At 42.5% G+C, this 143,870-nt stretch overlaps 5 protein-coding genes across 8 annotated transcripts; 2 read left to right on the top strand and 3 right to left on the bottom strand.

Moving 5' to 3' along the window:
- Positions 1 to 34,496: 34,496 nt before the first annotated feature.
- Positions 34,497 to 68,985, top strand: dnah9l (dynein, axonemal, heavy polypeptide 9 like). Its single transcript, XM_062404506.1, has 88 exons — positions 34,497 to 34,601; positions 34,813 to 34,912; positions 35,255 to 35,466; positions 35,567 to 35,800; positions 36,106 to 36,273; positions 36,756 to 36,872; positions 37,124 to 37,261; positions 37,401 to 37,525; positions 37,906 to 38,101; positions 38,820 to 38,924; positions 39,006 to 39,197; positions 39,416 to 39,616; positions 39,718 to 40,053; positions 40,158 to 40,235; positions 40,314 to 40,369; positions 40,475 to 40,595; positions 40,684 to 40,853; positions 41,042 to 41,264; positions 41,366 to 41,482; positions 41,677 to 41,763; positions 41,858 to 42,016; positions 42,243 to 42,326; positions 42,434 to 42,592; positions 42,841 to 42,963; positions 43,670 to 43,792; positions 43,954 to 44,178; positions 44,275 to 44,493; positions 44,771 to 44,938; positions 45,168 to 45,293; positions 45,378 to 45,485; positions 45,579 to 45,710; positions 45,794 to 45,954; positions 46,570 to 46,726; positions 46,823 to 46,968; positions 47,095 to 47,211; positions 47,294 to 47,432; positions 47,757 to 47,849; positions 48,146 to 48,340; positions 48,743 to 48,820; positions 49,128 to 49,260; positions 49,547 to 49,674; positions 49,794 to 49,942; positions 50,072 to 50,222; positions 50,373 to 50,504; positions 50,589 to 50,762; positions 50,848 to 51,052; positions 51,655 to 51,820; positions 51,955 to 52,057; positions 52,185 to 52,322; positions 52,957 to 53,058; positions 53,145 to 53,306; positions 53,513 to 53,596; positions 54,017 to 54,126; positions 54,262 to 54,424; positions 54,586 to 54,709; positions 55,207 to 55,349; positions 55,499 to 55,660; positions 55,895 to 55,954; positions 56,044 to 56,217; positions 56,309 to 56,455; positions 57,440 to 57,553; positions 57,752 to 57,895; positions 58,462 to 58,644; positions 59,277 to 59,378; positions 59,975 to 60,109; positions 60,271 to 60,444; positions 60,874 to 61,006; positions 61,176 to 61,278; positions 61,438 to 61,560; positions 61,681 to 61,885; positions 62,301 to 62,465; positions 62,564 to 62,704; positions 63,325 to 63,495; positions 63,583 to 63,705; positions 63,792 to 63,985; positions 64,126 to 64,274; positions 64,581 to 64,708; positions 64,945 to 65,082; positions 65,232 to 65,321; positions 65,410 to 65,601; positions 65,746 to 65,865; positions 66,406 to 66,465; positions 66,908 to 67,090; positions 67,237 to 67,419; positions 67,833 to 67,948; positions 68,119 to 68,231; positions 68,506 to 68,646; positions 68,718 to 68,985. The coding sequence occupies exons 1-88, from the start codon at positions 34,509 to 34,511 to the stop codon at positions 68,963 to 68,965; spliced, it is 12,762 nt and encodes a 4,253-aa protein (XP_062260490.1). The 5' UTR covers positions 34,497 to 34,508; the 3' UTR covers positions 68,966 to 68,985.
- A 101-nt stretch (positions 68,986 to 69,086) lies between these two features.
- LOC133968456 (mitogen-activated protein kinase kinase kinase 13-A-like) lies at positions 69,087 to 80,608 on the bottom strand. The gene is made up of 11 exons (XM_062404509.1): positions 80,165 to 80,608; positions 78,158 to 78,245; positions 76,875 to 76,976; positions 76,275 to 76,340; positions 76,132 to 76,160; positions 74,984 to 75,121; positions 74,733 to 74,819; positions 72,825 to 72,899; positions 72,593 to 72,699; positions 70,731 to 70,911; positions 69,087 to 70,637 (listed from the first exon to the last, which is right to left on the bottom strand). Exons 1-11 carry the CDS (start codon positions 80,321 to 80,323, stop codon positions 69,612 to 69,614), a joined length of 2,058 nt encoding a protein of 685 aa, XP_062260493.1. The 5' UTR covers positions 80,324 to 80,608; the 3' UTR covers positions 69,087 to 69,611.
- Positions 80,609 to 82,199: 1,591 nt separating this feature from the next.
- Positions 82,200 to 106,663, bottom strand: LOC133968455 (rap guanine nucleotide exchange factor 4-like). 2 transcript variants are annotated; one of them, XM_062404508.1, is made up of 30 exons: positions 104,633 to 106,652; positions 100,631 to 100,773; positions 99,933 to 100,021; positions 98,853 to 98,999; positions 94,061 to 94,133; positions 93,627 to 93,682; positions 92,106 to 92,212; positions 91,854 to 91,975; positions 91,331 to 91,514; positions 90,760 to 90,844; positions 90,584 to 90,644; positions 90,012 to 90,088; positions 89,313 to 89,459; positions 88,546 to 88,640; positions 88,308 to 88,393; positions 87,774 to 87,852; positions 86,897 to 87,047; positions 86,720 to 86,808; positions 86,570 to 86,597; positions 86,412 to 86,487; positions 86,060 to 86,206; positions 85,826 to 85,923; positions 85,466 to 85,591; positions 85,041 to 85,219; positions 84,850 to 84,940; positions 84,712 to 84,762; positions 83,830 to 83,917; positions 83,654 to 83,718; positions 83,502 to 83,556; positions 82,200 to 83,397 (listed from the first exon to the last, which is right to left on the bottom strand). In XM_062404508.1, exons 1-30 carry the CDS (start codon positions 104,698 to 104,700, stop codon positions 83,270 to 83,272), a joined length of 2,991 nt encoding a protein of 996 aa, XP_062260492.1. In that variant the 5' UTR covers positions 104,701 to 106,652; the 3' UTR covers positions 82,200 to 83,269. The 2 variants fall into 2 exon arrangements, 1 of the variants encoding a protein (XP_062260492.1); XR_009924107.1 differs by lacking the exons at positions 82,200 to 83,397; positions 83,502 to 83,556; positions 83,654 to 83,718; ... (8 more) ...; positions 86,570 to 86,597; positions 87,774 to 87,852 and having other exon boundaries at positions 86,897 to 87,013; positions 104,633 to 106,663.
- A 3,777-nt stretch (positions 106,664 to 110,440) lies between these two features.
- On the top strand, positions 110,441 to 120,176 carry LOC133968974 (neurabin-1-like). 3 transcript variants are annotated; one of them, XM_062405249.1, is made up of 19 exons: positions 110,441 to 110,561; positions 111,243 to 113,235; positions 113,844 to 113,976; positions 114,357 to 114,477; positions 114,581 to 114,685; positions 115,240 to 115,330; positions 115,417 to 115,590; positions 115,739 to 115,792; positions 116,223 to 116,323; positions 116,524 to 116,652; positions 116,804 to 116,891; positions 116,982 to 117,051; positions 117,233 to 117,336; positions 117,434 to 117,663; positions 117,774 to 117,839; positions 118,177 to 118,387; positions 118,596 to 118,694; positions 118,844 to 119,032; positions 119,619 to 120,176. In XM_062405249.1, exons 2-19 carry the CDS (start codon positions 111,502 to 111,504, stop codon positions 119,850 to 119,852), a joined length of 3,933 nt encoding a protein of 1,310 aa, XP_062261233.1. In that variant the 5' UTR covers positions 110,441 to 110,561; positions 111,243 to 111,501; the 3' UTR covers positions 119,853 to 120,176. The 3 variants fall into 3 exon arrangements, with proteins under 3 accessions (XP_062261233.1, XP_062261232.1, XP_062261234.1); XM_062405248.1 differs by having other exon boundaries at positions 117,200 to 117,336; XM_062405250.1 differs by lacking the exon at positions 118,596 to 118,694 and having other exon boundaries at positions 117,200 to 117,336.
- Positions 120,177 to 120,513: 337 nt separating this feature from the next.
- Positions 120,514 to 136,562, bottom strand: LOC133968783 (integrin alpha-6-like). The gene is made up of 26 exons (XM_062404983.1): positions 136,321 to 136,562; positions 130,536 to 130,663; positions 130,363 to 130,442; positions 129,461 to 129,722; positions 129,137 to 129,268; positions 128,816 to 129,029; positions 128,533 to 128,726; positions 128,307 to 128,404; positions 127,879 to 128,006; positions 127,708 to 127,797; positions 127,111 to 127,172; positions 126,829 to 126,980; positions 126,599 to 126,739; positions 126,385 to 126,503; positions 125,735 to 125,888; positions 125,504 to 125,587; positions 125,327 to 125,406; positions 125,073 to 125,147; positions 124,884 to 124,986; positions 124,623 to 124,793; positions 124,222 to 124,320; positions 123,994 to 124,104; positions 122,717 to 122,815; positions 121,950 to 122,075; positions 121,706 to 121,789; positions 120,514 to 121,258 (listed from the first exon to the last, which is right to left on the bottom strand). Exons 1-25 carry the CDS (start codon positions 136,494 to 136,496, stop codon positions 121,721 to 121,723), a joined length of 3,147 nt encoding a protein of 1,048 aa, XP_062260967.1. The 5' UTR covers positions 136,497 to 136,562; the 3' UTR covers positions 120,514 to 121,258; positions 121,706 to 121,720.
- Positions 136,563 to 143,870: the final 7,308 nt, after the last annotated feature.

Raw genomic sequence — 143,870 nt, 5'->3', positions numbered from 1 at the left:
TTAATATAACAATATAGAGAGTTGCTCCAGGCTGCTCCTTTTCCTCCTTCCCTACTTTCCTTTCCTCATATTCCTTCCTATCTGATGCCATCCCTCTCTGAGTCAGGTCCTGTTTAACGTTTGTTCCTTACAGTTGGGTTTCTCTCTATTATATTGTAAGATTACCTTAATCTGTAAAGTGCCCTGCGATAATACGTTATGGATTGGTTCTATATGGATGAAAGTTAATTTAAATATAATAAAATATATGTCACAGGGGCCACTTTTCTGTAGAACAACTAGCAGCACCTGGCAGTAGTCATCCTCAGCAAGTGAACTATAATAACTTATCAGGGTCCATGTAATGGGCTCCTACTAGAAAAAAGAAGTTAAAATTCAGAGCACATCTCCGAGGTGTAAGTATGAGCCTGTGATCAAGCCAGGTGACTGCAGGGGAGGCCATTCATATTCAAGACTAACACGGCCTCTCTGTTCTTATCCATTATGCATGAGAGTCTTCCCCTGGCCTGCCTCATAGCCTGGCCTCCTGGTCTAGCTTTCTCCACCTCCTTTCACTGTTTCACACCTGAGCTTCCCGTTGAAGCTGTTATTCACTGAACATTAGAGGGATTGGATGTGGGCTAATGCAGTAGTCGAAGGAGAAAAGGAGAGTTGTTCAAGGTTATTAAATGTGGAACCCCCGATTTGAGGTGTTTGACTCATGAATCACCCTGAGCAAATGGAGTAAATGAGGGATGACCCTGATTCGTTTGTATATTTTCTACAATGCCTCCTACTGTTACCCTTTTTTGAAAAACAGCAGCAATTCTTACACACTAGCTTTTTTCACACAGCCATACATCAACTTGTAAACGCCCTTCTGCATTAAAAATAAACATTTGTGATTACAAACATAGAGCACTACTGGCATCCCATTACATTTAGGTACATAACAACGGGGTTATTGTGCTAAACAACAATAAGACTTTGCCTCAAATTCTCCATCATCTACTCCACTACGAAGGCATAAGAGAAGTAATAATGAATAGCTAAGTATATATCACATTAGGCATAATATCAAGGAAAATTTTTCTTTAAAATGTACAGTATGTAGAATCGTTCATGATCTATTACCTGAAATGTAATATGGTCTCCATAATATTGTTTTCATTAATGAATAATCACCTGTTACTATGGACCACTGTGTTTGTATGTAAGAATCAGCCAATAAGAGCCAGAAAGAGTACTGTTTGATTACCCTAATGATCAGCATTGATAATCAGCTTGAGTTCAATTGGAGATCGAACATCTCATATTGAGCCTACAGTATTTCCAAAGGTCACTGGAGAACTCTCGAGAGGTATGGACGACAGGCGCATACGTAGCAAAAGCGGTGCAGTTTAGAACTAAATTGCATTAGTGTGGATGTAACCTCTGAATAAGGCATCAGAGATTACTCTTATCAGCATTTAAGCATTAACAACAAAACCACAGACACTTGATCAAGCAGGCAGAAACATAGTAAAGCTCCTTCATCATGTCCCAGAGGAACATGAGAAATACTGATGATCCTTTTTTGCCAACAGAGTTCAGTATAAACAGAAAAGAACATTGCCTAAAGAAACACAGAGGAGGCATGCAGATGCACAACGATTCACTTAGAGCAGCAACAATAATTGGTCGACATTGATTGTGCTTATCTGGCCCTCCATAAACCCAGCTACAAAGTGTATTGTGTATGTGTTTTGGTGTACATGTGTGTGTATGTGTTATGAGTTTCAGTCTGTTTGTAGGATTAATCTGTTCCATGGTAAGGCAAAAGGTCAGAACAATAGGGTGGCATTTTCAATGTAATTCTCAATTTGCTTCTCTAAATCCCATACTTAATATAGAACAAAATTAAACTTTAAGGAAAATTCCAAATCAAGTCATTCTTTCAGAGTTTAGACCATCATTTTTATCAGTAATAATAACCCCCTACTCACCAAATGAACTGCTGAGAACTGGAAAAATCTGAATACAGCATCCATACATGAGCAGTCAGATGATCGTAGCAATGTAATAAATATTATAAGTATTTAATCAATGAGATATTATTTAAATCAATTAAGTTTGGGAGGAATTTTGGTTGGAATATTCCAGAATTGTGTATTTACATTCACTGAAAAGATTGGCCCTCAGCAGAGCACATCAATTTGTCAAGGCACAACAGTTCACTTATTTTCACTCCAGCTGCACCACATTACACACACTAGATATCAGTCCCCTTAATAAGCCTGATTTCTTTCATCAAGATTGTTTCTAGGGAAACTGGTGAAAATGTCGTAACAGAAATCAGACGTTTAAAGGAGCAAGTGCACAAAGGTTATTGGATGAGTGCTGTAATTATTATAATTGAATAGGCACCTCCCTGATACATACCACATTCTTGTGTTTTGTGGAAATGATTCTAGTAGTTTTCGTGTATTACTGCAAACCAATAGATAAACAAACAAAACAAACACAGATGAAAAATTAGCCTCCTTTGCAAAGGTTATTATTTTACTTTATAGTTATAATATGTGTTAGGGCAGGTTCTGTCATTCCTGTACTGGTTTCAATTTGCCTTCACATGCATCAATGGTTTTTAGTAAACCATCTATTCATGTAATCCAGCTTTAGTGATCAATCTGTTTAATGTTGTATCAGTGCTGCAGTGTGACTCATCAAAACACATGGTTTTAATCCTATAGGTCTACCCAACATGTCAAATGCATTTTCTTTTCTTGAAAAACATTTGTAAAGCTAAATTACTAAAAAGTATTCATATCCACATTTACTAGCTTGCACTCTTCTTCTCCCCTGCCATCGCAGGATTATATGCAGCAAGTCTTTGTGTTATGTTACGTGTTTTTTCTCTCTCTCTCTCTCTCTCTCTCTCGCTCTCTCTCTCTCGCTCTCACAGTTGCTCTATCTCGCTCTCGCTCTCCTCCAGGTGGGTGCTCTGGAAGCACAGCTGAGGCCACTCTGGCATCAGGGCGTGGCCAATATAACCCTGAGCAGAGCGTCAGCAGTCGCCAGTTGGCCAAACAGCAGTTGGGAGAAGTCGCGTGTTGACGTGGTGTGCGGACCTAGTGTTAGTGTTCCGGTGCGGAGTTGTGTGCAGTGTTGATGTTCTGGTGTGGAGCTGTTGATGAAGTTCCCTCTGAAGTCAGGGACCTTGTTTCTTGTTAGGTGTTCCTCTGTGTTTCTTTTTCCACTTCCGTTTAGGGAAGGGCATTTTGTGTTAATATGAATATATGGTTAATAACTTGTTTCATTTAAAATGCATTCTATGGTTTTCTTATTTTTTGCCTGGTTTATTTTCTAATTGTTTGTCCCTCATACCCTAGACATCTTAGGGACGTAACACTTTGCATAAAATGACCACCTTGATCAGTGGAATAGTGTAACACAGTGTGATTGTCTATTGTTTACTTTTTTGTTTAAACAGCTCCATAGCACTACCAGAGATCTTAAATTAACCTTTGAGTTAATGTTAATACAAACTGAACATGTTCTATTCGTGTTAATTCAGATTAGAAGAATTAAACAAACAAAAAACAAGGCGACTTGTGCAGTAATAGACGTAAGCGATTTTGTATTCAAGTTAGTGAGAAAAGCAGTCATCAAATTTGCTACTAAAAGTGAAAACTTATCTTTAACCTGCCTATTGTAGGTCTTTAATACAAGCAGGTAAACTTTGGAGAATGAATAATGGCCGTAGACTGTCTACAGGCATGCGTACACACCGTACAGTTTGATATTATCTGACAGTCAACTGAAAACACAAAACAACAAAATGCAAATCTCGAAGAGTTTGTGGCTTGTGTTTACTTCCAAAAAATGACATGGTACATTTTAAGAAGCAGTGTAATGGGTTGTGGGGGTGAAGTTGGTTTTGGCAGAAGTGGGTTTGCCTCATGACTTAAACATGAAGTAAGTGTGTGTGCATTTCGGTGTGCATGTGTGTGAGTCTATTGCGGCACTTGTCATTATGAGCTGAGAAAGGAACCATGTTAAACCCATAACAACAAACAACTCTCTCTCTCTCTCTCTCTCTAACTGGGTCAGTAGTAGACAAAACTTTTCTTAATTTCCGGGTCCCAGTGTAAACACAGAGACAAAAACAGACAGACCTCCCTGCAAGTTCTGTTCACAAGCTAACAGCCACCTCAGTGGCTACAGAGGGGGGGTGCTCCAGGGCTGCCCCTATCGCTGGCTCAACTCTGTGCCAGTCCGACAGAGCCCCTGCTGAGGCTGAGGCCGACTAAAATACCACTGACTTACAAAACAAATCAAAAGGCTGTGTTGGCGGGCACAGGTGGCCACTGATCCAGGAGTTCCTGTTTGAGTAAATGTTAATAATACATTGAAGCAGCATTTGAAGAAACAAGCAGGAGGTCCAATACTATCTACAATAAATCTTTTCCAGAAAAACTATTGCAGTCCCAAATCAAAATGTGTTTGTCAGTAGGGGCTGATTGCTTTGCCTGTGTTGTGCCAGCATACAAAAATATCCCTTATAGAAATATACAAAATGTACATAAGTAAAGGGCTCTGCTGGGTATGTCTGGGTTCTAAGATCTGTGCGCACAGTTTATAAACCATGCTCTCAGATTCATAGACAGTGCACAAGATTGCAGCGCACTTTGGATGTGTGCACTTGAAGGACATGGGGATGCAAGTGAAGCACAGTGAAGACGATGTTATCAAGTTAAACGATTGAAACATCTGAGACCCAATCAAAAGCACAGTGGCGTTGTAGCTTTTCTAATTTCCTGGCTTGTGCTCGCTGTAAATTGTCAGGGGCTCCACTTATCGACCATTTAGCGAGTCAATTGGATGAGCAGTTGTTGATTAACTTGAATTACAGATTGGTTCATTTACAGTTAAATGTACGATAACAGATCTCTGGTGGTGCTACTTCTTGTGTAGTTCCAGGAGAATATGAGAGCAAGAATATTATTTTAAGATTTATAATTACGATATTACTATCTCGATAAATCACCCTTAAAAAAATCACCTTTCCTATAAGATAAGGCAACATTTCATCAATTACCAGGTAAACCTCCAATCGAAGGAAAAGCTTTCGACAAAGAGGGTCGAAAAAGCTCGAGCAGCAGCTCACAATCTATCGGCCACGCCGTGCAGCGCTATTCTCAAGCGCGCTCCCGCGGGTCCGGTCAGACTGGTCAGACCGGTCAGACCGGACCCGCATTTCTCCGAGCTGGTCAGTCGGTCATATAGTGTTAAGGTTACCACCATTAAGGGTTGGAATAACCGATATACTAGTTTCACAGAGGAATAAGACACGCAGCCGTCATCGGTGTTTACCTGAACTGGAAGTGATTCACTTTATTGCGCATGCTCCAGTCATTTAACCAATAAAACAGTCTTCAGAATAAGGGCACATAACCATTTCGATATTGTCCAAAATAATCGTGATTAGGATTTTTTCCAAAATCGAGCAGCCCTAATTCAAGTCCTGTCGAAATTTATAAAGTCAACTCTTCAGTCTTATAGTTATGGATCAGCACCATCCTTTTAGCTTATCTTGCAATCCTAAACTGGAAAAGGCTACAGAGTTTGAACTAAGAAAAACATAGAACCCTGATTCAATTCAAATCTAGACAGGAAACAAACCATGTGCTATGCAAGACAGCATCATGAATCATAAGCACCTGCTCTAACCTCTGCTGCTCTCCTGTGCCCTCGGCATGTAGAAGCTTGACAACAACAAGGTGAGGGTTATAATTACACCAGCATGTCCTGTCCAAGATATTTAATGAAACATACAGTAAGTGCCTAGAGACAGCAGGTCAAGAGCCCTCAGTGGGAACACTTAATGCAGATGAGGTTATATGGGTTAGTTGCTGCACGCAATCCACATGCATTTGGATATGTGGATATGTGTGATAATGTACATGTGCAGACACCCAAACTCAGCATTCCCAGTAGACATGTGCACACACACTAACCCCGAGGTAATTAGCCAGAGGTTAGCATGTGGATTCAGCTGTAACCAGCTATAAATAAATAACAGCTGCAAGCCCAGTCTTGAACCGCTGATCTAAACTTTGCACGTGTCTTGATTGTATAACAGGAAGGTCTCAGAGCAAGGACATACACTCACACACTCAGACATGCATGCATATCTAACAAGACATATTTCGCAATATGTGTTGCAACAGCTAGAATTAACCACAAATATGCATGAGTACTGTAGACACGCTTCAGATTTATTCGGCATCGGAAGTCAGTGACCGTACGTTGACCCTGAGCACCATGGGAATCTTTGGATCCATGCAGAAAGGGCAACATGGATCTGTTTGTTAAACACACAGACAGACACAAATGCTATGTGCACATTGCCAACTTTGTCTCCGCTCTCTATCACGCGCCTCCCAACCGAGAGCACAAATTGCAAAGTCCTTCATCCTACATGTGCATTTCTATTACCGCCTCATTGAAGATAAGAGCAGAATAGCTTAATAGGGCCTCTGCCTCCACTCCCTTCATCTTGGTACAATTATCATCTAATGTGACAGGTGACATTTTCTACCACGCTGGGCCAGCCTCTTGTTGAGAACTCAAAAGCATGATAATGGAGTGTAACTGAAAAAGACCACTTCTCTGCTGCTGTACACAAAGACACTCAAAAATGTGGGCATCATTTCAGAGCCTTGGAGAATGTCATGTCGTGTTTGTGTGTTAACAAAAAGAAGGGATGATGGAGAGCAGGGTTATGAAGCTAAATGGTTTCACATGGGTTAGAATGAGGAAGTCGGCTAGGAGGAAAAAATATGTTGCTGTAATGGTCCTTCTGTTGGAAATGAGACCAGAGCCCTCACGGAGAACATCTTCTGCTACTTTTCTCTCGGTTTGAAGATTGGTTGTAACAAAGAAATTCTCTCTGTCACTCTCCTGTGTGTTTTTACATCACGTACAGCAACTTCACATCTCTAGAAGAATCAGTGCTATTGGCAAAAACAGCCCATCAAAATCTGGATTTATAAATGTATGGAAGTTCATGAGGGCAGACTTGTTTTCTTTCCAACTGTATTCCGCAAGGCTCCGTTGTCTGAACATCCATTCAATGTGAATTGGCATTTTCAAGTTGTAACTGGACCCTCTTCTGTTTGTCTGCATGTGTGTTATCAGAAATTGTATAATCATGTCGTCCTTCTGCACATTGAGTCATGTTAAATTGCTCAGTGGCTTGTAAAGACACCTGACAAATCCGGAGGAGACATCAAGTTGAAACACACAGGTGTCTTTATCCCACTGCTTACATGCGTCAAAGCTGACCCACACACACACACAAAACTGCATACACTCCTATTAATGAAACAGGAGGTATAAAGAGGGAGGGTACAGCATGAGAGAGTGACGATGTGTAAGAGCAAAGAAGAGAGAAAAGCAAATGCGAGAGCAAAAGAAAGCGAGGTTAAGAAGGTCCGCCTGTACAAGCAAGACACCCTCATTACCACATAATCCCTGAAAGCAGGTGAAAAGAGAAAGATGGGCAAGAAATGAGAGGGACAGGGAGTTTGAGGAGATTAAATTTGCATTGACGAGGTGACAGGCAGCGCTGGCGGCTAGATGTTTAACCCTGCATCGGGGAGCTGGGGGCGGGGGGGGGGTGGGGTAGGGGAAGGGGGGCGGGTAGGCTGAGGAGAAGATTAGAGGTGAGAGGGACAGAAAAGGGGAGAAACAAACAAGAGTGAAGAGAAAGAGGGCAAGAGGTCTCGAAAACAGTGGTCATTAGCAGGCAGAACACACAACCGGAGAAACACACACACACACACACACACAGAGCTTCTCAGTAAGCTAAGTACATACCCTTGATAGTGCATTGTAATTAATAATTCATAGGCTGTCTCTTGCAGGTAAAGGGAAATGAGGACGAGATGAAGAGACTCATAGAGAAAAAGATTGAAGTAGAGAAGAAGACATTTCTTAGAATGTGCTTATTTGTTTGAGCTCACTACGTGCAACTAGTATTAACATAAAGAATGTGCATCTCTATCTGCATGCAGGGCTGTATATGAAGGTATGAATAATCTGCAGGTGAAACTAGAAATCAATTTTAAAGCATCTTTTATATTCATTATAGAAAGGACTTCACTTGCCATGGTGAAGTCAAAATATTATAAGTTGTTATTTAGAGAGAAAAAAGTGTGTGGTTCTTTCTTCTTAATAGACAGTTCCTTGCACAATCAAAGTCCTGATACTTGTGAAATTGTGGTGCTGATGTGCCAAAATATTTAATATTTTGTGATATGTGAAACCTACACTGAAGTATAACTCAACAAGATGCTCCATTTTTTAATTTTAACACATGTTATTCTCTGATCTCCGCACTGTAACATGTAGACTACAATTATGTCTTTATTCTCTGAAATTCCCCATTTCAGTGGCCGTCATATTCTGACATACAAAACCATTAAGATAAATCAAATAAACAAATAAAACATTAATCTGTTTGTAGCTTGTTTCAAGCTTCTTCACAGTAACGATTGAAAATTGTCCAGAAATCAACTGATATTTGCAAATCATTTCATGATGAGGACAACAACAGAACCACAGCATTTTTTCCACCTATCATATTCAGCAACATGTTTAGCCGTGGGGTGTTTTGTGTCAATCAGCCATCCATGTGAGGAACAGGAGTATAAATAAACGTATAATGAGAAACAATTTGGCAATGCGGCCACATCAGGGCCTGGCCATGTTTCCAGCCCTTTGTTTTAAGCATATTGTCTGTAACAGTTCCCAAACGGCCACTTTCCTTCAGCAGCATTCATGAAAGATTGACACGGTAGAAACTGGCTGAGTGGCATGAGGTCTCTGGAGCCGCTTAGATCAATGGATGTCCTCTGAGCTTTCCCCCATTTCGAGAGGCACAGGGACCACAGAGGGAGGGGAAGCCATATTACCGTAGCATTAATAAAACAAAGTGTAATCTGAAACAAGAGCAAAAACAAAAGGCTGCATCCGTGTTTTCCCCCCATGCACAGTCTGTTCGACTGTGCCTGTGACATGCACACAACGGCAGAAAAACACACACGCACATGCATGGTGGGATGCATCCATGCTTGTAATGGCATTGTTCCTTAGAAAGGTTAATTCATCCCAGTTCAGCATGCTGTCATGGAGGAAGTGGGAGAGGAGGAGAAGAAAAATAAGAGATTTTCCGACATGACCTGCGGGTAAAAACCGGAGAATTGACTATGGAGTTTACCTGCAATCTGCCTTTCACATGCGCACAACACAGCGGGAGGTTCTCTGCACAGACCTTTCACAACAGTAACAAATCCTTTGCATTATTCAGGTGAGAGGTGGAGCAGCAGACAGAGGCAGGAAGTGACGTATTAACTTCGCTGCAGAGATCACACGATTTTCTTGACAACACACGAACAGTGGCGTCAGCTGTCTTGACATCTTCATTGGTACGTGTAGCAACGATTTTCACCAGGAGATGAAAGGAATACAGTTATACCCGAGGTGGGAAGGACGTGAAGGCAAGGAGAGATTGAGAAATAAGGGAGTTACAAAGTCAATGAGTCAATAGAGGCATGGCGATGAAATTGCCGAATGGATGGATGGATAAAACTTTATTGATCCCAAATTGGGAAATTATTGCAGAGGGAATACATTATCAGAGAGTGTATTGTCAGTTACAGGCAATCAAATCAGTGTTCAATCAATGATTCTCTAGATATAAAGCAATTGTATCTTGTGTTGCACAGATTCTAGAAACTGAAATATTGATAAGAGATACTTGACAAACCTCATAGAATCTCCAATATTTTTTTTCCTTTCTAAGATCTCAGCATTCCTCCATGCTATCCCGAAAACAGACTTAAAGAGTTTTGTTCCAATGCATCAGCCTTCATTATAATATATTTCTAACTGCTATTTGAGAGGGTGGTAGACATGTGATCGCGAAAAGATTTATTTCGCTTTTTGATCACATTTTCTTTCTTTCTTGTGTATATTTCCGTCTCTATAGTGTAGAAAATGTGCAATTTGAACAAGAGGAATAAAGTCTTGATAAAGTGTTAAGCTGTAATGTTCTGTTAAACACTGCAAGTATCCCCTTTGCCTTTCATTAAACCACATTATTTTCGTTACAAAGAATAGCTTACCTACCAGTTTTAAGAATAAAACTGTGATTTAGTTAGCAGCATTTACTATGGCATGTTTGCCTACACCCAAATTATCTATCTGCACATGCAGAACTCTCTCAGGGGATGGTAGGCAGGTTGTCAAGGGGAATGGAATTTGGGTTATTTTTAATTTCAAGGGGATGGCATATTCCTTCTCCAACCTACAAATGGTCACTGGTTGTAATTAATTTGGTTTTACAAAGATATTGTTCTCACAGTCCAAGATTCCACTCCATGACTGTAGCATAAGATTGCATTAATAAAACAAAGAATAATAGAAACAAATCTGGATCAACCATGAGGAAGAAATTGCAGTGAGTACACCTCTTAGTCTATTTTTCCTCTTCTTCTTCCAATTTGGAGACAACAGTCGAGTCACCAAAATTTGAAAATAACACAGAAAAAGAAAAGTATTGCTCCGCCTCATGAAAATGTTACTTTGTCAGCACAAAGCTGCGTCTTGCACGAGACACTGGAGGAAAAAAAGAGCCTGCAAGACAGAAAGAGAAAGAGACAGACCTCTTGTGTGGTCCAGTGGATCGTCTGAGCGCAGATAGCTAATTATTCTGAGAAGTTGTTTTTGGTGTTTTTTGGAGTCCTCTGCTGTGACTGGAGCATATGACATTCCTTAATCAAGCAAATGATTCCCTCCGCCCTTCTTGTTAAACCATAACTAATGGAGTCTTCCTTCACATAAACATACTAGCAAATACATGCATATTTATATTCAGCCAATCAATCCAAACACAAAACCAGTGGCTCGGTGCCATTTACTTAACTAACCTAGCTGGTATTTACACCCATCACACAGGGGACTGGTGGAAGATGAGGCAGATGGTGCATCTAATTGTCTGAGATGGATTCCTTTTCTAAGCCGTCTGTGATTTAATTCTTATTTAAGAACCACGTGTAACAGTTGGAGGTGAGACTTCTACGAGAATAAGCATATGACAGAGATGAAAAGCTACTCCATAGAAACTCTAAAAAACAAGCTTGAGTCACTGTGGTTATACTGGCTTTTACAGAAGTCCATTTACAGCTGATTCCCATTATAAAGAAGTAAACAAAGACATACTTGGTTGCTACATACTACCACTACCCCCCCCCTTCAACCTTTCTCTCCAATCTCTGCTTTTTTCTAACTCTGTTACTCTCTGAGGATGAGAAGAGTGTCTAGCTAATTCTACTAGACTCGGAATGAAAACCCATCTAAGTCAGGCATAGCTACCTAATAGGAGTTATAAACAAGGGGGGGGGGATTTGTATAGTATTGGCTTTTGCCTTACTAATGGGGAAAAGAAACATAAAAAGATGCGGACCTACGCCAGAGAAATGCTTTGGCCAGGGTGGTGAAGGCATCAGGCAGAGATCTGAAGGAGGGAGTGAGGTCGACCATTTGGAACGAGGGGAAAATTAATTTAGCCAGGAGTGGGTTGTCAAAGGTGGTGATAATAGCAGGAGGTGAGATGATGATAGCCTTGATGTGGGAATGCTTACTGTGGGCTGCTCTGGCATGCTCCTGTGCACACATTATACACACACACACGGGTGCACACACTCATGCAAACGGGTGCACAACTTATCTTTGGATTGGTGTACATGAATATGATAGAGTACTTTCGAAGTCACTCACACAAGCACATGAACATGCACACTTGAATGTCTTTGCTGTATCAGTTCTCACAGATAAGTGAGCCCTTGCTGGGATGTCTTTTTGAAAATGGGATTTTTCACAATTTCACCAATTTCACAGATGTTGCATCTACTGGCAGGGAAGAGCAACTTTAAGGACAGGCCTAACAGATAGCAAGCTAACTCTTCCTACTCCGTTGTAGCTCTTAAAGCCTTTCTGGGAGACACCTGTGTGAGACATATTGCATCTATCTACCAATTCTAGAGATCTCTGTCTGTTGCTTGCATGTCTCAAGAACTTTTCATTTATCGGGTTCACACTTATTGTATTGTTAAGGGCCCAAAGAAGTGCAGTGTTGAATTTGGTGCAATTTGGCAAGTGTGATATGTTCAATATTAATACAGGTGAGCAGCGCTTGGTTAAGGCCGGAGGCTGGGACTCATCACAGTGGGTGCATTATCGATCAGTCAGTGACGTTCAGCGTGCGGAGTCAAGCTTCACCAAACCTTGAATTAACAGGTGAACGGCTCTTTGTGCATGAGCCAGGACGCAGCTTCAGGGTTCTGAGCAGCTGGTCTTTACTTGGCATGGCTCAAACACTGTGTGTCCCTTTCAAAAGACCATTACAAACAGCCGGGTTTAGAACACAGCATGAACTCTGCCCTTCAGAAAACATATGGCAAGAGGAAATCATTTAAGACTGAATGCATGGATCACTTATATCCTAAAATATTAGTTAGTTTTCTGCCTTTCATTCTCTTCTTGTGTGTGTTCCAAGCACTCACACACACCTAAAAACAAACACCCCAGAACATCTAAACAAAACATGTCTCGCTTCTTCCGTCTTATTTCCTGCCAGGATTCGGTCAGTGAAAGATGGCAAGTGAAGAGATGGTATCTAGTTTTCCAGGTCATTAGTACCCGGCATGGTGTGGTGTAATGTTGCGTCTCTAATGCCCACAGCCAGTCATGTTCACTAATGATGTTGAATCACCACCACGGGGTGCCTGCTCCTCATTCTGATGATGGTGGTGTCAGTGGTGATGATGTTTGTCATGGGCACATTTAAGGAGCAACACTAAGTTGATAATTATTGCACTGGAACACCAACGCCATAGAGGAGCTACAGCGGCTCTGGAGACCGCACTGTGAACCAGCACTCTGGAACCACCAAATTTCTCTCACATTCTACCGTCTATCATCTTCATGAGTGTCCCTCTCTCAGTTATTCAACCTCTCGGTTATTTTTTGTTCTCCAATCTCCTATTGCTTATTGAGGATTAACAAGTCAACTACCCTGTCTCCTCTCCATGAATTATCTTGCCACATCTTCTCTGTCTGTATCTTCAAAGCTCTTTTTTTACAGTTTGTCCACTCTCCACAGGACTAAGGTCTTATACAGTTCAGGTGCCCTTGAGTCCTTGAATCCTATCATTCATTTCTCTCTGTATCTTTTACCCCCCAATCCATCCGGAGTTTTTTTCTGCTTGTCTCCTGGTTTCAGGGCCTTTATGGTCCCAGGTTCCAATCTCGTATCATTCCATATTTATTCCTCTCTTACAAGGAACCACTTCTAAGGCTGGATAGACAAAAGGGGGTCTCGGATGGCTTTGAAGTGACAATGTTCCAGATGGTGAAAGCGCTATTCTTTAAGAATATTCCAAAATACAGCTGTTCAAAGTGGGACTTTCATTCTAGCTGAGTAGAGGGCACCTTTTAACTTAGAGCCAGTGAAGCTCTCATCATTTTTTGTGTCTCAAATCCCCCATTTCCACTTTTAGCAGAAAAGTTGGAAATGATGCTTTGAAGGATTCTATAACAGTGACAGTGGAGAGCATTTCAAGGGTTAACTTTTACAAAATGCATCAGCTTCCGCTCTTAATAGGAACAGTGCACATTACAGCATACAGGAGATTGACTATATGTGATTGAAATATTTAAGAGCTAAAAGTAAATGGACACAGAGAGGGATACAAAACCTGCAGTTTACACTTTGAATCCTTTTAAAAGCCATTTCCCCATAACCTGCTCTGTGTTTTTGATGGGGAAACATACTTTATTGTTTGGGGTTATTGTTTTCAATAAAAGGGGTCCTGCTTACTTTCAGAATCTCTGAGTCTTTATTAGTTTTTAAAAGTGGCTATTACCCTTTAAAGGTCAAACAGCCAATCAGGCCACTTCCCTCGACTGGCAGATGTTAATTACCTTACTGTGGCATGCATTAATGACCTGGGTATGTAAGATGTTTAATGCTGCATTTACATTCAACCTTTGTTTCTACAATGGCTGTACGCCTTATACATTTCTATGGTATAAGTCATGTCTGCACAGGTTCAGGTATTTACCTATAGGTATTACATGAGGTTATTTCCCTAAGCCCATGTTGTATATTTCTGCTATGCATTTCTGCAATACAAGTGACAAATAAAACCATTTTGGCAATCACTTGGTAATATGTCAAAATGAGTATGTTCATGCTGCATGAGCAACACGTACAGTCATTAAACAGCTAAGAAATCCATTTATAATTCATGGCGTAATACTGGTGTGAAAGACTTGTTTACACAGAAAACCAGACATAACAGTGCAATTGTTGTCGACCTGCTATTCCCGGGATTGCTTTCATGAGATCCAAAGCTTTACTCCACTCCTCTTTCCTCTCGTCTTGCAGAGCGCCAGCATTCATTCACGCTGCAATCAGAGTAGGGGATGGGTGCACCGATACCGAAGTGCCCAGATGGCTAAACACACAAGCATTAGACCCAAGGGAAGCATCCACGCAAGGAAGGGCATCACATCAGGGCGCACACCCACCTACATTCATGGCAAGACGCAAGCTTGTCGGATGCAAGGAACGACAGCTCTCTAATCAGCAGGTACTGATCGGACCCCCATAGAGAGAAGAGGAGAGAGGGAGAAGAAGAGGAGAGAGACAGGGAGAGGGAGAAGGAGAAGGAGAAGAAGGAGAAGTGAGGAGAGGGAGAGGAGGACAAGAAAAGAGAAGGACAAGAGTAGAGGAGAGGAAATGAGCTGTCACAAGGCCCTTCAAAGAAGCATAGGGGGTCTGAATCGGAATTGGATCGCAGTTTTAATGAGAGCCTGTCAGCACCAGGTGCCTGCTGAATGCTGCCCCATCCCCACCTCAAGAGTGTGCACACACACACCCCCAACCATACACACATCCTCACTTTGCACTCACTCACACAACCTGGCCCGTGCCATCCACGCACAGTGGGGTCTCTCCCTCTCCATTTCCCTCCTCATGAGGAAGAGGCAGATTTACAGCTGTTTTTCACTCACATGTGATGAAGATCCGTCTACGCTGAAATCACCCAGTGATTGGAGCGAGGGCCCACGCTGAGTGCACTCACAGACCAATATAGATATGCATAGGCATCATCCACAATTATCTACAATTGACTACAGGAAACATGAAATGTGGTAATCATAAAATCAGAGGCGAGATGCTGCAGCTGCCTTGCCGCATATACTCGCACACTCACAGAAACAAACACAGAATTTAAATGTTAACTCAAGTTTGATTAGTGTGTGCTGAAGCCGGAGCTTGTATCTGACCCCATGGTCAACTCTGACACTTTGTGACTTTCAATACTTAATAAACGTTCATTTAAGAAGAGTCAGACTTTGTCCAAAGGGCCGGGGTAACGTGTTTGGTGACAAGAGCCTTGTTAAAAGGAAACTGATATAAATATTTGATTGGGTTGTAGGTGAAGTATATAAAAATTATTATTGACTAATCCATCACCTAAATGATTCATATTGAAAAAAAATTAAATGTGCAATGAAACAAGTGGTAATTTGTTTCACAGTGGTTGGTTATGGAACATAAAACTTTCCATCTCTATGTAAATTTATATTTTCTCAAAAAACTACTTTTTGTCAATATAATACACAAAGAAGGAATAAGTTTGATACAACTGGATCAATGTTCACCTGAAACTTCATCAAAAAGAGATAAAATACACTGATTAAATATATGCTCACAGTACTGATCACATGGAGGATTAATTTAAATGCATTAGTATCACAAAGAGCCACAAATGGGCCAATTTTCCCTGATTGAAAATACAGTACTTCCAGTAACATTAACTGGCCACATTGATCCAATGCATCAAAATAGATCTCCTAACTCCCAACCGGTCGAGGCCACACTGAGTGATTCTAGAGGTTTCTTCCAGTCAATGAGGGAGCTTTATTCTCTCCACAGTCGCCAAAGTGTTTGCTCATTGTGGGAGCTGTTGGGTTTCGCTATAATTTGTTAAGGAACTGGAGATGATGTATATTATGATTTGGCTAATACAAATAAAATGTGATAGAATATTTGATATACTGGTTTTATTGGTTATAATCATTAAAATGAAAAATATGTGTTTTGGTTATGAACAACACATTTATACTGTTCTATGTTCGTAGGACCAGATTTCCCTTCAACTCTGTGTGTGTATCTGTGTGTGTCTGTGTGTGTGTGTGTCTCTACTGCAGGTGAAGTATTGCTCACTCAGCACTGTCCTGCCCCTTGGGCACCACCACACGCCTGCCTGCCTGCCTCCTGTCCAGCCACAATCAATTGCACAGTTCCGCACAGTCCCCCCCCCCCCATTACACACACACACACACACACACACCTAAACTTTGTCACACACACCCTGACCATTAAGATTTACTCTCGTCATCCAGCCCATTGATCTGAGGCAGGAGCAGAGAGAGAAAGAAGAGAAAGGAAGAGGAGAGAGAGAAAGAAGAGAAAGGAAGAGGAGAGAGAGAGTCTGAGAGAAATATTGAAAGAAAGAGACAAACAGTGAGGTGTTGGCATGACGGTTAACCTTGAAGGAACAGTGTCAGTTAGATTAAGAGGGTGAAGTCACCTCAGGCTTGGTCGGATATATATCTGTTTGTGTCCCCTGCTTAAGACCTAATTATGTGAAAATGACATATGCAGTAATACGTAATTTGTTGAAACTACCAATCATCAAATTCACCGCAAACATTATTGAATTATAAAACACAATGTACAGGTTTACCCCTTTGAACGCTTGTGATATAAAGTAATGGAATTCTTATATCTCAAACGACATGAAGCCTTTAGCTGGGACACAGCCTTTAAGACCTTCATATTTGAACATCATGTCCACATTGTTATACATGCGGAAAACCAGACTGTGCACAGAACGCTTTGTGTATGACTTGTGTGGTGTGTGTGTGAGCATGTGATTTTGTATAGAAGCGCTGGGAGAGCTGATTCTTTTAACTAACTCAATTATTTTCAGACTGTCCAGCAGTATTGAATCAATATGGGGTACTTTTGATTCACCTTTCCAAAAATGTCAATTTAGTCTCCAAGAAAACAAGAAATGAAGAGCAGCAGCATCACAAAACAAGAGAAACCCTGTAGACAAGATCTTATTTGAAAAGGGCACAGGTCCAGCCGCTATTAATCTAATCCAAGTGAAGCTGGTTCAACTTTCTCACGTTCCAAGTTTCATACTGTCCATGTGCAGTATTTTAAATAATGGTGAATGTGAATTCTGCAGCTAACCTGTTTAAATTCTCACTGGTTGTAAAGGCATTTCAACAAGCACTTCGTCCATAAAGACATATTTTACCGGGATTTGAGGAGAGCCCAATCGACATTTGTTGGACTTATGAATTCAGGACAACAGAGAATCAAAACCTGGTGCAGCTGAAATTTTGGTTTGCATTTAAAATAAAACTGAGGTGGGGCGCCTGCTCCATCAGTGGAGCTAGCAGGCGCGGTGCTGGAGCCCTCTTGCAGGGGCTGCAGCTTTGTTTCCTTCCGGCCATTTTGCTACATGTCTTCTCCACTATTTCTGCCTATTTCACATTTGTGCTGTCCTATCAAAAATCCCAGAAAAGAGCTTAGAGATAAATAAAACTGGAGTTGCAAAAGTTGGAGGCAAATGTTTGTTATCATCCACTGTTCCACCATCACATCACAAACTTCCTCTGTCATTGTTTCAATGTCAAACTGTAGCCTGTTTATAGTCGCGTAACTTTCCTGTAATACTTTCAAGGAGGAGGGAAAAAGTATTTCTCTCACTTTTTTTGCATGAAGTACATATTTGCATTTTAGGACATTGTGCTCGTTTCACAAAATCTCAGGAGGCTCAGCCGTAAAGTGGAGTGACAGATTGTCCTTTTCTGTCTCGCAGATCACTTTGGCAAAGGTAGCCTCATGACAAGAAACACTCTCAGCAATAATAATTACAATGAAAGAAGTATTGATAGTTATTTATGGGACAGGACTCACATTAAACAGTCTCATAGATTAGGCGTAAATGCATCAAGTCTAAATGGCGTAATTCAGCGTTCCTGGAATATTGCTTTTTCACAGACTTACTTCAACCCATAAAGGCTAATAATTCATGGGGAGTGAAAGAGGGAGAAAGTTTGGCTATAGCTGCGTGTTAAGTAGTTGAGCTTTTTTTTTATAAATGTCACATGCATCTTCCTTTAATGAACCATAGGGGTTAAATCCAGAGCACCCAGCACACACACACTCACAAGCAAACAAACACCAATGCATTCATAAAGAAATTCTTTCAGAAAAACACAGACTGATGCACTCAATATACTCAGATACCACAAGAGAAGTAATGTGCAGGAAAGGAAAAGCGCTAGAACTGTTTATGTAAGTCTGTGCTCGAGCTTTGAGGAGAACAAAAGAGTCAACAAGTGCTTTATTGTTGCTTTTGTTTGTTCCCACGAAGGTTTAACAAGAGAGACTAATACTCTTATTGTTCTCCCCTAACGCCACACAGCACGATGAACTTCACAGTATTTAACTCGTGAGTCAAACTACAGCGTGCACATCTACACGTCTACGCCCGCAGATTAAACTACCTCCATGTTATTATGCATTATAAAAGAAAAGCAACAGACTTTGGGAGTAAAGATTTAACTAATTTATCAATATACTAAGTGAGCCCCGGTTTCGCAATAAAGCCCGGGGAAAGCGTTTTAATTTGACACTGCTGACGCATATCAAGAAAATTACTAGTTCCTCGCAAACACGCATCATGGGCAACAATGAGGCACCAAGTTAATTAAGTAGATTAAAACTCTCCAGGCCTTGGCCCCGCCTTACGAATATTGACGGATCTGCAATAACAATTTCAGAAAAACAAGAGCAAACACGGAAAGAAGAGGGAGGAGAGCGACAGGAGATATGATGAAATGGGGTAATAAAGAAGAAATCCAAGGACGCAGGATGCCTGCGAACCTGAGAGTGGAGTCAAAGGAGACAAATGGGACACAAATGGATGCAGATGAGATGCAAAGAAGAATGACATCAGAGAAAGCAATGAGGCCGAGATGGAGAGACAAAGGCATCAAAGGCTGAGTAATGCAAAATTTATTCCTGTCCGCATCCCTTCCATCTAACTCCTCTCCATTTCCTCAGAGTGCAAACAGCCCTCCATCAACGGGAATTATCTTTCTCTGTTGGGCTGACACACACACAGCCTGTTTTACAGGGTCATTCACACATCCCTCTTTCTCACTCTCATAATCCCAGAGTATCTGTCTGTGTTCAGATGTGGGCTCGTTGACACTGATATGAATTCTTTACTTAACGGTACTCCTCTCCTCCCTTCAGCGGAAACATGATTACTAGACATCCACTTCCGAGCCCTCCCGACCAGATATGAGGATAGAAAGCAGCGACGAGAAAAGAAGACATCATCTCCCTATTCCTCACACAGAAAAATGTCTTTGGATGGTTGTTATTCTTCAACTCAACCTGAAGCCTAATCATCACGTTCAAACATCACGTCTGACACAGAGCATTGTAAAGCTTTGTGCGTGAACAAGCTTTGCACTCGTTTGAGCTCAAGTGTTAATTTTCTTATTAGCGATAGAATGACGTGTCAATTGTGTCTTTTTGTCCGATGCATTCATCAAACCAGCTTACACTTGACAAACCCAACTATTACCATTAGAAAAGTGCTTGGTTTGAAATCATTGCCTCTTTCTGCCTCCGCTCTTTATTGTGAGCAGCACCGTACCTATCACTCTGTCTGTCAAACAGGGTTTCAACAAAAAATATTTCAAGAGAATACACTGTCATCTTCTCCTTCGAAAGACAAGATCTGCACTCAACAGAGAGGAGAGAAAAGGTGAGAGATCGAAAAAAGGGGGAAAATAGCAGGAAAGCTATGAGCTTTGAGGAATTGCATATACTATGAGAAAAGACATTTTATCATCAAGATCTATGAATTAAACACTGAAATGAAAATGTTGAAAAAACGCACAATGTCAACAGAAGGGGAAAAAGTGCACCCCCTGATATAGATCCACAGTTTAATGGGCGCGTCTCTAATCGTACCACATCCTTCGACCAAGTTTCCTACTAATCAAGCAAGTAGATTTCACAAAATCCTGTTTCCTGACATACAGGCAAACACACGCAGACAAAAACATGACTATCTAAAAGCTCACTTCCTAATCTGTCACTTTAGGTAAAAAAAACATGGGGCCCGATCTTACACCCGACACAAAACAATGCGAAGCAGGAAGCGGCAAGTGCAATGTGTCTTCCAGATATACAGTTATCATATTTCCGTCCAGTGCCCATTTGATTTAAAAAGTTAATGTACTTGCACAAATTAGGTTTGGTCAGGTTCGTTGGATATTCATTGACAATTTTAGGTCATGGAAAGTATTCTGCTTTCCACTACCTCAATGCCTTTTTTTGCAAATCCACCATTATAATAGCACTACTGGCTCTTAGAGTGGATGTGAGAGGGCACGCTGATTGGTAGATTGCATGTTGTGTCCAAAACAGCCATGATCAATTACGAGACAACCTCTCTGAACCATGCACCTGGCACAGTGACCCAATTTCCCACCGCTGAGATCATACAAATGTGGATTTGGACACACACCATAAGATCAAGTCTCATGAGACATGTGATGAGTATTGTGTATTTTGCACAACTAGTAACTTAAATGAAAAAACAATTCTCACAGTCCTTTTCAAAGTTCACACCAGCATATTAAATTGATAGAGCTTTCATGAATGACTGTACATACAGTGTGTGTCTGATAGAGGTTTAAGATAGAGAGACAGGTTGATGTAGGAGAGAGAGTGAGAGCACCATGCGCCATCAGTAAATCAGGCCTGACGGAATGACCTTTGATAACCCCAGACAGAAAAGGTTACATGAACGGCAGAGAAAATTGGTGTATCTGTCACTTACTATCCAGCTATAAGTGATGGGTGGTGTGTGTGTGTGTGTGTCTGTGTGTGTGACTGATCGAACAAAGAAAACTAGGTGTATCTTTCATTCACCCACAAAACATTAACAATATACTGTAAAAATAACTTCATATACTTCCTCCTTCTCTGTTAACTGAAGGAAACAGAGAATATTTTCTGTGGTGCTTCACATTAACACAGGTAGATCTGTTATATGGACTGTAACACACTGATCACCACATTTAAAAACAAACGATTCTCTTTTCAAAGGAGAATAACATAAACACACTGTATATAACATGGTGGTTGAAATGCCTACATACATCAATTCCAAATAAGTATTTTACTATGTCGGTATGCATCTAAATAATACAACACCATCGCAGTGCAACCTTTACCCAATTTATCAATAACTTTGCTGCATTTGCTGCTTTAACCATCCAAGGTCCTGTAGGTCTGTTGCAATATTGTCTAGGATGGATCACGTTGCAAAGTAGCACCTGCTCAATTGATAAGATATGCAATGAAAATACATTCCCCTGTTGCAGAGCCTGTTTGATCACTCTCTGAGAGCTGCAGCATGACTGCAGTGACCACAGCCAAGAATAAAGAGAACAGCAGATCCCCAGCTTCAAAGCTGCAGCTTAAATATTAAGTTTTCAGGTGGTTCAAACCCCGGTTACACATAATTATATTCGCAGTCATCAGCACCTCTAAGGCACTTTAATAATAAATGCTTTGGTGAAGCGCATGATGGCTGTGCTCAACAGCTTCCTTATTATAGCTCGCAACACTAATTTATATCGCAAGCTAACACCAGTTGTCCAAGCCCCTGATACCTGCTGAAGTCCCCTATGCCCCTCGGGCCAAATGTGCTAAATTAAGCTTACGGTATTTTACAAACCTCAGCGACCTGTGCTATCTAATAAACTACTAATGGAAGGAAACACAGGCATCTCATTAGAGGGTTGCCAAAAGACACACAAACTCACACACACTCACACAGACAAGAGTTGAAGCAACTTTCTTCTGGCTCTGAGCTGGACATTAATGATGTTCCAACTGGTTTTAACAACTATTTATTTATGGAGGGAGTAATTTTGCAGCGTAGTGAACCTGATAAAGGTGTTTAGGGAGTTATTATGTATTAATCAACCTGCAGTGTCTGTCTTTTTCTGGAGGAGAGGAAAGGAGAGGAGAGGCTGTACACACACATGCACGCACACGCACACATTTCTTTCGTAAACAGAGGGGAGACGACTATTTAAATAGCAACTTGGTGACAATGGGCTGTGATTGACAGCAGAAGGAGGGGTTTGATGGGAGGATTCTGTCAGCGACTGATAACAGCTGTCGGCTTCACTCACCAGAGAGACAGAGACAGAAAGCCAAAGAGAGAGAGGGAGAGAGAGAGAACGGGAGAGAAAGAGACGGGCACACACCTAAAAAGATGCACAGTAATGCACCCCTGCATATATTTCCAATTTAAGTTCTTGCTTGCATCATTCCTAAGTTACATAATGCATATGGAAATAGGTAGATTACAGAGTCCATCATGTAAATTTCTGTCCTCACAAACAATCCATCGCAGCCTCACACTGCTCTGTAGCAGATGACAAACAGAGATGCAAAGTCTCACACACACACAGACTTATTTAACATTCATCGGAGTGAGGATGGGGTAATGAACGGGAGTCAACAATGAATTATGGATCATATTCTAATGGTTGACTTACCCTTCTCATTACTGGCATGCTAATGTGATTGGGAAACAAATGATTATCAGCTTTATTAGAATGGGAAAAAAGCTGAGAGTGAGGGCATAGGGCTCATGATCCTCAGGACTCAATGACTGTTTCCACTGAAGAGAGGAGACTTGACACAGCCGGCAAGAGGGAATCACTCTACACGATCCGATGGCTCGACATTTTTACTTTATCTATTCTTCGTATTAATAACATTATTCTGGCATATCTTTGAATATAACAAGACACACATTCAACCTGTACGCAGTTATGATTTATCTTCCAGCAAATGTGTTCAAAGTTAGGAGTATCAAATGATTAATTCCTCCCTGCAACAAAATACGTTTACTAACACTGGTTTCTGCACCAATCTGCACAAAACCTACAGCTCCAAACTGTTGTAATACAATGGAGTGCATACATACGCTCCCTCTTGCATTTATCACAGCACTGGTCAAGGTGGAGACATCTCCAACAATCCATCTTTCAGCTTATTGGCACCAAAAGACTTGCTTTTATGCTTTGCGCAGAGATTTATGAGCAACTGCAGCCGAGTGTGGCTGCGTGTGTGTACGTGCATGAGTGCATACATTAGCAGCATGCGCACACCTCGCAGTCTGGGAGGGATCGGGTTGATGTGCTTATTGACACCTCGCTTCCCTGTGTCCCGTCTCCCCTCCCTCCATCCATCTACCCCTCAATCCATCACCTTCCTTTAAAAGCCTGTTAGGAAACCCAATACCTTTCATTAGCACAAAAAGATTAGCCTTTTAGCATAAATGAAGTCTGTGCGTGTGTGTGTGTGTGTGTGTGCATGCGTGGGAGAGAGAGAGAGAAAGAGAAGGTGCAGGAGGGATAAATAAAGATAATCAAAGATGGCTGTGCCAGATAACCACTTAGCTTAACCCACAATAAGCTCAGCGCGTACACACACAATCACACAGTTACACACATAGTTACAGGATATTACACAGCTCAGAGCGCTGATATTGACGGGTTTGAAACAGTTTTAAGAGTTTCATCCCATAATAAGACACCCACCATTAGAGAAATCTGACAGATGACTTGATGTGACAGGAAAGTAAAGCCGATTATGGATTATTAAAGTCATTGAGTCATCTTAATCTCTTGCTTGCAAAATAGCTTTGAAGATATAATGAAATATTGAATAGTTAACTGACAGATTTCAGATGGCATGGAAAAAGGATACAATAAGATTGTTGAGAAGGATTTTGCACTAAATATCCTCAAAGCAATAATTTTGAGGAATTACATATACTAAGAGAGAAGACATCTGATCATCAAGATACCTTCACCGTCAGAAGCTCCTGTTGACCTCCAGCCTCACTTAAGAAGCAGCTATACCATATTCTGTTGATAAAGGCAAGCAGAGATTACAGAAAACTCTTATATGTTTCAATGAGATATATTTGTGGAAGCACCCATTGGCAAAAAAGGATTTGCCATAAAATATTAAACATGATGACTTCATTAATATCTGTCCTTTTACTTTAAAACTACGGGCAGTGTGTACATGCTAAACAGAGTTATTTATATATTCATGTGTATGTATATAATCAAATTTAGGTTGAAAACTGGCCTTTAAATGTGCTGAAGCTTGAAGATCAAAATATGTGACCTTCCAAATGCTGGACTGTATGCGACTTGGCTTATAAGACAATATATAATGTAGGTGACTAACTGCTTTTCCTGCACCATAAATATTATCAATTATGGAATGATCATTTGCATTTCTGTTATAAGGCGCTTTTAATAAGTTTGTATTCATTCATAACAAAGTATGATGTACATACACACACACACACACACACACACACACAAAAGTATACACACAAAAACTCATAGGCATCAGAACATGAATCCTGTCCTGTTTATCACACGGACACACACTCATTAGGCCCATCTTCGGTAAGCTTGATGGACATTCCATCAGTGAAAACAATAACAATGCATTTCCCTTGGGCAGTCCTGTTAATCTGTCAGCCAAACACACCTCACAGCACATACACACCAACAGAAAACACAGTTATTTAACCCACTATTTCCCTGGAGAGAGGGTCTTTAACAGTAACAAGCAGCGTCCAATCACTTACATACTTTTCCCTAGTGCCACACAAAACAATCTGGAGACGAGATTACACACACACACACAAACGAAAAAGTACACAATCAGTCAAAAACACACACACATGCCTTCACCTAATACCCATCAGCTTTTGGGACAGAGGAAAATCTATATTTCATCTGAGAAGCTGAGGTGTTTGTGCGCACGCTGAGTCTGTTTGTCATTAGGCCTAACCCCTGTGGCTTACCTAATCAGTTTGCTGTGTATGTGTGTGTGTGTGTTTAATTCTGTCTGTGAAGGTTTGAGAAAGGAGAGAATATGACTCTTTGTGTTTGTGTGTGTGTGTGGTTGACAGTGGAGAGTGTAGATGAGTGGGAGTTGGGGGACACAGAATCGTGCAAGCACGCACTTGAGGCACAATTAAAGTTATCGATCACAGCATGCTCTCACACAGAGATCAAGGCTTAACCCTGATCAATGGCTAATCTGTTTGTCTGTGTGTGTGCACTGGTTTTATGCATCATTTCAATTTTTCCATCCTTATTCATAATTTCACACTTAATATATTTTGCAACCAGGTTCTAACTTCATCATCAACTTTGATGCTGTGCTAGCAAGGAGATCTATGAGACTGCTTCAGCACCAGTGTTTGAGGCAATTCCTAGAATTAGCTTAACTCATCTTCTGTCTACCCAAAAATATTAAGAATATTTAGTCTGCACCAAACTAGTGGCCCAACTGATCAAGAGTATGTGTGATTTGCAACTTAAAACCGGAAGGGATTCTGGCTTTATTATAACAAGCCTTCTTCCTATAATGAGAATTCATTTTCTAGTTCGCAAATATCTCAAGAAAGATTAATGAGATTAAAAGAAATTCTAAATAAACAAGCTAATGCATTTAATATACTGCATATTTATCAGTCAAACATAATGAAATGATTAAAAACTCAATATATAGTTCTATAGTACATAAACTTGGTTACATTAAAAATGTGTCTAGATGTGGAGGATCTCGCAGGCAATGCTGAGCTTTCTTATCAGGTCAGCATATGACTCCATTCCAAGTCCTGGAAATATACATCTCTGTTATCGCTCAGAAAAGAACTGATACCTCTGTGATGCCCCGAACCACAGCTTGCAGCAAAATCTGTCATGCTGCAAGGCAACGTTGATATTGTTGCAGACAGACATTGTTCTGTGGTCCTGTGATCACAGTGTGGAAGAATTCCTTGAGAGGAACAACAACAGTGAGCTGCCTGTGGCAGGAACTGAAGCAGGTTGGAAGGCATCTACCTGACCAGTAGAAGTTGGCTCCATCGGTTTGGATGGAAATTCCACTCAATGATTCCTAAAGGCACTCCAAATAACTGGGTCCAGACAGAAGAAGGCACTCAAAGAAGAGGCTGAGGAAGCTGTGCAAAGAGTTTCTGGCTGTGGCACAGATGGAAGAAAGCAAAGTGGGACAGAAAATAATGTTGGGGTCAGCTGCAGGGACCAGCAGGGAGATGTCCCTACTGACAATTCTGCAGCTGACCTGAAGGCCCCAGAGGAGGGGTGAGAGGCAGCAGTGCAGAGGGGGGAGAGACTACCTGCACTTCCAACTGTTAATCTGAATGGATGGAAAATATGACATGATACATTCATCCTATATATTATGATTAAAGCAAATATTGTAAGCATCTGGAAGCCCAGCTTGATACCCTGCTATCATGACCAGCCAACCTTGACTGAAGCCTCAACTCTGTACTCAGCAAACAACTACTCAGTCTCCCACAGCATTTCAGTGCAAATCTGTCCACTCTCCTTAAAATAACATGGGAAGAACAAGTGCCTTTTTGCTAATAAGGACATCAGACAGCACCAGAGTTAACCTATATGCAACATTAAAGAAATTGCTGGTCACTGCAATAATTGTGAATGAATGCCCCCAAAATGACGGACAATCAATCTCTGTGCCCTCCGATTTTATTCATCAGAGAGAAACCTCAGTCTATCATTTCCCCTCTGTCTACCTTCATTAGCACATCTTCACCGTGTAATGGCCAAGCACTGGCAGCCAATCAGAATAGTGTAGTCATTTAAAAGGGGGATGGTGGTACAGTTGGCGTGTCAGTATAATTCCCTGCTATGTTCTCGGACATATTTTAATGGAACCATGGAAAAGCATGGTTGCTTTCACCTCATTTGGTTAAACCGCTGAGCATGAAAAACATATGGGGTACAGTGTGGTATTACTCTTTAGATAATCACATGATGGTGGAGGTTAAAAAGAAAAGCCCCTGAGGTGACACAACTCTTCTTCAGAGTTTTACTTTTGTCACTTCTCATGAAAGTGAGATTTGTTCATTTTGAACCTCTTCTTTTACAATAACCTCTTCAACGCTGAACTCCCTTACAATGTTATCCACTGCGTGAGATGGTGGGGTTTGTATAATTTGTATTTGTTCAGAGGCTACCCAGGTGGATTTCACACCTCTTTTATTGTTTTATCGTCTTAATATCTCTGAGGTGAGCAGATGATAAATCAATAGAAACAATACTTTTTCTCCATGTCAAAGACCAAGGGAACACTCAGTTTGAGTCTGAGCCTAAATCTGTGCAAACATTCTTCTATTGTTTTGTGTGAACTAGTATCTATGTGAATACCTATAGTAAGATGTTTACTATAGGCTTGCAGTGGAGTTTTGCAAGATCCAACTCAGCTATTGACAAGACGCGTATATAATAACCCATCTCTCCAGAGCATATATGGAATTTATAAGCAACAAGAGAATGGAAGAGGCATGGGTAAAAAAATTGAATTAGATGATCCAGGGGAGCCTGATGGAGAAACAGCCCCATCTACAGGACCACAGCATGAGTGTAAACAAATTCACAACCTCTCCTTAAACTGGGTGGGTTGTGTACCATACTTTAAATTCCAGCATGTCTCTTTGCCTCAGCAAAGCTTAATGAGCCTCCTGAGAATACGCCCTGGTGAACTTGCTGTGAGAGGAAACTACCTGTGTCGACCACAGCACAGAACAATGCAGAAACAGAAAATACTGTATCTGCAGATTTTAGAGGAGACACTGCAGCACTTTGCCAGTGAAATGAGGGTGTTCTCTTACACAGAGTGTTACCTTAGTGAACAATATCCTGGAAGTGGTCAGCATGGACTCAGCATTTCTCGACTCAAGTTGCTGGGGTCCCATCAACGAGTAGGCACAAACAGACACATTTGCACAAACACACACACACACACAATATACTGAGTAGAGAGCAAGCTCAGGACTTAAATGCACAAACACACACTTCCTGGGAGATCGGCCATGCTCTCTAACCCCTTCCTGTGCACAGAGACCTGCTTCTCAAATATCACTGAGTCCAGACAGAGGAGAAAGACCTTTACAGAACAAAGGGAAGGTCTGATAAGGAAGAGCTTGCTTGTGACTCCCTGCCTTTTCTCTTAACAACAAAGAGACAGTCTGCCCCTGGCGGGCTGTCCGAACTGTCCCCTTCTCTTGACTCGTCTCTGGTGGGAGACAAAAAAAGAGAAAAATGGAAGGACAGGAGTGGGTTAGATTGGTGTGATGATTGAGAGATGAAGTCAGAGGTGTGTCTCTTTTGTAGGTACCAAAGGTATCAACCGGCTGCTTTTATTTGACATATTTACTTCCCCCAATAAAATCTGATAAAATGCAAAGCTGTGCGACATATTGGCATCAGATAAAACGCACATTAAAGTGTGGTTTGCTTGTTCTCACCAACTCCACAGATCTCGGCCAACTGTGCTTTTCCATGTGTGTGTACGTGTGTTTTTTTGTGTGTGAGCGCGTTTCCAAATGAGCTGGCAGCCATGCAGAGGTACAAGACAGATGTGTGTGTCGGTCATTACTGTAATCGCTCCATTTACTTCATCTGCCCCGGGAGGTTCGGCTGGTCAGCACCATCTGGACATACAGACACACACACACATACACACAGCAATCGCCAGCCATGGCAGGGTTTCATGGGTAGTCGGCCAGCAACAAGAGGGAAGCTTTGAAATGATCATTACGGGTGTATTTGTGTTTGTGACAGTGTGTATGCCTTTCCCATCTTTATCACTGTCTAAATTTCTACCTTCCCCTGGTGACATTTTTCTCCCTGCTTTTCTCTTCTTACTTTTTTTCTCCCAAAGTCTCTATCCTCCTTTTTCATTCATTTTTGTGCTTCCCCTGAGTCCAGCTGCTGCAGAAATACATGAATCTGTCGTTTTTCCCTGGAGACTACAAGACAAAATGAAAAAAGGCCTTGGTGAGTGATACGAAAGTGCAGTTCGAGACACAGAGTGCCTGTGGAGATGATGGTCACCGTGGTGTGTGTGTGTGTGTGCGCGTGCGTGCGTGCGTCTGCAGTTGAAAGATAGAGACCTCGAGCTCATCTACATGTAATTCCCTCCGTCTGACTGAGGACGAGAAACGGTGATGAGGAGAGAAGTAGCCGAGTGCTTTCGGAGAGAGACAGAGAGTCAGGCTGAGACGCCGGACTCAAGAGCGGTAGCCTCATCGTCAAGTAACACGTAGTCATGGCAACAGCAAATGGAGAGAGTGAGGTAGAGAAGAAGAGGAAAAAAGAGGAAGAAAAGAAAAAGAACAGAGAGGGAGATGCTGTAGGTTGAACTACATTGCTGAGTTTAACAAAAGAGTTTTGCTACAATGGAGCGCAATACCACATCAACCTACAGGTGATATTTCTGTTACAGTCAAGATGCTGAGAGTTTAAATATTTCCCGGGGATATTAGTTTCCACTTGGCTTCTTACTCATGTTTACATTACTCAGCAATGACTGTTGAGAACAACACTTGAATATTTATCACCAGTAGCCAGCCAAGAATATATCTCTATTCCTGCTGTTGCTCCTCTGCGCCTTCATCACACTATCCTCTGTCTTATTTGTATTCTGTATGCTCGCCGCCCTTCCTCATTCTTCACCCCAGCATACACCCTCTCTTTTCTCCCCCCCTTTGTCTCTGCATTGGCTCCCTCACCCGCTCCCCTTGTTCCCCCATTGTCCTAAGATCTCTTTTTCTGGCCTCCATCCCGACACCCGACATCCCTGCAGAGTAGAGCTGACATTGGGCATGAGGTCAGAGAGATGGGCAGTCATGCTCCTGCTGTCAGCGGGCTCAAATAGGCTTAGATGCAGCGCATGTGAAGACACCCAAGGGATACCCTCCGCCAGCCTTAGGCTCCAGACAGCGGCCATACGCACATAAATCCCTGATATCCAATCCCAAACTTTTGTTGGCATATATTAACACACACATTCGCAAGTTAGCACCAACGTAAACGGCACCCTTACATTTGATATAAAGGGCAATCATTGGAGCTGCCCGCCACACATACACAAAATGAACATGTGTGTGTAGCAAACATTCACATACACACACAGGCATTCACTTATTCAGAGTGAGGCATGGAATTACAGATTTCTGAAAGGACAAATTCCCTTGGAGAGCTGCCATGGATTATTGGCTGGTATAGCCAGTGTTGTGAACAATGGAAATATTCTCTGTCGATAAATGCTGAGCACTTGCTTAAGAAAAATTACACTTCCATCCATTGTGCCCTCAGGATTAAAGTGATTTCAACAGTGAACTTTGGGTCAAAGGAAAGTGATTACAGAAAATACAGTGGCTGTTTCAACTGCATTTATACACTATGTGGGATGTTTTACAGATGCTACATTTTATTGTTTTGACAAGTCTTCTACTGGTTTATGGATCAAATAAATTACCACTACACTCAAATGTTAGAAATGCACTGCTCTCTCCAGTCAGCCCATTTCAAATTGGGATATCCTTACATCCATGTATTAAGGTTTAAGTCAGTAAGTTCAGGATCTTTGAAAAGGGTTATCATTGCTGCTGTATTATGAGTAACACAGCTAGAGAAATGTCCCATTTCTTCATGTTTTTACATAAATGGCATAACATGTGTAATAGGATGTCACGGCTGAGGTCACTTTGGATTACATTTGCAGGATGATGTCAGAAGCATTGTGCCACACTGCCTCCATGTGGTGGTTAACCTCACTGCATATATTAGTCAGAGAGGATCCGTTTATCTGGGTTACTTTGACTTGAAATAACTTCTCCCTGATTAAACATTTTAAAACCTTTTACAATCAGAACCTACTGGTCTTACCATCTGATGCAATCTTATAGAATTAGAAATTACTGAAATTGTTACAAACAAAATAATAAATATTTTCCTTATGCCATATGTTTGACAACCTTATATTTATATTAAAAGTTTTAATATTTTTACCTTTCCTCGAGGTGTCACTGTAGTGAATAGATCTCCCCTAAAGACTCAGGTTACAGGATAGAGTTACAGGCCCCACAGACCGTAGCCTCCACGAGCGCAGGATAGTGAGGTTACGTTGTGCTGTCACAGTGACAAGTTAACCTGTCCATCACAGAGTGTATCAGTTTTCCCAGGTGATCGCCCTGAGAGCTGTAGAAGAGAAGAGACATGAGGTTGGGACGATAGAGGGAGTTTATCAGTGTTACGTTTGGCCCACTTTATAGCTTCTGCTCTTGACAAGAAAGATAGAGGTGAGTTTGTACCTTTTATCACACTCTGCGAGGTTCTCTTTTCTGGCTTCACAATCCCCACCACCAGCTGAGTCTCCATGGCCGAGTCCCCCAGGAGCAGCAGCCGTACCAGGAGTGGTTTAGGCAGCGGAAGTGCCAGAGGAGTGCGTGTTCCCCAGGAGCACTCTCTCAAGGCTGGGGTGGTGTTGTCAGATGAAAGGGTGGACTTCCTTCGTGAGCAGGCCTTTTGTATCCTGCGAGTGAAGACGGATAAGTGGAACCGTTTCATTGGAGCGGAAGAGAACCAGAAAATTATATTGGATTTCCTGGACCACATTTGGACCAACAGGCTGCTGCTCTTCACCGGACCTGGAGGGACACTGCATGCAGGGGATGCTCAGGTAAGAAAAACATACACAGAGGGATAAATACACAGCTATGCAAGTCAATTTAATAAGGGTTAAAGCACTAAAGTATTTGAGTATGTACTCCATCTGTTGTTTCCTCTATGTATTTGTTCAGAATTTCTACATACAAATATCCGTGAAGTATATATAGTGTGGAATTTTGTCATGCACATACACGCGTGCAAAGCCGAAGAATTTATTTGCCTCTGTGGCATGAAGTCCCCAGCCCATCTAACACACACACCTTTTGAAATAAGTCACTGCTTATTTCTGGTGCTTTCAATGCGGTTGAAAGCGTTCCTGCTGTTTTTGCCCCTGTGAAGACGGCCCCCCCATGGAAGACCAAAGTGCTGTGTGTGCTGAAGAAGGGCGTAAAGAGGATCAGCCGGCAGGATTTCAGACACCAACTCCAGCTGGGAGAGGTGCCTGGATGTCCCATGGAGCACCTTCCTGTTATTATCTCAGAGGTGGGCCAGTGTGTGTGTTTCTGTGTGTATGTGTGTACATGTGTGTGTGTCTGTGTGTGTGTGTGTTGGTGTGTGCTTGTGTGTGTTTGTGTGTGTGTGTGTGTGTGTGTGAATGAGTGTCCATCTCAAACAATGATGCAGGGGGCATCAAAACGATTCTGAGAAAGGAGGATTGAAATGCGTTCAGAATTATATTTGGTCATATATTGCAGAATTAAGCACATCCGATCATTATTGTTTATACCAAAGTTGTTGTGTACTGTTTATTGGTGACTAGCCGAACAAACAAGACAGATCCCTTTGTAAAGTTGATTCTATTTTTTGTGTAAAAAATTAATTATGAAATCATAAGTCGAGAGAGGACGGGGGCCCACAGAGGCTCCTGGTGTAAGGGGCCCAGAATCTTGTGCTTGTAACCACTGTGTCCACACCACCGCCTGGGTGACAACTGCGCGCTCAGGTGCTGCTGCCGGTGCTGTCCACCGGCCTGAACCACGAGGCCTGGCCTCAGGTGGTGTGCGAGGACATCCACCGGCACCTGGAGAGGCTGAGGAGCCGGGTGGTGACCCTGAGAGGCCGCGCCGAGGGACAGACGCTGCTCCCGCTGCCTCTGAGCGTGGAGCGGGCTCGACCCCACGACATCGCCCTCTGGTGAGTGTGTGTGTGTGTGTGTGTGTGTGTGTGTGTGTGCGTGTGTGTGTGTGTGCGTGCGTGTGTGTGTGTTTGTGTGTGTGGGGGGGGGGGGGGTATTCGTGAGCAGATAACTGGACGTGTCAGGAGCAGAAATGGAATGAAACTAGTCTTGGCTAACAGCTGAGTAACTGCTAGCTTACTTTTTTTCTCTGTGGCGCATTTATGACGCTGGTAACCATTTTTTGGTCTTTGTTATTTTTTCGTTATTTTTTACATTGAAATATATTTTTTCGTTTATTTCCTGATAAAACGTTACTTACCACATTTCGGTGGTAAAATACTGGTTTGAACCGGTGCGAAGTGAACACCTGTCCCCGCTGCTGTTGTCCTGTGCTCCGTAGTTAGTTTGTGGATACTCGGTCACACCAACCAAACTTTAAAAATTGATTGGCGTCTATACGTGCTCTTACGGTAAAGGCCCTAGGCGCGGAAACAAGGGCGAAGCCATAAGTGCAAAGTGTAATGACACTTATTACGGAAGACCTAACAAGTCTAAAGACATTATTACAGAAAAATCCTTTATAGGTTACACAGATATTTCACCTCACTCTTCCTCATGGTGACCGTCAAGTTTCAGAAGGTTTTACTATAGAATTTCAGAGAAATTTAAAGGCAATGTTGGTCATGCTTACATAATGGGACTCATCGCTTTCTCATATTAAAAATGATTTGTTTTTAAATCCTTGAGAGGTGACACAGATATTTCACCTGTATATTACTTTATTTCTCTAAAATAAAGTACTTTTTCTAAAATAAAGTATTATAATATAATAACAAGAGCAAGTTATGATGGCCATATTGAAAATTAATCCAACATTCCCTTTTTATTGTTTTCAAATATTCTTCAGTAAAATCTTGCCATGCAGACAGTCGAGGTCACCATGAACAAGGGTTAGGTGTAGATTCTTTAATTTGAATAATATTTAATTTTGGCACATTGTGAGTGCTATAATGACAATTGAGCTGACTTTTCCTTTTTCTTAAACACATATATATTTCATAATACTTGTTAATTTTGTGTGTGGAAAAGCAAATAAAATGTCCATAATAAGTGACTTTATATGTTCAACTTTTATTTTCTGCCTATGTTCCGCTCCAAGCACCTGTAACACAACACCTGAAATAGACGCGCATTAAATTTTCAAGCTGCGGATTGTTTGCCTGGGGCCCAAAGCTCAGAGCCCCCCTTGAGAATGGCTGAATTACAGCTCCAATAATTCCGTGAGAACACCCTTAAATTATGTCTTTGATGTCTTGTTACAGTCAATGTTGATTGTGTCTAACTTTTTTACAACTGATTTAGTGTGAAACAGGTGAAACAATATTTTAGTCCTATTCTTCGATTGCTGACTACACATGCCACTGCCCACATAGTCATATCTATCTCTGTCTCTCACAGCCCCACTGGTTGGCCACTGGACCATGGATTGTTATACTCTATAGAAACAATAATAGTTCAGTGGTCTGGGCAGATATGGAACGTCCTGAAGAAGGACTCTGGTATGATGCTGCTTCATGGAGACCACCCAGGCCCCAACGTTGAGCTCCAGTTTTGGGCCACTCAGAGAGAAAACCTGCTGGGCATCCAATCACAGGTAAGAGATTGGTTCTGTGGAAGTTGTGAAATCAGATCAAAATGTGAACTGGTGTGGCAGTTCCCATAGTGGTGTTTCAGTCTACAGAATGTATTAATGCAATGTCAGATATTGATATTAATAGATTTTTGGTCCACAGTTTGCCTTAGAGCATTCTGAACATGTTGCATGACAGGTGATCTACATTCTGCTACGATTTCCTTCTTCTCAGATCCAGAGCCCCAAAGTGGAGCGGATCATGGAGATCCTGAGGAGCGTCAAAAGTAGTTATTACTCTTCCTTTAATGATGTCTGCCTTGAAGTCAATGAAGGTAGATCAGCATTACTAATCTTTTTATTAGGGATAATTTGTTTTCTCCTTTAGTTTTTCTTAATGTAACTCTTCATAATATATAAGCAGCTTCTGTTTTGTAGAAAATTGATTCACATCTTATCAGATAACTTCTTCTGGATTTTATATGTATACTCGAGTGCAGCTTTCCTTCACTTTTTATGGCATCATGCTCATTGAGTAATGATGAGCAACAAGCAATCACATTTGCTTAAAATCTAAAAACACAGCTGTTAGTCCCCTGATTGATTTTATTTCAGTTAAATTGCCATCGCATTATGGACATGTTATATATTAGTATATCTGTATATGATCAATATAGCTGTGCTGGAAGCAGAGGACATAGATCTGTATTTACGCCCTCTGAGGAGATTGATCAGCAGCTTAGAGGAGAGGACCTTCCCTCAAGTCGATGTTCTGCTGCCTCCTCTCTTCCACACTCTCTGTCTCATCTGGAGCCATTCCCAGTACTACTGCATTCCAAAACGTATGGTGGTCCTCTTGCAGGAGTTCTGTAACCTGGTCATTGAAAAGGTAAACTCCTAGATCTTTACATTGATGTGAAAGACATTGAAAGATAGGCTGAAGGACTAGGCGACTTGAATAATTGTTCAACCAACTTGTTTTTCCTCAGGCCGTTGCCTACCTCATCCCAGAGGAACTGTTTAAGATGGAGCTTGAGGAGGGGCTGGAGAGGGTCCAGATAACCATCTCAGTTTTACGCACCTTCAGGCAATTGTTTCACACTCACCGCCAACGGATCCCTGAGTACTACAGACACAGCCACAATGTAAAACTGTGGGACTTTCCTGCTACACTTGTGTTCCAGCGCTCCGACCGCATCATTGAAAGGCTGCTCATGATTGAGGTACATAGGTTGACAAGCATAACTCCTGTCAACTGTACAGTATGTTTGTGTCTTTGTTTTGGTTGGTTTTATTGACTGTTATTCCATAAATAAGATGCTTACACAATTCATCTTGTGACGACATAATATTTTTATACAAAAAACTAAGTTTTATTTATAACACATTTTGTATCAATTAAAATGCTGAATATTAATTTTAAACACATATATTTATTGTATTAGAAAAACTGCCATAGCATAAAAAGTATTTTTAACCATCTTTCCCCACTCTGACCCATCAGTAGTTTTTTTCTCCTCTCATATAGGAACTTTTTACATCAGCACTGGACTTTCTGAAGCTGGAGAAGGTTGAGCTGGGTGGATCCAGAGGGAAAGTCTTCAGTGAGATGGTCTTTAGCATGAGCGAGGAGTTTCATGAGCGCTGGCGGGCTCTCAGAGAGGGCAAATACGACCCCCTGGACTACACCAGCGATGTGAGACCTATATGGAGATTGTAGAGACGTATTTTATATCACACTGCTATTTAATTAATAAGCCCCAGAGGGGTGTGATTCACAGCCATTTGTAAGTGGAATTAACAGGCACAACCAAACCAAATAATTAGATGTTATTTTTCTGCCCAGCAGTGGAGTAATTGAAAAGTGAGAAAGCAAAGTGGTTGCTGAGCAACACACAAGAACCAATGTGAGCGGTCATAATTTGTCAGTGCATCAATATTTAATTTACTAGATATTTTACAGCTATTTTATCTGCCACTGTGACTCAGCTAATCTGAACTGGAACTCAATCAGAAATTGATCAGTGTAATCATATAATTTGTTGTAAGTGTGTTGTTCCAGCAAATTCTGATCAACTGCTGATATTTCTGCTCATAAAACTTGCCTTACAATAAAAGAGGACTGGAAGCTTTATATTTCAGAAAGTATCAACCTGTCAAATCTCATTTTGTGTCCAGGATTTTGTGCAACACTACAGGTACTTCATGGAGCAGAACAGAGATTTTGACCAGAGGCTTGGGACTGTCCTCAATCTGGCTTTCCACCACTCCAAAAATCTAAAGTCAACCTTTAAGGTATGTCTGTTCCAACTGAAGTCCCAAACACTTCATTCTTACATACCGTGTGCACGTTCAGACCCTAAAGGCACAGAACATGTAGAACACTGCACATGGTAACTAATAAACTACTCACATGCAGCATTCTGTTCTTATTGGGAATTTAAACCTGTTGGTGTTTGATATGAAAAGTCAGGAAATCTTATATTCGTTACCACGTATATTGGTCTAAAAGGTGCTCTTAAAATGATGTTTTTTGTCCCATCTAGTTGCTAAAGATTTTCGGCACCCTTCTCGAGAGACCCGGGATCCACCAGCTCTTCTCTCCGAACTACAACATGTTGTTGACCATGTTCAACCAGGAAATAGACCAATGTCAGTTTATGCTTGATCAACACAGAGAAGCGGTAAGAGAACAGGAATTCTTATTCTAAATGGCCAATAACCTTATTAAATAATGTTATATACTTGGCGAAACATGTGTGGTTAGAGATGAATTAATATGTCTCAGTCATGAACCAAATATATAAAGCCTTTGTTTTTCAGCTGCGCTCAGGCTGTGCCGTCCTGGGGAAAAATATGCCGCCAGTGGCTGGAAACCTCAAATTGTCTCAGGAGCTTCGGAGTCGCATCCTCACAAACAGGAGCAACCTCTGCCAGCTGGCCTATATGTGAGGAATCTCTCTACTCACACACACACAGTTACTCCACTCCAGTGTGATTTGTGATCCAGCAGATCTGTTGTCCTGGTAACCATAAAATGATTGATAGAAGCACTAGTACAACTCATCAATGCTCTCGGACAGTCACTTTAAAATGTATGTATTGGACTCTTGTCTATATTCCAATGCAAACACATTCGGATATCTTCGTCTCACCTGCAATGTTCACTGTTGTTATCTATTTTTGTCTTTAAAAAATGTAATTCTTCAAATCAGCTTAATATAGTAAGTATCAGTTTCTTTTTAACCAAGTTTAATCATATTCTGGAAGAAATATGCCCAAATTTGGTTTCCTTTTCAAAACGTGGCTTTCCCTCTCTCCCCTCCAGGCCTCTGGGTTGTGCTGAAGCAGACGCTGTCCTCAAGAAGTGCGAGCGTGTTCTGGAGGTTATGGACCAGCATGACGAGGAGCTGTTCTCAAAGTGGACAGAGGGTCTGGAGGAAATCTGTCATACCCACCTTAAAGAACCGCTGCTCACCCTGGACACCAAAACAGGCCTGTTCCAGGTCAACTTCAGTCCCGCTGTAAGCAAAAAGACGATGCACCACCAAGAAACACATTCAACATTTTAATGGAGCTAAAAAAAAGTGTAAATGTTTTTATTTGATGTGGAATTGGTGCAGAAGTGTTCCAACAGTCATACCTGCTCACAGATAAGATAATGGACAAACATGATAGAACTACTATAGTTACTATAGTACAAAACATTCTGTATTTAAATTTGGTAAGTTGAAGTTATACCACACTTATGATGCAGATCAGCTAGATATACATTCCTGCTGTAACGTATCTCTGATTACTCCAATACAATACTGAATAAGCCTGCACTTAATTCCTTAAAACATGATTTTTGTGAATTAATACAGGCTTTATTGTTTCACTTTCTTTTTCCAATATCCAGTTTTTGGTGTGTCTCAAATTCACAGAATTAGCAAATGTGGTCAGAAAAACAAGATGATGTTCTCTGTGAAAAGCAAAGCATGCAATAAATATGTCAACCTACCTAATGTACTGTACACCGTTCTTCTAATGTACCATTTAATGTCAATTTTCAATAAGTTTCAACAATGACTGATCTACGTGTCTACCTCACAACTCTTCATAAGCCTAAACAAGCACCTCCATTTTATGATTCATGATGCTTATCGTATCAAATCAGATGTACTATTCCCACAGAGGTAAAAGAAAAAGAAACAACATTAACTTTAGATTAACTACATTTTCCCCTCCGTTCTTTCCTAGTTGACATCAGTGCTGAGAGAGGTGAAGTATCTGAGTATGTTGAAGACCCAAAACATTCCTGAAGCCGCTCTCCATCTCTACTCCAAACGGGAGAGTCTCTACATGGTGCGTCCACTGGACATTGGGTTGGGGAGCTGGCTGTATATATGTTGAGCTGGGTTTGACGACTCCCTCTGTATGATGCAGCACACACAGACGCTGACCTTGGTGACCCAGTGGTACAACCAGCTCCAGAGCACCATCCTGGCTGTGGAGGTGGGATTGGTGAAAGATAAGATGGACGAGACAAAACTTCAGCTCGAACCGACCCTCCATGAGCTTACGTGGGCTCAGGATGACCTGTGGGACTACATTCAGAGCACACGGGACATGGTCAAGGTACTGAACATTCAAAGCTTACACATGTTAATGCTAATTAAAGATCATCTCAGATGCATGTTGTGAAATATTAAACAAACTCGTGGTTCATTTTAGAGTGTGTTTAATAGTATGTGTTGCTTACAAATGTAGCATGAAACCTGTTATTCTCCTTATAAGGTACCTCCTTTGTAGAAAACTGGTTGTTTTACAGTTGTTCTCTTATTTGCCATCGCTAGGGCATCTCCAGCCGTGTCCAGAGGAGCAAAGCTAATGTGGAAGCTATCCAGGCTCTTATGGGTAAATTCAGCCACCGGGCCTTCATCACCAGAAAGAGCTGTGGTTCTAACCTTCTCCTCTTCTCTGACATTAAAGAGAGTGTTTCCAAACAGCATGCTCTTATCACCAGTACAGGGGAGCAGATACACAAACTATTGCAGGTACAGTATATTCACACGCCTCATTTGTGATTCCAAAGAAAAGGACTCGTTCTGACAGTGTAGAGGTTAACATGTTCCTTATCTCCTTGACTGCACTCCAGGAGAACCAGTCACTGCTGGGCGTGACAGACCTGGACAGCAGTGAGTGGAGGGGCTACACAGAATACGTGGATCGTATGATCCTGACAGGCTTCTCCACTGCAGTTCGCTGCTCCCTGCAGTACCTCATGGACAACACAGATGCAGCCCAGCGTATCACACCACTGTTTGAAGTGAAGCTGGTACTCAACAGCAATGAGATGACCTTTGACCCCTCACTGGACTTGATCCAATGTGGCAACTTCTATGAGATTGTGGATAAGACGGTTACTAACATCACAAACGTGGCATCCTTCATTCCCAGAGTGGCCAATCATAAAGGGCTGGATAACTATCAGGTGTTGTGTAGATTAAATTACTGGCTTGTACCCCGGGCATCCATTTGTCAATATAAACGTCTTTAACACTACCACATCCCCCGTCTTGTGTCCTCATCTTGTAGGGCGACATAAGTGAGATGGAGGATTTGACGGAAATGTGCCGTGTAATCCGCTCTCGGGCACGTGCAGCTATCATTAAGGTATATGTTGGTTTCGTCCCTCACACTCATTTACTGTGCTTACTTGCTTCTAATTGGAAAGACTGCTTTAATTTTCAGGCCAGGGAATACCAGGGATCGTTTGCCAGCTACCGATACCTCTGGACTGATGACAGGTCAGATGTGGCTTTCTGTTGCTCTGTGTAATTACATGAAAGAATATAAATATAATTTGGTGAAAAAAAAAAGCAAGGCCGAAGTCTTATTCTTACATTTTATAGGTCTGAATTCATGAGGCAGTTTCTGCTCTATGGCCATGTGTTAAGTACAGAAGAAGCTGAGCTGTACGCCGACTATGAACTAAAGAAGAACCCACCCACACTGGATAACTTCAAAGAGCAGGTGGGCTTCACCAAAGTTTAATATTCAGGTTTTTAACCACAATTCACTATTTATATCGATCTTTCAATTATATTCGCCTTCATTCCAGATCAACCTATTTGAGTCTCTGTATGTGCGAGTGAGCAAGATGGAGGACAGGAGGGTGTTCTGTGGCTGGCTGCAGCTCGACATCAGACCCTTCAAGCTCACACTGATGAACGTCATCAAGAAGTGGAGCTGGATGTTCAAGGAGCACTTGCTGAACCATGTGAAGCAGAGGTGAGACACAAGCACACACAAAAAACGAGAACTACAAGTATTATGCTGGAAAAGACTTAGTCAATTATTTTGAAATTAAGCAAAGCTAAATTAACAGTCGCTTCTTAATTTCGTTCCGCACACTTCTTCCTTTTCCTCTCCCTTGACTCTGAAACTTGATATCATCCTTTGTCCTCTCCATCTCGCAGCGTGAGGGAATTATCCTCTTTTGTCCAGAACACAGCCCACGGTCTCTCTAATGAGGTGTCAGATGGCGACTATGCAGGTCTTGTGGACATCATGGGACACCTCATGGCCATACGAGACAGACAGATCAGCAATGAACAGCACTTCAAACCTCTCAAGTCTACTGCTGAGCTCCTCAAGACCTACGGACAGCAGCTGCCTGAGAGCGTCTACTGGCAGCTAGAAGTGTGTCACGTTGCAAAGATGCATTCAATTCCATGGATGGTAGCAGAATATGTGTATTGATTGGAACATTACATTCCTTTCTATATCACCACAAAACACAGGACCTGCCGGAGAAGTGGAAGAGTCTGAGGAAAATTGCCTTCGCAGTCAAACACGAAGTGGCACCTCTACAGTCAAATGAAGTTTCAGTGATTCGCAGGAAATGTGTGCGGTTTGAGGTGAGGCTGTGTGTGAGGGGGGTTGGATGTCAATGTGGCGGCCCCTAACAAAGAGCTCAATATCTGACATATAAACCTGCTGATCACTTTCTGTCCTGCATTATACATGACTGACAGCCCACACAAGGTGAAAGCAGACATAAACCTGGAGCATCTATAAATCCTGAAGGTCCTGGTGTCCCCCCATATTTTAGGCAAAACAACAGCAGTTCAGAGAAGAATTTCGTACTGAATCCATCTTCAAGATTGCTGTGGAGGAGCCGTATAAACTGATTGATAAAGTGAGATAAGAAGATAATTCAAATCTAATACTTGTTGCTGGTCACACCCTGAAATTAATAATTCCATTGTTAATACTCATGTGCTTGTCTCCAGACTAATCGAGCAGTAGCATTGATGGAGGCAGAGATGAAGAAGCTGCAGGACACAGCTGATCTATTTGAGGTCAGTTTCCCAGACTACAAGCAGCTGCGCCAGTGCCGCTCCGACATCATACTGGTCAAAGCAGTCTGGGACATGGTCATCTTTGTCAAGGTAAAAAATAAGTATTGTTTTGCATTTTATTTTTTTATGACCTCCATAGATTGACCATTTACACAATGTGGACATTGCAACATAGTTAGGCTCAGGATTTGACAGCGTGTTTTTGTAGTTGACACTTCTTAGACCTCCTTTTAGGCTCTAGGTGAAAATAAATTTTCATATTTAAATATCAGCAGAGAATCCCAGATTGAATATTTCATTTTCCTCTACATGGCAGACCAGTATAGAGGATTGGACCAAGACTCCATGGAAAGAGATCAACGTTGAGCAGATGGACATGGAGCTCAGACGATTCGCCAAAGTACGACAAGCTCCCATTGACAGACGGATAAAATCTTAAATTCTTTGCAAGGGCTGAAACAAACTGTAAAACTGTCTGTCTGACTACCTCTCTGTTGCACACTATAGGAGATGAAGATGTTGGATAAGGAGGTGCGTGTGTGGGACGTCTACATGGGTCTGGAGTCCACTGTTAAGAACCTGTTGACGTCTCTGAGAGCCATCAACGAGCTGCAAAACTCTGCAGTCAGAGAGAGACACTGGCAACAGCTCATGAACACCACAGGGGTATGAGACTCTGATGCTCCTCAATGCCTCATACCACTTCATTCAATAGTATTGCATTACTGATCACATTCTGCACTGTACATGTGTCACTATTGATCTAAGTTCTGGTCCTCTTTAATAGCCTTCATGTACTATACCATCATTGAACTATCCCCTCCAGGCCTGAAATGACCAGCACAGTTGAGGGAACCCAATTATCCTGCTCTGAAACATGATCCCACTCATGGTTGCCATGTCTTTTTTGTCAGGTCCGGTTTGTCATGGGGGAGGGCACCACCCTGGGGGACCTTTTGGAATTACAGCTTCACCGGGTGGAGGACGAGGTCAAAAACATAGTGGATAAGGCCGTGAAAGAAATGGCCATAGAGAAGGTAAGAAGACACAGACTAGTAACAGTATACTGGGCTGTATATTACTGTAGTAGTCATCAATACAGCAGTGTCAAAACTATTTAAAAAATAGTCTTAACAAATCAGACAAATCCTTACTGAGCATGAGAGTATGTCTCTCATGTGAGAGATTAGCTGATTTAGCACAGCAAAGATACAAAATAAACAATCATGTAGCTTGATCCGCGAACTTGGTCTTAAAGATGAAAATCTAACTTTTAAGTTGGTTGCACCCATGGTTGACCTGGTCATGAAGAGAAACCTGGGGTAGCTCTTCCAGTAACAAGGCAGACGAAAAGAAGCAAGAAAATGCAGAGCCGGTTTCGCTCTCCTTCCTGCGTGACATCACAGGGAAGTCCCCGCAATTCCGAGGGTTCCAGTGACTCTTTTCCAGTGAGAAGCCAGATTTTGAATTCAAACGCTTTAAACAGTTGACAACAACGCGCTGTTGAAATAATTACAAAAACTGAAACAGACTACACTAGCATCCACACATTTGACCATTAAATCAACTCCAATTGTGTTCTTGAATCAGTAGAATGATATAATTTCACCTTTAGTTGACTAATAAAAAACAAGGTGAAACCTGAGATCAGGATGTGTATGTGGGATGAACAATAAACTTTATCCTTATCCTACAGCTCATTTTTTATGATAGTTCAAATGAAAACGTTCTACTTATGCTTAGGTTTTGGCAGAGATAACCCAGACATGGAGTGTGATGTCACTGTCCTATGAGACTCATCCCAGCACAGGAACCCCTCTTCTCAAAGCTGATGAGAATCTGATTGAGACACTGGAGGACAACCAGGTGAGTTTGTGTTACTGTGCTTCTTCTCTCAAGTGTATGATATGTACCTTCTTGTAGTAGTTTAATCGGTATGTCGTGACATGATGTTTCCTAATATATATCATCACACTGGCAGGTAGCTGATCAAAAAACTCTAACACTGCGGTTGTATCACTCTTCAGGTGCAGCTGCAGAACATCCTGATGAGTAAGTATGTAGAGTATTTCCAGGCAGAGGTGAGTGGATGGCAGAAGAAGCTAATGGTAGCCGACCAGGTCATCTCCTCCTGGATGTCTGTCCAGAGGACCTGGGCCCACCTTAACGCCATCTTCACCAACAGCCACGACATCCGCTGCCAGCTGGCCAGCGACGCAGAGCGCTTTCAGGGAATCCATACTGACTTCCAGGTACCATATACGGACCAACAAGGGCCAACAACCATATAATCACACTGTATTTCCTCTTGATTTGTATTTGTTTTAATGTTCTCTTCCCTAACCCAGGGCCTGATGACTGAGGTGGTGCAGAACAGTAATGTGGTGGAGGTGACCAACCACACCGGCTTCTTGGAGAACCTGGAGACTCTGCAGCAGAGGCTGTCTGTGTGTGAGAAGGCCCTGGCCGAGTACCTGGAGACCAAGAGGCTCACGTTCCCCAGGTTTTATTTTGTGTCAGCCTCAGATCTTCTGGAGATTGTATCCAAGGGAACACAGCCCAAACAGGTAATCGATCAATTGAATGATGGTTCCTAGGGAAAATGGGAAAGGAAATGATAAAGAGACCCATTTGTAGTTATCAGTTTAATATATTCTTCAGGCTGTGTCTCACTATTACAGAGCGGAAAATATTATTAAAGATGAACAATGAAAGACAAAGTGGAAATTTCACATGATCTCATTTGTTTCATATTTTTTCATTTCCTTACATTTCATTCAAGAGATTAAGGTTTGTAAACAAATAAATAGTGTTTGTGTGGTTGTGTTTTCTTGTTTTTTCAAGGTCACCAGGCATTTGCTGAAGCTGTTTGATAACATCGCAGATCTTCGCTTCAAGGACTCTGACAGAAATGCAGGGGAGGAGGATGAAGAGGAGACAGTTGCTATCGGGATGTACAGCCGAGAGGGAGAATATGTTCCCTTCACTGAACCGTGCCTCTGTAAAGGACAGGTACTGAAAAACTCAATTTGATTTCCGTGTGTGCAGGTACAAGGACACTGTTCACCAACACCATCAAAAACCATTCAATTTTGTTTATTATAAGTACTGTACAGCACGGTATACATGTGTATGTATATCCATTTTCCATTTGTAAAAATCTTCATGCCATTTCAAACTTCACACAGCCTGATTTTTTATATGTATTCATTTATTTTTGACATTGTGTGTCTTTCTGCAGGCAGAGTGTTGGTTAGGTGCCTTGGAGAGCACCATGCGCTGCACGGTTCGGAGGGAGATCCAGGAGGCCGTAGCTGCTTATGAAGACAAACCCCGAGACCAGTGGATCTTCGACTACCCCGCACAGGTTTGATGATGTATAATCAGCAGAATTAACACTTTGACTTAACAAACAAGGAAACTAGCTGTTGTCTGCTGCGTCTGTTTGCAGGTAGGGTTAACTGGTAGTCAGGTGTGGTGGGCCACAGATGTGGGCATTGCCTTTGAGAGGGTGGAGGAGGGATTTGAGACAGCCCTCAAGGACTACAACAGAAAACAGGTAGTGCGAACACACTGGAGAAAGACATTGTTACAATGAGGGTTGAATGTGTTTGTTTGTCCGTTGATGATAAATACATTTGTGGTTTTCTAGATTATACAGCTGAACTCACTGATCCACATGCTGCTAGGGGATCTAACTCCTGGAGACAGACAGAAAATTATGACCGTCTGTACCATCGATGTCCACGCTCGAGATGTGGTCGCCAATCTCGTAGCTCAGAAGGTAAAGTTAATATTGCATCAAAAAAGAATTTGGCTGAATGAGTTTTATCTGAACAATTAGACCTTTCTTTTGGTGTCTCTTAGGTGACGACAGGTCAGGCGTTTGCATGGTTGTCCCAGCTTCGTCATCGCTGGAATGATGAAACCAGACACTGTTGCGTTAACATCTGTGACGCCCAGTTCCAGTTCAGCTATGAGTACCTGGGGAACACTAACAGGCTGGTCATCACTCCACTCACTGACAGGTACACATACTGTACATTCAGCACATTATGTTAATACACATGCTGACAGTGTGCTTTATTTAAGATGGAATCTTTAAGGAGAGAGCTGGTATGTGACCTTTCTTTGTACAGGGTGAAGCAACAAGGTCAATCAGGGTCACTATGAGCACCTAACATTTAAGCAACACTATTTAACTTTTACTGAGCAACAGCGCCCACTGCAGCCTCAGGTTTTAATTCATTATGTTGGGCACTCACAGAATACTTACCAATTAACCTAAAACTAATCTTTGGACTAGTTAGAGTACTGATGGTGGACATGCAAACGCCACACAAAAAGCCCCTGGCCTAAATGGGATTCGAACCTAGGACCTTCTTGCCGGGTGTTGAGCTAAATAATGTTGCTTTAAGTTCTCTGCAGTGGTTGAAAGCAGGTAGCTCCCATGCAAATAACTATAAATGTGAGTGTAATAATGGAATCATTTGCACTTTGTTACACAAACACTGAAGTTTAGTATAGTATATAACCACATTCAAGATCATTTACAAGTAACTAGATCCATATTTTCTATTAATTGACAGGTCCACTGAACACACAGTTATTTCATTGATTCCTCATGTCCTCTCTTCTGTTAGGTGTTACATAACCCTGACCCAATCTCTCCATCTGACTATGAGTGGCGCCCCCTCAGGCCCAGCTGGCACTGGTAAGACTGAGACTACTAAAGATCTTGGACGCTCCCTGGGCATCATGGTGTATGTGTTCAACTGCTCAGAACAGATGGACTACAAGGTATCGTGTACGGTGCAGATGCGTTCTGTAGTGTTAGGTGTACTTCATTATCATGATTCCAACCTTACTCTCTGTGTCTCCTTCACATGTCCTCAGTCCATAGGTAACATTTATAAAGGTCTGGCTCAGACAGGAGTGTGGGGATGCTTTGATGAGTTCAACAGGATCTCAGTGGAAGTGCTGTCTGTGGTTGCTGTTCAGGTTAAGACCATACAGGATGCTGTACGGAACAAGAAGCAAAGGTATGTGTGGAAATAAAGTTGACTTGTATTATAAAATATTTTTATATTTTTTTTTCACCCTTGTGTCGGCTAATCTATATTCTAGTCAATTTTTGGTAAGCAGTGGTTGTTCCTGTGTGAATATAGGTTCCATTTCCTGGGAGAAGAGATCGAGCTGCGGCCAACAGTGGGAATCTTCATCACTCTGAATCCTGGATACGCCGGCAGGGCTGAGCTCCCGGAGAACCTCAAGGCTTTGTTCAGGTCTGATATAAACAGAGAGAATGAGAAAATGATAAATGGAATAGTTAACTTGTACTAAAAGTGACTAATTTTAACTGTTCAGGCCCTGTGCCATGGTGATCCCAGACTTTGCGCTTATCTGTGAGATCATGTTGGTGGCAGAAGGATTCATAGATGCCCGTCTGCTGGCTCGTAAATTCATCAGCCTCTACACTCTCTGTAAAGAGCTGCTGTCAAAACAGGTACGTCCATCAAACCACTGTGTCAAGACACAGGAGGAAACTCATCTTTAGGATTAGAACACACATTTTAAAAATAAGATATCTCATTTAGATGATCATGTGGATGAGGATCTTTGTTTGAATTAGGTTCAGGAGGTTCTCACAGGAATCAGCAGTGACCTGTGCATTTAACTTCAAATTATGCAGCAACATTATTCCCACATTTCAGGTTTTTACTGAAAAAACTTTTAGCTCCCTGTTTGGAAAGCATTCAAATTGTAGTTGGCATCATATCAAATTTTGATTGTTTGATGGTTTGCATAACTTTATTCCCTCATCTGTCAGGATCATTATGATTGGGGTTTAAGAGCGATCAAATCGGTGCTGGTTGTGGCAGGATCTCTAAAACGAGAGGATCGCATCAGACCTGAAGAGCAGGTAGGCATGGATCTCTGCTTGATCTGTGGTGTCATTCACACTGAATCATATCATATCCAGTTGCTGACTTTTGGAAATGATGACACATTTTTCCAATTCATCTTTGTTATTGGTCCCAGCTCGACTACCAGTGGTGATTGCAAAGCATCGCTAACACTCCCTCTCTTCGGTCCAACCAAAGAAATCATTCATCTTATTTTCTTGCCATTGCCCTTTCTTGTTCCTAGTATTTTCTGAACTAAACAGTTTATTAGTATATTTGCATTACAACATAAATGTTATGCTTTTCTCTCTAGGTGCTGATGCGTGCACTGAGGGACTTCAACTTGCCTAAGATAGTGACCAGTGACGTGCCCATATTCCTGGGGCTGATCAGTGACCTGTTTCCTCAGCTGGACGTTCCTAGGAAGAGAGACCCTGAGCTGGAGAATGCTGTTCGCAAGTCAGTCAGTGAACTGCGCCTACAGCCTGAGGAGAACTTCATACTTAAGGTGTCTCATTTCAACATTATATTCAAATAAAGCTCCTCCTCTTTTCTGTGAACATTTTAAACATAATATAAAACTTCTTTTTTAATGTTTCCAAGGGGTGTTTATATGTTTATAGCAGCAAAAAAAATAGGAATGTTGCTGACCTTTTGGTTAGAGTGGTCGTCCTCTAACCCGAAGGTGGGTTTGATCCCTGACTTCTGCATTCCGAAGTGTCCTTGGGCAAGATCCTGAACCCCAAAATTGCCGCCTTTGAAAGGGAAAGTGCTGCACAAAGATGCCTTGTATGAATCGGTGTGTGAATGGGTTAATGCCAAGAGCTGTTCTGTAAAGTGCTGTGAGTGGTCTTCAGGACTAGAAGACCTCTATTTAAATACAGACAATTTACCATCTTTGTGTGTGCAGGTCACCCAGCTGGAGGAGCTGCTGGCAGTCAGGCACTCTGTGTTTGTAGTAGGTGGACCAGGAACTGGAAAGAGCCAGGTTAACTTTGTTGTATGATTACTTTTGTATCATGAAACCACATACATCATCATATTTGTCCATTCATTTCAAATCCACCTCATATAGCCACTTGATTATTGTCCTCACACCCTAAATACATACATTTTTAGCTTGAAACTGCTTTTATATATGTGATTAATAAACATACAAGAGGTATCTTTACAGTCTTGCTTTGAGGCTGCGTTGCTGATGAGTATTGCTACATAGAGTGATAGTTGACCACAGCTAAAGTCAAGGAAGAGTTGAATTTCTCCATTCACTTATGTGTTTATTTTGTATTCATCAGATCTTGAAGACTCTCTATAGAACCTACGCAAACCTGAAGATGAAGACTGTATGGCACGATATCAACCCTAAAGCTGTCACCACAGATGAGCTGTTTGGATACCTGCACCCTGCAACCAGAGAGTGGAAAGATGGTGAGGATTGACCATTATCAGTGATCAAAGATGATCAGAGGAACCATTGTTTCCTTCAAATGTCTGTTTTATTCAAGGTAATTAGGACCATAAAAAGTCTCCTCTCAGAATGATTTAGAATAAACAATAAAGTACTTTTTAGTTCAGAATTAGCCCTCGTTTTAATAGTTTTTAGTAATTTTGCGGTGAGGGTCTGATACCAGAGGATTATAAAGATGATTAAATTGATGAAGAGTTGGCACTCTGTTGAAAATACAGCTCACCTGTGTGATTTGTTTTACTTTAGGTCTGTTCTCCTCCACCATGAGAGAGTTGACCTCAGTGACTCATGATGGACCCAAATGGATTGTTCTGGATGGAGACATTGACCCCATGTGGATTGAGTCACTCAACACAGTTATGGACGACAACAAGGTGAAAGAAGATTATTATTCTCTGACATTTGTTCCATTCATTCTAATGCTGCTATTTTTTCTTAACGTTTTGCTGATACCTTTTTATATTTGACCACATGCTGCTGAAACTCTGATCAGGTCCTGACTCTTGCGAGTAACGAGAGGATCAGTTTATCTTCCTCCATGCGTCTGCTGTTTGAGATCTCTCACCTGAAAGCTGCTACTCCAGCTACTGTTTCCAGAGCAGGAATACTATTCGTCAACCCACAGGACCTCGGCTGGAGCTCGTAAGATGCTGAAACACATACACACACACACACTCACACACACACACACACACACTGCTTGACTTATATTTTGTAACTTTTCTGAAATTGTATATTAGTTAAGTAGCAGCGTCTTAATTGTATTCTCAGTTATGTGACGAGCTGGATAGACACCCGAAAGGCCCAATCAGAGCGAGCCAACCTCACCATACTCTTTGATAAGTATGTGCCATACTGCCTGGAGCAAGTGCGCTGCAACATGAAAACCATCACCCCCATACCAGAAAGCAGCATGGTGCAGGTGATAACACACAATATGAGTCTTAATCACTGTGTTACAAACGTATCCAGTCTCTCTACTCATTGTTATTCGACCAGTTGTTGCATATTACCAAACAGTGTTACTGTTTATTGTTTAGTCAGATGCTGTGTTTCTGTTTGGCTCAATCAGACACTGTGCTCCTTGTTGGATTGCCTGCTGACTGAGGACAACACTCCAGCGGACTCTCCAAGGGAACTATATGAAATCTACTTTGTCTTCGCCTGTGTCTGGGCCTTTGGCGGGGCTCTCTTCCAGGATCATGTGTGTTCACTTGAAGAATTTCCTTGTGTCACCATCATCTCCCTATAATTAGAAAACTGTTTTTATGTATATTCCCTGTTTCAGCTGAATGACCACCGTGCTGAATTCAGCCGCTGGTGGTCTAAAGAGATGCGAGCCGTGAAGTTTCCGTCCCAGGGCACCGTCTTTGACTATTTCATAGACTCTGAGACGAAGAAGTTTACGCCCTGGAGCGAGAAGATGCTACAGTTTGAGCTGGAACCTGATGTACCTTTACAGGTGGGCACTTATCATCTGTGTATTTGTGTGCTACAACCAGAATAGAGCAGCACTATATAGTCAGGTCATGTGATGTCTGTTTCAGACGGTGCTGGTCCACACCCCAGAGACAATTTGTCTGACCTACTTAATGGACCTGCTCCTCCAGAGAGGTAAACCCATCATGTTAGTGGGGAACGCAGGAGTGGGTAAGACCATTCTGGTTTCGGATAAAGTCGCCAAGCTGAAGGAGGCCTACATGGTGGCTAAAGTCCCCTTCAACTACTACACCACATCAGCAATGCTGCAACGTAAGGAACACAGGAATGAAAACAAATATTCATGGGATGTCAGTGTTAAAAGGTTCACTGTGTACACTTTTATCGATATCTCGAGGTGAAGTTGCATGTTGCGGCTAAATAACCCTCACCTTACCCTGAAAGACAACCTGTGGTAGCCTTCAGTCGTCATAAAAACTCAAAGGCTGTTTAGTTTGTCCAGTCAGGGCTACTGTAAAAAACACGGAGGCCTCATAGAGAGGCTCTGCTCCAGATGTAAATATCAAGTATTTAAATATAAATGGCCAATTCTAGGGTAAAGCAAAACAACAATTCAAACAATGTGATGAAACATACTTGAAAAGATCACTAGGATTATTTGTATTCAATTTCTGCCAATACATCCCTTGCAGCTAAATCTTACACACTGAAACCTTGAATACATGCTCAATCTCAAAAAGCTGAGACAGACAAGAAAAGTTATTAATTATATCATAAGTTAATTATTTTATTTTCTTGATGTCCAAATTGTTGTGGAGGTTGTTCTACAGTCGACGTTGTTTCCTATACATTATTCGATATTATTTCATTTATTAATTTTCTGTTTTCTCTTCTGTTCATTGTATGGACCTCAGGTATCCTAGAGAAGCCCCTGGAGAAGAAAGCAGGTCGTAAATTTGCTCCTCCCACTGCGAAGAGACTTATCTACTTCATAGACGACCTCAACATGCCCGAGGTGGACGTTTATGGGACCGTCCAGCCGCACACACTCATACGGCAGCACCTTGACTACAATCACTGGTAAGACTGTGACATGCTTTATAATCTACAATAATACAGCTCCATTCTGTGTGTAAAATCATCAGTGTACACAAAATACAGGTTCTTCAGAATTCGCTGCTTCAGTGGAATTTTAACAACGTGAAACTTTTCAGGTATGACAGACAACGGCTGATACTGAAGGAAATACATAACTGCCAGTATATCACCTGTATGAACCCAACAGCTGGAAGCTTCTCCATCAACCCTAGACTACAGGTACCTACCTAAATGCAATATGACACAATATGATAACCAGTAAAATAACTTTCCATTGTCATGACTTTGATTCTAATGGTTACTTGATTCGATTTCTGATCAAACTCCATCTGTGTTTTCATTCCAGAGACATTTTTCAGTGTTTGCTGTTCATTTCCCTGGTGCTGATGCATTAGCAACCATCTTCTCCAGCATCCTGTCAGCTCACTTCCTTCAAGGAGGATTCAGCTACGGCGTCTCTCGCTCAGTTGGAATTCTCATACAGGTCCATCTACACTATACACTGTCACATTAAATTGCTTTTCCTTTTTTTTGTTTCCTCAAGTGTGTGTTATGTGGGTTTTTTGTGAACGTAAAAGTTTTCTATAGTAAAGGTAAAGAAAACACTGCTCCTGAAGCTCCTAGCACAGCCGATACTTCCAGGGAATACTTCGCTATATTTGCATAATGCATGCGTTTCGGCTGGTAATAGCATGGCCCCCCTAACAATGCTAGGTAAAGTGAAAGCGGAGGCTGACATTTCCTACACTTGCTGGAAATGGCTGACCAATCACAACAGTGTGTGCTAGCTGATCAATCAGAGCAGACTGGGCTCTATCAGGAGGGGGCCTTAAAGAGACAGGAGCTCACACCACGTGTTTCCGATAATGGAAACTTTCAGGAAAGTGATGTCTTTTCTGAACATGTGAGTCTTTTCAAGTAATAACCCAAATTATAAACCTGAATATGACCATAATACATCTTCTTTAAAACCTGATTACACTTATTATGCCTATGCAGGCAACACAGGTCTCTCAATTTATCAATCACACATCCATGACATTGCCCATCTGCTTGTCTGTACCGGTGTCTATCCAACCTTTTCTGCACCTCTCCCTCTTTGGTCTTTGCTCATTCAGGCAGCTATTTGCCTGCACCAGAAAATCAGTCAGAACTTCATGCCTACAGCCATACGCTTCCACTACATTTTTAACCTGCGAGACCTCTCCAACATCTTCCAGGTAAAGCATGCATGATCATTTAATATCACTATGGGTTGTCCATAACCTCATCACATGATATTTACTCTATGGGACCTGGTGTGTAGGGCATCCTGTTTGCCCTGCCGGAGAGCATCCGGTACCCCATGGACCTGGTTCACCTGTGGCTCCATGAGAGCTCCAGGGTCTACTCTGACAAACTGATGGAGGAAAAGGACGTGGAGCTCTTCAATAAAATCCTGCTGGACACCGGCAAGAGATATTTTGAGGTAAAGTACAGTCACTTAATCCTTAAACTGTTTGACAGTTGGTTGGCAATGTCCATTTATGTCCAAATAAATGTTACGTCCTAGATCCTAGAATCTAAAAAATATGAATGATATTTCTAGGTCATATCGAGAGTTTGTCATAGATCAGCTCAGAATAGACGGTCTTAACTGTGGCATGTTCATTTTTTCCTGGCTTTTATTTCCAGGGAATCGATGAGTCCTTCTTTATCCACCAGCCTTTGGTTTACTGTCACTTTGCCCAGGGAGTTGGAGAACCTCGCTATCACCAGGTAAACACATTCAGTCACACACAAGCCAGTCAAGGCCTTTTCAGTTCGTACTTCATGTTGATTCTTTTCAAGCATAAGTTTATTCCTTAATAAGTGTGCTAATAAAAAAAAAGTGGGTGAGTTTAATTGTCTTTGACTTTAATCAATTTAACATTTTGATTATCTGTAGCTCACGCATTCAAATACCGTATGGCACAAATTCAGCTGTCATATCTAATCTGCCGGGAAATAAATGAGGATGAATGCGTCGTCATTAACAAACTAATTACCTTTCGTTTCTTTACGGGGTTTGAATTAAAAGTTAATTGACTCAAGTCTTGTTAAGAAACTAATTGTATTATGTATCTGGAAGTAACTGCATAGTGACTTGGACCCTGCTGCTGAGAGTCTAGTTCATTTGTTTTTTTCTCCACCTGTCAGGCTTCAGACTGGGAGAAACTCCAGAAGACACTGGCTGATGCTCTGGAGCATTACAATGAGCTGCACGCTGTCATGGACCTTGTTCTGTTTGAAGAAGCTATCCAGCATGTGTAAGACACATAAAGACAGATGTATGCAGTTAAACATGCTGAAACGCGCAAGGGTGGATTCACTCTGATATTATTTTACGCATATATAAAGGCACAGGCCACACGCACGCTGTTAACTCTGGTGAATGTGTCCAGGTGTCGTATTAGTCGTATCCTGGAGGCCCCCTATGGTAACGCCCTCCTGGTAGGGGTGGGGGGCAGCGGGAAGCAGAGTCTGTGTCGGCTGGCCGCCTTCCTCAGCATGCTGGAAGTTTTCCAGATCACTCTGCGTAAAGGCTACGGCATCAATGACCTTAAGGTAAATTGACATTCACACAGGCATGTAAGACAGATACAAAATGTCATTCCACTCCTCAGTATAGCTGTAGCATTGTTCTACTTTGTAAATTCACTTTTGCTTCATTTATTTGGTGGCATATTTATGTCGTTTGTCTCTTTTCCAAAACCCCTCACATCCAGAGTGATATCGCAGCGTTGTATATGAAGGTGGGGGTGAAGAACATAGGGACAGTGTTCCTTCACACAGATGCCCAGATTCCAGATGAACGCTTTCTGGTGCTCATCAACGACATGCTGGCCTCAGGTTCGGCTACACTGACCTCGAATGGGTCTCTTATCCCTCTATAAAGAAAGGATTTCTGCTTTTGTGTGAAAAAGAAGCGGAATACTTTGTTATAGTAAAAAATCAAAGACCCTTTGTGTGTGAATTTAAGTCAAAGCCTCACTGAACATGAATTCAGCAACAGTTCAAAGAGTGAACATTTCCTCAGCCAAATTTAATTTCTGTTATCTATTTGAATGGAGAGCAGAGAAGATCCGTTTCTGACAGACTGAGGACATAGACGAAGAGCTGGTGAAACATCAGACGCATGCTCTTGCAATGAATAATATTATAGTTCATCGATAAGATGGCGTTGGAAACTGATTTTAATAAAAGTGTGTTGTGTATGGTCTTTTTTAGTATTAGCAGCAACATTAATGAATTTAAATGCCATTAACAAGGGAAAGGAGGGAATATTACTGCATTATATAAATAGGAAGAAACACATGTCTGAGTCTGTATTGTTTGTGTTATTTCAGGAGATATTCCAGACCTGTTTAGTGATGAAGATGTTGATGTTATTGTATCATCCATCCGTATGGAGCTCAGAGGGCTGGGACTCATAGACTCGAGAGATAACTGCTGGAGCTTCTTTATTGAGAGGATACGACGACAGCTAAAGGTCCAAAAAATCATTTTTTGAACTTTAGAACTTTACTATTAGGTATATAAGTGCAGTCGTTGGCACCTAATACAATATACTAGATTAATTTTAACATATTTTTCCACATCATCAGTTATGAATCTGCTGTCCATGTCTCTGTTCTCCAGGTCGTCCTGTGTTTCTCTCCAGTCGGATTCACTTTGCGGACACGTGCACGAAAGTTTCCAGCTTTGGTGAATTGTACAGCGATAGACTGGTTCCACCCGTGGCCTCTACACGCCCTGCAGTCGGTCAGCTCTACTTTCATAGAGAAGATACCTGGACTAGAGGTAACAACACATTTACCCACACACTTTCTTTCTCTATTCAACCACTTCCTCTCATATACAAAGTTGTATTTTAAATAGTGGAAACATTATGTGGAAAATTATGCCAGATACATCCATAAATATGACCAAACATTTATATGGCACAGGTAATATAAAAAGATGTGTCAATGTGACTTAAGCCAGTGGCTGCCAACATAATAAACCCATGAATCTTCGTGTGTTCATCCAATGCAGCCAAACGTGAGGGCCTCTATCGGTGAGTTCATCTCTTATGCCCACACCAGTGTCAATGAGGTGAGTTATTGCGAAGCGCCCGAGGTGATAACCACTTGATGACCTCTCTGACATCATCTCTCAGTGTCCTGTTTAACTGTGCCATCCAGGTGAGTGTCAAGTACCAGCAGAACGAGAAGCACTTCAACTACACCACCCCGAAGAGTTTTCTGGAGTTTATGAAGCTGTACGGCAATCTGCTGGGGAAGAAACGCACAGAGCTGACACAGAAGATGGAGAGATTAGAAAACGGCCTACAGAAACTGCAGTCTACTGCCTCACAGGTCAGAGTATATATACTGTGGTGCCTGAATGCATCCAGACTTAGAGTTAGTTAGCCCACCCTACAAAGACTTTTTCTCATCCTTGTTGCAGGTGGAGGATTTGAAAGCCAAGTTAGCGGTGCAGGAGGTGGAGCTGTTGCAGAGGAACGGGGATATCGAAGCTCTCATTGCTAAGATAGGACAACAGACAGATAAGCTGAATCAGGAGAGGGCTGTGGCTGATGCTGAGGAGCAAAGGGTGAGAATGGGTGTTTTTAGGCGTCTAGAGAAGCAAATGAATACACAAAAAGGGATGTTCTTTTAAAATCACAGCACATTTTGGGGTTAATTTCTTATGATTCCCTCCAGGAGAGACATTACAGAGTATTAGGGTCATGTTGAAGCTAAAAACTCTGAGAATAAACTTTAGGAGAATAAAGTCTTAAAACCATGAGAAATGTATTTTTATATATTTTATGAGAGCAAAGACAAAGATATTTATAAGAAATAATCACCAAGGAGAACCTATTCCACTCCTGGATCCAAAACCTTGAACCAATCTTATTGTGAAACTGTGAAATCTTTTAAAATATCTCATAAATATAACCAATGATAACCTCGCAGTCGACCATGACCTAACGTTTCCTCCTCCACTACAGAGGCAATTTCCTCTGAGTGTGTGGTTCTTCCTTTGGAATAGAGTGTTTATAAGTCCTTATACTAAAGCTGTGATATTGATGTGAGACCTATACTAAAATATAACTTAGCGAGATGCTCCACATTCCTTATTTTAACTCAGGCGATGAGGGGATCTTCTCAAATCCCGCCTCTAACACGCAGCCCAAAATTATGACTAAAAATCTCAGAATTTGAGTTCTTATTCAACATAGCGGTGGTCTAGTGGCAGAAACTTGGACTATGGGCAGAAAAGGTCTCTGGTTCATCTCTGGTTCGTCTCTGGTTCGACTCCACGGAGAGACTACAAAAGACGAACCTGGATTGATCTGCCCAAAAATCCAAGATTCTCCCTACCCTGTCTAGTGCCCCTGAGCAAGGCACCTTACTCCCCCAACATCTGCTCCCCGGGCGCTGTACATCGTCGCTCACTGCTTTGTGTTTGGGACTAATAAATGCATCTTAATCTTAACGCGGACACCCGGTTGAAGGGTAATAACTGGGAAGTATTTAAACCAAACTTGTGACAATTCATGCAAAGTACATCTATAAATTTTGTGTTTTTCAGGTGGCAGCGATTCAAGCTAAAGTGACCAAACAGCAGCAGGAGACGGAGGAGGACCTGATCAAGGCAGAACCTGCACTGCAGGCAGCTAATGCTGCCCTTAATACACTAAACAGGGTAAAGCACTTTATCGAAACATAAACACATGGACCTCAATCCTTTCACCACAATTGATTTGTTTTATTAGATTCAATCCATTTTGTATGAGCAAGTTGCAAATAGGGCAAATAAACAAAGAAAATCATGTTACAAGGTCCATTCTAGTCCCCCAAATTAAATTGTTTGTGTGTGTACTTGTGTGTCTGTGTCTTTCAGTTAAATCTGACAGAGCTGAGGACGTTCCCCAACCCTCCAGGTATTGTCACCAATGTCTCTGCAGCTGTTCTGGTGCTCATGTCTCCCCAGGGCAAAATCCCCAAAGATCGCAGCTGGAAGGCATCCAAGGTGGTTATGAGCAAGGTGATATTTTACTGCGACGTCTCGGAGTGTTTCTCAGATTAATGGCCCGCTACCACAAAGCCAAAAAGTCCATCACAAATAAATTCCCTGAACTGCAGGTTGCACATTTGAAATAATTTATTGGCTATTCCTCATCTCTTGTCTGTGCTAAAAATTCAATATCTATGTTTATTGTGTTTCCATAGATATATTGTAGTGGTGCTTCTCTTTTCATAATTTACCTATTTTACAATCAGTCTGAGTTATAGGTTTTATACTTTTATGGTTAGAGTGCTGCTGCTTTCTGGACCCAGACAAATTAAAAAGGATCTCTAATGCCTGTGAAGCACTTTCCTGGTTAAAGAGGGTTCATATAAAGTTTAGAGTTGAATTTGCACAGCTGCATACCGTATTGGCAACTGTCATATATTTGTATGTATATATGACAGTTGAATTATGGTTTGCAGCAATATATCATTATTTCTTCCTAATTTCCACTTTTGATTTTTAATCCACAAACCTAGTGTATGTTATACACAGAAACTGTGATATGACACTTCACTAATCCACTGCACACAAATATCCAGGTGGACGACTTCCTGCAGGCTCTGGTGAACTTTGACAAAGAGCACATCCCCGAGGCCACGGTGAAGTGTGTCAGGGACGACTACCTCAGTGACCCAGAGTTCAACCCCGAGTTTGTCCGACAGAAATCCTCAGCTGCCGCGGGCCTCTGTGCCTGGGTGATCAACATCGCACGCTTCCATGAGGTACTCACATTTACACCAGCTGTCACACCCTTTCAGTGTCACCCAGTGTTTCCCACAGAATTAGATTCAACTTGTGATGGTTGCTGACCCAGGGTGCGAGGGGTGGTTCTTCACCTGGGCTGTGCCTGTAGAATATCCCCTGCATCTTCTACCATAATAGCAAGGAACGTCTCTCCCTCTCTTTCTTGCTCTTTCTCTCTCACCCTCTCACTCTCTCTCTGTCTTGTTAATCCATCCTTCTCCCAGGAGGGGTTGAGCAAATTGTGAACCAGGTAATAAATCGCAGGTTGCGTTGTTCTCTTGGATGAAAATATTACCAGAATCAATAAAAAATAATAAAAGTAAACATATTATATATATTTTGGCGGTCGATAATATACTTGGGCAAACTATCCTAGTAAAGTGTATGTGTGGGAAACACAATCACCCAAGTGCTTTGTGATTTTACTGCTTTGTGTTGTTTCATTTGTTTTTTTCTGTTTCCCAAACTATCATGCTCCCCTGGATAGATTTTTGTAAGTACAACTTTTCTCGGCTGTCTTTGTTGTAGAGTTTTTATTATATTATGTATTATTATATTTTACAAATGTGTGTTACAGAGGCGCGTGTGTGTATTTGTGTTGTGTCTTCAGGTCTTCTGTGAGGTCGAGATGAAGAGGATGTGTTTGTCTCAGGCCAACACTGATCTGGCAGAGGCTGCTGAGAAATTACAGGCCATCAGAAAGAAACTGTCTGTAAGTCTCCTCACATCATTCTTCTTTCCTTTGTCTTCTTCCCTCTACACAGCACTTTCTCTACAACTCTAATTCCTCCTGGGAGTTTTAATAGCATCCTGAACAGCCAGTAGTTTGATTGGTTGATTCCCTACCCATGTTGATTCAAAGCAAATATTGATTTCACATGTGAATTCTGGAAAATGTCAGCATACTCATGTCAAGTCGCCCTTTGAGACTCGCACACAGCCACAGAAAGCGTGAGACACGTCCTTGCCTACTGGAAATTCTGTTGTTTGGTAAAGGCGATGAATGGCGTGCAGGAGACCAGCGCCATTCAGTGGTGCTGCAGGGGAGAGGAATAGAAATGTCAACATGAATCCGTGAAACGACTTATTCTATTCCCACGTCGCCTCAGACATCACACAGACCTTAAGACATCTGTCTAATGTCCAATTCAACTGATTCTGACACGCGCATTCATTCAAACAGCTCCCCCTGCTAATCTCTTGACATTTTCAGGTTTGCAGTGCACATGTGAAACCATCTAAAGGTTGTAATAAATAGAGCATCAAATGCCTCAAGTCTTCATATTTGGATGTTCCTCTGTCTCTCAGGAGCTGGACAGCAGCCTGGAGAGTCTGACAACAGCATTTGAGAAAGCCACGTTAGAGAAACTGCGCTTTCAGGAGGAGGTCAACCACACGAACAAGACAATAGAGCTCGCCAATCGTCTGGTCAAAGGGCTGGAGGTGAGAGCAGCAGTGACCATTATGAGATCGCTTTTAATTTCTGATATTTAGGATATATTGTTCAATGTTTTTTACTATATTTCTTTTTCTTATGCTTTACAATATTGAAGTATATTGGCAATAAGTTATGCTCCCTGTGGGTTTGTGTCTGTGTGTTTCAGAGTGAGAATGTGCGCTGGGCCCACTCAGTGGCTGGGTACCATGAACAGGAAGAAACACTGTGTGGGGACGTCCTCCTCACTGCAGCTTTCATCTCTTATGCCGGTTCTTTCTCCAAGAAGTATAGACTAGAGCTGCTGGACAACCTGTGGATGCCGTTTCTGCGCTGCCAGAAGGTCACAAGCAACGAAACACTTGATAACTTCTAGTTTGGAAAAAATATATATAAATATTGTTTATTTTTTTAAAGATTTATGATGATAATCTTATGATGATAAATAATATGTCAAACAGGGTATTAACATCCATCCTAAGTCATAGGATTACAAGTGGTCAGTTTTTAGGTTCAGGTCTGAATCCACCCAAATGTGTTCTGAATGAGTCCTGAAATCCGATCAAAAGAACAACATTGGGAGGTGGTCTGCGACACGTACAACCCCATTCTTTTTGCTGTGTGAACGCAAATTTATTCTGGGCCTTGGACACATCTGTAAACTCGTTGAAAACGATTGTACAGACAGATCTCTCAGGACTCATGATAACTCATGGTGTGAACAGGGCCATATATTCTTGTTTTGCTCATGTCTCTGTCCTCTCTCCATCAGATGCCCATCCCCATGACAGATGGATTAGATCCAGTGTCAATGCTGACTGATGATGCAACAGTGGCCCAGTGGAACAATGAAGGCTTACCAGGAGACAAGATGTCCACTCAGAACGCGACCATCCTCACCAACTGTGAGAAGTGGCACTCAACACACTACTGTATTTTGGCATCACTATGGGGATGACAGTCCATTCCCCCCCCCAGTCCCCCAGTCCCCCACAGGCAATATAAACAGTGCAGAGCTGCATTTTCTTTAATACACGTGTAAATCTTGTTTGGCTCGATTGTGTGTTGCCTCAGGCGAGCGCTGGCCTCTCCTCATCGACCCTCAGCTGCAGGGCATCAAGTGGATCAAGAGTCGCTATGGCAGCAGCCTCAAGGTCGTCAGCCTCGGGCAGAGAGGGTGAGTGTTCTCTCTTTGTGTGACCATGCTCAGGTGGTCATCGGGGCTTTCAACATGGACCTCCTCAAAATCTGAAGTGCTGCTGTACTCTGCTCAAAAGTTTCTTAGTGCTGTGTGTGAGAGCTATTAATATTCATATGTTCATTTTGAATGATGCAGTTACGTAGACGTGATAGAACAGGCCGTCGTGGCAGGTGACACCGTCCTCATCGAGAACCTAGAGGAGACAGTTGATCCTGTTATTGACCCTCTGCTGGGACGACACACAATCAAGAAGGGCAGGTAAACCCCTGACACATGTGAGCATCTGTACACAGCAACACAACCATGTGATCCTCTTACATCTCTCATTTTTCTTCCCTGCTCTATCTCCACTTCCTCTTCTGTCCCTCTCCCTGACAGTTGTATAAAGGTCGGGGACAAGGAGTGCTTCTTCCACCAGGGCTTCAGACTGATCCTGCACACTAAACTGGCCAATCCTCACTACAAGCCAGAGATCCAAGCCCAAACCACACTTATTAATTTTACTGTGACCAGGGATGGACTGGAAGACCAGCTCCTGGCCCAGGTTGTGAATCAAGAGAGACCGGACCTCGAGCACCTCAAGGTGGGATCAAGTGGGCTTCTCTTTCCCTTCATTTTATGGAACACTTGGTTAACTTTTTCGGGTGACAGTTCAGTCAATTCCCTTTCTGTGTAAAGTTTGCGTGTTCTCTCTGTGTTTCCAGGAGTTCCAGCTTCCTCCGGGCATTAGGATAATTAGAGACTCTCTATTGATCGTATGTGTGAATGTGAGAATGAATGGTTGTTTCTATACAAAAAATCTGCTAGTGACCTGTTCATGGTGTATGCTGGATGGATGGTTCATATTTCTTATAAAATAATGCCCTTTAACTTGTATTCTAGTGATTATCATTGTTTTCTTATTAAACTTTATAATAACGGCAGTTATAAATAGATTAACATAGATGGATACATTTAAGTTGTGTTATAAATGATATGTTTGTACAATCTTTCCATAGAGTGAACTGACCAAGCAGCAGAACATGTTTAAGATTGAGCTGAAGCTTCTGGAGGATGAGCTGCTGACAAGGTTATCTGCTGCAGAGAGTCACTTCCTGGGCGACAACGTCCTGGTGGAGAAGCTCGAGACGACCAAGCACACTGCTGCTGAGATTGAGATGAAGGTAACAGCGGGTGGAGGTATCAATATGTGTGTTACAGTTAATACGGCATGGAATGAATATCAGAGTAATTTCCCTTCCTTTTCATCCCTTGTTCTCAGGTCCTGGAAGCTAAAGTGAATGAGGTGAAGATAAATGAAGCTCGAGAGCACTACCGTCCTGTTGCTGTCAGAGCGTCTCTTCTCTACTTTATCATGAACGATCTCAACAAGATAAACCCCATGTACCAGTTCAGCCTCAAGGTAATCAGAAGAGAAAGATTATTCAATCTCTGCAGTTTAAATTCTTTCTAACACTGCAAAGAATGCTGTGTTTATGCCTCTGTGCCGATGACAGTCAGTGCCCTGAAGCATCATGTTGTGAGGTTGTTCTTCCGTCTCATTCTTCTGAACACGATACCTCAAGAACGGCCCGAGGAAATATCTTCAAATTTAGCACAAATGCTCAGTCTGACTGAAGCATGAACAGATTCGATTTTGGTTATCAAATTATTGGTCAAGGTTACTGTGACCTCACAAGCACATGTTTTCCTTTCTGAACAAGATATCTCAGGAAGGCCTTGAAGGAATCCTTCCACATTTGGAACAAACAATCACTTGGACTCACAAATTAACTGATTTGATGGTCAAAAGTTTGAAAGTCACGGTGAACTCAGAATAGTATGTAGACTGAAACTGCACTGGTTGTCATAAGCATAAAACCACAGGGTGGTAATTCCAGCTCACTGTTATGTCACTTAATAAGTCATTAGTATCATATAATGATGAAAAATATTTAACTTGGCATGAAATCTGTGATGATTCTTGCAGTGATCATAATCATCTACCTCACGAACAGTCTTCATCATCCCTTATATTCTCAGGCCTTTAACGTGGTTTTCCACAAAGCGGTTGAGATGGCGGAGGCCTGTGTGGATGTGAAGAGCAGAGTCCACACACTCATCGACTGTGTAACCTACTCCACCTTCAACTACATCAGCAGGGGACTGTTTGAGAGAGACAAGCTGACATTCAGCGCACAGCTAGCCTTCCAGGTGTGTATGTGTGTGTGTTTGTGTGTGCATGTGTCAGTGTTGGAGAGAGTGTGTGTTTTGTCCTTGACAGTGTCCTCCCTCTTTCAGTTGCTCCTGATGAGTAAGGAGATAGACGTGCGAGAGCTCGACTTCCTGCTACGTTTTAACATTGACCACAATTACAACAGCCCACTGGACTTCCTGTCCAACACTGCATGGAGCGCCATCAAGGTGCAAGCGCACACAGGTTATTTTAATTGGCTCACAGAAATAAATTACACCATTAATCGCTGTTTGCTTTCGTTGTCGTTGCCCAGGTGATGAGTTTCTCTGATGAGTTCCGCGGTCTGGACCGGGACATCGAAGGCTCTCCCAAGCGCTGGAAGAAAATGGTGGAGTCGGAGTGTCCAGAGAAAGAGAAGTTCCCTCAGGAGTGGAAGGGGAAAAGCTCCCTGCAGAAACTCATCATGATGAGAGCTCTGAGACCTGACCGTATGACCTATGCTCTCAGGTGCAGAGGATGGATTTCTTGCCCCACCCACAACAGATACAATTTGTATTAGTGGTCTGTTTATTGTCTTTAAATTCCACTTTTCTATCACCTTTCTGTAACCCCAGGCTGTTTCTACTCTTTTTGTCGTCTAACTATAGGAACTTTGTGGAGGAGAAGCTCAGTGTTAAATACACAGAGGGCCGGAAGACAGAGTTCGCAAAGTCCTTCAGAGAAAGTGGTCCAGCGTCCCCTGTGTTCTTCATCCTCTCTCCTGGTGTCGACCCACTGAAAGATGTGGAATCACTAGGTACAAAACATGCACAGACTGCATGCACCAAATACTCCTCATACACTCACTAATCATTGTTACACAATGAAGGAACAGTAGCAGTGTAACCTTGTCACTAAATAAATGCTTATATCATAAAATGTTGAGAATTGCATAAAAAATGAAATTAAGATTTAAAGCGATGGATAAAGAGAGTATTATTTGGTAAGATAACAAATATTTTTCCCAGGAAATATAATTACAACAGAGCAAGTACTTGTTTCTCAAGGTTTGTGTGTTTTTTGTCTGTGTCACTATTTAAAAAATCTGTTTTTGTGTTGTCAGGAAGGAAGCTTGGTTTCACTATCGACCTCGGGAAACTTCACAACGTGTCCTTGGGTCAGGGCCAGGAGGCTGTGGCAGAGGTTGCCATGGAGAAGGCTGCCAAAGAGGGCCATTGGGTTATACTGCAGGTTTGGATGCAAGAAAGATGGATTTACTTGTAATATCTTGATACAAATTATATTTTATCAATGGACAGAAATGCCAAAACTTTCAGAATTAAAAATTATAATAAAATAGTGCATAAATGAAATATTAAAAAGAGTTTATATAATATTGGCTGTTTCACCCACTCTGTTTCTTTCCATGCATGTTGTAGATACTTTAGTGAGTTTTTATCTTGGGTTTCCATCCCGTTCGCTTGCAGAACATCCACCTGGTCGGTCGCTGGCTGGGTTCACTTGAGAAGCTCCTGGAGCGCTGCTGTGCGGACAGTCATCCTGACTACAGAGTGTTTATGAGCGCAGAGCCAGCACCAATACCTCAGGAACACATTATCCCGCAGGTAGAGATACAGTGCACATGCAAACTAACCCTAATAACGTTATCACATAATGAAGGTGCGCCCCCTGGTGTTGTTTCTGTTACAATGATGGTTACAGGTCTGCACCTTTACAGTGGCACTTAATACAGATCTTTCATGTTTTTTTCTAGGGCATTCTGGAAAACGCGATTAAGATCACCAATGAACCTCCGACGGGCATGCATGCCAATTTGCATTCTGCTCTGGATAACTTTGACCAGGTCGGCTTTTAGTTTCTGCTCCTAGTCAACAGTTATATATATATATTTATACATTTATTCTCTAATTCATTTATTGGCCCCTCTCTAGGACATCTTGGACCAGTGCAGCCGGGAGCAGGAGTTTAAGACCATCCTCTTCTCTCTGTGCTACTTTCATGCCTGTGTGGCAGAGAGGAGGAAGTTTGGCCCTCAGGGCTGGAACAGAAAGTATCCGTTCAACACTGGAGACCTGACGATATCAGTAAACGTCCTCTACAACTACCTGGAGGCAAATGCTCAGGTAGGCAGCTTTTTGGGTTGAGATGGTGCTTAAGGAGGTGACAGAGAGAGGAACATATCAGTGTAGGTTTAGCGTGTGCAGTGAACAGTGTTCCAAAACAAGATTAGATGATTCTACAGTGATTCATACTGACTGTTGATGCAGGTGCCATGGGAAGACCTGAGGTATCTGTTTGGGGAGATCATGTACGGAGGACACATCACTGATGACTGGGACAGACGTCTGTGCAGAACATACCTGGAAGAATACATGCAGCCAAATCAGGTCTGTACAATGGCTCACGTTTGTGTTCTAGCACAAGGGCGACTGTGGCTGAGGGGTAGAGTGGTTGTCCGCAGTTCGATCCCAGTCTTCCCCATCTGCATGCTGAGGTGTCCTTGGGCAAGATGCTGAACCCCTCATAGAAATTGCCCCTCATAGAAAAAAAACAGCTTCTAATAGATGCACTGAATGAATGTGTGTGTGAATGGGTGAATGGCAAACTGTACTGTAAAGCCCTTTGAGCGGTTATCAAGACTAGAAAAGCACTTGATAAATATGAACAATTTAGCCGGCCTGGCTCTGCTGCAAATATGGCCACTTGCCTTAACACTGTGGACAATTTGAGTTAAGAATCAGCTCCAGTTAGCAACAGTTCTGCCAGTTTCTGAGCCAGAGACTGCACATACAAGCTGAGGAGGGTCTGGCAACCAGACGTGCCACAATTGGACCACTGTTGGACCAAGAAATGTTGGCTGCCCGGGTTTGGAGTATTTCATGTTTTGTACTGTGTTAGAAATCTGATTTTTCTTTTCCATCTTCCAGTTTGATCGGAAGCTTGCTCTGGGTCCTGGGTTTGTCGTCCCCTCCAATCTGGACTATCAGGTAAAGTCTCAGGCAACAGACAGAGAAAACACATAACGTATGAAGTGAGCTCAGTCACTGTCCCTGGATGGATAAAGGTTCAAAGTTGAAATTCCACAATGGCAGCTCATACACCATATATCTCTGGCACTCCAAACGGATCCTGGTGTTTTTCAACTGGGAACCTATGTTTATACATGTGGGCATGTGAATTAATGGTATGCATACAAATTTTGGAAATCGGTCCAGTTGATCGACTGTGTCTGCATCTGCCACAACTGCAATGAGATACAATGTGATAGAATATGGCAACTGACTTCTAGTAGAGCGAGACATATGTAATGTTGTGTTGATAACAGTGCATCAGTATGTTTAAATAAATGGACCACCTGACTTACATCATCATTTATTATCAATACATTCCAAAAATGGAATGTATTGATAATAAATATCTTATTTCCAGGGCTACCATAATTTCATAGATGAGATGCTGCCGCACGAGAGCCCGGTGCATTATGGGTTACACCCCAACGCGGAAATTGAGTTCCTGACAGTGACATCAGATAGTCTCTTTCACACTCTGCTGGAGCTGCAGTCTCCTGATGCTGTGATGGGGGAGGGAGCCTCCCAGACCCTGGAGGAGAAGGTTGGATTTATTTTGTTTTTTCTTGACTGTAATTCTGTTTTATCAGATGACTCTGCCTCTTAGTCAACACATACAGACACTGGTATATGTTTATTACATAAGAGTAGATTTCTATTTTATGATCTAACAACTTCAACTGCCTTTAGGTGAAAACTATTTTAGACGAGGTTCTGGAAAAGTTGCCAGAAGAGTACAACATGTCCGACATCACCTCTAAGACTGCTGAGCGCTCCCCGTACATCCTGGTCTGCTTCCAGGAGTGTGAGCGCATGAACATGCTCATCTCTGAGATACGACGCTCACTCAAGGAGCTCGACCTCGGACTCAGGGTTTGTCTATGCAGTATTTATATGTATCTCACATAACTCCCGTTATCTGAACCGCAGGGATTTCAAGTATTCCCAAAACCAAACGCTTTCTGTGCCCTTTTATATCATCTCTTCCCCTCATATGATTACATGCAGCCACGCAAAAGCAGCAGGACATTTACTGTGTGTTCATTAAGTTACAGGCTCCACAAACCTATGATAGTTAGAGGTTTTCTTTGTTTCTTTAGTTTTTTGAAGCAGTTTGTTATTCTTGAAATTCCTTTCAATGCAGATACAGTCACATCACATAGTGTCACAAATTGTATGTGGTTTACTGATTGATGATCATTAATAGATGTTTAGATTCATTGCTGTAGTAGCACTTGCTGGGTGTGTTTTCATGATGATAGAACAGTGACATGTGTCTGTCTCAGGGTGAACTGGCGATCTCCTCTGAGATGGAGAAGCTGCAGGCGGCCTTGTTCTTTGACAATGTCCCTGACACCTGGACCAAGCTTGCTTACCCCTCCATCTACAGCCTGGCTATATGGTGTGTCTACGTGTGTGTGTGTGTCTGTGTAAATATTGTATTGAGTTATATATTGGTAATACTGCTAAGGATGTAATTTATTGTTGTAATGTTTTGTGCATAAGGAATTAATTCCATGGTGTCCAGTCCATGCATACTAATGCATCCAAGTGTATGTGTGTGTGAGTCAGGTTCAATGACGTGTTGCAGCGTTGTAAAGAGCTAGACACTTGGACTCAGGATCTGTCTCTGCCCTGTGTCGTCTGGTTGTCTGGACTTTTCAACCCTCAGTCTTTTCTCACAGGTAAACACATATTTGTGCACACAGACACAGATCAGAAAGACAAAAAAAGCACGGACTAACACTGAACTTGTATGCAGATGCACCTTAGTAAATGTAGCTGCATTGTTCAATTCTTTTATATTTCTCCTCCTTTTTAGCTTTTCTTACCTTTAACCTCTCAAATGTATTGAACAATCTCAAGGTTTTTTCCTTCATATCACAGTTTTAGATATTTTATTTCTTGAAGATGGAGCTCAGTAATCCTCTGTCCTCTCCTCCTGTCCATGCTCTTCAGCCGTGATGCAATCTCTGGCGCGTAAGAACGAGTGGCCCCTTGATAAAGTGAACCTTACTGTGGACGTGACCAAGAAGTTTAAGGAGGAGTTTAACCAGCCAGCCAGAGAGGGTGCATACGTGTATGGACTTTACATGGAAGGTAGAACTCTGTTTTTCATTTCCCCTTTATTTTGAAGGAGTTCTCTCCTCTTAACCCACATGTTTCCACAGGTGCAAGATGGGACATTCAGTCCGGGGTGATCACTGAGGCGCGTCTGAAGGAACTGACCCCTTCCATGCCTGTCATCTCAGTGCGAGCTGTGCCCAATGACCGACACGAGACCAGGAACATCTACGCGTGTCCCCTCTACAAGACTAAGATCAGGGGGCCCACGTATGTCTGGACTTTCAGCCTCAAAACCAAGGAGCGACCCGCCAAGTGGGTTCTGGCCGGAGTGGCTCTGCTACTCAGTGTGTGAGACGTCAGGAGGCGGGACTGAGAGGTCAAGAGGGATTTATTTTACTGGGTGTATTATAAACTTTTTACTAGAGGAGGCAAACTGTATCACTATCAAAGCAAAATCACAGGAAGCGAATCTCTTTATTTTATTTTTTTATTGAAAAATGATAAAATATACAGAGAAATGCCAACAAAAGTCACGCGCTAGGTCACAGTTAGAACTGATAAAAGTCAAAGCATGTTTTGAACAAATCAAATCGACAAGCTACAAGATTCTCTACAAGCAGAAGGAAAAAACACATCTGACAGTGCTGCCTCATTAGAGCGGCGTTCAAGTGTGTTATTCAGTAACACTTGTACCTCTTACAGTATGTTATGCATCAGTTCTAATAGCACATTCAATTACACAGGTGAAATCATTCCGTCAACTTTACAAGACAACGTTGAATTGTCTTTTTGCTCCTTCACACTTCACAGTACACATGGGTGTAGTATTCATCCATTCAATAAAAAAAATCTAACAATAGAAATGTGTGTGTACCAGCTCGTTTTCAACTGGAGATTCTAGTGCACATACTGTAGCTCAGTATGTGCTGACAAGTCAAGATCATGCTAGTTTGGACTCCGTGTGTGTGTGTGTGTGTGTGTGGGTGTGTGTGTTTGTCCTAGTCACTGTCAGACCAGTCAAGCTCCATCATGTCCATGGCAGCAGTAGCCATGTTAATCTTGGTTCCGTGCCGCACACTGCAGCTCTTCACAGAGTTCTGATTGGACGAAGACCGCATGCTCACCTGCACCCCCGAGTGGCCGAGGACACCCACCTCGCCCCTGATCTTTTGGCTGGTGGCCTCGCTGAGGTCCCCCCTCCTGACGCCCTGGACTACGACTCCTACGTCACTCCTGCGACCCCTGACCCCAAGCTCACTCCTGACTCCTTGACCAACCACCTTCACCCCCAGGTCACCCATGTTCATATTCATGTCCATGTCCCCCAGTCTCTCCATGTCCCCCATGTCATCCATGTCTAAGGTGAGCATGTCCCCCAAGCCCCCCAGACTACCGTGGAGACCCTTGAACATGGTTGGGAGCCGCCCTCCATCAATCTTCAGCTCTCCCTCCATCCCTCTCTCATTGAGTTGTTCTATCTCCCACACTCCATCCTTCTCCTTCTCTATCTCCCTCTCCCTCTCCCCTTCTGCCTCTCCAAACCCACCCGAGTATCCTCGGACTATGGTCGTCACCCTGCTCCTCTGCATTCCCCCTCTCTCCCTGTCCCCTTCCTCCCAGGTCCTCTCCTCCCTCTCCACCAGGCCACCGGGGAAGCTGCGGAGCGTCACCTGCACTCTTCCTCCTTCCAGACTCCCACTATCCTGTCTCTCCCTCTGCCCCCAGCCTTTCTCCTCCAGAGTCCCTTCATCTTCCTCATCCTCCTCCTCTCCGAACCTCCCCTGTAACCCCCTGAGCATGGCGTGTAGCCTCCCGCTGTCGAGTGAGCCCATCCCCCTCTCAACCCCAGCGCTGCTCCCCCTCTCTGTGTCTCCGTTGCTGAGGGTTCGGAGGAGGCCGCTGACCCCGGTACTGCTGACCCCAGCACTGCTGAGCCCAGCACTGCTGACCCCTGTATTGTTGGAGTCCTGAGAGTGCGAGCGGAAGAAAGAACCAGTGGAGCCGATGGACATGGGGGTGAAGAACTGTTAGTCAGGTGAAGAAAGAGAAGGAGAGGAAGGTCAGGATCATAAAGAGCTATTGGATGACTACATATTCTTCATTCTCGATTTACTCACTGGTGAGATGTTGGAGCGCTCCATGAGTAAGGAGTTGGGACTGGGCGTCATGTTGGACCTCTCCATCAGCCGCTCCTCCCACAGTCGGAGCCTCCTCTCCCGCTCCTCCAGCTCCTTCTCTTTGGAGTAAAGTTCCCTCTCCAGCTTGCGGAGGCGCTCCAAGGTCGACTCAATTTCACACCTGTGGTGTTTACAGGTAGAGCACAGACAGAATGTCAATGAGCTGCTGGGTGCATGCTCTGCCTAAAGGCAACTATATTATTGTATTATTTAATTATGTACTTTATTAAAATGCTTACACTGACTGCCCAATTTCATATTAATTTTAAGATAATTGTTTTCACATATAAAGCACTGCATGGTAAGGTCCCTGCTTACATCGCTGACCTTCTCCATCCGTACAGAGCCAGCAGGTCACTCAGGTCTGATCAGAACTTAATGGTCGTAGCCACGACCCTGATTAAAAACTAAAAGTGATCGTGCTTTCATTCTTCAACAATGGAATATTCTCCCTACAGATTCACTTCCTGTAGTGCTTCCTTCCTTCCCTCCTTCCCTCCTTCCCTCCTTCTTTTCTTTCTTACTTCCTAACTTACTTCCTCACTTAGTTCCTTAGCTCCTTACTTAATTCCACCCTTACTTAATTTGTACAGCCTTATTTCCTTACTTCATTCCTTATTTACTTCCTATTCATTCTGTGCTTACTTCCTAACTTCCTTCCTTCCTTCATTCCCTCTTACCTTACCTAGTTCTTCCTTATTAATTATTTACTTTCTTCATGTACTGTATCCAGATGAACCTCTTTTTCAAACCCACTCTTATGATAACTGAATCCACTATGGGACGACATGTATTATTATTTAACAACAAAACTGCATTCGAAATTTTTGATCTTTGAAAATCCAACACATGCTGTGTCCAGTGCAATTAGTGTGACATAATAAATTAACTTTTCCTGCCGAATACAGTATTATGTGTTTAAGAAGTTATGCATGGCACCAGGTGAATAATATTTGACTGCAGTGCTGTCTATTGCCACAGTAGGTCACTGGTGGAGTCAGTGCGCTTGTGTAAGGGCTTGCACTCACTAACACAATCAGCTCTCACACAGCAACTAAATATAGATGAGAGATCTGTCACACAGCCATACCTCCTCCTATGTTCAGCTGTCCCTCCCTCTTCATTCGTCCCGCCCCTTCTCCTCCCTCACTGTCCCTCATCACCCGGCCTCCTCCTCCCCCTCTCCTTGTCCAAGCTTTTCCACCCGTACCCAAAACTTCACTGAGAATTGATTGCCTCGCTGCACTCATGCTAAATATTCACAGAATCTTGCACCTTCTCTCCTCTGCTCCATCCACCGCCCCTCTCTCTTGCTCTCTCTCTCTCTTTCCCTCTCTCTCACTCTCTCCCCCGTCTCCCCCCTGTCATCTGTTCACTCTTGTTTCCCCCCCTCTATTCTCCGTGTTTTAGATTTCACACAGACCCAATACATTTCTGTTCCTCCCTGAACCCTCTCTCCTCTTCTTGGGTTCACACTCAGTTTGTCCTCTGCCCCCCCCCCCCCCCCCCCCCCCGTCGCCTGTTGTTCTCCCTGTGGCGGAGCGAGGGCAGAGTGGAGTAGAGGAATCTCTTTCATGGACACTTTCCAGAGAGCTTATTATAGACTGAAGTAGAGCACAGGGTCACACATTCAGCTTCTCCCCTGAGCTTTAGACTCCACGGAGCTGTGTATAAGTGTGTGTATGCATGCAGTGATTCTATTGAACTTGGAAATTAGAGTTGATTCCTCGTTCTCATACATAATCACTGCTTCAATTTGTATGTCTGCAAACCTATGTCTGTGTGTGTTTGTTTTTGTGTACCTCCACTGGTCCTTGTTATGTAAAAAGGAATTACACTGGTCCGGTAATCTGCTGTCGTTGGCCATGGCCTCCAGGATTACCAGCATCTGCTTAAACTGCGGACGCTCCTGCAGGTACATGCATGCACACAGGTCCAAATAACTACACGTTATACTAGTTTTTAATATCTTTATACAAGCGAGCTATACTTTAATTTACTGTAAGATAATATTTGTGTCCTCCTTTATTTCACCTTTGGATCTGCTTGCCAACATTTCCTCATCAGTTCAGCAAAACTTGCAGGACAGCTGGTGGGGATGGTCAGTCTCTGGATATGCAGACACACAAACACAAGAAGCAGGAAACTTCAGTTTTTACAGATATCTGACCAGTTTCTTCTATATCAAAATAAACAGACTTTTAAAGCCTGTGTTTACTTAAAGTATTTATTTAAAACTAAAAAGTATATTAGTCCTGGTTGCTGTTCCATGAGGCCGCAGTGACACTTTGTTCTAAATCAGCATGCTGATGATGATCTGCACCAGATTTCATGACAACTTAAAATGGTTCCGAAGGCTGCTAGTGTGGTTAAACAACTTAGGTGCTTTAATCAGGATAATCAAATGTTGTGTTTGGAAACATAACAAAATTACCGCACAGCTTCTAACTCATTTTGAACTAGAATAGTTCAGTAAGGCTCATATATCCGCCAAAAAGACCCAAGTGTCTCCTTAAAGTCAATCAAGCTGCACCACATTTCACACACTCATAGATGTAGGTTCCCTAAATGTGTCTGACTTTAGATCCATGAATCACCGTGGAAATACTGTGGACCCTTATCTCACAATGTTGAAGATGTTGCTAAATTCGGTGCTGAGAGGAAACTCAATGTGCACCACACACTTCAAACCAATGATAAGAGCATAGTTTCACAAAACTACATTTACAGTAATGTCTAATATAGAATAACCTTGACTTTGCTAAGTTTGTCAGGAAATGTTTTTTTCATGTAGAAACAAATTGTTTCATGGCCTTTAACACAACCAGGCGAGGGGGACAACAACAACAACATATGACTTGGAGACTGTTACAAACATGTTTAATGGGTTTTTATCATTAAATTGTTTTTAACGTTGATCAGTTTTTGAATTTAAAATGTATCCTTTTCTCAGATTGACATAAAATATAAGAGAATATAAAAGTTTCTCATCTTTCTGTCAAACTTACTGAGATCCTGTCCCTGCCCTGAGATCCCATGACTATCGCTTCAGGTCTGAATGAGGCCAGACGGCCCCACAGCGCAAGTGGAAACAGTTTTCTGTGGGGATTAATCCTAAAATATCACAGGCCGTGAGTGGAGAGAGGGCAAGTCGGAGGGTCAGGAAGAGGTATCGCAGCGAAGGGGAAAATCAGAGGGAGACTGGGAGAGGGAAAGAGAGGGCGAGAGACAGTGAGTTATTTAGGGAGAGTATATTTTGGAGATTAGCCAGCGGCTACGCAGGATTCATGTTCTCAGAGTTGTTTGTTTCCCCGCGATGTGAGGGGGTGTGTGGCTGTCGGAGGGGATTCGGGTGCGTCAATAACTGAAACACATGCAATGTATAAACCATCATCCCCCCACCAGCCATACACCTTGTGAATCAAACCTCCTATGGCTTCAGCCTTTCTTCTTTCTCCACTTTCTCTTTCTCCACTCTCTCTCTCTCTCTCTCTTTCTCCACTCTCTCTCTCTCTCTCTCTCTCTCTCTCTCTCTCTCTCTCTCTCTCTCTCTCTCTCTCTCTCTCTCTCTCTCTCTCTCTCTCTCTCTCTCTCTCTCTCTCTCTCTCTCTCTCTCTCTCTCTCTCTCTCTCTCTCTCTCGTAAAGGCTTTAGGCGAGGGGGGGGGGGGGGTCTGGCCGAGCTCCACTGCTGTGTATCCAGGCCTTACAAGAGCAGAGAACTGACATCAGGCCTAAAAATACCCAGCCTCAGCCTCACCAGCCTCACAGTGGAAACCATGAGAGCATTGCATTGTTCCCCCGGCCTTCCCCAGCTCTGGTGGGTCTACACCATCGCAGGGTTTTCAGAAAGGTGTGCTCCCTGTGTGTTTGTGTGCATCTGTCTACCTTGTCTGTGTGAGAGACTGTGTGAGTGTGTGTGTGTGTGAGACTGTGTGTTTTACCTCTTGTTTTTCCACCACCAGCCATGCAACCTGCAGCCCTTCGAAGCCTTTGAAAGGAACCTCCCGAGTCAGCATCTCCCACAGCACCTGATCACAGAGCAGACTGTGGTGGTTCATTCAAACACACACGAGCACTTTAAGCCACATATAGGGTTTGTTTGTTTGCTTGTTTCCTTTGATAGTTCTAATGACATCTTATTAGAGGAGTTTCATTCCCGGCCTTACAAAACAAACATTTAAGGAGCACTCACCACGCCGTAGGAGTACGTGTCGCAGGTCTCGGACACAGGCAGGCTCTGAATGACCTCAGGAGCCATCCAGGGGAAAGTGCCCACCACGGTCATGTGGGTGGTGTGGGAGAGGAACTTAGAGGCCCCGAAATCACAAATCTGAAATTCCAACAGAGAGGACGAGAACACTTAGGACAAATAAGAATAAGAGCCGAAACTGAATGAACCCCATTCAGAACCAGATTAACTGCAAAGTAGATTTTCAGCATCCAAGGAATTAGCTTTGTTGTTTCTATTCTTAATAGACTAGAATAACCACGCTGCAGTTGTATGCCTCTCCAGTTTCCTTGTACATATTTCTATATTCTTTCGCAGATTCATATAAGGGTAATTTGACCTTTGACCCTTTGACATTATAACGTTTTCACTTTATCTTTGAGTCCAAGTGAGAAAAGATTAAACGTCGGAGAAATATTTTTCTGAGCTTTTTTGAGGCCACCATGACCTCTGACCTTTGACCAACGAAATCGAATCAGTTAATCAATAAGTCCAGGTGAATTGTACCAGATGCAATGAAACTCCCTACAGGCGGCCCTGGTGTACTGTGATCAAAACAACCCAAGGTCACATGACCAAAACAGTTCATCTTTGAGTCCAAGTGAACCTTTGTACCATATGTGAAGAGCTTCCCTCAAGCTGATCGTAAGGTATCATGTTCAAGAAATAACATATTTCATGATTACCTTTGACCTTTAGCTAACAAGACACTTTCCTCAAGGCGCTGCAGAGATATAACATTCACAATCACAGTAAACTTTGACCACCAAAATCTTATCAGTTCCTCCTTCAGTCTAAGTGAATATAAGGAATTCCCTGAAGGCATTCTTGAGATATCGTGTTCAAGGGAGCGGGACGGACGGACAACCCCAAACACATAATGCCTCCGGCCGCTGAAGCATAAAACCAGAGGGAAGAATGGACAGAACTTTAAGTATACGAGCAATAAGTGAAAAGGCAATATACAAATATACAATAAAGTGAAATATATAAATGTAAATAAATTATCAGATGATGCTCAATATGAAGATATGTGCAATAAGTCGAAGGTTGTTCAGAACATTACTGATATGTGGTGATAAGTGTCCATAAATATGATAATTATTACAAACCTTCAGGTCTTTGTCTGCTGTCATTACCACTGTAAAGAGAGAATCCAGTCAAATCCATGGGACATTAAATATTATTGTACAACAGACAGATGACACAATGATCTCATGTTCAGAGGTTAAAAAGGAAGTGTTGTTAATGTTACCGTTCCGTGACTTGAGGTCTCTGTGAATGACTTTGACTGGAGCTTCTGCGTGGAGGTAATGTATCCCTGAAGGAAAGACAGAGTATATTATGTTAGGGGGTTTATAATTTAACATTTATTTTGTGCTGATAGTTTGATTGTAAAATGTCAAACTTGCATATTTTGGGCTCAGCTTTTAACATGCTTTTTGTCAATCAAATTTCAGATAGTCTTTGTGACTTACATCTGTTCAATTACCTAAAAATGGAAAATATCCATCCACTTAATTTATTGGCACTGGTGTGATTTGCTAGCTTACCTATTTATTTATTTTACTTCCAAGAGTGAAAATCTTATTTCTTACATTATATCAGAGGCCAAAAACACATACATGTGCAGAAATACTTTGGACTTGTGTATAATTTTACGATCTTTACTTAATTCATTCATTTATGAATTAACTTGTTGCAGTGAATGACAAAATGTAGAGTCACATATTACAAATTAAGTTAAAACCTCTTGTACCCTGGTGATGGCACCTCTAAGCTGCTGGACTTTTGCAACCAGGAGATACAAGCCTGACATAAGGACATTTACTTTGTCTTATTCCCTCAGCTGTACCTTTGGCTATCTGTATGGCCCATGTCATGATCTGCTCCATGTCCATCTCCTCGCTCTGCTCACTGGAGAGGTACTCGTACAGAGACCCCCCGCTGGCATATTCTGTTAGCACACACAGAAACAGAGGTTAATATCAGAGAACAGTTATTGAAAGTGTTTCCGATTCACAAACACATTTTCATGGGCAGATGTGGTTCGGGAGGAAGAGCGGGTCATCCACTAACAAGGTGGAACACTGTTCCGTCAGTGTAAATGATGTGTGATGGAATAGTGCAGCATAGACAAGTGAATGTGTGTGAATATGTGAATCTGATGTATAATGTAAAGTGCTTTGAGTCATTAAGACCAGAATTCCTTAACTGGTTATTAAATGCTATAAAAACAGAGTAAAACATCACGATTGACCGGTGAGACTGACTCGAGACTGGTGCCAAATGTGTAAGATGGCGGCGGTGGTATCTGGGATATTTGGTTTCATTGTTGGATCGTGGGATGAATGGAGAAGCATCGTCATACTTTATAAACAGTTTATGATGTATATGCAGATCATTTTGGAAAGGAAACTGTCCAATGAAAGGCCTGTGTCGTCCAGTGAGTAGAAAAAGGGAAATCTTACTTTTAAAATGACTTAATGTTACAATTTACAATTTCACTGGGATGATAATCCACCTTCTGTCATTTATATTGACTGTAGTTTTTTGTATTTGTCTAGTTTTGTATTTTGTAACCTTTGTACTTCATGTTCAACTGCATCAACACCTAGACAGGTTCTGCAGCTGTGTGTCGGTGCTGTGTCGTGACCATATGACTTTGTCCAGGCTTATTACCACATGCAAACATGCTGGTCTCAGTTACAAATGTCCTGCCAGGAGACCCAGCACCAAGCAGCCATTAGAGTACACACCCATACTTCAAAACACACACATAAACACTGCTCTGCCATCTGAGCATGTGCTAACGTGTATGTGTAAGTGGCCCGTCAAGGATCAAATACGAACTAATATAGTTATACACAGACACACACACACACACAGACACACTAAACCCTAACCCTAGTTTTACAGGAAAGAACAGTCTGCTCAAAGCCTAACCCGACCTGATGTTGAGTATTTACGTGACGCCTTAAACCTACGGATAATAATTTCAGAGGATAACCTCTGTCCTGAATGAAGAAAGAGATTTAACAACCATATGTTCAGATTGTAGGTCCTTGTGAGAACATTTGAAAGGATGTATGGGTCACACACAGACAGATACACGCACACACACACACGGTTTCTGACCTGTGACGATGCCATAGTTGGGAGATTCCAGTACAGCTCCATAAAACTGAATGATGTTTTTATGACTCAGGACACTGAGAATCTCGGCCTTGACGAGGAGACGGGAGAAAGAGAAGCAGAGGAATATGCACAACTTTATTAGCAGGCAACTTTAGTTTCCTAATATCTGAACTAATGAAACACAACCTTTAAGAGAATAATCACCCCTGATTGGCTGGAACCTAAACGTGTAAACTAGATTCTGATGGCGTGTGTGGGACGTCGAGCTGTTGTCTGAGCCTCTGTCATACAACGGGTCGAGTCTCCAAACAAAAAACGTTCACACTGCCGCGACAAACATCTGAGTGACAAGTACTCCAGGTCATAACCTTTAGATATGTGGAATATGCAAACTGCTGCTTAACATAACATCCATTTTATGTCACATTAAGGCAACGTTAATAGTTTCTGAATATATGATTTTTCTTCCAAAGAGCAAATTTGTTTAATTATCATTTCTTCCATGTGTATTTTATCAGTGTACAAACATCAGTTTGTGTGTATGTGCAGTTTAAAATGTGTGATTACAGTAGTGGAAAGTAACCTTGAAGCACACAAACACCTCATTTCAGTACTATTTTAAGGTATTTTAAACCTATATACATTTCATATATATATAAATATATATATTGTATACTATATCAGTTAAATCAGTGCACTTATAAATATACTGTGTCATACAAAGCTCATCGTGCAATCATCTTGTACCACTGCACTTTTATTTGGTCCATAATATTGTATATATATTATATTGTACTGTAGTGGAGGGTCTACTTCATGTACTCATCTCTATATTTTTTATGCTTTATTGCCTGATTTTATTCTATTTTATACTTTCACCTGTTCTTTTAACTATCTGCTGCTTTAACTAGTGAATATCCTCAGCATGGAATCATGCTGATCTGATCTTACAGTTCAGAATTTACACTTTATATCTAGCTACATACTTTTCAGAGTTAACATAAAATCCTAATAATTTATAAACTGATTATGTTTTTATGTTTTTGTTTAAAATACTGTTCTCAAAATGTGATGAACAAGATATTTCTTACTATAATAGATCCTTATTAAGAATCCAATAATATAACACAGATATAATTTTGCATAATATGCACTTTTACATTTAGATTCTTCTGCACTTAAGTCAACGTTCAACTTGAATTTTAATTGAGTAAATATTGTGCTGTGTATCTATTCAAACTTAAATAAATACATGAATACTTCTTCCACTGCTGTTTGTGTAAATAAATCAGACAAAACATGTAAGGTGAGTGTGTTTAAAAGCAGTGTGGCATCGAAAAGACAGTTTCTCCCCTGATCCATCAGTCTGTATTTACATTAAAAGTGCACACACACACAGTTTAACACGCCTGCTCACTCTGCATGTGTTTGATATGTATATATATATATATATATATATATATATATATACAAGTGCATATATTAAAAAAATTTCAATAGTGTGTGTTATATCTGAATCCTTTCTGAAACCTGCTGCCACCAGAGTAACTGTAACATGATCGATTCCCCCACAGGTCGCCCTTAATCCTCCTGACACCGGCCTGTGAACTTGCTCCACCGCTCCACCACCACCTCAGTATTAATAACATGGAAGGAAATTTTGTTTGGATCGCCATCGAGGGGCTCGCACTCCACAGAGAATCACCCGGCCCGGCCTGGCCCCCCCCCCCCCCCCCCCCTCCCAGGTGACCACACACCTCGCCCTCGCATAAATAAAAGTGCTCCATCCACAAAAGAGCAGGAGGAGGTGGGTTGAGACAAAGAGTGGTATAAGGTTTAAGATAAACACATGTTCAACGGCAGGCAGGCAGGGGAGGAGGAGGAGGAGGCCTGTGGGTGTATGAGTTCAAAGAGAACCTGGGAAATTAGTGGAAACTGATTCATGATAAGAGCAGTGATGTGGATATTCATATTGTGTGTGTTTGTGTGTGTGTGTGTGTTCCTCACCTCTTTGTCAATCTTCAGGAGCTTCTTCACGGCCACCTCCTTGTCCTGGGAAATCCACAGGGCTCTGTAGACGCTCCCAAAGCTGCCTCCTCCACAGTTCTCATAGAAGAGCAGGTCCTCATGCTTTATCTGCACAAACGACGAGCCAGGGGACGACATGGCATACTGACTCACACACACATGCACACACACATACACCCACACACACAGAGAGAGAGAGCCCAGAAGCTCAAGCCCTCAGCCGCCGCTGCTGCTGCTCCAAAAGTATATAAATATATATACAATTCACGGATCAGTATGGAGAGAGTGAACGATGATGAATAAAGAGAAGTGGAGTAGTTTCCTCGGCAGCGTCGGAGTGGATGTTGTCAGTCAGCACGAGAGATTGCCAGAGGGAAGAGAGCAGAAGGTGCTGGAAAAGAGAGAGAGAGAAGTTTGCTCCCCCGTGAGTCAGGAAAAGTCGAAGCCCCTCTGTCACTACTAGACAAGGTATTACATTGCCCGGTAGTGGTGGTCCAGTGGAACTACAGTACAGATTAGGAACACACACACACACACACACAGCATGAGATGAAGGGGAGGTGAGTGTTTGAGTGTGTGTAAGTTACGGTTTGCAGTCAGTGCAGTCGGCCTGTAGCAGACACTGTTCAAATATGGTCACTGGCATGCAGGGCATTCCTCCTTCCTGGATAACTGTGGCTATATTAAGATCCCCCATACAACACACACACACACACACACACACGCACACAGAAAGATACAGATATACAGCTCTAACCTGTGGCCTCAGACATAGTAAATCAATCAGAAACAAGGACTGTCACATAAACCTAAATCCATCTCTCTCTCTCTCTCTATCTCACACACACACACACACCAGTGCAGCCAGACTGGGACGGTGCGTGTTACTCAACCCAACAGGAATGACCCAGTGACATCATTACGCAGGACGGCCATGGTGATATCACTGCGTGCAGGGACAGGTGAGATCAGCTTCGGGAAGTTATGACGACTTTCTGTTTGTTGACAGTAATACAAAAGTAGACTTGATCATGATTCACTGAGTAAAAAGCAGAAGCGTGACTAAAAGGCTGAAGGCTGTTACCCCTCAGAGGATAGAAGCGTTTGATGGAGTGGAAAAAAACATGAACTGATCAATTAATGAGTCCTGCTGCTTGGAATGCAAACATAAGGAAGACACCAAGCCACTACGGGAGGTTGTAGTGATCCCACATTTGAGATGTTTTGCTCTGGGAGGCCTACATGTGCACAGTAAATGTGCACAAAAGCAGTAAGGTGGAGAGACAAATCCTTAACCGACATATTTACCAGGGTATCCACAGCATCTCCAACTATTAGATACTGTACCTCCGCCGAGGAGGTTGTGTTTTCCACGCTGTCCGTTTGTTTGTTTGTTTGTTTGTCAGTATTATTACACAAGTACTACTAAACAGATTTCAGTGAAACCTTGTTGAAGGATGGGACATGGGCCAGGAAAGATCCATTAAAATATAGGTTACTTTTCTTTCTTTCTTGTTGTTGTGAACATTGTGTGGTTGTGTTTCTTTTGACATTTTCAATGGTTTTCCAGGGAATAAATCATTAATCTTGATTTTAAAAAAATCTGCAAATGGAAAATTAGGATTTAATGATCTGCATTGTTCTGTTGGCTTAACTACAAGGTGTGATTGAATTAAATTGGACTGTTGGGCCTATTCATTCTACTGAGAGCCATTCTAGTATTCTTGTGCTATAAAAGAATGACTTGAGCCATGTATGATGCAGCAGCAAAGATCATGTCGTGACCTCAACAGAGCCACAGGGATCATGTGACAGTCAGTGTTATAGTTCAGCGTTATTCACTCAGATCTGAGCAAAATTACATTTAGCTCCGCAGCAGATGTCCCAAGTAGCTGAGATCTATTCTCGCTGGATCCCAGTGGAACAGGGCAAACAGACGACTGGCATCACCAAACCTCGGCACCACTTTGGGCAGGACACACTTTTGAAGAAGGTGATCCGACTATTTTCACTGTTAAATTAGCTATTTCTTTATTTACAAGGCAGACCACACAAACAGTACAGTTACAGGCTGCTCTGGGGGGAGGGGGAGGCAGTTCTTGACTGACACACCGTCACATCAAAAGCTCCTGAGGTCAGAGGAAAACTAATGACACGTCAATGTCAAGAACACACTCAACTTCTACACCCACAGATACAAAAATAAATAGACTGAACACGGACTTGACACAAACTGGGAGACGACGAGATTTCGCCTCAGAGTGCGAGACGCTCTCTGGAATCGGCTGAACCGGTCCCAGCGAGCAACTTCACCATCTACAACCGTTTACACCGGTCACAGTCGCACGGTGACACATTTTTTTTTTACACTTTTTGCGATATCATTGGGGCAATAATCTGACTAATACTCTGTTAAGTAGCTTTGGAGTTCTATGACTAGTTCAGGGACATCGATATTCACCTAAAGGACATTGAATCCTAAAGACACGCTCATGTAGGTTATGGAGTAAATAGGTGTGATATTCATCTGTATATCCAACAGGGGGAAAGGAGGAGTCTTCACTACTGTCTGTGGGCTCCTCCGTGTTTTTTTCTGTCTCTGTGTCGGGCCGTCACGAGAATGCTTCTGCTTGACAGGCAGGTACAGTAATATATTGTAAACAAGGCTTATCCGGGGGGGGGGGGGGAGCACAACATCACAGGACACTCCGATAGAAATCCACTGTATAGAACCCAAAGCCTATGAAGTTCAATCATGCAGGATATTGATTCAAGTTCTATACATTACAGTTCTATCTAACAGGTCCCAAACAGCGACAGCTAATAAGCCATCAGTCTGGGGGGGGGGGGACGACACAGCGACGGGAGAGCAGCTGAGCAGTTTGTCTGTCCAGGAAGAAGAGGCATTTAATGGCACAGTATAAGTCCTGGAGCCACAAGAATCCTTTACTGTTGTGATTTGCTACTGATAATTCAAGTCGTATTATTTCTATCCAGGTAACATGTGTGTGTTTTTGTCTTTGTTGTTGTTGTTTTCTAATGCTGACGTCACAGAGAAGGCGATGGCGGTGGGAGGTCGGGAGCTCATGTCCGCCGAGGCTCCAGCCGGTAGGAGAGCTGCGTCAGCGCCCTCTGGTTGTCAATCACGCAGAACTTCCTGACGTAGCCCCGCACCTCGGCTTGGTTTTTGTTTGGTTGGCAAATGTCGGGATCTGACACGGCGACGGGAGGAAGTGGAGAGGAAGAAGAACAATGTCATTTGAAGGATTTACAATAAAAGGCAGTAGATAAATGTGATTAAAAAAGTGTCACTCACTGAAAGGTTGACTTCTACAATGCTTCACTTGCCGAATCGTGTTAGCTATAATACGCTGAGGAAATAAAGAGATACAAATATTGGTCGAGTGCGAGGGGTTATTTTTCCTAAAGAAAACTCATTTTGCCTTTTCTTCGCGCACAGAAACTCACCATTTTCTCAAAGTTGACCATGTTGTCAATAAATGTCTTGTTGCCCTCGTGCGTGAATGTCATATCTGAAGAGAAATAATGAGAATGAATGGCGGCCATGTTTGTCCCACAATGTTTTCCATGAGGCACAGAGTACACAGATGTACTGAGACGCGTTGACATCCACAGGGACTGACCTTTGAGAAGGAGGGGCATGAAGGGGATGATCGGCGGCTCCAGTTTGGTGACAGTGAGTCGGTAGGACCGGTGGTTTCTGGATGGGTCCTGTTAACAGACAAAGTGACAGAGTAAAAACCTAATACACATAGAGGTTGGTTCACCGTGATGATCCAAACCACTACTTGCTCTTCTTTCTCAGCACGGACGATATCGCGTCAAGCAGTACGATTTTATATCTGAGATAATGTTTAAAACAACTTCACAGATTTACAAGAAACTCGGAACATGGGCCAAGAAAGAACCCATTCAATTCTGATTCAGATCCAGGAATTTGTTATCACTTTCTTCAACATTGCGAGATAAGGTTATCCAGACATTCTTATTAATCTTAATGAATAATCGGACCGATTTTCATAAGTGTGTGCAATTTGGTGCAGATCCAACTGATTACCTGGATCTAGCGGATTTGAAAGTGGTTGCAAATAGGGATTCAAACCTGTAACTACCACCAGTGTGTAGCTGAAATAATATGGATTCAATAGGGAGTCCATACTTTTTGTGTATCTTCAATAGTTTAAGATCTATGCACCAAAAAAAACATGGAATTTGGAGTGGAATTTACAAGACTGTTGCTGTAATGAGTATGATTCAAATTTTCTTAAAGATTATGCGGTGACATCAAATGAACAGGTTTTATTCGCCCAGATTTTTAGCTACTCTATGTTTTTCTTATATTTCTGCTGTAAATTGTGCTGAATGGAACTTGCATCGGAAATTAGCTGTGTTACTCTGCATGTTCAGATACAACTCACAGTAAATAACTACATTATTCTTTTGTAGTGAAGCTGAACTGATTCGTTACAGACATTATCAAAAGCCACTTTTGTTTGGGAGCTTACCATCATGCTCTCAAACTCGGCATAGAACTTCTTGAACTTGGAGGGGAGTTTCTGCCAATAAACAGAGAAGGGAGTTTAGCAACAAGAGGATGGAAAGGAGGCTGGAGATCGATGCGTTTCTGGAGGAAGACGTTTTACCTCCCAGGTCTGGCTCAGTCGGCTGACAGCTGGGTTGCTCATCCCCATAATAATGGCAAAGAACGAATTCAGGTTTTTGAACTCTCGACAGCTGCAGACAAATAAACACACGAGTGAGAAATGAAGCGAAGAAATTAAGGAACCCAACGTGCATGTGAAGCACGTGACAGTCTCCAGCAGGTCCTACTCACTGTGCAGCTATCTTGATGAACTTCTTCAGGAGCTGGACTCTCTTGCTGAGCTGTCCGCAGAGGCACACCTCAGTGACCACCCACAGTTGAACCTGGTTGAATCGCCGCAGGAACAAGTCCAAATTCGCGGTGGTTCTCCTGAAGCTCTGCAGGCCGAACGTGTGGTAGAGCAGCTCGTGCTGAGAGGAGACGGGAGGAGACGGGAGGAGACGGGAGGAGACGGGAGGAGACGGGAGGAGACGGGAGGAGCAGGAGGTTTAGAGTGCATCTAGTGGACAGGTCCTGTAACATGCCAACTTTGAATTAAAGGTTACAGATGTATGATCCAAACTGTTATCAGACTATAAGACTGTGCCTGTAACATATCGTTATCTGGTCACCACTGGCCTGAGGTAGATCTCAGTGTGTATGTGCACGTGTGATACCTCATGCACACAGCTGAACAGCTCCCAGTCATACATGGTCATCTGGTAAGCCAGGTCCTTAGAGCTCATCAGCTCAAAGGTTGACATGGAGCCTGCAGTGGGGCCCTCCTGCTCCGGGTGAGGAGTCTGAGACACACACAAAGAACAGAAGCACATGAAAATTCACAAGCATAACAAATATATAAATAGTGAGAAGAGGTTCACACACACATCGGGACACATGTATCACATCACATTTCCAACTCTACTTGTATTTGATGTGTAGGTTCTTTGTCCAGTATGCTTTCAAATATTGCCCCAAGCAATACCTACTTTATACTCTTAGTGCTATAAACCAGTTCAATCAAAATGTCTTCTTACCAGATTGCTGAGCTGTCCACGAGAACAGGCAAACAGTCGTCCGTTGATGCTCACAGTCGAAAACACTGACACGTCATTTGGCTTCAACATCAGTTTTTCTGTAACATAAAGCGAGATCACTCAGCTGCAGGACCCAGATATGACCCAACATTTACTCAAACACACCTCAAAGATCCTGGATCAGTTTTTAAGATACAAGAAGCTGCTGAAATGACGAACGAGCAGTGTTCTTACCACCGGCCGAGCTGAGGTGGAGCAACACCAGCTCCTCCGTGGTGCAGAGTTTGTCAGCCACAGCAGCAATCACTTCTCTTCCTGTTGCTGCCACGGCGACCCGGATGGTTGTGTATGTGTGATCGCTGCAGTAGACCTTTAGTAGGACTACACACACACAGAGACAGATACACACACGCACACAAAACAAAATACATCCTGAAATACAATTACATGGTTTGTGATCACATCTGATGAATTAATCAAATGTCCAAGATGAAGATGAATTTATCGAGAACAAACAAAACAGGAAAACAAGTCCTACATCAGATACAATGAGATCATAGTGAAGATTTGCGTTCCCTGTACGTACTGTCGTCCTGATTCCTAATGGGTTGTTTCTTTTGCAGCCTTTCCTCTCCGTTGCTGAATTGTCGTAATAGGGTTTTCTGTCAAAGTTACAAAGAGCAGCTTGTGAGTATCTGCATCACTATGATGCAGCATCTTCTAAAAACACTGGTCTGAACGTACCTTTTTAGTTGCTTTGGCTTCTTCTGAACTACAAATTAAAAGAAGTGTAGAAAAAAAGATGCAATGAACAATTAGTTAAATTAATTTAACTGGGGTTGGAACATAAAACACGAAAGAGAAAGTTGAATGTGTGGGAGCTGTAAAACCTACTGTAATTTGATGATTTTCTCCAGGTCAGGCACTAAGTCTTTCAGAGCTCTCAGCACCCGAGAGTCATTTGATAGACTTCCGTACAACTCCTGCACAAAGGGACAGAGAGAAGGACGCACAGTCATCCCATGTGCAAGTGGTGGGATTTACTACTTTTGAAACTTTGCTCTGGTTTACCTCCAGGAAGGCGAGAGCGGCAGGTTCCTCCTGCAGCAGGTACGAGTGTGTGTTGGCCCAGCGCAGGGTGATAACCAGGACCCTCCTCTTACTGTTCACAGCATACTCCAACCTCTCCTGCTCAGAGCCGGGTGGAGAGGGCGCATGGTAGGTGCACACCAGGTTAAAGATGAATACAAAGATAGATTGTGGATTGGACTTTGACCCAAAAGAAATTCGGGCAAGATTGGTTTGAATTAGTTATTTGATGCTATTAGAATGAAGTGAAACGTCATGATTGACAGGTGAGACTGACTTGATTGAGCATGTGGGTCATCGAGACCTTGCTACTGCGGCTCCATCACAGATTCTACTGTGAAGACTCTGCCTCCAAAGATGGCAGCGCTCGTACTCTGGTATATTTTGGCTTCATTTTCAGAAGTGGAGACATGTCGTCCATCTTTAGAAACAGTCCGTGGCTGTAATAAATTCACTTCAGCGCATCCGTCAATAAAAATGAGGGCAGTGTTTATTGTTTATATTTTGCGTAATCATGGTTGCAGCCGCTGTAGAACACAAGTGGCTGAGCACTGGCACTTCAATGACTAAGACAACGAGAAAAGACCTTCTCGTCTGGGATTACAACTTGTTACTATGGTGTGAGGAGGTGAGGAGGCAGCTCATTAGTGCTGGAAGGCAAACTGCTGCTTCAGCGCTTCCATAAGCTGAGCTGCAACCGGCACCGCTGACATGCTGTCAACAGAACATGTTGGCTGCTGTTCTGATATGTCAGTGCACTTGATAAGTGGGCATCACTGACATAATGTGAGTTTTAAAAGGCACATGCCGAAAGCACCGGGGCAGCAAGAGCAAGAGAGCGTGAAGGCAGAAAGGATATTGTGCCATGAGCAGAGGACAGAGCTGGCTGTTGGCCATGAAGACACACTGCATGAGGACAAAATCGTCCACCGCTGGGTCTGACAGGAGAGGGAGAGAGGGAAGAGAGTCAGAGGGGAAACCAAGGAAATGAAGTGCAAGAGAATTAGGAGGTTAAAAAGAGATTGTGAAAAAGCCATTCCTCTTATTTATCTAATCTTCCATCTTTAACTATGAGGCTTATGATTTCGGGGGCTGCAAAACCTCTGATATGTATAACAACATCAGTGTTTGTGGGTTTAATTAAAGGATTCATTTGAGGGTAAACGAAAAACCTAAACTCACAGTGTGCTAATTTCATTAAATAAATCCATGGCCTACAACATGATATCACAATAAATGACCTGGGCTCATCAGAAATGTTATGTTTGTGAAGAAAAATATGATAGTTGAACAATATGAGGAGCTCTCAATATACAGTTATATCCAATGTATGACACAAAATATCCTCAACAACCATCTTTTCAAATCCAATCCATCATTTCCATCTGGCTACCTGGATCATTGTGGTGTATGTCCATCCTCATGGTCTCCAGGAAGTGCTCCAGAATCTTCTCTGGCATCCCTGATATCACAGTGTACCTTCAACAGTGTTGCAATAAAAACAAATCAACACTTTAAAGCCAAACTGAAGGAGGGATTAGCACATTTCGATTTTTTGTTTACTCCAATTACGTCAGTATGAACATTTGTTGCTTCTACATGCGGACATGTGCTCCTAGACACACACATACTTGATGCTTCCCATAGTGGAGGCTCGGGGACTCTTCTCCAACACCAGCACGGCTTGTTCGTGTTCTTTCAAACGCACCGTGTTGGCCTCCACATCCTGCAGGAACAACAACACACAACACACAACACGGTGTCACTGCACCTCAAATAGTGAGCTAACCCTGTGTGCGATTGCGCTGGTGTGATCAAATCAAGTTGTGTGTTCTGTGCCAAGTAGAAAAACGTGTTTGTCATATAGGCAATGTTGTGCTGAATGACAGATGTCAAACCTTAGCAAAGGGAAACATTTTTGATGTTGTGTATGAAGGCTGAATATAAATCTTATCTGTGTGTGACATGTGATTTGCATTTAGAGATATTCTGCATTATTTTTTAATCCTATATTATGTGTCTGAGCATTGTTAAAAGACCTGTAGAAATTTAATTTATTCTCATCCTTATCCTTATTCTTCTTCTTCTAATTATTATTAAAGTAATAAAAAACAGGGGATTCTAAAAGGTTACATGTAATACACCTATATACCAGTGGGGGGAGACAACCATTGTACAGCATTACCAGACGGTGCAGCATAAAGCTTTGACAGACTGAATAATATAATTTATGGGATTTTCCTTTCATTTAGAAGGAGTACAGTGAATACATCTACATTTTGACTTGCAGGTTGAAACAGTTGATCCAGTTCTGACTCTGTGAACACTTTGGATTAATCGGATGCTTGTGTAACTCTGTGTGTGACCCATCAGAGACAGGACAATGTCCAGCTCTCACCCTGAGTATCCTGTTGAAGTCCTCCTTGTCCACACGCAGGAAGTGGCAGTTGTCCTCTCTCAGGACAATGGAGGCAGCTCGAGGTGAATCTGTGACCAGCGCCAACTTCCCAAAGTCGTCGCCCTCGTGGAGTGTGCACACAACACCCTGAGGAAACACACACACAAACACACAAACACATAACAAGATATAAACAAAGCTCCTAACACAAACAGCTCACTAGTTATCAGCCCTGAGCAAAAGTCAGAAAGGAGCCGGAGCACTTAAGAGTGGGATGAATCGTGTGTGTGTCTACATATGTGTACATGTATGTGCAGAATACCTTTGTGTATGTACAGTCAAATTATGATCAACGTGTGCACACATGAACACGAACAGTGCATGTGCCTGTCTAGTGGTTGTGTGGTGTGAATTTGTGTATGCGGTACAAATCCCTGAAAGCCATTTAATCCTTTGATGAGTCACGAGCAGTTTCTACTGGTGGTTCCCGGCCTTGCAGGGAAACACCAGCAATCTGCTGCTGGGATCCATTCAGGCACAATGAGCAGCAAATCTTATCAGGACATGCAGAGGAAATATCATCTAATGAAGCAGAAACCTGGAACAATGCTCATGTGCAAAAAAACTAGGAAAACATAAACATGTAGGTGGGTGAATGCATTCAAGCACATGCACACACACACACACACACACACACACCTTGCCATAGATCACCACATTGACTGAGCCCTTCTGGATGATGTACCATGATGTGCCCTCCTCTCCTTGGTTAAACACTGGAAGATAGAGAGGACATGTACACATGTGACTAAAGCTCTTATTCATCCTGAACACCAGAGGACTTCAAACTGCAGGCGCTCTCTCCCCTGGGGGAGGAGAGGAATACCTAAACACACAGACATGATACACATATTTTTGGATATTTTGGAGTCTGACTAAAAGTTCCTGAGGACATCTTTATCTCCAATGTCCATCGCAAACAAGTGTCTATAAACAAATTGGGACATCAAAGGATAGAGATGCTCATCATACCTCATGTGTCTAACAGTATAACAAGAAATAACAAAAACAGGAAATGCCAATTCAGCATGCTTTAATCCCAATGTGTACAAATATCAACATATCTTTGGAGTGTAATTAGTAGGTGGGTGTTCTTTACTCTTAAAATTGATTTCGTTTCTCAGCCCACGCATCTGAAATAAGGTTATTCTGTGTGGAGCCTACAGAAAAACTGATACACAAACAAAAATGCATTCAAAGTGAAAACTCACACACGGTTCCAGCTTTTGCATGTGACTCAAAAATCACAACGCTTGCCAGTTCCCTCTTCACCTGCAAAGCACAAAACACAGTTAATGGTGGTTAGTGGGACTAAACTGGTTTATCGGAACGCCTGTGACACACACTTCTCCCTCAACTCTTAAAGTGTAGCCTCTGGCTGACTCACAGTGTTGGAGAGGTGAGCTAAGGCCTTGATGTGAAGCAGCTCATCGTAGATGATCTCAAGGTCATCTCCTGTCCTCTGACCAGGCCTAGGGAGAGAGACACACACACACACACACACACACACACGCAGGGGTTAGTCAGAATGAACTCACCAACATCTCATGCATGCTCTACACCACTAATCATGCTGAGGATATTGCAGATGACACATCGTAATGCTAAAGTGGTTTGAAGAATACTCACTATGATAATACTGTATAAAATATTCAGTTCATCATATATACAGCATACGGTTTTATCATCATGTGAAATGACAAAGCTATATAATGGTTTTAGATTCGATTTGGTTCACTACAGTATGAATGAAAAAGAGAAAATATTGCCATAGAGGAGTAAATTACATATAAAAAGCAGCAGGAAGTAAGTATGGTGAATGAGCTTCCTTAATGTACATGAATATATGATATGTATATATATATATATATATATATACATATCATATATATAATAATATCAACTTGTGATGTGTTGCTAGTGTAATGTAAATGCTGCACTACAATCGGCTGACTAACGATTTCTTGAGGATCATGCGCAGCAGGGCATCAGGTCCAATCTGAGCGACGAAGAGGATGGTCTCCGGCAGCTCCTCCTCACTCTCCCTCCTCTCATCCTCACTAGGCAACGGCGTGTCCTCCTCGTCATCATCAAGAAAACGGTAGAACAGGTACTTGTCCTGGAAGCCAAGCTCCTGGTCCACTGAAGTTCAACACGACAAGAACACACGTGTCAAAGGAGACATGTAAACATTCAAACAGAGTCGTATCTTCTTTGTTTTTTATCATCTCGAAAAATCATTTCAGAAATCATCTTTGAAATTTGTGAATCTGATCTTTATTTTATATTCATGCTTTAAAACTTCTAATTAAATTTTCCTCTGGAATCATTCAAACATTCAGATTCAAAACCCTCAAACCATGTTTTACTCTGAAAGGCGCTAAATTTGAATTGCACTTAACGATATGCAAAGTAATAACCATAACTTAACAGCATGCACCATGATGAGAAAGTCACAAAAACAGCCAAAGTGTTAGCTACCATGGTTTAGCACCCCTTCCTCCAGCAGCGCCTGCCACATCCCGACAGCGTGGGACCGTGTGAGCACACATGCACTCTGCAGCACCAGCCAGTCGACCAGCTCTGTGCCAACACAGCACTGTCTGCAGTACACACAAAAACACAAGGTTACACAAACAGTAAACTGCAGAGACATTAACAGTAGCCCATGTATTTCTAAATAAAAATTCTGTAAAAGAAATAACCAGTCTGTATTGTTGTAGACAATCCTACCTGTAAGTCTTGAGGTGATACTTCCTGTCTCGGATCATGTGCGGGGCTCTGGACAGGATGGCGTTACGTAGAACCTTCCCGGCTCTCTGCAGTTTCTCTGAGGGAATCTGCCAAACAGCAGGGAGGCAGCGCGGGGAGATGTTAATTGGAATCCAAGAGGCAACACTTACAATCCTTTATTCTAACTCTGTGCTGCAACATTTGTGTAAAGCCATTCTTAAACCACATCTAAAAGACTAGAATCACCACCACGCTCTTTTATATATCCGCCCACCAGTGCAGTTTCAATCCAGAGAATTTTTTTCCAGATTTATATAAGGTCACCATGACCTTTAACCGCTGAAGTAGGATGAATCAATCTTTGAGTCCAAGTGACAAGACAAACTTTAGACATCATGTTCAAGAGGCCAAAAACCTTTCAGTGATGCTGCTGTGACTTTGACCTTTGAAAATCCAAATCTAATCAGTTCATCTGTGAGTCCATATTTGAAAGGATTCTCTTGAGGCGTTAACAAGGACGTGTGGACGCAGCGCCCCCTGGCTGTCCCACCAACACTGTGTGTTTTAATGTTTGTACCTATATGTCTACATGTCCGTCCCATGTATAGTCGCCAGGTTCTGCTTGACTTTGACCTTTGACCTCAAACTTATAATCAGGTCATACAACGTTCGTGCCCGATGTGTCAATTTACCAAGATAAATAGCTTCATGTGACAGACTAATGTTTTGGAGAAAATGTCAGAAATACAATAAAATGTTATCCTTTTGATTTGATTGACGTGCTGCAAGTGATATACATGAAGCACTCGAAAACAGGAAACAACGCACATATAAGCAAACACCCTGCAGATCACACCTGCATCTCAGACAGAGGAAACCAGCAGATGTGTACACACACACACACACACACACACACGCACACACACACACACACACACACACACACTGCTATTGAAAACAACAAAGAAAGGCATGCTAATTGAGCAGATGGGATCTTTCTTCTACGTGCATGCATTAGCTAGCATTAGCATAAGTACAGAGGATCACAGCTGTGAGTCCTCACTCGTCACTTCACAGAAAAAACACACACACCTTTAAAAAATCCATTCTGACACTCTGATTGGTTCACAAACATGTGCGTATGCGGCGGTGCTCGCTTTTATGACAGTGTGCTCCGGTTAAACTAGGTTCTTATTATCATGCTGTTCGTGACATACATACAACACACAACATACAATATACTAATCAAGTAGCTTCACACATCACTAACCTACTGGCCGATATAAATACATATTTTCATGCTGAGCTGTCAACACAGATATTCTCACACAAGTACAGAGGTCTCATAAATCATAGACAGAGGAATCAAAGACAAACTGAGGCTGGTTTGGTTCATTCATGCTTTGTGTTTGCCGAGAGGAAAGACCCAGTTCTCAAAAACCAGAGCTCATTTCAAGGATACTGTTATCATGACTTCCTACACAAAGCCAAGACAACTCTGAGGCAGAGTGGGTGGGTTACCTTGTTGTGAGATCTGTTTGCCGAGTCGGAGTGAATGTTCTCCTTGTCTGTGAGTCCTGAGGAGCAAAAACGAGCATGTGAAGTCTTCTGCAGAATACATAAACCATTTCTTAAATCGCTTATTGGCTAAATGCTAAAAACATGCAGGGAAACAACCTGCTCGAAGCAAGTAGAGAGGATCGTAAAAAAGACATCGGAGCACTTGACACACTCCATTCATTAAATAAAACATGAAGAACTCCTTTTTGCTTTTCAAGTAATAAGAGCCACATTTACAGTGCTTTTACAGTCTTACAACCACTCCAAAGATGTTAAAGTAAAAGCCTCATTCACAGACACACTCATACGGCTGTTTTATACACAGCATTTTCTCTATCACACACCATTCACCCACTGTCGTGTGTGTGTGTGTGTATGAGTGTATGCGTGCTCACTGTCATTGTTAGATCCGCTCTCCATCGCTCCATAAGGGGGGGCCAGCAGTCCAGCCAGGCTCTGACGATGCTTCTAAAAGACAAAAAGACACACGGGCACCTTGAGCCAGTGTCAAATTAATAAAACATTTACATCTTAACTGTTGCGACGGGTCAATTCTACGACATCGTCTTCTAGAAAATGTCAAAGTCATTCCATGTCGATACAAAGACACACACACACACACACAAACACAGACACACGCACGCCCAGCAAATACCCCTCAAAACAAAGCCCTTTGTACAACCAGGATCATTTACATGCAGAACAACTAACATTATATAACACACAAACACACACACACAGACACACACACAGCAGCAGCATTTAAACCGGGGTTAACGAGAACAACCGATGCTTCTGTGTGTACAGATGTTGGTCTTACAGCTGTTATAAATAATAAACTGTGTTTTCATTTCTACAGCAGAGACATTAAATACACACAGCAGGTAATTATGAGCCTGAAAGTGCCACTGGTCATCTGCAAGGTCATTACCAAGTAACCCAAGCCCACTGAGGACACACACACACACACACACACACACACACACACACACACACACACACACACACACACACACACACACACACACACACACACACACACACACACACACACACACACACACACACACACACACACACACACACACACACACACACAGTGAGAGAGAGGGAGACAGAGTGGACGTCTGTCTTCTGTTCCCTTTGACACAAAAACCACTTCTCTGTAACCAAGAGGACAATCAGATGATTGACCAGAGCCCAATATTACAGACAAATCTATCTCAGGAGGTTTCAATAACAAATATTGAAAACAACAACAGCAACGTCCATTTACACAAAGTATGAAACTGAGAGTGAAGGACTATGTTCCCCACATGCACAGTCCAGACTACACAGACAGTGGAGGAGCAGGACTCACCTGAGGGAACACACTCAGCTGCCTAGAACCCCAGAGAGCTGCCCTCTGCTCCGCTACAACCCACACACACGCCACAGGACAGCATCCCGCTCAAAACAAGCTACTCTCTCTATTTCTCTCTCCTCCTGTCACACAGTCGCCTCAGTGTCTCTCTCTCTCTCTCTCTCTCTCTCTCTCTCTCTCTCTCTCTCGCCAAGAACCGAACCACTCTACCCCTGGCAGGTTACCACGGTGATCTCAGTCGCCGTATGACTGGGCTGCTCCGGCGGTGGAAGAGAAAGAGGGAGGGAGAGACGGAGAAAGCAACAAGAGGAGGTGAATGAAAGGAGTAGTGAGGAGGGAGTGAGCGAGGAAATAGGAAGGAAGCTGGGGGAAAAGACATCGTTATGGAGATTTTATTCTCTTTTACTTCGTATACCTCTCTAGACCAGGAGGACAGTAGCCATGAGAGCTGAGGAAGATTATCTTTAAAGTCACCACAAACTTGTGTTACAGTAACAATAGCACAGATGTCCTGTACAACAAGGGCCAAGTCTTCTCCTTCATGCTGAACACTCTTTGACTTTTACAACACTGGGATTTGCAGTCGTGGTCGGCTGGGGGGTGTGGAAGCAGGACCTGAACAAACAAATGGGTTGAGAGGGCCAGGTTCGTCTTGGCCTGCCTTCTGGACTTCATTCTATATACACAGTATATCGTACTATACTATACTATACTATACAGTATACTACTGTGAAATGATATATGCATAAATAGTATTATTGTGACATCAGACGGTCACAAGCATCTGCAAGATTTTTTCTGCGATTTCTTTATTTTGCAGTAAAAACATTTAAAATATAGGACGATGTAACTTTACAGTTGAATTAAATTGTAAGGGGCTTCTCATACAATCAAATGTTTCAGCTTTAATATTTGTATCAATTAAGTATAAAAAACTGTGTTTGTTTATTTGTGTAGCCTGTGCCATCATTAACCTTTATTGTAGTCAGCTCAATATTTATTTTTGTCAATGAGTTGTTATGTTAATTCGTTTTACTGTGATATTCAGCAGCTTGTGTCTGTTTTAAGTGAGGAAACATATTCCTGTTCAGTTTCATGTCACATTTTATGATTATTTTGCCAGAATTAATTACGTGTGCCTTTTTTCAAATGACTTGCCCAGGGTTACAGGCATTTGGAAACCTAAAGGTAAATCTTAATCTTACGTTTTGAATGATTTACCACAGACCGTTTGTGTTCTCATCACAACCATACACAACTCTCCAGGATGACTAGGATCTCCAGCTTGACCTGGGACACGGCCAAGAGGGATGATCGTGCGTAGACCAGCCAGGCAACACAACCGCAGACTGACACACTGTTTATTTGCACATATCCATCAGAAAGAACAAGCTGTTGTACATCTACACCCTGTTCATTCACCTCAGTGCCACTTAGTGTTAGAATTATGGAGCAGCGCTTTTTTCTTTCATCCTTTCATCAAACACATGACTACATTCATCCTGAGGCTTTGTAGCACTCACCACACACACGCAGACACACACAAATTAACCCAAGCACTGACAAACACACACACATGCACACAAACATCTTTTTACTATGAGCTGAATGAAATCCAAAGCAGGATTACCCTGGGCTATGTTTTCTGCTTCATGTCTACTGTCCTGAAATAGAAAACACAGTGAGAGACCGAGTGCACTTAGGCGACAAACAAAACACTACAAGATGGCTGGCGCCCACCCTTTCAGCATCACTTGTTGTCTTATCTTGCTTTTATCATTTCCTGTGGAATTAAATGGAATTTATTTTCCTGTTAATTTATTTAGTTATAATTATTTTGAAGACGTCATTATTTTTATCATAAATTATACAAATATTTTTTTATTATTAATTTAAGTAAAATATACCATAGATTATCAGAGCAGCAAATCAAGCCACACATGCCTCTTTTTTGTTTTGTTTTTAAACATAGGAAATTATAATAAAGTTGTCCAACTGCTTTAAAGTCAATGATGTGTTTACTATAAGTATCCAGGTGGATTTGGAGTCTGATTTTGAGGTGTAGAAGTGTCAAAGGAGGACACAAGAAATCTATGTTTTGCCTTTAATAAGAAATAAAAGGACCTCTTGCAACTGTATTATATTATGTTGTCACACTAAGTTAAGAGGAATGATGTATACATGGAAAAACCGAAGACAAAAACTAAATTGGTTTTCAATCTAAAAGAAAATGAAACCTTTCAGATCTGACAATGTAAAATAACAGATTGAATAAAGCGCAGCGCAGAGGGTCAGGGTGCTGACTGGGAAGCAACAGTGAACTGCCCCTCGCTCTGCCAGGACTTCCTCTCCCAGTGAGACCCTGTGAATGGAGATGGTGACCTCAACCAGGAGGCCCACAGAGAGGCAGTGACCACACTGCCAACTCCTAAAGATGACGCCAGAGTCCATGTTACTGAGTACTTTATTCTACAAAGAGAGGTGTCTGATATAGTATCTGTTGGCAATATCTGAATTGCTCATTGTGAATTTATTTATCTCATATACAAATGCGTTTAAAAGTGTTTTAATGATTTAAGTTATATCTGTAACGTGCCCATATGACTGTCAATAAAAAGCATTTCGGTCATTAGTTTCTGAAAAATTGGATCCTATTGACTTTTGTAGCAGCAAAAGTACATATGTAGGAACTAATGTTAATCAGTAGAATCGAAGAAGCCCAGAGAGGTTACACTTTACATTTGTTTGTCAGCAGGATTATTGAAGAACTGCTCAACAGATTTCCACAATATCTAAAGATGGAAGAGCATTCAGATAATCAGGATGCAGGAATTTTCTTGAACATTGTGAGAGCATTTTTTGACATTTTTAACAATTTCCCAGGGAATAGTTCATGGATCTTGATGAAAGTAATCTGACATATCTGAGGGACTTGGTTATTACTGATATTTATGAGCATGTGGAATTAGGTGCAGATCCAAATCAAACATTCGGATCAAATGATATAAAATGTGGTTTCATAAGGGGACTGCTGGGAGCTGGTGGAGGTTTGTGCTCTTTTGAGAAACATTGTATTTACACTGGATTTCTGTGCAGTGACCTGACAATATCTGCCACGAGGCAAGCCAGGATCTGACATTTTAACTGCGACCGCTCAGGATATTCAGCAGATTATGAACAAATAAATTCTATCTATATCTATTCATTAAAAAAGTCATCTACGCTGGCTCAACGACATTTCAAAAGATCCCCTCAGGCTCCTGTGTAACTGCTTCTCACTCCAACACAGTGCAATAGGCTCATATGAGTCCATAGATACCTGAGCCACACATCATGATTGGTTGGGTGCATAATGCTGCAATAGCAATCCAGTGCCACACACACACACACACACAGTGTATTTACACCATCCCTTCTCTCCCTGTACCTTACACAACTCGAAGCTGCATGTATCCTGAGGAGTGTACCCAATAAGGGGAACAAAAAGCAAAGGTGTGGTGGACAGCCCTCTTGTGGTTAAAAGCACAATTACAATGCTTGTTTGTCTCGAAAAGGAGTCAGACAGAGTTAATGTGGAATCATGAAGCTCCAAACTGTATTTAACTCACTGTATTTAACTCTCTCTCTCTCTCTCTCTCTCTCTCTCTCTCTCTCTCTCTCTCTCTCTCTCTCTCTCTCTCTCTCTCTCTCTCTCTCTCTCTCTCTCTCTCTCTCTCTCTCTCTCTCTCTCTCTCTCTCTCTCTCTCTCTCTCTCTCTCTCTCTCTCTCTCTCTCTCTCTCTCCCTCCCTCCCTCCCTCCCTCCCTCCCTCCCTCCCTCCCTCACCTCCCAGAGGCTCTTGAACTCCCTCTGCTCGATGCGCAGCAGCTCGCTGGTCTCTCTGCTGACGATGGTAGCGTGGCGAGGTGTGTTGTCCAGGATCGACTCACCGAACGCCGTTCCAATCCCCAGTGAACAAATAGTGACTGCATCCTGCACGCAAACAGAAATGTTAATCTGTCAGTGATATGGTCCGGTTTTATACCAGTATAATGAAACACTAAACTCACTGAGACACTGGTGCAGTGATAATCATCAATACGTCTAAGGTTTGCTTAACGATCGTGGACAGACACTGTGAGCAGACAGATTAACATATGGAAATATATGCAAATGAATTCAAATATGAGAGGCTACTGTTAGGGAAATATCTTTAGGTGCTGGACAGGCTAATTGGACAGGCTAGAGAAATGTAAACACACACACACACAGACACACAACACACTGTACATTGATTTAGACAAGTACTCTGCATGCTATGGAAACCTTTGTTCAGCTGTCCAAACTGTCATTTCATATCCAGCCACAGAAACTAGGCCAGTGGTTGCACTTTAGGGCGACATACAGTGCATGAAAGGGACATTTCACAATGGGGAGGCTCCTTATCTCTTTCCCGGAGAAACAAATCCTCTCTCGCTCTCTCTCTCTCTCTTCGCCCCACATGTCCTTCTCCTCCTCTATATTTACATTATAACCCTATTTCCAGGCTCTCACATTAAGGGTATAAAGCCAGGCCCAGAGCATGATTCTCAATGGACTTGTTTTCGGCGCCATGGCTGATTTGCTGCGGCGTATTTAAGCAGCTGAGAGACATAAACTAATGTGGTAAAACAAAGTCGGCAATAAAGGGAGTCGTGCAGGACCGGCCCTCTAACATCACCTAGAGCAGCCTGCAAATGGCAGCCATGAGGAATAATTCATTTTCTAAACAAATTGCGTCCATTGGTGTCCATGAACCAAGACATTTCATTTCAAACAAATCACAGGATAAACGCAGAACTGACACACAACAGGAACAGACAGTGAGCAGGTTATCGTGTCTGTAGCTCCAGTCTGAGCGGTAAGAATTGAATTTGATGACGTTACCTGGTGGTTGGCTGTTTCTGACACTTTAACATCCAGGGAACCCGAGAGCACGGCGTACCAGCTGGTGCCGATGTCTCCCTGTCGAAACACTGCAAACAGTGTAGTAACAGTGTGTCAGAATACATTCAATTCATTAAACCAGGACAGACATATCACTGTTAGCATGTGCGTTTGCATTATACGAAATAACCAATGCAGAAAAGATATCAATTCATGTTTACATTTGCCAAAATATGTTTATTTTGAGTATCATTTTTCAAATTCTACATCATTTGTGTTTTGTATTTCTTGAAATATTTGTGACTAAAGGGAAATCTAATAAACTGTTTCAAATGGTTTCATGATGACATCTGGAGTCATTGCCATTTCTTTATGACACTCAGGTCAGCTTTTATACTGGTATTAGAAATGTTTTACTACCTAATATCTGTATCGGATCCACATTGGTCCGGCTCTACAGTACAGAAACCCCCAGAGGTCACATCCTCTCACATTTGCATGGTTTATATGCACACCTGAATTAGCCTGAACCCAGCATTCCAATGCATCCCGCTAAAAGCTCTTAGACGAAGACATCAAAGATCTTCTGCAGCCCGACTTTCAATCATTTAAACAGAAGAGTATAATTCTCTGTAGCGTAGCAATGTATCTCCTAATCCAACTGTAGCGTGTGTTTGTGTGTTTGACTGCGTACGTACACGTGATGCCTTTCTCCAGGCACTCGTAGAAGGCTGAAGCGCAGATCTGCACCAAGAGCGGAGACGGGAACCTCCGAAACGCTTTGACCTCTCTCAGTCTGGTCAGGATAATGTCCACGTCCTCTCCTGAGCGCTCCGAGGGCCTGTGCACAAACACCAGTAGCTCTTATATTAGGGGTCCAATAGTAAATCAGTGGTGTTTAACTGCATAATGTAACTTGCTCATTGTGATGGAGGATAGGAAATCAATCTAAAACCTATAGAGTGCTGTGGAATGGGCTTTGTTTTCAATTTAAATATTAGCAATTACCAGTGAATATGTCAAAACATGAAAAATATGTGGTGTACTATTGCTGTCTATGGATTTGTGTGACACTGTGTGTGTACGTGTGGTTCATTGTTCAGTCTGGTGCCTCAGCGATAACAGCACAGAGCCGCAGGCGTTACTTCGCTTGGCTCAGACCCCCCACAGGGGTGTGGATGCAGGATCTCATTTGTTCGGCAGCTATTTGTAATACGCTTAAATCTGAGCACACACACAAGCGCGTCACTGCTGAAAATCTGGGCGAGCGCGCACAGACACGAGGGAGCACACAGAAGTTTCATCTGACAGCTTAAACGTTCTGCTCTGCAATGTGGTGGAGGAGAACTACAGAGCGAGGGGGGGGGAGACTAAATCGTATGAGAGTAACACACGCTGCAGTTAGCCCCATTCATTCACTTATTTCCCCTCTGCTCGTGACTCAGCCTTGCACGTGCATGAGTTTGTGTGTGTGTGAGTGTGTGAGTGTGTGTGTGTGTGTGTGTGTTCATACAGAATAACTAATGCAGGGTGGGCTCTTTCCTTCACCCACAGGAGGCTGTCTATCCCCAATCCTCCCTCAGCTCCTTCCTTCCCCCTCGCTCCCAGCTTTCTTCTTCTCCCTCTTTTTCCTCTGCCTCCGCTAAATATTTCTCTGATCTCCATCTCAATCCAGACTTGCAAGTTCTTTGTCAATTTCTCCCTATTTTTCTCCTCTCCATTACTGCCACAAACTGTGTGTGCCCCCTCCCATCCTTATCCTCAGATATACATCAAGCCATTACTATCCCTTTATTTATGTTTCGCAAGCTCACAGGCAGCGTTGACTTCCTCTTTACCCACATGCACATGTGCATACTGAGATAGACACACATATATTTGTGTTCCAAAGCAGCAGATTGCCCTCAGTAGCTGGGACGGTGCTCCCAGATAAACAGAATGTGCTTAAAGGGCTGCACTGCCAAACATGTCTCCCAGTCCCACAACATCTGCCATTACAAACAGGTCTTTTTCTTTCTCTTCCTGTGTTTCTCTCCTTTTATTCTTGTCTCTGACTCATCCTCCCATCACCCACCTACTGCCTCGGTGCTCCAACAGAGAGTCGTATCCCACAGTGCACTGGGTTAATGGTTTCGACAGGGGGACTCCCACTCTGTAATAGGGAGAAACATGGAGGTTGACTCTACAGGGTTATAAGGACAGCACCGGCGCCACCCCTCCACCTCTCCGTCTACAGTGAAACGGCTAAGATCTGTCAGTTTCGATTTTCTGCTCAAAGCCTCGTTGTTTTGTTCTTTCTCTTTTCGTTGTCATGCATGCGCTCGCTCGCTCCCTGCCTGTCTGGTGGAATCTGCCTCGCCCGTTGGCGTACAACCAATGTGACCTGAGAGGTGTTCACCTTATCCCCCTCTCCCTCCCTCCATCGCCCTTCTCTCTCCTCCTTGACTTCTCCTTTACTCCGCCGCCCTCCCACAGTGCCCATGTCAGCAAAGATCTCAGCTTTCAACCACAAATTATTGCTACACAAACACACATACACACACACACACACACACACACACAGGATTCACGAATAGACAACATACTGCAGAGGAAACAGAGAGACACCAGAAGGTTCTTCAGAATATTTTAGCGAACCTCCATCTGGGGAAGTTAAACAAATATAAATCAGTGTTTCCAGACAAATAAATCATTGGCTGACCAAAATGTCGCCACCAACATGTTTCCTGTTGTGGCAGATTAAATGTCAGTGTAGCAGAGTTCTTTCAACACCAATCTGCATCGCCACTAACGACCTGAGATCCTGTTAAAACACTGAATATTCATCACTGTGCACGCCGCTCACTCTTCAATTTACTCTTTAAAAAACAAGTCATCAAATCCCTCATCCAGCCCTTGACATCCTTGCAAATTAACCTACTTGTTCCATGGAGGAAACACTGAGTTTAACTTGGAAGCCTAATGGGTTTCTATCCTGGTATGTCATCAGAAAGTGTGTGCATGTGTGTGTGTGTGTGTGGGGGGGGGGGGGGGGGGGGGGTGTATGTGTTGACTGGGCTGTCTTTTACCTTGCTGGGCCCTGAACAACACAAATCTGATCTTATCTCACATACTTCACACTCACTTGCAATAAATGTCTTCGGACAGATACATCAGAGTGGGTTGTATCTGAACCTCTGTGTCTTCCACCTCACTCTCCCCCCTCCCTGCCTCTAATTCCTGACTCGCTCACATCAACAGTCACTGTAGATGAAAGCTCCCAAACACACACAGACACACACAGACACGCACACACACACACAGGCCGCTGGATATTGATTGAATAAGAGGCGCATATAGCTGAGGAGCATTTGGTGCTCGATAATAACATCCTGTCCCGGCTCCTCTTCTGACTTAACCTGCTCTTACTGACACCCACTGCTTATGGGCTGCATTTGATTTAAGATATATATATATATATATATATATATATTGTTCAGTGTTTGGCGGATGTTCTAATCCAAAACTCCAGATTTGTCAACAGAGCATAATAAGACACAACCATCAAACAATAATATTGTGGTAATTATATTTAACATTCTAAAGCTGAAAAGAAGCTTTCGACTGATCATTTACTCAATCGACAGAGAACTTATTGGCATTAATGTTCATTTTAAGTCTTTACAGAAATCAAAAATGCCCACGATTGTAGAGGGTTCAGCTTCTCACATGTGAATATTCAGTGATGTTATAATACTAAAGTGAACTGAGGGGTGTTTGGAGAGGCCACCTTCTCCTTGTGCCTTTTTTCAAATTTGCGGATTAATCCAAAATCCGAATAATCTTCCGTTGCAACTACTTTTTATGAATGACTAAATAGACGTGCATGCACCCACTCCTATTCCAGGTGAGGATGAGCAGACAAGATGGTAGCTCCTGGTTGCCAGGGGTAACACGAGGATGTGTCACAGTGAGGTGTGTTCAGAATGTGTGGGTGTATGAGCAGTGTTGTGTGTGTCTTAGATCATTGATTTCTCTTAAGGTGCGAGATGTATCATCTGCCCACTTCCAGTAATTGGTGCACAGTTGCCTTTTCATTGAGTCATTGAAAGCCAGTCATCTCTATTGGACACCAGGTATAAACCCTTTGTGTCCACAGAGGCTCAAATCTCCCAGCAGCCATTAGATGTTGATCATCATCCTGTGAAATGATTGGTTCAGGTACTGCTACCTGTGCAGTTCAGTCGGAGCAGACAAACTGTGAAATGGGGGGGGGGACTGTGCCTCTGTGTGATGACTAACGCACACGCCCAAGTGGTGTGTTCGTTACGGCCAAGCGGTTTGATTTAAGCACACAGACATAAACCATGTGCGCCTCATCAGCCATCTTCCACAGCACAGACGTGTCAGTGGACCTCGAAGCCACCGACGCCTTTTTGACCGAGGAGATCGGAAAGGAGGGGAAAAGGTGTGAGATGATGTTGCTCTGCAGCTTTTGCCATTAGTCGATGAGGAGTGTGCATCCGCTGGGAACCACGGGAGGGTTTGACATGACACGATATTACGCTATTACTGCGCGCACACACACACACACACAGACAGTATACACACACACGCACGCACGCAGCAATCGCCGGTTCCCGATGAAACACGTTGACGCGGATGAATGAACGAGAAAACAGCGGGGTCGTGTGTGGAGCTGCACCGCGGAGCCGACTCACCTTTTATCCAGGCAGCAGATCCACTCCGCCGCAGGAGCCGGGGTGGGGGACGTCTGCACCGCGACCATCTTCCCTGGTTGGTGTGTGCTGATGCTACCGGAGGAGGCTCTCCCGGTCCGTCGGTGGTCGTTGCTGGATCTGAGCTCCCCGCCCCTCCGCCCCTCCGCCGCTGCTGCTGCTGCTGCTGCTGACGATGATGATGATGATGATGATGATGCCTTTACCCAGGCATGCAGATGACTTGTGTCAGTCTGCCTGAGTGGGCTTTGTGAGGGCAACTGGAGGGCTTACACACACTAACACACACACACACACTGTGGTGCATGCATCAGGGAGATACTAGACATGTTACTGTCTGTACGGCCAAGAGAATTCAGCGTGTCAGTAGTAGCAGGAAAACCTATCTATGTTACTATCTGCGCACAAGAACACATGTTTCACCACACTTCAATACTGTGTCAGTGAGGGAACAATATTTTGGAGATGAAAATATTCATGAACATTTATCACAGTATAATTATCATGCCTTCTGAGTCACACAGGTGTTGTTAGTAACACCAAAATGACATTGGTCTTTTAACAACCACATGGAGTCTGGATCTAGCTTCTGAGGCTTCTTCCGGTTAATGAGGGAGTTTTTCTCTTTTTTTCGTGCCTTGAGATCATGGATATTGTGATTTGGTGCTATACAAATAAAATGAAAATTGAATTCAATCCATAGAGAACATTTTGAGACACATTCACCGGTATACACTACAAACTAGAATGGCACTCCGCCGAGCACTTACCTCCGCCAGGAACCAACCGTTCTCTTTACAGAACCAAGCTGCACCAAATTGCACACAATCAGATATATCTCTGCCCTAAATATAACAGATAAAAATAAATTGAGATCAATTCATTAGTTAATGGGAAATTGATCTAAAGGTAAAAAGAACACCAATGTCGCAATGTTGAAGAAAGTGAAAATACATTTTTCTGATTTTCCCCTTGGTCCAGATCTGGTTCAAGGTTTAATGGGTTCATTCCTGACCCATCCTTCAACCAGGTTTCATGGAACTATGTGCAGTAATCCTGCTGATACACAAAGGGCAGGGGGGGAAAGCACAGCCTCCTTGGCGGAGGTAATATTTATAAATCAGTAATGAATTCCTTGGCTCACTCTCAGGCGCTTGAGTGCAACAGAGCCAATTCTCAGTGTTATTAGTAACACCAGTGCTTTTCTAGCAGCGACAGAGAAAATGTCTACACTTAAAAAGCCCTATTGGATGGACATTGTTTTTCATAAGTCATTTGGGGATAAAAAAAAGAAAATATTTTGAAAGGAAGCTGTGATATCCATCTCGTTCACTCCCTGAACCTTATGGTTAAAACACATCCAGTGAGATCCACCCCAACAAGAAGCCATTCCTATTCAGTTTCCTCTCAGTGGTGGCCAGGTTGTAGAGAACTGGCCAACAATAGGAGAGAAGTATTCACTTTATAATAGTTTTATTTGAGGGCTATGATGTGCAACAAGTACAACAACAAATCAGAAAACCCAACAAACTCTAAACCACAATTTATCTCTTGTGATTGTGTTTTGTGATTTGTTTCTGTGTTTTACACTTCAAGGTCACAGTAAACTAGAGTCCCCCAGCAAGTTATCAGACTGCTGGCATGACGGTTAAATGCTATTCACCAAACCAGTAGGAACAGTAACATACTTCATTGGTGCCAGTGAATATTTGCAACCCTAAGTATAAGAAAAAGACAATTATTTATTGAAATATCATATAATTACAATGATCACTATTCCAGATGTGATGATATTCCTTTGGTACATACTGGTACATAACGCACCATTTTTTTGACCAATGAATCATGATGATAAAAGGGATTTGGTTGTACTAATGTCTCCTGACGAAAAGGAGAAAAGCAGCCCAACATGTGCCTGGTCAGTATTAAGCCGACCATATAAGGCAGCTGTATATGAGCACTGCTTCTGCGGAGGCGCTGATGTAAATAAGCATTGGTGCACGATGCTTCTGCCGCGGCCTTGAAGGATTCCATACGTGAGATGTTTCTAGCAGCGACAGAGAAAATGTCTACACTTAAAAAGCCCTATTGGATGGACATTGTTTTTCATAAGTCATTTGGGGATTCTGATTCTGATTCTGATTCTGATTCTGATTCTGAGATGTTGTGCGAACAGCAACAAAGCAGCGTTATACTTTCACTTGTTGTGTTTCAACACGAGAGACGGCAGCAGCAGAGAAGCAGACTGTCACCAGGACGTCCGCAGCCAACACAGCAAATGGAGGAAGGAAGGAAGAAGGGGAAGGAGACGGAGAGGGAGCAGCTGAGAGGCAGGGATGTTGGACCGGCTAACCGGCTAACTTATATCCCAATGCATATGAAAAATAGCTGGAGAGAAGAAACGAGAGAACACCAGTTGTAAAGAGGAATTTGGAGATGTGTTCATATCCTGTTCAGGGGAAAGCACAGCAACCAGTTGTCTGTAACATGATGAATGAGACACAATGGAGGCAGGAGGAATACTATTGAAATTCAGGCTCTTTCTCCTTCTCCTCCTGCTGCACATTGATGTTGATAGAGCAGTTAGTTCTGCTGCATCAGCTGTATTGCTATGTGAGAATGAACCTGTTGAGATGTGCATGTGGACGTTTGCACCTGCCTTAGTGGCACTTCTGCACCGACGCATGACTGTAATGCTGACCGGTGATTGAGCAGGTTTTCACCATGCTGTTGATAATGAGGTAAGAAAAGAACATAAGAGCATAGAATGAAATAATGCTTTAAAAACAAATAATTAATGAATGTACATCTGAGGTTCATACAGGTCAATACTGGCTTGACTAAGCCTCTTTCTTAAGCACGTACATGGATTACAGTTTTGGATTTCATTATGTTGGACCCGGGAAGGGATTGAATCCATAACTCTGTGATGCCACGCTCTACATATTTATCATGACAGGATTCCCTCACTATCACTGGTGGTGTTAAATAGTAAATGTGCAGTTCACACATCCAGACACAGAGAGGAACTCAAATATGGTTGACTGAACGACCATATGGGGCATAACTGTCTTCATGACTGAGACACACACACGCGCACACACACAAGCACGCACGCACACGCTGATATCAGCTGTAAAACAGATTATTTGTTTAAAGATGGCATCAGTCCTTTCCTCCTTGACTATTTAAAATCAACAGAGTAAATGAATTTGCTTATTAAAGTTAGAAGTACAAATCTACTAAAGTCACAATGATCTTTTTGAGGCATATCACAAAAAATAAAATAAATCACAAGATGCTTTAGCATTTATTTGTTCATATAAGCTATATCAAATTTTTTTACAATGATCCATTGAATCCTTGTCTGATATATTAGCGACACAGATAAGTACTGAGTAGTCTTGTAATATAGTTCAAAGACAGGAAGATAAAGTTGCTCAGTGCTCTCTGGTGGACGCACTCTGTAATGTCGACATAAATCTATACTATCGTTAAAGCATTCTCGTTACACCTGACATGCACCCAATACAGATATAAAGTGTTTATGATAAGCTGAGATCAGAAAATAAATCTCACCGTTTAGCTGAATAAGTGGAGACAGAAAGCATAGGGGCTCATGAATCTGTGTCTCCTATTCTTTGTGTAACGTAGATTATTTAGCTCTCATCACAATATGTGCTTCGCAAAACATGATACACGTTAAGCCATCCACCTGCAGCTGACACATACAGCTCAACACTACATCTGTGCTCAGACTCACTGTGACTTTGTGTGTGTCTGTGTACGTGTGCATGTGAAGACACGACTGTCATAGGGACTAAATTGAACTAAAAATCCCTGTGTGAGCCTGAGGAGGGAGCAAAACAAACTTCTGCAGAAGTCAAGGTGACCTGCTGCTGGGGAGAGAAATGGGAGTTAAGGATTATGACGGCACTCACAGATCTTTTTTATTTCTCATCCCACTCGCCTAAACAACACCGCCGTGGCTGGAAACAGAATTGATTGGCCTTTATTCCACAGCACATATGATACCTGTAATGTGCTGTTCTCTCCACGTGCACCTCTCAATTCATACGACTGCCACGCCCCGATTAATTCTCTCTTCAACAAATCCAGGTTAAATTTCTCTCTCTCCTCTTTGTCTCCATCTCCCTCTCCTCCCCTTCCTCACTCACTATCCTACAATCTCTCTATACCTTGCCACCCACCCTGACATCACTCTCTCATTTCCCGTCTCTCCTTCACTTCCCCTCTCCCCTCCCTCCCCATCCTCTCATGGTTAGCCTCATTCAGGAGCGGGCTTTTGTGATTGGCCAGTATTTATATCAACTAGGTCCCAGTGCCACCTGGGACAATGGTCTCCAGTCAGATCCAGGTCACAGCAAGCAGAACCATTCTTTGGCACCGCACGGGTCGGTCCGGTCCAGTGAAGTCTGGTCCAGTCCATCTGCCACGCGAGCCAGCTTCACAGACAGAGACAGGTACTGCACCGACTGTCATCACACACACACACTCGCTTACACACACACACACAGGTAGGCACACACATACATCAGCAGGTGCTGCATCACTGCTCTCGTCTGCCTCACACACAGGTAGATGGAGAGTGGGAGATCTGGCTGACTGTACTAACCTGCATCTTGCTCACAGGTGACTAGTCGCAGAGAGCTTACCTCTGAGCCCAGGGGAGCCTCTGTCACTGTGGTATCGGCTCTCACAGCAGATGGCGGCGCAGGCACTGATGCTGAAAGACAGGTAAAGGTAAGTGAATGCAACCTGCATGTTGTTATAGTGTTAGGTGCAGCTAGATTATATGTTTACGTCGAGCTGGCTGATGAAGCTATATCAATAATCATCATGATCACTAGCAGTAGAGAGAAAGCTCACTATATGGACGTAAGGATAATGCATTGTGAAATCAGTGATGAGGTGTAACCAATAAGAGAACTACATCAGAATTGCTGTCAGGTCGATTTATAATCAAATTTATAAAGCACATGCAGTTGACCAAAGTGCTCTAGAATAAAGGGAAACAATCCAAAATGCAAGAAAGGGTCAAATAAAAAGAAATACTTTAAATTTAAAACTGCTATGATGTGGATAAAAACAACGTAGAGTATTTTAAAAGTCTGAGAACATGGAGGTCTTCAGTTTTGTGTTAAATGTGTCAATCGAAGGGGATTTCAAAGTGCTTGTCATTCTCTGAAATTAAAAGAGTTCAAACCCACAACCTTCACTCTGGAGGGAAATCAGCCTTAACAATAGAAATAATACTAATAATGATAATAATAATAATAATGTGACATAAGTTATGATAATTATAAATATCGACTGATATGGAGAGAAAAAAGATCTTGGTACCATTACTGTTCAGATCACCCAGAATCTAATATGACGCCAAAATATCTATTACAGAAAATGCACGGGACACGACAATATATATTTTTAAATAATTAAAATGACTTTACACTGATGCACTAGAAGAGGCTGACGTATATAGCAGCATATTGTTAAGATTCATGATGTAAATAAACCGTGTACATGTAGACTAACTTGCCCCGGGGTTGCTGCCTATACTCACCCGCCGGCCTCCCTCTGATAGTGGGGTAGTTTACACAGGATTACCGGCGGATCATCCACTTAGTGTATTTAGAGACATGAGTCGCCATCTGTCTGTATTTATCGCAGAGACGGAGGGAGCCGCCGGCTGCCTGCAAACAAACAACACCTACGGTAGGAGAGGCAGTCGGGAGAGCTGCAGAAAAACACTGCGATTCAGATACGACAGTTAAAGAGTCAAATATCCCGAGGGTTTCACGCCGAAAGCTGTTTTTTACCGAGGGTCCGTGAACGAGGCTGAGACCTGAAGACTGTCGCGACCTTTAAACCGCGCGCGCGCTCCAAACAGGTTAGTGAGACGTGTTGCCTTTCCAGCCGTCGTAAACGCTGGCTTTCACTCTCATGCGTTCCTTTTTTATTTATATATTCATTTTAGCTCAAAGATAATGCACCACAAATATTGGTTTATACATTTAGACTGCAAACATCTAACATTGAGTGGTTCTGCATGTGTATTGCAATGATTCAGAGAAACGTAATAAGTAATTGCTCCAAACTCCACATTTAGCTCCTAACATGACAAACAGCGGAAACACCTTACGAGCTAAATTAGCTAAACACTAATGACTATCATTTAATTTGATAGTTTAATAAGTAGTGGTGAGTAGTGTGCACATTCATTGCTACGTCCCTGCACACTCCATTCTCTTCCATTTCCGACTGCACTTTAAAGCGGCGCGCAGAGGATTCATTACAGGTAAATCATAAAGACCTGCGTCGATTATCTCAGTTAACTGAACGTATTCACGCTACTTCTACTGTTGTGGTGGAGCTGCTCTTCCAATAGACCTGTGAGTATGAGTACACAGGGACAGAACATGTTGGTTTGTAATCACTGCATGAGAAAGCCACTAAGCTAGTTTGTAGTTTGATGTCATTTGTAATTGTTAATATACCCCCCAATGTGCTGTGCTGTGTCACCTGTTCAAAGGTCAACACTTTACCTTCCCTCAAACGTTTGCATTTCCAGGAGACGTTTGCTGTGGAAGAACCGACCTGAAGACCATGAAGTTTCCAGAGCCTGCCATTGTTACCTGCTGCCATCCAACAAAGCCAGTAACCTCTTAAATCACCAGCAGCCCCATTATCCGGCACATTTCTGGCCCCATTGCTGCCATTCTGCTGCACCAGCACATCTTCAAATATAAAAATATCCACCTTCTCAAAATTTGCCGCATTGAAAAGCCTCCTCTTCAGCTCCCTCACAAAAACCAAGCCTCCATTGTCAAATGATGCGGACGGACAACAAAGGCCGAAGTGCCTCCCCTCACAGGATAACCTACAAGTCTGACTTCCATGCCATCAAGTGTTCTTTTGACGCCGGGTCCAGCCTACAGACCAGAACTGCTGCTGCTCGGTGCTCATCAGTTCATACAAACAGGCTGCCCTCCAGCCTGTCAGACCCCAACATGTCCCACACCACCAGCAGCAGCCTGGGCAGCAGAGGGAGGGTCAGCAGCAACAGGGGGACCAAGATCAGAGAAAACATCTTCCTCCAAATGGACAGCCATCAGCTGAGACAAGATGGTGGTGCTGGGGTTCTGAGCTCCAGCTCCCCGCCCCTCCTCTCCCTTAGCCCGCAGCCCCAGACCTCGCCTTCCCCAGGATCCGGACGTCCCCTCATGGGTTCTTCAAGTGTCCTGAGCACCGTGGCCCACATTTCCAGCCCAGAATCCTCTCTGCAGGACAGACCTTCCCTGTCAGATGAGATAAGGGATATCGACAGAGCCGCCCTGGCTCAGAAGTTCTCTGTTACCCGGAGGTTGTTTGAGACCAAGGTGATGGAGATCGGAGGACCTTCGAAACATGTGACTGTTAGGGGAAGCAAGGGGGTGGCAGATGGGAAGGTAGAAGGACAGGTGCAAAAAGAGGAAGATGCGAGTAGGAAAAAGGAGGATGGCTCTGATGAAGACAAATCCATAAAGCTAGCTGTCGTAAATATCTCCTCGCAGAAGCCCCCTGCTTCCACGTCACCGACAAGGCACCGTTACTCTCCTGGCCCTGCGGAAGCATCCAACAAATCTCCATCCTATCGTCTCAAACACGGTGAAACCACAGGAACATGGGCAGAGGATGAACCGTCAGAAAGAAGTGATCCTGACCTCTGCTTGACCCCCGAGGAGCCAGTGAGGGCAGAACTTGTCGATGTAAATGCGGACTCGTCAGAAAGCGACGGGAGCGAAGAGGAGAAGGAGCGGAAAAAGATCAGAGTATGGTTTAAAGTGGAGGAGGAAATGTATGTGAATGCAATCGCAAGAAGAGGTGCAGAGGCCTTAGAGGACGACGTGTTTGAGGAAACGAGGGAAACAACAACAACAACAGCAGCAGGAGGAGGAGGAGGAGGAAGGCCAGTTGTTCCTTCAGAAGAACACCATAGGCAGGAAAGTGTAAGAGACAAGTATCAGCATGTGGATGAACCGAGGGAGGGTGAAAGGGAGGAGCAGAATGGAGAGTTCACTGCACGAGAAGAGGAGAAGTCAACAGAAAAGGGGGACAACACAGAGAAAATGACAGATACAGGAGTGGGAGAAGGCGTTGGAAGAAAAGAGAGGGAAGTTGACGAGGAAGTTGAAAGGAAAGGGAATGATGAACTTGTGCAAAGTCAAGAGGAGGAGACGTCTGAAAATGAGGAGAAAAGGCAGAGAGGAGAAGGTACAATGTCTGAGCACGCCGAAGAGGAGGTGAAACATGTGGTGAGTGGAGGAGGCAGTGATGGAAACGATGACAAAGAGGACAGGACAGGATCTGCGGTAATCTGTGGGATTGAGAACAAGGCGTTTGTGTGTGATCAGGAATCCAAGTGTCCTCCAGAACATTTACCATCACCGAGACGGGACTCTGGAAACGCTGAGGATCAGTGTTTATCAGAATATGATGAAATTCCTGGTGTTCCTGATCAGGTTGATGAGGATTCACCGGACGTGGTGAAGAGAAAGGTCAGGTTCTCCTCGGAACCAATCAAGGTACGGAAATCTTTAAGAAAACCACACAAATTAAGGCTTTCAGCATTTGATATTTAGTGAATTGACGGCTGCAGGGTCACTTGTCTCTAAAGCAAAGCATTTATGGAGGCTCTTCATTGCAGATTTGTGTGTCTGTCAGTTCCAGCTGCTGCTTAAGTCCATATAAGACACGTTTTAGCCCAGAGCCATGTTTCTGATCCATTAAGGGAGGGGGAGTAGGCAAGATCCCACATGCTTCAGTCTGTCAGCACTTAGCTCAGAGCTGCCTTGACACAAAAACACAACGCAGCCTGTTCCTGCTCATTGCAAACTATTGCAGCAGCAGTGGTTAGTGTGTAGTATCAGCAACTCGCACATGGGAGTTGTGTTTGCACACTGAGATTTTTTCACTCATATCTTTGCACTTTACGACTTTCTCACTCTGATTCCCTCGCACTCTCGCTGACAGATTTGCCAACACAAACAGTGTTTTGTTGTGTCAATAGCTGCAGATGGTTCTCTTTACAGTGTGTATTTGCTATCAATGTGCATCAGTGTTGATGTAAGCTGTGGCTGTTGCATTGTTGAAATTTGTTTTTTTAAAGTGTATATTGCCTGCTCTCTTCCAGGTGTACAACACCTACTCTAACGCAGACTATGACAGACACAATGAGGACATTGACCCAGTGTCCGCCTCGGCCGAATATGAGCTGGAGAAGAGAGTGGACAGGATGGACGTCTTTCCAGTGGAGATAGAGAAAGGTTTTGTATCCCTCTGTTTTCCTCGGTGTGTTTTGTCGAGGTCAAATCTAGTGACATATTTACGATACAGCAGTATTCTTTTCAACTTTTTTATGCATAATCAGTTAGGTCACTACATTCATTTGCTGCAACTGTTCAAGGTAGAGCCTTTGTACTCAAACCAAACTACTTAGTTGGGCTGTAAATTCAAAAGTAAGACTAGACTGATGTAATGAAATGGGTGAAACAGAGAGATTCTCACCTTATTTTAAGCACCAAGTTTCTCTTGATGTGTTTCCTCCCTTTTTCATTTCATATCCTACGCCTCTTTATTGTGTTGCAGACTCTACCATGACCAATGTTGGTATGAGGCTAAATTCCTAATTTCTGTTCCTTTTCAGGAGATGATGGTCTGGGTATCAGTATCATAGGAATGGGTGTAGGTGCCGACCAGGGACTGGAAAAACTTGGAATCTTTGTCAAGACAGTAACTGAAAGAGGAGCAACGCAGAAGGACGGAAGGTGCATTTCAGCATCAGTCTCTAGTTAACTGGAGATTCAATGTGGCTCTACCGATGTGACTCTATCCTGTGTGTGTGTGTGTGTGTGTGTTTTTGTGTGTTAGGATTCAAGTGAATGACCAGATCGTGGAGGTGGATGGAGTGAGTTTGGTCGGAGTCTCCCAGCTGTTTGCAGCCACAGTCCTCAAAAACACATCAGGCCTCGTCAAGTGAGTTACCGGGTCACAGTGTGGTGTTCCTGTGCATTGTTTTTATTCTTCACCACACAGCTTTGCTTCCTCTGAACACATGTAGCAGACCGTCTCTTGTACTGTTTTGCATACCTCAATGAATTCCTACTACCGGGGAGAAAGACTAAGAATATGCTCACTGCTGATTTCGGTGCTATGTATCAGAACTAATTTTGGCCTGGTGTTTGATATGTCCCTTTTAAAACAGGTTATTTTAAGATGAAACAATTAAAGCGAGATAAATATAACTTTCCTCCAACAGATGTTGTTTTATTGGCCAGTGGATCAGCTACACCGAGTATAATGTGTACCTTATATTAATGCCATCCATTTTCCAAACCATACCATACCATAGTGTTGATGTTTAGTTAAAACACTGACGAGCTTCACTTGCATGTCGTCAATGTTATAGGTGCAGTCTCTGCTTTAGCTACTAAGACGAGCTGAAGTGTACCTAAAATGCAATCTACAAGTGCATCATGGGAAGTGTGGATTGCTTGCAGCTGTAACTTATTCGCCTTCTACTGCTTCAGGTTTGTGATTGGTCGCGAGAGAGAAGGCGTGCAGAGTGAGGTTGCACGACTCATCAATGAAAGCCTGGAAATGGATAAAACGCCCGGAAAGGTGTGTTTTCTAAATGAAGTGTTTCTGAGTTGTTGAGAATTCCATATCCCTTCTTGTACTGTTTACTGTGTGTTTTAAATATGAAGAGGGAACGAGGAGGCGGAGACGAGGATGATTATGATGCCAGCGTGTCAGAGAAGGACTGGGTGGCTGAAGAAGAAGAAGAAGAAGAAGAGGAGGAGGAGGAAGAAGATGAAGAGGAGGATGTGTCTATTCTTTCCGGTCTGGACAACTACCAGCTCTGCCTCAAATATCAGCAGGTATGCAATGTGAACCCTCTGACATGCATCTAAACACACTGAGGGAGGGTTTCAGACTTGAAGACAAAGTAATTATATTTGCATCCATATGAAAATATCCTAAAGGATCCATTATGAATCACAGCCCTCTTTTTTACAATCTCTGTAGCTTCAGTCAAATCTACGAAGCAAAACGGCCCAACTTCACCAGGCTAGAGAAAAGGTAGGTCACTCAGTTGAGATTGAAATCTCACGCACACGCACGCACACACACACACACAAACAATAAGTGTACTCACTTTAAAACACGTTTGCGTCCACTCTTAGAACAGTCTGACCCATTTAACTGTGCGCGAGGTGGTTCGGCTTGGAGTTATTAGGACACGGGCCATGTTCCAACAATGTTCCTCGTCAGCCTTGCTCTTCTGCATTTCGCTTGAAGTAATCACCACTGTGACATAACTGGGTTGCCTTTCAGTCGGAAATCTGGCTTCCCTCCATCCAACTGATCAGTGAATACCTAATTTGTTGTGTCGAAACGGCAAACGGGATCGAAGACGTATACTTGATGTTCTTTTGGGCCTTTTTTATTAAGCCCTATTAGTTGTAGACGTGCTTCTATCAAGACATGCGTAATATGTTGTGTTTTTCAGTTAAAGGCATGGGAGGAGCGGCAGGAGAGTTGGAAGAGTCAGAAGGCTGAGCTGGAGCAGAGGGCAGAGGATGAAGAGGAGAAGGCTGAAAAGCTAGAGAAGTACGATGCTGTAGAGGCTATGCTCTATTTTTATTGTGTAAAGTATTGTGGATGTGTATAGTGTTTTGCCATGGTAGATGTGATTTCACGTTTAAAGTACACAGAGTGGGGGGGCGTGGAGCCTGCAAAATGTAGAGTAACATTATGCAGATAATTTTAGTTTTTCAGGGCGTATTATTGGACTGTCCCTCTGTTATCAGGTATTGGCAGGAGGCCCAGACCCTGTGCAGGGTTGTGAGCCAGCGACTGGCCGATGCCCAGAGCCAATCAGAAAGCCTGGAGATCAAATACAGCAAAGCCAAGAGACTGGTCAGAGAATACCAGCACAGGTATTTATACAAATCTGTCAGTGTGTCATCCATTACTCTAAAACTACTGATGTGTATTTGGTAAGATAATAACTTTGTGTGCTGCTTTCATTTAATTTCTTTTTATTCCCCCCGTAGATCAGGAATTAACTTTTCAAACATTGTGTTTCAGAGAGAAGGAGAGTGAGGAGGATTTGAGGGGAGAAATGGAGGCGAGAGAAGAGGAGCACAGAGAAACTGTTGAAAGGCTGCAAATCCAGGTGAGGGGGGACTTCTCAATCCTGACTGGATTAACTTCACTGAGGCGGCCATTTCTGCTTTCACACCGTCTGTCACTCTGTTCGTCACAGATAGCGCTGCTCGAGAAGAAAGAGCCTGGAGCTGAAAGAAAGAACAACTCTGAGGACTCTTCACCCTCAGGTACGTGGCTGTGTTACTGAGTATACTGTTTAATTTCAGTTTTTTGAAATGACGTAATGCCAATGAAGAGGAAAAAATGAAACCGTTTTAGTAGAAACCTAGAAACAAAATGTGCTTCTAACCAATCAAAAGGAACCGTTTGTCTCAGGTCCACACTGGTATGTTCCTGTCCCCGATACAGTGCGTCTAGACTCCAGTGCTCTGATAGCCAGAGCTCAGCTGGCCCAGAAATCCAAGCGCCACCCGCCCTCACGAGACAAACTACGCGAGAGCTTTAGAAAACCGGTGAGTGGACAGACCAGAAGACGTGGCACTAAGTTTGCCGTTTCAGAAACTGTAAAATCTAAACTCGTCCCCACGCCCGTCTCTTGTTGCTTTTTAGGAAGATGAAGTCCAGAAACGGCTCGAGAGGCAATCACTGTCTGCCCCCACTGTGGTACCAAGGAGCAGCAGAAGTGACGTGTCCCGTACGTCCTCGCTCTCGACCCTGAGTCCTCGTCCTCCCACCAGCTCCGTCTCCACCCCTCCCATCTACGTCACAGACACGGTCACTCCTTCGCCATGCAAGTCCTCCGCTTCGAGGAAGTCGAAAAGGAAATTTCCAGACTTCAGGTGTGGGGTTTTTGTCTCTCTCCCTCCTGTCACCCAACAGCTAAGTCGCTTGTTTTTCCAAAATCCTTGATAAATGTAAGATATTTTTTCAATGTTGGATTTGTTTTCAGCGGCCTTCGCAAGTCCCTCAGCAAAAGGAGGAGTGAAAAACGCAGCAGGAGGTTCATGATCAACAGGTGTGATAGCGTCACACATGCACAAAATGAACCTCGTCTATCTCGTACAAAAAATAAGCGTATCGATGTTGAATGTCATTAAAGCCATTTAAAACTGATGACCCAAAATATTGTATCTACTTCAGTTTACCACAGCTTTTTCATCCCATTTTAATTTATGCACAAACACACCTAAGAAAAAGATGTGGAGCTATATTAAAGCATGATGGAAACTTTGACAGTTTCTTCTACATCCATGACCTGTTTTACATCCTTCCACTCAAAATAAAAATGTTCCTAATATTGTTTTGAATTTGCTTAAAATATGTGAAATTGAAACGTCCTCATTGCCTTTTAGCAAGGGGTCATGTGGTGACCTGGTGGACGAGCCCTCTGGAGTGTCTCTGTCGGGTTCACTCACCTCCATACCCTCCTGCTTGCCCTTTCCCTGGTTTGGTGAGAGGGGGCGGGAGAAGGAGGAGGAGGAGGAGGGGAGAGGCAGGGAGAGGCTTCGGTCTGTGTCCAGCAGCAGTTTGCCGTACCTGACCACCACAGGACGAAGAGATCTGGTAAGAAAAGTCTTTGTGGTGGCTAAAGCAGTGTTTAGAACTCCCACGCTCCTCTGCATGACATCCTCTTTTCACTACCTCCTCTTTTCACTACCTGATGTAGATTCTTCTTTAGATAGCTCTTTGTCAAACTAACCCCACGTGCATGGATAAGAATGCAATAGATGTGACATGTGCTAGCAGCCCAGGTTTGTTTTCTCGGTTCCAGAGTATTGGCTCTCCAGTGGGCCGCTCCAGCTTGGTGGGTCATGCTTCTGATCACTCCCTCTCTGGACACTCTTACACTTTCACCTTTTCCTCCACCGAGGTGAGACTATCCCTCCCTTCCTTTCCCTTTTGCTTACTTCCTTCCCTACAGCGCACTCCTTGTCCTTTTTATATCCTCCCGAGCTACTCTCCTCTTTAGCTACAGTTTCCTCTCATTTGACTCTGTCCTCGTCTCTGGTGTCCTGTCAGACGTTGGACGATGACCCGGCTCCCACCAACAACAACAATCAGTGGCAAAGTCAACCCCTCTTGGAGTGGAACAACCAGCAGGTCTGTCTGTGGTTAATTGCCATGAACATGGATCAGCACGTGTCCGAGTTCACCACCAGAGGAGTGAACGGCTCACAGCTACTCAATATCGATGCTGAGAAACTCAAGGTGAGCGTTAAATGACCATGTTGAATATATATATAAATGTACATCTCTTATTTTCCTTTATTTCGTTTTCTGCGATATCCACATTTTATTCAATTAACAAAATGCAGCTATTTATTTCTCTGGAAATGCAATTAAGTTTTTTAAATACAGTCAGTGATTGGATCTACTGGATTAGAGGCCACATCAATATATAAAGAGTTTAAAAGTCTGATTTTAAATGGGAGTTTGCTGAATTTACAAATAAGGATCATTTTGAACCTTAAAGAATTGTTTTTAAGATATTTGCTCCGACACCAATGTGATAAGACAACCAAATGTTGTTTAAAGTCCACGATCCAAGTTTAAAATAAAGGGGATCATGCATTCACTTTCTGCCGTTCAGTCGGAACACAGTACTCTGTATAGCAATGCTTAAGGGCATCCTTGTGCATCAGCATGTCCTAACTGGTAGTAAATAGTCTACTCAAGTGGGCTTGAACCATGTTTGTTGCCAAATGTGATCATACGAATCAGTTTCAGTGGAAACATTTTAATCTGCATCCTTGAACGTCTACTTCCACATCCACTCTCTTCTCACTGTTGTCAGGCTCTTGGCGTGTGCAGTCGAAGTGACCGGACCGCAATGTTGAAAAAGCTCAAGGAGATGAAGAAAAGGGAGGAGAAGGAACAGAGGAAAGAGGAGAAGAGGCTGAAGGAAAAAAGGGAGAAGGACAAGAGTGCAGTTTTGGAAAAGGAGAGCATGAGAACAACAATGGAGGAGAAGTGTGTAAAGGACGTCGGGCGCAGTGGTAAAACCGTCCGAACTGAGTCCCTCTTATGAAGAAGGTGACGTGGGACACACCAGCAGAATGAGGGAGCGTCTGCAGTCTGACCCCAAGAAATGCACTTGAACCAATTTTCTGTTAGGTTTTCATTTAGGGAACAAAGATCTTCCGACTTTGACTCCGGCACCAAAGTTTCCTCTCACAGCAGTTATCGATCTTTAATGTAATGTAAAGTGTGTGTTTGTGATAATTTTAGTGTATTTTTTTTTTTCATGAACTTTAAGTTATCGTGTCTTTTAATATTTAACAAGGTGCTTTAAAAAAGCACCAAGGTATTTGCTGTAAATGCTTTTTTACGTTCTAATAAATAATTATTTTGACATCCTGCAGTTGCGTTAAACTCACAGGTCACACCCACATTCATTTTAGTTTTCAGGCCCCTAAAACAGACTTTTGAAAACACCGCCGGCCTGATGCTTTGTTTACATTGAGTAATCCTAGGGAAAGACAAACAATCTACCAAACCACATTTTGTGGATGGATGGGTCATGACCCGAGGAAGAGTTCATTAAATTCTGGAGCAGATCTGGATACACGGGCAGATCCAGGAAATGTTTTTCCTCTTTATTTAAAATGGCGTGATGGGGTGTTACCCTTGGTGGAGGTATGCTCTCTCTAGTTCAATTTGACCTCGAACAATAAAACAGAACAAATGGATATGTAAAAGGTTTTATTTTGCTCTTATCTCCTTCCTGTTATACAGCCATTAAGTTCTGCAGAGGATTGGATGGAACTTTACAAACCTGGTATTTGACAACTGTGGATGAATTGTAGTTTTATAATGGAACAACCTGAGGCAGCTTAAGCACAACATACAAAAAAACTGATCCGACACCAAGAGGCTCTGTAGAAATGCAATGTTGTTGACAGGCACCTGTGTAAGCATTGAATGACTCTTTGGCCAGAAGTGCACGTAACAAAGAACTCGCAAAGAATAAATATACACAATTCTGCAAAACATTTCTTAAAAAATGTACAACTGTAGAAACGCTCCCACAGCAGGACCATCTCAAAACTACCACTCTCCGTCCAGTGACTCATGCAAACTATCTGAAGCAGAATGTTTGATCAAGTATTAAGTTTTTTTTAAATTTTTATTAAAAAAAAAAAAAAAAAAGTGACTATTTACAGTCCGAGCTGTTCAAAGACGATGGGGGGAGGGGGAATCAGTGGAACCAGTATTTCACCTGTAAGCTTCAGAGGATCCACGTGATCTGAGTCAAAATGTCATTGGCTGTTAAGAATAATGTTTGCTGTCATGCCAGGTCGTCATCCATGACTTCTTCTCCAGGGTCGCCCAGTTACCATTTCCAGCATTTATGTCTCTCTCCTCCCGTTTGATCCATACCGCGTTGTAACTGGGGACCTTGTCTTCATATCTGGCACGATTGAAAAAGCCGCACTGCAGGCAAGAGGGGAAAAGTCAGTTATGTTTGAGAAAAGGCTTTTCAAAAAAGAATTAAGCACAGAAGGCAAAAGAGGTTGGTAAGATATTTAAGATGCTGAAAAGGTTTAGGAGGTGCAGAACGCCACCTGCACTCCTCTCAAGGAAGACATATTTTGTAATGCCCCTGGTTTTAAATGGAGAGAGAAAGAAACCTTCAGGAGGAGAGAAAATCAAATAGATGCAGAGCAGCCCCCAGTTCCTCAGAACCTCCCCTGGCCATGCAGGTAAACTGTAATGATCCACACATACAATAATGTGTACAAAAAGGTCAGCTGTTGGATTAGCATTCCTGCCACCGTTAGAGTTGCCCACTTCCCAATACCAGAGCAGAAATGCTTTTGTAGGAAAAAAAGGAGCAAGAAAAGACGTTTCACTCATTCATGGCAGGCCATGTTATTTTACCCTCTCTCTCTGTTTTTATGCATTTGACGTCAGTGTCTCTTTTTCTGGTGCCGCGTCTTTATTCTTTTTTCCAAAGACTCCACACTGAGGAGAGGAACATTGTTAGAAGTTGTGTGAAATGGCTGTGATGCTTATTGTTTTGTAAATGTTGGTTTAAAGACTTATAAAAACAGACGTGAGCTGTAAGTGTGTTCGGCAGCTCGAGGCAGCCGGTGTGTCCTGGTGCTGTATACTTGAGTCTTACCTTCCAGAGAAGGAAAGCCAAGAGGCCCAGCAGCAGCAGGCCGAAGAGGATGGACAGCAATATGATCCACCATTGCACTGCTCCATGTTGAGCTGCGCGCATCTCAGGGAACACCGTCAGTTTCAGCTGGGAAACAGTGTAGTGGCAGAGCGTCGCTGATTAAGATCACATCCTCATCAACGCTTCAAAACTTTTCTTTATTCTCTTCACATCATCCACCGGCTGAAGTCTTTGTGTCCATGCACAGAAATGACACCTGCACCTAAGACCTGTTGTGTAAACCTGCATCTGATGCAGTAAATAATCACGTCCCCTTCTTGGTCCGGGACAGTCACAAATTATAAAAGCTAGAATTACTAACCTGTGGTTGGATGCATCCACCAGTGCAGTTAGAGTCTACATACATTTATTAGTGGGCTAGTACCTTTGACCACGGAAATCCCATCAGTTAATCTTTGAGCCTAAGTGACCATTTGAAACAAATTTGAAAGGATTGTCTCAACGCGTTCTTGAGATAACACGTTCACAAGGGAAAAAAAATACATTTGTGAGGTCATTGTGACATTGATCTTTTGACGTCCTAATTCTAATCAGGTCATGCTTTGGTTCAGTTCATATGTAAGTTCAAGTGAATGTTTTTGGTGTTCCTGAGATATGGTCACAAGAATGGGATGGACGGATGGAGGGACAAAACAAAAACCTAAAGCCTTTGGCCACTGACTGTCCCCCACAGAGAGGCCCAATAACCTGTGTTTGTGTTTATTTACCTGAGTCTCAGTGTTTTCCAGAATTGTGTTCTTCTTTGTGCTGTCCAAGTTCAGAGAGGCATTCACTATCACCTCCACAAGATGTAACTTGGAATAAAGCTGTACACAGAAAATAGGATCACATTTAGATTGGCGGAATAAAAGAACACACTAAAATAGACATTGGTCATCGCGTGTGTCTGTTGCAAACTTCATTCTGGTCTACTATGAACTGGTTATATTCACATTCAATTATTAAGATTCCCTTCAAAAATACTTTTATAATTATTAGAATTATATAAATATATATTCACCAGCCACTTTATTAGGTTACCTGTTCAATTGCTTGTTAACACAAATAGCTAATCAGCCAATCACCTGGCAGCAACTCAATGCATTTAGGCATCTAGACCTGGTGAAGACAACTTGCTGAAGTTCAAACCGAGCATCAGAATGGGGAAGAAAGGGGATTGAAGTGACTTTGAACGTGGCATGGCTGTTTTGGTGCCAGACGGGCTGGTCTGAGTATTTCAAAAACTGCTGATCTACTGAGATTTTCACGCACAACCATCTCTAGGGTTTACAGAGAACGGTCCGGAAAAGCGAAAATTCCCCAGTGAGCGGCAGTTGTGTGGACGAAACAGCCTTGTTGATGTCAGAGGTCAGAGGAGAATGGCTAGAGTGGCACGAGATGATAGAACGGCAACAGAAACTCAAATAACCACTCGTTATAACCACTGTGGGCAGAATACCATCTCTGAACGCACAACACGTCGAGCCTTGAAGCAGATGGGCTCCAGTAGCAGAAGACCACACCGGGGGCCACTCCTCTCAGCTAAGAACTGGGAACTGAGGCTACAATCCGCACAGGCTCACCAAAATTGGACAATAGAAGATTGGAAAAACGTTGCCTGGTCGGATATGTCTCGATTTTAGCTGCGACATTCAGGGGGTAGGGTCAGAATTTGGCGTAAGCAACATGAAAGCATGGATCCATCCTGCCTTGCATCAATATTTTAGGCTGGTGGTGGGTGTGTAATGGTGTGGGGGATATTTTCTTGCCGCACTTTGGGCCCCTTAGTACCAATTGAGCATTGTTTAAACGCCACGCCTTGTTGAATCTATGCTACGAAGAATTAAGGCAGTTGTGAAGGCAAAAGGAAGTCCAACCCGGTACTAGCAAGGTGTACCTAATAAAGTGGCAGGTGAGTGTAAATTGCCCACAGGACAGTGAACCTGATTGTCACAGTTTCATAGAGTTGTAACATTATAGAATATTTGAGTAAAAACACAGTTACCTCGATGAAGGTGCTGTTCCAAAGGCGAGAGTGGAAAGTGATTACTTCATTACTGTCCAGGCCCTCCAGGGGGCACTGTATGTTCACACAAGTAGCCCCGCTGTCACAGGACTGTAAACAAAGAAAGGGAAGACAGAGTCACCACTGGACTCCTCTACTAGTTGCTGCAAATGCACATGCAACATATTATAAAAACAAAAGAATTGAACTTTGCTTTGTGTTTGTTACCAGAGAGAGTCTTTCCTTTCCTTCGTAACGGGACATTATGCCTTCCTGAATTCCCTTGGAGTTTTCTGATGATCTTCTTCTCCTGTTGCTACTTGATACCTTAAAGCAAATGCAGATTCAACTATTACTAACAAAAACATGTGATCCCTGCAGTGGAATTCATCGTCATGTCCTGCCTCCTGCATGCTTTACTCAGACGCCCCCCCCCCCCCCCCCCTCGCCGGAATGTTTCAATGGCGTTTTTCCTTCTGTTGTGAACAAACCATCTCCGGCTGTGTTCTTCATATATGAAAGGCAAACTTTCATGTCAGACAACATTCTACTTCTCCCCCCACATGCCAGGAAACATCACATATTGTCTTCGAGTGCCCAACAAATAAGAATGTGATGCTCTCACTGACCAGCCCCTGAGGGTTGATCTCTTCTTTAGGAGTGCACTGTAAATTCTCCACTCTTGTGGAGCTGATCCTCATCAGGTAGAGCAGCCTCTTGCCTTGCTTCTCCTCCTTTGGCCACTTGATGTTGAGGGTGGCGCTGTCAAGACTCGTCAAGCGTTTTCCCAGGTTGACTATCTGTAAAACAAGTCAAGAGCAAGTGTCCTAAACATGCACATGTAGAGTGCTTTAGAGGACAATTCTGATCAGGTAGGTAACTGTGCTCACTCTGAACTGATGTGTGATGGCAGGGCCTGCTTCATTTTCAGTCTTCACGGCCGCCTTATCTTTGACCTTTCCTGTATAGTAGACCTGAGACGGCTGGATTTGTCTAGGAGGACAGATATGCAATTATGCATGACACTGTGCATACTTGTGTGTTTTTTGTGTGTGTGTGCATGCGTGTGTCTGTTTTACCCTGAAAGCATCAGCTGCAACATGATGGCCACCTTTGCCTTTGCTTTGACAGGAGCTATCACCTGCTTGCTTGTGCTATTGGATCAAAAGTTACACACAGGTTACAAACAGGCAATGCAAATGTCAACCCATAATTAAATAAAGTGCATTAGTGCCTGAGCATGTCTGAGGATAAATCCCCTAACTACCCAAGAAGTGTAATCCATGTTATTCTGCTGTTTGTGCTGCAGGATTACAAGCTTACAAATACTTACGTATTTAGCTGAAGATCAATCTCCAGATCAGAATTGTTGAGAGAGATGCGGGATGTACCCAAAATAATGTAGATGGTGACCTACATGCACAACAAATTGATTGTTAACACAAAATTGATTTTGTGTTAACAATGTGTTAACAATGACAATTGTGCAGAGGAGAAAAACAGGACTCACCTCTGAGTCACGGCTGAAAGGGTTTCCAAGATCACAATCCAAATTGGAACCGTCTTTATTGGCTCTGCAGCTGACTTTGTTATCCTGAAAGAGAGAACAGGTCCTAGTCAGTGTTAGTGTGTGTGTGTGTGTGTGTGTGTGTGTGTGTGTGTGTGTGTGTGTGTGTGTGTGTGTGTGTTTGTGTGTGTGTGTGTGTGTGTGTGATAAATTGTCAAAGAAAGAGAGACTCACATCAGGTACACGGTGAGCTGAGTAGGTCAGGGAGGGCGGGAATGAGGCCACCAAACGTGCTTCATGTGCGTCATCTCCATCGTGATTGCTCACTTTGACCTCCAAGGTGACGTCCTTCTGGTTGCTGAGCGAGATTAGGGGCAGGCCGTCCTCCCTTTCAACACACGTATACAACATACATGTATGAATCTTCACATAGTGTGTACATGTATGTATTTCGATTACCGCTGCCGGACAAAACACTTTTATTTTACAAGAAGCAAAAAACAACAGCCGACAAAAAGAAAAGCATTTTTATCTTTTAACTTGAAATTTTATAAGATATCTGTTTAAAGTTTACAAATTAAAGTACATTTTACTTGAATATACAAATACAATTGGACAACAATTTATATCGGGGAAAAGTAGTTTAGCACGACACCTGCTGATGTGCTTGGCATGTGGTCCCATAAACAGATAATTGTATTGATAACTAGGCACATGCGGTAATGTTAATGTTGCCTATAAGCCAGGCAACTACCAAAAGTACAAAACACAGAAATGAGGCACCAAAATCAGCGTTGTGATTCGGTCTTGTAGTTGTGATTAGTTTCGCTAGTTACTAGGAACCGGTGCCTATCGGTACCCAACCCTTGTGTGTGTGTTTGTACCCCTTTTTCAATGGAACGAAGGGGTCCTTGTCACTCGCCCCGCTTCCGTATTGACTTTGCAACTGCAGGCTGCTCTGGCAAACGTTGTCGCTGCCACAACCCTCCTTCCGAAAATTCACCTATAAACACATTAAAGGTAACACAGTGTCAGAGGGAATATCTGCCACAATAAAATGTCAACGATATCTATCAATGATTCAGTTCACACAGACACCTCTGCTCGAGTTATCATCGGCTGTAGAGCATCTAGAACTGGGGCCAGAGGACCTGAGCTCTGCCTGCGTTTACGTTTGGCGTCCTTGATGTCCACAGTCACTTCGATGGGGATCCCTCGCAGCTTGTCTCGAATGTTCTCCTGTGGGATGACAGATAACACCACATGCAGCATTACTACCCACAATGCCGGAGTGAATGGATACTTTGGTGATTGGAGAGAGTGAGTACCTGAATGGCAAGCTGACGTTTAATGCACTTTTCTGCTCCTTGGCTGTTCATGATGATGGTCCCCTTGTCAGAGTCGGAGGACCCGGGGAAGGTCGCCCTGGAAGGGAGACCGCTACTCCTGTCAGCGTCCGCCTGCAGAGTGTACTCCACCGCTAGATGGAACAGAATTAGTGAGTTCGCTTGACAGTGGAGTTTGAGCAATAATTTTAAGTATGTTTTTTTCACTGAAACACTATAAAGTTGAAATTGAGCTTTAATGAAGAAGAATGTGGCTCAGCTTACTCAGTTTGGGAGTGTAGCTCTTTGGATAAGCAGTATAAGTGAAGCAGACCCCAACTTCAAAGCTAGAAACACAGTGAGTATCAATCAGAGACATCAGTACTAAATAAATGTTTCCAGATTATTTTGTCCATATATTTGCAGGGTCAGTCTACATACTTTTGTATACCAGACTCATAAGAGGTCTTTGTGACTTTTTACAAAAGAAATCCAATTGGTTTATCTTTTAGACCAAGTGACAACTGGTCAAAGTAAAAAAAAAATTGAGCCAATCGTAACCTTTGACCACCCAAATTCAATCTGTTCATCCATCTCTGTCAACGTTTGTGCCAAATTGAAATGGATTCCCTGTAGGTGCTCTTGAGATATTGCATTCACAAGGCAACATCTCAAAGTGACCTTGACCTTTGACCACCAAAATCTGATCAGTTCATCTTTGAAACAAACTAAATCTTTGTCCCAAATTTAATGAAACTTCCTCTGGGTGTCTGGGGGAAAAAAAGATTGAGTGAAACAAATAACGGTTCCGCTTTTTCACGATAAGACATTAAACATCACATTTAAAAGAATGAATATGTAAAAAAAACTGTGTACACTTACCAAAAGCCACTGGCACAGTTCTTCTTGGTGAAGTCGATTTCCTTCGGTGTGAATGTGATTACTTTCTTGATGTTAATAACTGGCCGGGTTCTGGGTGGAACAAAACTCAGTGAGCATCTCAGTGAACACTTTGAGCGACACACGACCAGACTAACACATCAGTTGACTCACTTGAACACAAAGACAGAGTCAGAGAGGGATCCGACAGCCAGGTCTGGGTAGGCATTCTTATCCAGGTCCATGTTGCCTGCCAAAGAGTAGCCAAACAGCTTTACACCAAGAGTCTGGCCCGACAGCACCTACAGCAAGAGAAACACATATTCGTGTATGAGAACCAAAGTATAAACCAATATCACCCTGGAAAGATTTTTTACCAAAGCGGTTATTGTATGAGGTTTAGGGTTTGGTAAAACAAGTACGATCATTAGGGTCACTTAAGACAGAAAGTGAGACTTTAGCTCAGTTCCTACATTCTTTTAATTTATTCTCCTAATATTACAATTTTCTTCTCTCTTACAACTTAACTCTTGTAAAACTACATTATTCTCAAAATCTAGAATATCTTGGATACAAAAAAAGAGCTGAAATGTCTTACATACCTGATCAGCTTTTTTAGAGCGGAGTCCTGCAGCTGATCCCATGTAGATATAAACCTTCCCTGTCCCTTTATCGTCATAAGGAGCTCCCACTGCAAAATCTGTCACAAAGACACACAACAGTACTTTTCAGTGTTGTTCTATTGGTACAAGTATTTCACTCACACACAAACGTCATGAAAGGCCTGCAGGCCAGTAGGATGCATATGTACAGGTGCTGCAGCCTCACCCTCGTAACCATCCTTATTGATGTCTCCCAGGTTTTCCACAGCGAGGCCGAACATGGAGTCTTTAGGTCCGTCTATTCTGGTCGGTTTGACATTGTTCCAGATTCCTGCTTTGTTGACATAGACGTAAACGGCTCCACCGATTTCTCCGTCCTTCTCGAAGTACTGAGGTGCTCCCACCACTATGTCCTGCCAGCTAATTCACAACAGCAATACATGTCTGTGAGGATACAGGCAAAATGGCAACTTCAAAGCCGAGTACACGTATCGCCCTCCATCTCTCACCCGTCCCCGTTGAGATCCATTACAGTCAGATCATAGCCGAAAGACGACGCAAGCCCCTCCCCTACCAGGGTGAACTCTTCCAGCAAGATTTTGCTCGAGGTATCGCCTTTCTTCAGCATCACCACCGCCCCGCTGTGGTGCGCCCGAGGAGCTCCGGCCACCACTGTCAGCTGACGATTCTTGGTCAAACTCTTGCCCGAGTCCAGAGAAAATCCTTGAAGACAAAGTAACGCTTGCTTACATAAAAGGAAAAACAGGTGCTTGATTATGCTTCTTGCGAAAATAGAACAACTAGGGCCTTGTGAGAATTGAGCGTTTTACCCAGGTAGCTGTTAGGAGGGGCAGGGACCAGTTCGGCATTCTTTTCTCTCTCGTCTCCCACCTCAAATGGACCATCTTCATAGATGCCCAGATCTAATAGGGTGTCATTTTTTTGTTCCAAGCGTACCACACCTTAAAGAGAGGAGCAGAGACAATACAAAATAAGATAGGATGGATTTGATTTGGGAGGGATTTTGAAATACACATTTACACATTTACACACACATACACATACACACACACATACACTTACACACACACATATACACACCCACAAACCACACACACACACACTCACACACACACAAACACACACACACACACCTTTCCAGTTGTATGCTCCTGGAGCCCCAAAGATGAGGTAGTGGTAATCCTTGTCGAACGTGGCAGAGACCCCCTGCTGGCAGGATCCAAAACTCTCGTGGCCTCTGGGCCTCTGGTCACAAAATAGCCAGCCACCTCCATCTTCAGTCGCACCAGAATCGATTTCCAAGTTCTGACTCAGCACGTAGCAGCGACCAATAATGTCGCGTGATTCGATGGATGTTTTCACATTGGACCGCCGCTGGTATCGATGGGCACAGGTCTACCAGGGAAACAGAGACACATAGTTTATGTGATGTGATAAGATTAAGTTGTGGTGTTCAGTGGAGCAAAACAAGTTTGAGGTCTTAAACATTTTCTGTTGATTTATTAGAACAGATAGTGTCACTGAGAGAAGTAAAACTAACTTATTTCAGTATATAATAAATTAGTTTATGAGTTATTACAAAATGTAACACAAAAACAAAATAACACAAACTTTTGCTCCCACTAGCATGTCAGACATTAGGCGTCTCTGCGTCTCTCTATTTTATATTATTGTAAATTGATCATTTTTGGTCAAAACAAGACATGAGGAGACATTTTCATGTCATGTTCTTGTCCAAACAGATATAGGAATATTCCTATCCTATCTAAGGTACATGAGTATTTTAGATAGATTTTTTTGAATAGTGTAAAAACACATAGTCACGTAAAATACTAAACTACTTAGTAGACCTTTATCTGTATTTTATTTTATTTTTATGTTTAATCCATATTTAACTTTTTAATCTCACTTTCTTATTTAATCTTGCGTCAATGGAGGACGAGAAAAGTACAAATGTCATTTGTGGTGCCACGCCCATTTCTTGAATCTGTTGTTGTTGTTGTTCATGGTGCAATACAAAAACCAACAGCCATACCACAATCTTCCCTCCTGGCCCTTGACTGTTGACTGTCACTCCCATCCACTGGTTCTCTTTGCTCTCTTTGGTTGGATCCTCTTCAAAGACAAAGAAGACACAGAGAAGATACTGTGACTCAAATCACGGCAAGAAATAAACCGTCTCAAATCACTGAACACAGATCAACTCACCTTCATCATCAAACTGAAGTCGGGTGCAGCTAGTTGAGCTGGAGCTCATGTCACAGCCGTACAGTCCTCCTGTCACTTTGGATGTTTGACCTTTAATGGCTTTCGCTCTCGGGGCACCAACCAGCAGACTGCAACACACACACACACACACACACACACACACACACACACACACATACACAAATCCATTTAGCCATATGCAGCTCAATCGAATGCACATTGTAACACTCTTCTGTCATCTGGGATTCAGAACGAGGAGCGCTCTGGCATTTCTTCCTCTCGAACATTAGTATTATAATAAATTCCAGTCTACTGTGTGACACAGCCCCATATTCACACACTCACAAACACACACATCTGCCGCCAAACTGATGTTCCGTTTCCTCATGGTCCAGCTGAGTCAAAGACACCATTCAGACGCCTGCTGAGCCTGATTGACACAGGCTTTCTATCTCTTTCTGTGTGCACACACACACGCACACACACAGGCTGCCTTTGTGGACCAAGGACAAGGGCAAATGCCACACCCAGGCCTTGGTGATGGGCCTTCAGTTCCCAGTTTTTCCTACAGAGTAAATAAAACGTATCATCCTTTAAAATTGTGCTTTGTGGAGGTATACAGTGGAGAGTTGGTCTCTCACACATTCTCACAAACACACACACACACACACACACACACACCATCTGTGGGGGACTCCACATTTACATTCTGACTGTACAGTTATAGTAAAGAGCCGTGGCCACAATGAGATCAGTATGTTTTCACTGCAGAAAACACTGAGTGCACATGGGCGGAGGTTTCACACGATGGAGATGACTTTCTGCGACAGTGTAAATCAACAGGAACACTGACTTCAGCAGGCAGGATGGGGATTAGCAGAGGACAATAAATCTATTCATGTGACATAGTAAAAAATATTACTTTAAACGGCGCTATCCGCAGAACTCTGCCGAGATGAGATGAATCTAGTTGTGTTTTGCAGGAAACAGAGAGAAAATGTGATCAACTTTCTTTACTTTTTCTACAATACACTGCAGTAAAAGAAGTCATCACAATAGAAGCACATTCCTGCTGCGTGACGGACAAATAAACACTGTTTGTCCCCGGCTTTAACCACTGGATTGGTTCTGGCCTAGTTTCAAAAACCAGAACACCATCATTTGTGGAGTCATCCCGCCCGTTCAGTGTCCTCTCCTGTTTGTTTTTACAAGGGGAGGGAAAGACACTTGACACTTATAATCTGAACTCTACTTGCACACACAACATGTTTTCACACCAAGAGAAACTGTTAGGGCATGTGCTTGTCTGTCAATCAGATGAGTCGGTTTCAAATAAGTCAACACCTCAAACTAGGGATTTCTGACTAACAGTGAATGCCGGAGGGGCACATCTCCACTCATGTAGTTTGGGGAATAGAAGTAGAGAGCTCTGACAATGGGAAAATATAGTTGAATACATTAAGACATTACATTAAGACATTTAAGACGTTCCACTTATTTTTCTCCTACATAACTAAGTAAGAGTGTAAAAATATAAAAGAAGACTGTCATATTATAAGGGAGGTCCCTGGACAACTCTACCTTGTAGCTCGGATGAGAAATAAATTGAGAGCGTCTGTCCGAGTGTGTCTACAGAGGATGATAATGTATGGGCCCTACTTGTACTAGAAAATCAAGGGCAAACTGTCCCCTTGTGAAACCACGTTTCAATTCACCACATCTGGATTTATAGTTGGATCTGGACCAAATTGCACAAACTCTGAAAATGTCATTAAGATCCATGAATTTTCCTTTTTTTTATCCACGAAAAGGTAAAAAAATGAAGCACCCTATCTTGCAAGACCCTGATCTGGACACACAAATGTTTTATGGATTCTTTCCTGACCTAAACCGTATCCTTCCACCAAGTTTTTTATTATTATTTTATTAATTGTAATTATTATTTAACTTATAATAAGACCTATTTAAGAATCTTATTTGGCAGCTTAGCCCGGAGGACAAGCTTCTTCTTTAATACTGTACTCATCATTGCTATTATTGGTTCTGACACCACAGACATGATGTGTCAGTGTCCCTGTGATAAGGTTGACCTGCGGCTCCACCGACAGTGACTCAGCTGTTTATCTAATCATTCACCAACAGTGGAGGAAGCCCCGACATGCAGGCTTAGTCTACAGGAACGACTAAGACAAACAGGGAGAAAAGAGAGTGTGTGTGTGTTTTTGTGTGTGTGTGTGTGTGTGTGTTGTTGTTGTATGTTTGGGTGCGTGTGCAATGACACACACATAGTGGCGGTGGCATTCGCTCACACTGGCAGGCTCCCCCAGCTCGCAGGGACCATAACAGAGGAATCCCAACGAGAGGTGATTTTTTTTAGCCCATTGCTTAGCTCCAGCCGGTAGCAGCCTATCAACTTCCAACTCCAAATGGGCTGCAGATCCCGAGGTGCATGCCATGTGTTACCTCTCCCTCCATCAGTCGGCCAGGCTGATTGAATAACGTCTCATTTTGAGTGCCCAGATGTAAAACTGATTTATGTTCCTCCCAGCATTCTTTCAGCCTTCACCTGTTTTTTCTTCCTCGGCTCCTCCTCACTCCTTCTCTCTTTGATGCTGGATAACCTCAACTAACCTGAAACTCTGCACAGAGTCTGTACGGACCATATATAGTCACACAGGTGGAGCATTTCTTCTGCATTCTATTATTTCTGTAATCTGGACACAGCATGACAGTGGTATTAGTTTTCTAACATCATTCTCACAACATGTCTTTGTATTCTTTACTTTTCTTAACATACACAGACAAACACACAGACACACACACACACACACATACACACACTTTCTCCCACTCGGGCCAAACTCTTTAACTTCTCTGAACTCTCACATTTTGCACTTTCCCCTCTTGATTTTATTATAGACAGCTCCATCTGGCAATTATGCCTGACTGTGGAATGCTGCACACACACACACACACACACACACACACACACACACACACACACACACACACTCACACACACACACACACACACACACACACACACACATGCATATACATGACCCCATCAGCTCCTGCCCTCACCTGCAGGTTCATGTACCCCTCCTCCCCGTAGGGCATGGAAGACAGCTGAAGAATTTTTCAATACAATGTCTGAATAAAAGTTGGCATACATGGCTGGTGAGGGGTGGTGACTCACGGTGCACACCCAGCAGAGCAAATACCCAAAAACACTAGCACTTACATCAAAACAAAATGTTGCAATGTTCGTAAGTGAACTCACAAAAGAAAAGAAAATCACTGAAGATCATCTGTCTGTCTGTCTGTCTGTCTGTCTGTCTGTCTGTCTATCTATCTATCTATCTATCTATCTATCTATCTATATTTCTGCCTCAGGTTGGGAATATATTAAGCAGCACAGTGAGTGAGCTCTCTGACACTCTTCCAAATAACTGACAACCGGGAAACGCCTCACTGCTCAGCTACAGACTGCATCAGCACCATTAAACCACACCAAATGGGCACACACACACAAACACACATGCACACAAAAACACAGGCAGCACATGAACGCATGTGCATACACACCAATGCTACTCCACAGTGAGGGCACATTCCTCTTGAATGGCAGTAACTTGCAAAACCAACATGGCTCCCTGCTAAGACATGCACACACACATTCAAATAATAATGTATATACTATAATATAATATATAAATATAATATAAAATTGTAACGCACACATTATCCGTTTCTATACTGATTAAATATTATACAGACAAAACTAGTTTAAGTATGTGGAATTGCAATCTGGAATAATTTTGTATTTAATAAACAGCCCTGTGTGATCACACAACTCACGATAAAACATTTAGAGCCGCAAATTTCATTAGCTATCAAACCATTGATTAGTTTCTCCATTAACAGTTTAACTAAATAGTTTGATCAATAAAGTCTTAAAATAGTGGGAAATGCCACACACAAACCCTCAATGCCACAGCTGCAATAATAAAATACCTATATTTCTTTGAACAATAGTCCAAAACTCAGCGGTATTAAATTGATGATCACAGCATAACTTAACATTTGAAAAGCAGGGACTGGCAAAGGAAACATCGTTTCATATCCAAATAGCAAAATCGCTTCTGTTGCTCTACAAATCGAAGTCAATCTAATATATCTGTACTGGCATTTGTTATCACAACATCCAGGAGTGTTTTCTCGGATTTAACTTTACAACCTGAAGAAGGGCGACTTCCAGGTTGTTACAAACTGATCAACATGTGTCTTTCATTTAGTCTAAAAGCAGGACACAAACTGCCACTGTGTGTGTGAATGTGTTGTAGCAGGAGAACAAAATGTGAATAAACGTTAAAAACAATTGTGAAGAAAAACTGGGGGATGATTATTGACTCTGAGTCGACATAGTCCAGAATATCTAGCTGTGGGCAAACACACTGTGTGTGACCTCAAGCTATTAGTTAAACCAACACTGTTCAAACAAGTACTTGGTTCACCTCATCCACTTGACTAACTACGAGACAGAAACCTTGTCTTGATATATTTTGTGTAAAAGTGTTGGTTAACGGCAGCACAACTAACTGATCATTACCAGGAGGAAGCCATTTGTCCTGTCGGTACTGTAAGATCATGTCAATGACATATTCTAAGAAATAACATTCGGCGCTTTTCTATGGACAGCGGTGAAATGTAGTACGTTAAGTACTGCACATAATTAAATATTTGAGTTGTTTGTACGTGACCTGAGTCTTTGATTTCCTACTACCACTACTAAAAAAAGATATTTGACCTTTTACTCTGATACGTACTGTGCTTAATTCAATCAGGATTTTACGTATGGAAAAATACAAAGAACTTGCAGTACTTAATGCGTCAAATCAAAATGTCCAACCCAGCATGAGGACACAGAGAGCAGTTGAACTCCTTCTCTACCATCTATAAGGTTTAGATCCATATTCCACACTAAGGCATCTGTGTTTGCTTTGTCAGCCTTCGATATTCTTAGTGCATTTGATAGGGTTGTATTTACATTGGTTATATTTGTTAATGTATAACTTTTTACAGGGTACTTTTAAAGTACCGGAATACTTCCTCCACCAGTGATTATGGAGTCACAGAACTATCTAACGACATGCAAACACACACGTATTTCTGGCTGGTTGATTTGGCAGCTTCCCAGCTGAAAGACTGTGGGTTCTCTGATCTCAGGTCAGCTAATATTTATGCTTTTTCAAACCAGTGACCACTTGATGGCACCGGGCCTTTATGCAGCAGGACAAGTCCCTGTGAATCAGTGCCCATAAAAATGCCAACAATGATTCAGGGAGGTGTTTTGGACACAAATGCCACGACTGGATCTCACTTATAAACACTTCGGAGAGAAAGGAGACATTGTGCTCCTGTGGGAAAGAAAAAAAAACGCTACAGTGCTGGTCCAATAAAAATCACAAATAAGTAACCTGGGGGGAAGGAGTTGCAAAATATGAACAAGGTTAAGTGCGATGACTGATCTCAAAGCTGGTTTTGTGAGAATAACAGTTTCTTCTTTCACCTGTGGCACACCTGGAACTTCTTTCTTGCGCTCTTTCTTATATAACGTGTTTAAATTGATTATTCTCCTCATGTTGCAGCTCTAACATCCCATAACAAACTGTTACAGTCATCTACCCGCTGTGACATTTTAATTACACGCTCACTGAAGTTATTTTAAAGACCTTAGAGGCGTGTCAGACAGACGCACAATTCTGAATTCCTGGTGTCTTACAATCTCTTATCCTGCGGTACGAGCTGCCGGTGCAGGGCCATGGAGAAGCCGAACAGGCTGCCCTGATCCCCGTCCTTCCGCTGGTAGTTTTCGGTGTCCAGGTTGAAAGCCCACAGTCGCCCGCATCCCATGAGGAGGACGGGCAGCCACAGTCCACAGGTGATCCTGCCCACCATGACGCACAGGTAAAAGAAATATAAACTCCGCTGGAAGTAGTGAAAGGTGAGGTCCTTACTGGAGGAGGTGCAGAGAGAGACTGAGCTTGCCACTGAGTTCAGTGTGGTCCACTCCACTTATACCCGCCCCTTCCACATACACACACACTCACACACGTACACACATACAAACGCACACACACACACACAAACTAATTTACCCAAAATGTATTTGCATCGAAAATAATTACAGTGTATTGTAATTAATAGAAAGATTTGGTCAGACCTGAGGTCTGCATAACCCACACAAAAAAGTTTAGGTATTTCAGTGACATATTAATTGATTCTATCATGTTGAGTTGGTGTGCACTAATCATATCACGTGTAAAGTCTAATATGTGCATAAATATACACATTAATCACAAGTTGTATGTGTAAGTTTAACTATAACGTTGAACTCATACATAAATATCTAAATTAACACAACTTCTGTGTATAGGTTTAAGGTTACTTAAACAAAAGTTGTATTTACAAGTTCAACTATAAACTTAGACTTAACATGAAGTATTCATCTTTAGTTATACATAAATATGCATCTCTAAAATGAAGTGAAATATAATAATATTCCCAGCCTCCCTTGCGTCCTCGTTTAGCCATAAGACAGGCAGCAATTCTCACTGAGAAAGCCCCCATTGTCCAAAACACTGATTTCAACACGATAACAACATAGGTAGCATCACATAATTCATGAACGTTTATCTTTTTATGATTTTTCACATAAATCAGGGTTAAAAGACAGAATAAGATTTTTACTTTATTGCACTTGAGTTTATTTAACAAGAATCAATCAGAAATTGCTTCATCTTTTTACATCCTTGAATATGCTTGTGAATAAAACAGTAAAAGGTTGAAATGTCTTCCTCTCCTTTGTCCTCCATGCATTCTCTCTCTCTCTCCCTGCCTCTCTTCTTTACCCACCAACCTGTCTTCAACAAGATCATTCTGAAGCCATTCCATTGTGTCGGTTTGGTAATGCGAGTAAAAACACCTGAAGCTGCAATCAGCTGTGTTTGAAATGATTATTATTGATTCATATTTTATTGTGACTATTCTGCTACAGTTATCTATATCTAGAAATGTATGTTATTTGTCATCATTTTGAGTTGAATCTGTTCTGATAACAGTGATATGAATGAGAAAAGAGCTAGAGGATTTGTGTGTGTGAAAGCAATGAAAAAGGGTTTCTGTCTGGTCCGCTTGGAATTCTGTTTCACTTACTGTGTGACTTTACTTTTTACCGATGCATGTTAGCAATCGAAAGAAATACTGATATACCTCCTTAGACTGTTGTTAGTCTGCAGCAGATCAATGCCAGGTCAATGAGGCCTGAGGTTGCGTCAAAACAGATTTAGAGAAGTAAATGATTTCTGCTTGAGGCTTCAGCTGGCATGTAAATCTGTAATAAAGCCTTCGCTTGAAATGCTCTGAGTACACAAAACACGTCCCAAGTCCCACAAGTACAGTCAATTGTGTTTGCCGACATTAAAAATCCCTGTAGCTATTTAAAAGGGAGACGTAGGAGAAGGAGGAGATGCTGGAACACCTCGTCAATACAGTGTTTTTGTCAGAAATACCAGCATTCCCTCTCGGCACACGGCTGTTTAATCCAGATGACAACAGCACCGCAATGATCGTGACAGATGGGAAGACAATGAGATAAAGATTTAAATTTGTACCAAAGGAATAGAAGGAACGGAAAAAGAGCAACTGCTGTGTTTGTTGTACATCAGCTGGCGGATGTACTGAGAAATTAGAAAGTCAATCCATCACGCGTTCTCGCTCTGATCGCAACATGCCATCACCACAGGGCCTGTTTCTCCTGTAACGACTCATAAGATGAGTCACAAGGGCCGTAAGGGGAGTCAGAGAGCGGCCTGGGCAAAGCAGACTCACACAATTAACACACTCTCTCACTAGATGGGTTTCAAGGCATTCCATGAGACACTGACCCAAAGCTTGTCCCCTGCAACACAGCATTTCAGCAGACAACTCAGGCTTTGTCTGCACGCAGAGAAAGAGGGCAGGCGAGTGAGGGAGAGAACTGCCCACATACAGAAGGGAAGGCACAAATAATGGCTGCAAGAGAGGGGAGTGCAAAAAAGTAAAAGGGCACAGGGAAGAATGTGGTGCGTTATCTACTTAGAGACTTCATGAGCAGGCTCTGGAAATATCCCAGGCTAGGGCAGGGGTGGGCAAACTTTTTGACTCGCGGATCACAATGGGTTCTAAATTTGACAGAGGGGCCGGGCAAGGACCAGATGGATGGAGTATTTTTGTGAACTAATTCAAATGACATGGAAAAATCATTACATGACAGGATTTGGCCTTTAACAAGTAGCAAAGCATTTATTTGCAAGGCAATTTAACAGAAATTCGTTGCGTTGACTGCTTGCTAGCGTAGTTAGCATGCTTCATAGCAAAGTGACGGCTGATGTTGTACTCCTGAAAACTGCGACATTTTCGGCATATCAGGCATACAGCCTTCGATTGGACTTCAGTGACAGGGTATTTTGATGTCCACTCCGTTTTAAACACTCGGCACTCATTTTTTCACTTTCGTTTCCTTGATCTGCTCTTTTTACAGAAGGGCTCACAGGGCAAAGCGAAAAAGTGAAAGGAGATTACATGCCCTTTCGAGCCCTATACACCACACTCCGGGTCAAATGTCCCAGTCCATTCAACCCTGAGGGTACAAACCCAGAACCACAAGAAGTAAGAAAGTACAATTTCTTCAAAAATAAAGCAAAACTAAAAATGCTATAAGTAAGCATTTTTTTTAATAATTGGACAAGTTCGGCGGGCCGGATTAAAAAGCCCAACAGGCCTTTGCTCATGTCTGAGCTAGGGTCATCTCTGTGCTTCAAGATTACTTGGACAAAAAACTGAAACTTTATCCTGATCTTTACTAGATATAATTTTAGATCCTGACTTAACAAATTGGGAAACCCACTGCTTTTGATATGAATTCAAAAACTATAAAATCCTCACTCAATCAGGCCTTCGACATCTCCTGCTTTTGTCCAAGTCAGTCACATGTTTGGCCTTTATGTTGATAATATTACTTTAACTGATAAAAATATTTTTCTAGAAAGTAGCAGCATCCCCAAATCATGTGACCGCCCGTCTGTTGAATCTATTTACGCATGTGTGTTTCTTTCCCCTGTCCAGTTTGACTTGTTCCCGATGTTGTTCCGGTTCCAGGTGTGAGCAGCAGTCGGCTGAAGGCACAGCAGTGATTTATGGCTCTGTCGCAGTAGGTCAGAAACAGGAATCAGCTCTATCGCTGATAAGAACAGCAGCCGGAGGTGTGTTAGCTTGCCCTTGGCTTGTGCATTGCTTTATGTGTGTGTAGGGGTGTGTGTGTGTGTGTGTGTGTGTGTGTGTGTGTGTGTGTGTGTGTGATGACACATGGCACTTCCTCTGTCTGACTTACAGTCTCTGTTACTGGTGTTTGCTCTCTGAACCTTATCAGCTCATTCATCCCTCCATGGCAGTTGATAATTTGTATGACCACCAGACATATTCTGATGGTGTTAATCGTCACAACTAACATCAAGCAACATCATATAGAAATATATATCAATATAATTTGTTACATCAATTTGTCTCATTTCAAGCTGGATTACACAAAGTCTACAAGACAGATTTCCATGAAACTTGGTGGAAGGATGCTGAATGGGTCAGGGAAGATCCCAGGGAATTATTTCGAAATTCTTCAGAAAAATCAGGCAGAAATATCTATTTATCAAGTGACACTAAATGTGCTTTCTATTGTTCTTATCTGTCCCCTTTTCTCCTCCTCCACTATCAACTTGGGAAATAAAAGTCCCATCTGGTTCACACTGAAAACCCCCTGCAGCCATTAAGCATCAATCTATTGACTTTCAGACACGACTTTAGGGTGACATTAAACTCCCGTAATTACTAAAGAACAAATCTACAAAAAGTTAGCAGCTTCTGAATCTTAAAAACTTACGATGTAATTGGCTTATAATATACTCTGTTTATTAAATGAACAAGATTAGTCAGAGTATTATCACTGCTTGAAGATTCCTTTTATATTAGTCACTGCTGATTAACTCTGAATCACATTAAGGTAGAAAAATACTTTATTGTCCCTTGGGGAAATTGTCCTCAATATAAAAACCGAATCATAAAACATTTACATACATTCAACACATGAACATATGGTTAGATAAAATGTACATATAGCGCAACATAAAACAATGGTCAACTAATTAAACAATACATCCATATTTTCCAGTTTAAGCAGGGCTTTGATGGACGGTGTGGTGCCTGTTGAGAGGAGCTGCTACATGAGGGGGGTCTGACAGGATTTTGTTGGGCCTGTCTGATTATGATTAAGCTACATCTAAGTCTTTGATGATAAATGATTAATCATTTTACAGAGTCTTTAACAAAATATGCGTAAAATGTCCCAATAAAATATCAAACAGGCATATATACACTGTAACTGATTCAAATGAGCTCTATACATAACTAAGAAATGAGTTGTCTATCTGCTCTGTGTACAATATGTACAGTGTTACAACATTAGGGCAGGAAAAAGCCCTCCCTGGGGGGTTAAAGCAGAGGAGTGACGGTGTAAGCAATTTTCTCTGTGTAGTGCCCGGACTCGCCCGAGCCACAGCCCTGTTTTTGTTCTTAAAGCCACAGCTGCAGGCACACACAGGGAAAGAACACTCACACTCACCTGAGGGTGTGGCATAGCTGACTGGCAGGGTGTGTCTTTATGTCGCTGTAGAATCATGTAGCCGTAGGATACTCATAAACAAACACTCAGATGCACAATCAGTTTCACAATCAGATTGAATTCCACACCCAAGAGCATCCACAACACATCAGTGCGTCGCACTTTCCCTGAGCGCCATGGATTACGTCAGCCTGCAAATATGTTGACAGCAGCTCAGCTCAGAGTTAATTCACGATGTCACACCGTTTAACCTTTAGAAGTGCAATAGTGTGGTGACCTTTAGCAATGAAGCTTTAAAAAATAAGTTACTTTAATAAATACTGAACAATAACAGTGACAAGACAAAATGTACGGTGATAGAATAAAATGTGTATTACAAGAGTGATAAACTGAATTCCTATAATAGCTTGAACAACTGGAATGGCACTGAGAGACTTCAAACCTCCACCAAGGCCCAATAGTCCCACATAGTCCCATACAAAACCACATTTAAATTCACTAGATCCAGATTTATTACATGGATCTGCACACATTTCACTCATAAATATCAGTCCCCTCAACATGCTTATTTCTTTCATTAAGATAAATTAATTATTGTCCCGGTATTTAGAGAGAAAGTCAAACAACACCCTCTGTTGATCCTGGATCTGCGCCTGGAAATGAAAATTGGTTGGATAATATCTGCATGATTGTGCTATGAAATAGAAATAGAAACACTGATGAAAACATAACCTCCGTGGTGGTAGTTAAGTAAGTAGCTAGGTTGAAAAAAGACACGGAAGAGACTAAATGTACAGTAATAGACTGAAGTGTGTATTCAAAGAGGGACAGCACAGTGCAGGAGGAGGATTAATGAGAGCTGCTTGGTGAGCTCCTCTCAGGTTACTGTCGGCCTTCTCAGTTTGAATACAAAGGAGCAGGCTGACATTTTGGAATGTAATGCTTCTCCATAGCTGCGATCAGAGTGATAATGGCGAAACATTTGAATGCATTCTTAACAGCGTGTGAAAGTGTAATCAGGATTTTACTGCTTGTGTTCCAGAGGTGCTGAGATTCATGAGATATCCCTAACGTGAATATGAAGAATAAACTGAACGAGGCTGGTGAGGATGTTGTGTTCATCATGTGCTGTAAAACAGAGAGTCAGCATCAGATGACGAGCAACGTCTAATTTACATCCCCTTATGTAGTATCTCCCATTCACTGTGTTGTGTGTGTGTGTATGTGTGTGTGTGTGGGTGTGTGTGTGTGTGTGTGTGTGTGTGTGTGAATGTGTGTCTCCCAGCCCTGGCCAGAGGATGTAATATGAGATGGCGGCAGTAAAGGGAGGGGCCCCAGGTCCAGGTGTGCTTCAGAAAGATGTGAACTAACCTCAAGTTCACTTTCCGCTCTGCTCACTTTCTTTTTCTTCGTGACAGATTCAGGTCGGAGACAAATGTGTGTCTCAACGTATAAAAGAGCAAAAGCTGCAAAGTTGACCAGAATAACAACATGAATTGAGGAAACTGGGAAAATACGTGCAGGGAAGTAAATATAACTTTCCCAATTCTTTGTGAAAGGTAACAATGTCCAAATTGCCCCAGTAAAGCAACAAATAAAAAAAGCAAGTAAAAGTAAGAGAACACTGTGACCTTTCTGTTCAGCTCCCACATGTGAAGATGTTGAATGCTAATGAAATATGCTACTATAAATATGCTTACTAGCTAAACTTATATGGTGAACATGTTAAACAGTATAAATGCTGAACCCCTGTATGTAAAAATGTGTTGCATGTGAGACATGTCGTTTAAAAGCAGCCGTGTGCCTGAGTCCAGCCTCACAGAGCTGCTAACTGAGGGCTAATTCAAAGGTTAATACACATATAGTCTTTTTATCCATATCTTATTGTTACTCATGTTTTGTTTTGTTTTTAAAGGAGGGGCTTTACAGTCTTCAAATATATATAGTCAAATATATGTAAATATATTGTCAACAGCTAAAATAGTTTGTTATTTTGAGACAATTGATGGAATGTAAAGCTAAATATCCCAAATTTGACCATTAAATTATAGCAGAATAATAATTTTATGTTCAATGATGCATAGTTTGACATGGTTTGAAAGTGCCTCCAAAAGGTTTACAAGTTTTAATGGCATTCTGGGGGGAACCTTTCGAACTTGCAAGGGTTGTTAGTGAAATTCCTCCACTCTCCCGCTGATGAACCACAGTGACTCTAATCATAAATTTGTTTTGTACAGCATGTGAACAAGGATGTCAGTAGACAGTTGACTCTTTCTCAGTGGTCTGTTTCGGTGAGCCCTTCTTGAAATCGATAAAAGACATTTCTATTTTGGACAGGAGACATAATGAGAAGGAAACATGATCATTCCTCTTTCAAGCTCCTATGTCCTGCCCACACACAGACAAACACACACACACACACACACACAGAGCTAAAGGGGTTCTGCTTCTGTACAACAGGTTTTTCTCAGGTCCAAACCCACTGAGAGAGCACAGTGTGCAGGGCTGTGAACTCCACTGTGTGTTTATGTGGATGTGTGACAGTGTGAGTCTGAATCTCAGACAACAACAGACACAGACAAACAGCATTTATCTGAGACCTTTTATAGCTGCCTCCGGCG

Source organism: Platichthys flesus, chromosome 14 (genome assembly GCF_949316205.1).
Source record: "Platichthys flesus chromosome 14, fPlaFle2.1, whole genome shotgun sequence".
NCBI lineage: Eukaryota > Metazoa > Chordata > Actinopteri > Pleuronectiformes > Pleuronectidae > Platichthys > Platichthys flesus.
The sequence above is the reverse complement of the archived record's forward strand: the minus strand, read 5'-3'. Positions and strand labels throughout refer to the sequence as shown.

Coding starts and splice junctions, on each gene's coding strand:
- dnah9l (XM_062404506.1), top strand. CDS start 34,509: ATGATGCTGCTTCATGGAGACCACCCAGGCCCCAACGTTGAGCTCCAG. Junction 46,969..47,094: donor GTACGGAACAAGAAGCAAAG/GTATGTGTGGAA, acceptor GTGTGAATATAG/GTTCCATTTCCTGGGAGAAG. Junction 64,709..64,944: donor GCCATTGGGTTATACTGCAG/GTTTGGATGCAA, acceptor GTTCGCTTGCAG/AACATCCACCTGGTCGGTCG.
- LOC133968456 (XM_062404509.1), bottom strand. CDS start 80,323: ATGTCGTCCCCTGGCTCGTCGTTTGTGCAGATAAAGCATGAGGACCTG. Junction 76,341..76,874: donor GGCCATACAGATAGCCAAAG/GTACAGCTGAGG, acceptor TCTTTCCTTCAG/GGATACATTACCTCCACGCA. Junction 72,700..72,824: donor GTTGGCAAGCAGATCCAAAG/GTGAAATAAAGG, acceptor ATGTACCTGCAG/GAGCGTCCGCAGTTTAAGCA.
- LOC133968455 (XM_062404508.1), bottom strand. CDS start 104,700: ATGGTCGCGGTGCAGACGTCCCCCACCCCGGCTCCTGCGGCGGAGTGG. Junction 86,809..86,896: donor CCGCTCTCGCCTTCCTGGAG/GTAAACCAGAGC, acceptor CCCTTTGTGCAG/GAGTTGTACGGAAGTCTATC. Junction 85,592..85,825: donor GTGGACAGCTCAGCAATCTG/GTAAGAAGACAT, acceptor TGTGTGTCTCAG/ACTCCTCACCCGGAGCAGGA.
- LOC133968974 (XM_062405248.1), top strand. CDS start 111,502: ATGATGCGGACGGACAACAAAGGCCGAAGTGCCTCCCCTCACAGGATA. Junction 113,977..114,356: donor TCCAGTGGAGATAGAGAAAG/GTTTTGTATCCC, acceptor GTTCCTTTTCAG/GAGATGATGGTCTGGGTATC. Junction 115,793..116,222: donor TTCACCAGGCTAGAGAAAAG/GTAGGTCACTCA, acceptor TGTGTTTTTCAG/TTAAAGGCATGGGAGGAGCG.
- LOC133968783 (XM_062404983.1), bottom strand. CDS start 136,496: ATGGTGGGCAGGATCACCTGTGGACTGTGGCTGCCCGTCCTCCTCATG. Junction 128,405..128,532: donor CAATAAGGATGGTTACGAGG/GTGAGGCTGCAG, acceptor TCTTTGTGACAG/ATTTTGCAGTGGGAGCTCCT. Junction 127,798..127,878: donor GACTCTGTCTTTGTGTTCAA/GTGAGTCAACTG, acceptor TGTTCCACCCAG/AACCCGGCCAGTTATTAACA.